The 137,517-nt window shown below is 34.6% G+C and overlaps 22 protein-coding genes, 1 non-coding gene and 1 pseudogene across 43 annotated transcripts in view; 14 read left to right on the top strand and 10 right to left on the bottom strand.

Moving 5' to 3' along the window:
* The window catches only part of LOC102611393 (exocyst complex component SEC15B), a 6,263-nt gene extending 366 nt beyond the window's left edge, over window positions 1–5,897 (top strand). The window contains exons 1-4 of one of the 6 annotated variants that reach the window (XR_001508392.3): window positions 1–2,353; window positions 3,551–3,617; window positions 4,990–5,257; window positions 5,327–5,897. The exon at window positions 1–2,353 is cut by the window's left edge and continues 365 nt beyond it. Coding sequence is in view for 1 of the 6 variants with exons in the window: in XM_006479927.4 (XP_006479990.1) it covers window positions 1–2,324 (2,324 nt within the window). In the remaining 5 variants the exon portion in view is untranslated. Of the gene's footprint in view, window positions 2,354–3,550; window positions 3,799–3,824; window positions 4,213–4,989; window positions 5,301–5,326 lie in introns of those variants that run through there. The other 5 variants (XR_003065351.2, XR_001508391.3, XR_003065352.2 and 2 more) reach the window with 5 other exon arrangements.
* LOC102611882 (uncharacterized) lies at window positions 2,637–5,859 on the top strand (annotated as a pseudogene).
* Window positions 5,898–6,928: 1,031 nt separating the features above from the next.
* Window positions 6,929–7,590, top strand: LOC107177241 (uncharacterized protein At5g01610-like). Its single transcript, XM_015530755.3, has one exon. The coding sequence runs from the start codon at window positions 6,964–6,966 to the stop codon at window positions 7,468–7,470; it is 507 nt and encodes a 168-aa protein (XP_015386241.1). The 5' UTR covers window positions 6,929–6,963; the 3' UTR covers window positions 7,471–7,590.
* A 6,105-nt stretch (window positions 7,591–13,695) lies between these two features.
* Window positions 13,696–14,642, top strand: LOC102611093 (hypothetical protein). Its single transcript, XM_006479926.4, has one exon. It carries the CDS (start codon window positions 13,887–13,889, stop codon window positions 14,406–14,408), a length of 522 nt encoding a protein of 173 aa, XP_006479989.1. The 5' UTR covers window positions 13,696–13,886; the 3' UTR covers window positions 14,409–14,642.
* A 4,552-nt stretch (window positions 14,643–19,194) lies between these two features.
* Window positions 19,195–19,914, bottom strand: LOC102610790 (indole-3-acetic acid-induced protein ARG2-like). Its single transcript, XM_006479925.2, has one exon. The coding sequence runs from the start codon at window positions 19,768–19,770 to the stop codon at window positions 19,474–19,476; it is 297 nt and encodes a 98-aa protein (XP_006479988.1). The 5' UTR covers window positions 19,771–19,914; the 3' UTR covers window positions 19,195–19,473.
* Window positions 19,915–26,471: 6,557 nt separating this feature from the next.
* On the top strand, window positions 26,472–29,220 carry LOC102610491 (U1 small nuclear ribonucleoprotein A). Its single transcript, XM_006479924.4, has 5 exons — window positions 26,472–26,664; window positions 26,778–26,950; window positions 28,072–28,165; window positions 28,450–28,538; window positions 28,710–29,220. Exons 1-5 carry the CDS (start codon window positions 26,574–26,576, stop codon window positions 28,998–29,000), a joined length of 738 nt encoding a protein of 245 aa, XP_006479987.1. The 5' UTR covers window positions 26,472–26,573; the 3' UTR covers window positions 29,001–29,220.
* A 252-nt stretch (window positions 29,221–29,472) lies between these two features.
* LOC102610177 (mediator of RNA polymerase II transcription subunit 28) lies at window positions 29,473–32,744 on the bottom strand. Its single transcript, XM_006479923.4, has 4 exons — window positions 32,562–32,744; window positions 32,241–32,428; window positions 29,983–30,095; window positions 29,473–29,894 (listed from the first exon to the last, which is right to left on the bottom strand). The coding sequence occupies exons 2-4, from the start codon at window positions 32,419–32,421 to the stop codon at window positions 29,760–29,762; spliced, it is 429 nt and encodes a 142-aa protein (XP_006479986.1). The 5' UTR covers window positions 32,422–32,428; window positions 32,562–32,744; the 3' UTR covers window positions 29,473–29,759.
* Window positions 32,745–40,451: 7,707 nt separating this feature from the next.
* LOC102625457 (poly [ADP-ribose] polymerase 2-like) lies at window positions 40,452–49,042 on the top strand. Its single transcript, XM_025098181.2, is given in 20 exon segments — window positions 40,452–40,535; window positions 40,619–40,663; window positions 41,947–42,028; window positions 42,334–42,459; window positions 42,462–42,568; window positions 42,836–42,962; window positions 43,160–43,215; window positions 43,920–43,993; window positions 44,170–44,216; window positions 44,353–44,402; window positions 44,634–44,696; window positions 45,441–45,513; window positions 46,058–46,080; window positions 46,232–46,342; window positions 46,498–46,573; window positions 46,683–46,825; window positions 47,837–47,910; window positions 48,315–48,391; window positions 48,394–48,419; window positions 48,483–49,042. Coding segments are annotated over 20 exon segments (1,554 nt in total). The 3' UTR covers window positions 48,573–49,042.
* Window positions 49,043–50,929: 1,887 nt separating this feature from the next.
* On the top strand, window positions 50,930–57,508 carry LOC102609012 (poly [ADP-ribose] polymerase 2-like). 6 transcript variants are annotated; one of them, XM_015530704.3, is made up of 18 exons: window positions 50,930–51,177; window positions 51,261–51,522; window positions 51,632–51,744; window positions 51,860–51,941; window positions 52,250–52,488; window positions 52,748–52,874; window positions 53,075–53,130; window positions 53,756–53,829; window positions 54,019–54,065; window positions 54,204–54,253; window positions 54,485–54,547; window positions 55,294–55,374; window positions 55,524–55,634; window positions 55,790–55,865; window positions 55,975–56,117; window positions 56,491–56,564; window positions 56,969–57,074; window positions 57,138–57,508. In XM_015530704.3, exons 1-18 carry the CDS (start codon window positions 51,094–51,096, stop codon window positions 57,225–57,227), a joined length of 1,878 nt encoding a protein of 625 aa, XP_015386190.1. In that variant the 5' UTR covers window positions 50,930–51,093; the 3' UTR covers window positions 57,228–57,508. The 6 variants fall into 6 exon arrangements, with proteins under 6 accessions (XP_015386190.1, XP_006479983.1, XP_006479982.1 ...); XM_006479920.4 differs by having other exon boundaries at window positions 55,787–55,865; XM_006479919.4 differs by having other exon boundaries at window positions 51,629–51,744.
* A 1,169-nt stretch (window positions 57,509–58,677) lies between these two features.
* MIR164B (microRNA MIR164b) lies at window positions 58,678–58,828 on the top strand. The gene has a single exon (NR_161491.1). It is a non-coding gene; the product is annotated as a microRNA MIR164b (primary transcript).
* A 1,901-nt stretch (window positions 58,829–60,729) lies between these two features.
* Window positions 60,730–66,871, top strand: LOC102608533 (gamma-tubulin complex component 4). Its single transcript, XM_006479916.4, has 16 exons — window positions 60,730–61,070; window positions 61,225–61,516; window positions 61,676–61,812; window positions 61,901–61,999; window positions 62,198–62,318; window positions 62,446–62,706; window positions 62,906–62,986; window positions 63,055–63,138; window positions 63,366–63,452; window positions 63,580–63,635; window positions 63,750–63,947; window positions 64,160–64,385; window positions 64,875–64,963; window positions 65,705–65,858; window positions 66,015–66,137; window positions 66,227–66,871. Exons 1-16 carry the CDS (start codon window positions 60,901–60,903, stop codon window positions 66,293–66,295), a joined length of 2,247 nt encoding a protein of 748 aa, XP_006479979.1. The 5' UTR covers window positions 60,730–60,900; the 3' UTR covers window positions 66,296–66,871.
* A 521-nt stretch (window positions 66,872–67,392) lies between these two features.
* LOC102608245 (hypothetical protein) lies at window positions 67,393–70,108 on the bottom strand. Its single transcript, XM_006479915.4, has 7 exons — window positions 69,452–70,108; window positions 69,154–69,305; window positions 68,939–69,059; window positions 68,376–68,500; window positions 68,164–68,292; window positions 67,913–68,077; window positions 67,393–67,617 (listed from the first exon to the last, which is right to left on the bottom strand). The coding sequence occupies exons 1-7, from the start codon at window positions 69,639–69,641 to the stop codon at window positions 67,546–67,548; spliced, it is 954 nt and encodes a 317-aa protein (XP_006479978.1). The 5' UTR covers window positions 69,642–70,108; the 3' UTR covers window positions 67,393–67,545.
* Window positions 70,109–71,228: 1,120 nt separating this feature from the next.
* LOC102607951 (blue-light photoreceptor PHR2) lies at window positions 71,229–73,891 on the top strand. Of its 2 annotated transcripts, none has more exons than XM_015530852.3 (4): window positions 71,229–72,325; window positions 73,020–73,246; window positions 73,353–73,451; window positions 73,644–73,891. In XM_015530852.3, exons 1-4 carry the CDS (start codon window positions 71,336–71,338, stop codon window positions 73,723–73,725), a joined length of 1,398 nt encoding a protein of 465 aa, XP_015386338.1. In that variant the 5' UTR covers window positions 71,229–71,335; the 3' UTR covers window positions 73,726–73,891. The 2 variants fall into 2 exon arrangements, with proteins under 2 accessions (XP_015386338.1, XP_006479977.1); XM_006479914.4 differs by having other exon boundaries at window positions 71,233–72,316.
* Window positions 73,892–76,893: 3,002 nt separating this feature from the next.
* On the bottom strand, window positions 76,894–81,805 carry LOC102606652 (magnesium/proton exchanger). 6 transcript variants are annotated; one of them, XM_006479910.4, is made up of 11 exons: window positions 81,725–81,805; window positions 81,506–81,570; window positions 81,160–81,279; window positions 80,362–80,824; window positions 79,955–80,130; window positions 79,658–79,776; window positions 79,363–79,529; window positions 78,627–78,760; window positions 77,806–78,022; window positions 77,557–77,686; window positions 76,894–77,412 (listed from the first exon to the last, which is right to left on the bottom strand). In XM_006479910.4, the coding sequence occupies exons 4-11, from the start codon at window positions 80,753–80,755 to the stop codon at window positions 77,115–77,117; spliced, it is 1,635 nt and encodes a 544-aa protein (XP_006479973.1). In that variant the 5' UTR covers window positions 80,756–80,824; window positions 81,160–81,279; window positions 81,506–81,570; window positions 81,725–81,805; the 3' UTR covers window positions 76,894–77,114. The 6 variants fall into 6 exon arrangements, with proteins under 6 accessions (XP_006479973.1, XP_006479972.1, XP_006479975.1 ...); XM_006479909.4 differs by adding an exon at window positions 81,378–81,419 and having other exon boundaries at window positions 81,506–81,789; XM_006479912.4 differs by adding an exon at window positions 81,378–81,419 and having other exon boundaries at window positions 81,537–81,789.
* A 3,629-nt stretch (window positions 81,806–85,434) lies between these two features.
* LOC102631252 (60S ribosomal protein L22-2) lies at window positions 85,435–86,941 on the bottom strand. Its single transcript, XM_006479907.4, has 2 exons — window positions 86,600–86,941; window positions 85,435–85,799 (listed from the first exon to the last, which is right to left on the bottom strand). Exons 1-2 carry the CDS (start codon window positions 86,830–86,832, stop codon window positions 85,655–85,657), a joined length of 378 nt encoding a protein of 125 aa, XP_006479970.1. The 5' UTR covers window positions 86,833–86,941; the 3' UTR covers window positions 85,435–85,654.
* Window positions 86,942–88,020: 1,079 nt separating this feature from the next.
* LOC102630765 (outer envelope pore protein 16-4, chloroplastic) lies at window positions 88,021–90,717 on the top strand. 2 transcript variants are annotated; one of them, XM_015530695.3, is made up of 6 exons: window positions 88,021–88,185; window positions 88,282–88,333; window positions 88,496–88,527; window positions 88,612–88,624; window positions 89,305–89,372; window positions 90,266–90,717. In XM_015530695.3, exons 1-6 carry the CDS (start codon window positions 88,114–88,116, stop codon window positions 90,398–90,400), a joined length of 372 nt encoding a protein of 123 aa, XP_015386181.1. In that variant the 5' UTR covers window positions 88,021–88,113; the 3' UTR covers window positions 90,401–90,717. The 2 variants fall into 2 exon arrangements, with proteins under 2 accessions (XP_015386181.1, XP_006479968.1); XM_006479905.4 differs by having other exon boundaries at window positions 88,023–88,185; window positions 88,612–88,645.
* A 3,146-nt stretch (window positions 90,718–93,863) lies between these two features.
* LOC102630451 (caffeoylshikimate esterase) lies at window positions 93,864–98,146 on the top strand. Its single transcript, XM_006479904.4, has 9 exons — window positions 93,864–94,029; window positions 94,434–94,484; window positions 94,633–94,723; window positions 94,821–94,853; window positions 96,623–96,769; window positions 96,883–97,013; window positions 97,109–97,246; window positions 97,365–97,463; window positions 97,585–98,146. The coding sequence occupies exons 1-9, from the start codon at window positions 93,994–93,996 to the stop codon at window positions 97,960–97,962; spliced, it is 1,104 nt and encodes a 367-aa protein (XP_006479967.1). The 5' UTR covers window positions 93,864–93,993; the 3' UTR covers window positions 97,963–98,146.
* A 1,159-nt stretch (window positions 98,147–99,305) lies between these two features.
* LOC102629583 (uncharacterized) lies at window positions 99,306–101,667 on the top strand. Of its 2 annotated transcripts, none has more exons than XM_006479903.4 (6): window positions 99,306–99,539; window positions 99,738–99,763; window positions 100,483–100,507; window positions 100,623–100,700; window positions 101,225–101,299; window positions 101,401–101,667. In XM_006479903.4, the coding sequence occupies exons 2-6, from the start codon at window positions 99,759–99,761 to the stop codon at window positions 101,515–101,517; spliced, it is 300 nt and encodes a 99-aa protein (XP_006479966.1). In that variant the 5' UTR covers window positions 99,306–99,539; window positions 99,738–99,758; the 3' UTR covers window positions 101,518–101,667. The 2 variants fall into 2 exon arrangements, with proteins under 2 accessions (XP_006479966.1, XP_006479963.1); XM_006479900.4 differs by having other exon boundaries at window positions 99,371–99,539; window positions 101,195–101,299.
* A 226-nt stretch (window positions 101,668–101,893) lies between these two features.
* On the bottom strand, window positions 101,894–106,575 carry LOC102629297 (UDP-glucuronic acid decarboxylase 2-like). The gene is made up of 7 exons (XM_052436403.1): window positions 105,741–106,575; window positions 105,447–105,589; window positions 104,907–104,986; window positions 104,717–104,800; window positions 104,545–104,619; window positions 103,429–103,521; window positions 101,894–102,511 (listed from the first exon to the last, which is right to left on the bottom strand). The coding sequence occupies exons 1-7, from the start codon at window positions 106,355–106,357 to the stop codon at window positions 102,275–102,277; spliced, it is 1,329 nt and encodes a 442-aa protein (XP_052292363.1). The 5' UTR covers window positions 106,358–106,575; the 3' UTR covers window positions 101,894–102,274.
* Window positions 106,576–113,134: 6,559 nt separating this feature from the next.
* On the bottom strand, window positions 113,135–114,270 carry LOC102629014 (pectinesterase inhibitor 6). Its single transcript, XM_006479898.4, has one exon. It carries the CDS (start codon window positions 113,920–113,922, stop codon window positions 113,329–113,331), a length of 594 nt encoding a protein of 197 aa, XP_006479961.1. The 5' UTR covers window positions 113,923–114,270; the 3' UTR covers window positions 113,135–113,328.
* Window positions 114,271–117,148: 2,878 nt separating this feature from the next.
* Window positions 117,149–120,639, top strand: LOC102628542 (peter Pan-like protein). Of its 2 annotated transcripts, none has more exons than XM_006479896.4 (8): window positions 117,149–117,277; window positions 117,456–117,534; window positions 117,705–117,887; window positions 118,330–118,560; window positions 118,849–118,941; window positions 119,077–119,264; window positions 119,925–120,118; window positions 120,309–120,639. In XM_006479896.4, exons 2-8 carry the CDS (start codon window positions 117,517–117,519, stop codon window positions 120,407–120,409), a joined length of 1,008 nt encoding a protein of 335 aa, XP_006479959.1. In that variant the 5' UTR covers window positions 117,149–117,277; window positions 117,456–117,516; the 3' UTR covers window positions 120,410–120,639. The 2 variants fall into 2 exon arrangements, with proteins under 2 accessions (XP_006479959.1, XP_006479960.1); XM_006479897.4 differs by having other exon boundaries at window positions 117,153–117,277; window positions 117,462–117,534.
* A 506-nt stretch (window positions 120,640–121,145) lies between these two features.
* Window positions 121,146–122,113, bottom strand: LOC102628247 (mitochondrial zinc maintenance protein 1, mitochondrial). The gene is made up of 2 exons (XM_006479895.4): window positions 121,686–122,113; window positions 121,146–121,472 (listed from the first exon to the last, which is right to left on the bottom strand). The coding sequence occupies exons 1-2, from the start codon at window positions 121,927–121,929 to the stop codon at window positions 121,381–121,383; spliced, it is 336 nt and encodes a 111-aa protein (XP_006479958.1). The 5' UTR covers window positions 121,930–122,113; the 3' UTR covers window positions 121,146–121,380.
* A 324-nt stretch (window positions 122,114–122,437) lies between these two features.
* On the bottom strand, window positions 122,438–125,502 carry LOC102627953 (uncharacterized). Its single transcript, XM_006479894.4, has 2 exons — window positions 124,519–125,502; window positions 122,438–122,879 (listed from the first exon to the last, which is right to left on the bottom strand). Exons 1-2 carry the CDS (start codon window positions 125,255–125,257, stop codon window positions 122,767–122,769), a joined length of 852 nt encoding a protein of 283 aa, XP_006479957.1. The 5' UTR covers window positions 125,258–125,502; the 3' UTR covers window positions 122,438–122,766.
* A 2,254-nt stretch (window positions 125,503–127,756) lies between these two features.
* On the bottom strand, window positions 127,757–135,813 carry LOC102627459 (DExH-box ATP-dependent RNA helicase DExH8). Of its 2 annotated transcripts, none has more exons than XM_006479893.4 (14): window positions 135,352–135,813; window positions 135,016–135,193; window positions 134,370–134,543; window positions 134,006–134,153; window positions 133,072–133,398; window positions 132,553–132,699; window positions 132,293–132,473; window positions 130,831–131,111; window positions 130,611–130,733; window positions 130,382–130,517; window positions 129,954–130,222; window positions 129,694–129,882; window positions 128,567–129,094; window positions 127,757–128,268 (listed from the first exon to the last, which is right to left on the bottom strand). In XM_006479893.4, the coding sequence occupies exons 1-14, from the start codon at window positions 135,509–135,511 to the stop codon at window positions 128,056–128,058; spliced, it is 3,054 nt and encodes a 1,017-aa protein (XP_006479956.1). In that variant the 5' UTR covers window positions 135,512–135,813; the 3' UTR covers window positions 127,757–128,055. The 2 variants fall into 2 exon arrangements, with proteins under 2 accessions (XP_006479956.1, XP_006479955.1); XM_006479892.4 differs by having other exon boundaries at window positions 130,382–130,526; window positions 135,352–135,812.
* Window positions 135,814–137,517: the final 1,704 nt, after the last annotated feature.

Below are 137,517 nucleotides of genomic sequence, written 5' to 3'. Positions count from 1 at the left end.
CTTCCGCCATAGGCAACGGCGAAGACTTGGGCCCGTTCGTACGGAAAGCCTTCGCATCGGGGAAGCCGGAGACACTCCTTCAACACCTACGCCAGTTCTCCCGATCCAAAGAATCTGAAATCGAGGAAGTCTGCAAAGCTCACTACCAGGACTTCATCCTAGCCGTTGATGATCTTCGATCTCTCCTCTCAGACGTCGATTCGCTCAAATCTGCTCTCTCCGATTCCAACTCCAAGCTCCAGTCCGTTGCCGGTCCACTGCTCGCTTCACTCGATTCTTACGTGGAAGCGCAAACTATTTCAAAAAACATTGACTTAGCGTTGAAATCAATCGTGTCTTGTGTCAAATTGATGGAGCTGTGTTCCAGAGCAAATCATCATCTTTCGAATAACAATTTTTACATGGCTTTGAAGTGTACGGATGCACTGGAAAGTGAGTTTTCAGATAAAGCGCCGTCGTCTACTTTGAAGCGAATGTTAGAGAAGAAAACTCCATCGATTAGATCATACATCGAAAGAAAAGTAAACAAGGAGTTCGGTGATTGGCTAGTTGAGATCCGTGTAGTGAGTCGAAATTTAGGCCAATTAGCGATAGGCCAAGCTTCTTCGGCTCGGCAACGGGAAGAGGACTTACGAATCAAGCAGAGGCAAGCCGAAGAACAAAGCCGTCTCAGTTTGCGTGACTGCGTTTACGCCTTGCAGGAGGAAGATGATGATGAGAACGGGCTTAGTAACGGCGTCGAAAGTGATAGTAACGGTGGTGCTGGTCTGTTAGGGTTTGATTTGACGCCGCTTTATAGAGCTTATCATATTCACCAAACATTAGGTCTTGAGGATCGATTTAAGCAGTATTATTTCGAAAACAGGAAGCTTCAATTGACGTCTGATTTTCAGGTATCTTCAATGACTCCGTTTCTAGAATCTCATCAAACATTTTTTGCCCAAATTGCGGGCTTTTTCATTGTTGAAGATCGAATTTTGAGGACTGGTGGTGGTTTGATATCTAAAATTGAAGTTGAGAATCTGTGGGATGCTGCTGTTAGTAAAATGTGTTCAGTATTAGAGGATCAGTTTTCGAGGATGCAAACTGCTAATCATTTGTTGTTGATTAAGGACTATGTGAGTTTGTTAGGTGTTACATTGCGGAGGTATGGGTATCCCATAGATGCTTTGCTTGATGTTTTGAGCAAACATAGGGACAAATATCATGAATTGCTGTTGTCAGATTGTCGTAAACAGATTACTGAAGCACTTGCTGCTGATAAGTTTGAGCAGATGCTCATGAAGAAGGAGTATGAGTATTCGATGAATGTGCTTTCATTTCAGATTCAGACGTCCGATATTGTACCTGCATTTCCTTACGTTGCACCATTTTCTTCTACAGTGCCTGATTGCTGTAGGATTGTTCGGTCATTTATTGAGGATTCAGTGAGCTTTATGTCATACGGTGGGCATCTGGAGTTCTTTGATGTTGTGAAAAAGTATTTGGATAGGCTTTTGGGCGAGGTTTTGGATGAGGCTTTGTTGAAGCTTATCAATTCATCTGTCCATGGGGTTTCTCAGGCAATGCAGGTGGCTGCTAATATGGCCGTTTTAGAGCGTGCTTGTGATTTTTTCTTCCGTCATGCTGCACAGCTTTCTGGTATTCCATTGAGAATGGCAGAGAGAAGTAGGAGGCAATTTCCTCTAACCAAAGCCCGTGATGCTGCAGAGGAAATGCTATCTGGGTTGCTTAAGAATAAGGTTGATGGTTTCATGTCATTGATAGAGAATGTGAACTGGATGGCTGATGAGCCCTTACAGAATGGGAATGAATATGTGAATGAGGTGATAATATATTTGGAGACCCTGGTTTCTACTGCTCAACAGATTTTGCCTGCTCAGGTTCTTAGAAGGGTTTTGCAAGATGTCCTTTCTCACATATCAGAGACAATTGTAGGCGCTGTATATGGGGATTCTGTGAAGAGGTTTAATATCAATGCTATTATGGGAATTGATGTAGATATTCGGCTTTTGGAGTCATTTGCTGATAATTTGGCTCCCCTATTCACAGATGGGGATGCTAATCAGTTGAAGACAGCGCTTGCTGAGTCAAGACAGTTGGTGAATTTGCTGTTGAGCAATCATCCTGAGAATTTTCTGAATCCAGTGATTAGGGAAAGGAGTTACAATGCTTTGGACCACAGGAAAGTAGTGACAATTTCAGAGAAGTTAAGAGATCCTTCAGATCGGCTTTTTGGAACTTTTGGAAGCAGGGGAGCCAAACAGAATCCAAAAAAGAAATCACTGGATGCTTTGATAAAAAGACTAAGGGATGTGAGCTAAGTCAGGGGCAGCTAAAACGTAGGATCCTGGTATTTTTTTTCCTTGCCCCTGTTGATTGTGATTGCATATTTGTTAGAGGTCCATTGCTGACTTTATTTGTCTGTGGACCACTCCTGCCTACTGTTCTCATTTGATTGTATTGATAGATGTGGAAATTTTTGTTTGTAAAATTCTCATACGTAGGCATTGGTTGTTGTACTCTTAATTCTTTCAAGCTACATTAGTGAATTTGCTGCTTCTTCTTTCTTTGACTTTTCTGGATACATCTAATGGGTAATTCTTCAGCCCTTATCTGATTCTCTTTGTATTGGGATGGTTCCTCAGGAACAGGGTTCTTGCATTCCTTTACTGGTTCATGTTTCACCTTTCATGAACAAACCACCTCAACAAACCTGTAGTTTGCTTTTTTAACCAGTATATTGTTCCATTCTTTTGACTTTGGTGTGTTGCAAACTTTTGATTACAAATGGATTTGAAAATAACACATACTTATTTACTAGACCGCACTTTCAAATGATGCATATTTTTCTGGGAAGAGATAAAGATGCTGCATCTAGACTGAGTGGGAGTTTAAAGAAGAAATGTATACTTAATATTATTATTGGAATAGAATCCTCTTATGAGATGAGAAAATCAAGGACAAACCTAGATCGGATGGCAAGACAACAATTCCTACATAAAGACATATGATACAACTTTAAAAATGGGGTAATTAATAGAGAGAGTGCTGTTTAAATAGGAAACCATTTGTTCTGTGAGAGGTTTAAGATGTTAATAGGAGAGAAATAATGCAGAACTGTCAGAACATCTTTGATATAGCTGCATGCTCATAGTTAAAAAGTACACGTTAATTTATGGACAGCAAAAACAACTGATTTGTATATGGAAACATAGCTGGCAGAATTGTTTCCAAATTCCTTTTCCTACAGTGAGGGGAGATGATAATGTTGCCCCTCAATAATGTGGTGGGCTTTATTGTCTCATGATTGGCTGACGAGAATTAAGCACGAGGAAAAAGCTTTCTATTTGTTTTTGTGCTTGTTTCTATTTTCACAGCAAAGGATGTGTTTGTTTAATCTTCAAGAACTAATTCCTGTATCTCTTCAAAGGTGTGCAGTGCTTAATTACTTTCTGATTCCTGAGTCTAGTCCGTTTCTGTTCATCAATTTGTCAATATGTGCGTGTGTATTGTTTCTAATTTCTATCATGCCCTCATATTCATGCAGGCACCAAAGGGGATGGGATCGATACTCAGGAGAGGGAGAGGGAGAGACGGCAGAAGAACATCATTGGGTAAGTATAGGGATTTGATAAATTGTCGGTCTTAGTTTTTGAACTGTCTTGAAATCAACGGTTGTCTGAATTCAACACAAGTCCAACTTGTGCTATGCTCGTCCTAATCTGATGTAAGTAGTTCAAATTGATGAAATTAGTGAAACAAAGCAGAAATCAAAAAGTTCAAAAATTAAAAGTATTTTTTACGGTTTGATTCTATTCCAGCGGGCTATCCAGAGGTGAGTGGAGCAGGTAGGATATACGTTAAAGAGATTGTAGGAGTGGTTGGTTGGTCCCAATGGTTATGTCATATTTGTTGTCAATGATTGTTACAGCAGTTTCGTTGCAGAAAGAGTGTCCTTTCTATCGGCTTTTTGGGCATTAAAAGAAATATTTTGCCTCGATTTGAAGTTTTTACAATTTTTGCAAAGGAAATGTTGATTCTGGTGGAAACCAATTATAAGGAAAAGAGCAAATTGGACGCTGGTAGAGTTTGGTTTCACATATTTTTGTAAACCAGTATCGTCAATATGCATCTTTCAGGAAAACCAAAAATATCTGGAAGATGAAGTCATTGCTAAAGCTAGAATAAATGATACTTCTTTTGTCCCTATTATGTGTTTAGTAACTAAAAGTCTGAAACAGTTAAAAGAATTAAAACTAAATCCAAAATCACTCGGGGAAGCCCAAGAAGGCATTGCTTTGTCACGTAGTGTCGAGATAGTGTACTGGCATGAGTGATCTCACGGTGTTTGACCGTGGAAATTTATGAAAATAATCATAAAATTTTTCAGTTTTTAAAATTTGACCCTTAAGTATTTTTAATCATTACTAATTAAATGTTGTTTTTTTGGATCAAATTATCCTTATTACTTTCAATATATTTATAAATAATGTCTGTCATTGTTTATAAATTTGTTGAAAGTAATAAAGATTATTTAGTCAAAAAAATTAATATTTAACTAATTATGACAAGAAAAAACTGAAAAGGATTAAATTTAAAATAAAAAATTAAAAAATTTTATGATTATTTTTGTAAATTTTTCATTTACCCGTGTGGACGAAAATTTCGGCCGATATTTTTTTAGTGGGATAGGATGAGCAAATTCCGTTTTCTCCCCGAGGTGACAAAGTCAAATAAGTCCGTTTATGTCTTCGATTCCAAGACGAATTTGTCTACCTCGGACGATCTGTTTTATCAGAGATTTGACACGTGTTGTCTGGTGGGGAGGTATCATGTCGCCCTCCCGCTTACAACAGTGCATGCGTCAACACGAAACGTTGCCACCTCCCAGTCCCACTTCCGCCGCATTTCACTTCTTTTCTGTTTTTCTGATTATTAGATTAGAATTTGGGGACTGAAAAATAATTTTACTTTGATCATTTGCAGATTTAGAGTGCGTTCATGCATGGAAACTAATTTGGGCCATCCGTGTAATCATTCCATAATTGGTGGTCTTCTGCACAGTTGGCTAGCAGCCGCCACGTGGAACCATCTTTACTTTACAAGTAGCCAAAAAGATGAACATCTGCTCCAATATGTAGACACATCACTGCCACCGTGACCCAGAAACAATTATCAGCTTCTCTGTCTATGCACTTAAAACTCTGTACTTTAATGAGAATTGTGACAAAATGGGCACCATCAAGATCAACAGGTATAAACGCATACTAAAATTATTAACTTTCAAGGTTCCGCAATACCAACATCCATCTTTTTAACTCAGAGAAACAGTAAAAACAAAATGGGTTCGTTAGCCGTCGTCATTTTGAACATCTGCTGGCTGCACATTCAACATCACCAGAATCACCAGCCCATTTGCTTCAGCCGACAGTGAGCCGTCTGCATACGACGTTCTTCAGGAATACGACTTCCCAGTTGGCATTCTTCCAAAAGGAGTAACCCGCTATGCACTCAACGCAGAAACAGGCGAGTTAATTTTCGGTACATATGAACAACAGTTGCAGCTTCACCATTGAATCTTACGAGCTCAAGTATGAGTCCACCATCTCAGGGGTTACATCAAAAGACAAACTCACGAATTTGAAGGGTGCTAGCGTCAAGGTCCTGATTCTTTGGCTTAACATCGTGGAAGTCATCCATTAAGGCTGTGACCTTGCACTCTTTGTGGGAATCGATTGTGCTGTTTTCCCGATTGATAACTTTGATCAGTATCCTCAATGTGGCTGTGGATTTGATTGTAACTAGTTAAATGGTCTTTTAATTTATTTCTGCCCAATAATAATAATGTGTGACTAAGAGTGTTTTCATCTTAATTGCAGAAAAGTTTCATGTGAGTTGGATGTCGCTTTTTGTTAGAAATTTTTTAGGGTGGAAAAGCATAAATTAATTTGTGGGTTTTACAGCCATGAAAATGGGCATTGGTTTTCTTGGGATGTTTAATGAATGAAATAATTTGATAATGGAATCAATTCGATCGAAAATTTTGAGGGGAGGTGGGTTGCATTTCTAGATAAATTGTAATTACCTAAAAGAAAAAGAAAAAGAAATATCTCTAATCTGCATGATCGTTTTTAAAATGAACCTTGGTGGCTGATTGCTGATGCATCAAAACATTCGTCCTTTTTTTTTTCTTCTCTAAATCCTTTGATTTTGTATTACATACAAAATACACACACACAAAAAAAAAAAAAGTACTTGCCTTTTTCATGATCCTAACACACTTAAAGAAAACAAGAAGGTTTTTTTTTTTTTTTTTGGTTTTCTGAAATAGCATGGGTGGTATAATTTAATTGAATGGGCAAAGGAGAGATGACAGTAAGGTGGAACACATGTTCCATTTAACATTTTCTTGCACTAAATATCATGAAAAAGGGCAAGTAGTGTCATTTACTACATTGGTGGTAATTTATGTAAAATTACATGAATCACTTATTTTAAGGTCCAAAATTTAGTTCTCCCCATATACTAGTGTAAATAAAAGTTTAATCTTTCGTGTTCATTTATAGAAATTAAATATTTTGAAGGAAAATATTATTGAGTTATAAAATTTTGATAAAAAAGATTAATATATATTTAATAAAATTAAATTATTTTATGACTGCTATGGTAATTAATTTTTTTTGTACTTTTGTCAAATATTTTGTAGTTGTTTTTTCAAAGGCTAAAAACAGCGACACAGAATTGTTCACATTAATTGAAGCGACTTGCTTATTAGTTATGACAACAGTCTGGAGAACGAAATTGTCTTTTTGGAAAAAGGGTAGGAATACTACGTGTAAAGATCCTGTCCGTAAATTCTATCTACCCATTCATTGATCCAACAACCAACCTCAGCACAAACCCCGTTGTGGCCCCTGGGGTTTTAAAAGCAAACAAAATATATGTACCAAACCAGACCGCATGCGACCAGTATCCTCAACGTCAATGGGGTTTCTCTGCATAATTTTCCTCTTGCTGGTCTCGTCCGGCGCCCGCGGCGACAATTCGGAAACCGCATACGAAGTTCTTCAAGAATACGACTTCCCGATCGGCCTCCTCCCAAAAAGCGTCTTGGGCTACACAATTGACCGTACCACGGGTAAGTTTTCGGTATACTTGGAAGACACCTGTAGTTTCTCAATCGAATCATATGACCTCAAGTACAAGCCCACGATTACGGGCGTTATAACCAAAGGCAAGATTTCTGATTTAAGTGGGATCAGTGTGAAAGTGCTTATTCTTTGGCTGAACATTGTGGAAGTGACTCGTCAGGGTGATGAGCTGATGCTCTCTGTTGGAATCGCTTCTGCTGATTTTCCTGTCAGCAGCTTTGCCGAGCGTCCGACTTGTGGGTGTGGCTTTGACTGTTTCACTGCCACCGCCAATAACCTCCGCTTTACTCCTAATGTACTGTCGTCGATTTCTTAAATCTTAATTATATCATTATCTACGCATCTAATTTCTTAATCTGCTTCCGATTGTAGTTTCTTTAGTTTTTTTTTTTTTTTTTTTTTTAATTTGGATCCAATAAAAGCTTGTTTTGTTGTATTGCTGAGTCCGACTATGAGCCAAACCAATTTTTACAACTTGTATTGAAACTATCAACCTTTTTTCTTTTCATTTGTGGATGCGGTAGAAATTTATTGGATGGATACACGGAACACATGGTTCCATTATTTAAGATTTTCTGTCTCTCTCTCTCTCTTAACGTATTTTGTTAAAAATAAGGAATTATTTATTTTTATTTACTGTCTTTCATTTCTACCGGGCCATAGTCCAAGTTACTCTTGTATCGTGATGCATCTATCTCCATTTAATTTTAAAGAAGAAAGCAGAAAACAATCGAAATCATTTTATAATAGTACATCATGGGGTATTATTTGGGTATATTTACCTCACCCACCCACACCCACACATTTAATTCTAGGATCAGAAGAAATGAGAGCGCCGCAATCTTACTCGCTCCCTCCTCCCTCAACATACTTGGAGATTGAGTGAGTTATACTACCGCGTTACATGTACAGGCCTAGTGACCTTTCTCAAAATGCCATGTAAAGAGAGCCATTAGTGTCACTTCGTAGTTTATGCATCCATAATTATAACTCCCAGCTGTTCGTCTCTACACCTTGCAAGTATTTTCATTCCAACTATATTTACAGAACTGTGCATTCATCACAGAGGATCGACATATAGATACGTTGCAATATCAGTTAAACCACTATGATCACATTGGAGATTATGAGGGGACAAAAAATGCTCTGGAGCTTCAACTAGGATATCTCTTTTATCAACATATATATAATAATGTGCCCTAAATACCTTAAAAGTTTCGTTTTCAGCATGCTCCTATAATCCTGCCTCATCAATGCTGGCTTATTTTGCAGTTTTTAGGCAGCAGATCCGAACCAAAAACTGAACGATTCTCCATAAAATAGACCGAATATAAACCAAATTTCAGAATCGAACCAAACAGAATTGAGGATATTTCGCTTCGGTTCGAAAATTTCAGTTACTGAATTTGGATATTGTACCAATTTGCAAGAGCTTTTTTTTTTATTTATTTAAATATGAATGTAAAAACTCCAGGACGAAACAAAAATAGAAACAACACGGGAATGCAACAGGAAATAAATTAAGTGAGAGAAGAAAAGTTAGAAACTCCATTTTGGGCTTCAAAGAAAGTAGGGAACTAAGCTTTTTGGTCGTTGGGCCGGACCTTCACGTTCCCGGAATAGTGTTTGAACTCAACTTCGGGTTGACACGGCAAGTCTCCCACTCTATCTACAACTGCTTCTGTTGTTTGATGAATTACTCTGCTTCCAGAAGCCATGGCAGAAACTAGCAGCATACAAAGTATGAAAAGAAAGTAGACAGTTGCTCGTATTTCCCATTGAAGCTATTGCGCCTCAAATTCAATCACACAATTCAAAAAACTTTTTCTTTTAATTTACTGTAATCTGTGTGTATAGAGAAAGTGAGTGCATGATTTTTACAGTTTTCCCAATCAAATATCAATTACAAATTACAAATTACAAAAATCAAACCAACCAGTGCGTGATCAAATCAAAACAAACAGATCATAATATAACAAAAATCAAATCAAACTCGTATGCCTCAAATTAAAAACAAAACAGATCAACTCATTTTTTTATTTACAAAAATTAAATTAATCAAAGAATAAACGAAGTGAAATTAAATTGAACTAGTTGCTGCTAACGGTGAGTCGGCGAGTGAAACTGAACTCAACTCAGGCTGCTCACCTTCACCGGCACGAGAGCAACGACGGAGAGAGGCTGCAACAGCTGGCGAGATGAACGGTGGCTGACGGTGAGAGTGAGACCGTGAGTGATGAGTCCGTGACCGTGAGAGGCTGACCGTGCGTGAGGGATGAGTACGTGAGAGGCTGACCGTCAGAGGCCGCGGGAGAGAGAGATTGCTGTGCATGAAGCTTTGTGAGAGATGGCCGTTTGCTCCCATGCCGATCTAGGGTTGGATTTAGGAATTCAAATTAATTTTTAAATTTACACTTTTAAGTTAAATAATTTTTTATTTAATTGAACCGAACCGAGCAGAACCAATCGACTCGCTTGTTTTTAAAGGTTGTTCGCTTATTTTCAAATTTCGAGTTTTACTCTCTGAACCGAACCAAAAAAATTTTGGTTCGATTTGAGAAAACCAAAGTGTCCAACTTGTGGGTGCGGCTTGGATTGCGACAGTCGTTGTGTCACTGTCACTGCGGCACTGCCAATGCCAAGGGAAACTCGAAATTAATAAATCCTTGAGTAATTTCTCTGCTTGAGATTGTAGTTTTAGAATTTAGACTGCTACTTGTTTTTGGATCGAAAAAAAAGAAGTTGCATAAGAATCAAACACGTAACTTAGGTATTGCCTTGCTTGAGCAGTACTTCTTCCTATAATCTTCCATATCAACAAAGTCAATGACAAAAGCCGGTGCTTTTGTTTTTTTGGGGACAAAACAAAAGCCAGTACTATTATATTAAAGGCGATGAAGACTCATTTTGTCTCCCGCACCCCATATTAGATTCATGGATCCAGCTACGGTACCACCATTGTACTGTACCACCAGCTAAGGTTGGTACCGATCAGAAGCTCGTGTGACGTCGGTCATCTCTATGACATCCTTATCGCCGTAAAACATTCAGAAAGCTGTCGATAAGCCGTGAAAAGTCACAGAATCCCCGCTTCAATTCGCCGCTGTTTCTCCAGTTTCCGGTGACGTCACCACTTGGGTTTTATTCTCCACAGTTTCCTCTGTCTTTTCTAACCAACCACAGCCATCGGAAGAGCCGATTTTCCGTTGATCGACCGTTGAAGGATTCACGGGTTTGGGAGAAATGAACTTAATATTTTTAAAGCAAAGTTCAAATAAGAATAAGTAAAAGGGCTTCATGAAATTTTACACAGAAAAGACAAAAGCGGTGTCATGGTGCCACTGTTGCACGATAGGCGAGTCCTAGATTCATACCCTACATATCAAATTTGATCTGCGTTGATGTGACTGTGAATGAATTTTTTTAGTATGTGTGTGGCTACTATACACATATAATCACTCATCACAATCGTATATGTTTAATCAGGACGAGATTGACTAACATGAAATTTTAATTACGATGACTTATGCAACGTGCATTAATCTTAATTGGGCTCGTACTGATAGAAATTTAAGTCTCGGCTCTAATATTGGGACTCTAATTTTCCCTCCTCATTATATATAATTAGGTTGCAATAGGTTTTTTTTTTTTTCATAAATGAAGGTAATATATGTCCTCTAATATTTATGGGGTTTATATATCTTAACTTGAGAACAAACAAAAATCATGCGCCATAAAAAAATTTATATAGGTTAACCTCAATAGATTTTTATTTGTTAAATATCTGTAGATTTGTGATAATAATATACTAGTACTAAAAAATATTCAAGGATGAAATAAGTAAAGTTTCCTATTGGTACTAGGTAGCGATGGCAATAGAGTGGGATGAAAGTGATGAGACATACCCCATTTCCTACCCCCATTAAAAATTTCACCTTCATTTCTCATCTCATTCTCCAATAAATTTAGTGAGGTGAGAATGAGAAGGGTAAAAGCTTGTTTAGTCCCTATATTATGAGGTTAGTGTCTATTTAGTCCCTGTATTTTTAAAAACACCTCAAAACGTCCCTGCTACTAAATATTGACACTTATGCCATTATTTTTTTTATTTTTAACTTGCTTTTATAATATTATATTTTTACAATAATGTTTCTTTTTTGGATATTAATAAAAAATTAAATTATCAAATTAAACTCAAAAATAAAATAAAAACAAAAAAAGTATATATTAATTTTTGTGGAAGCTCACGTATGTCTAAAAAATTAATATGGTAAAAAATTACATTATCAATTTTTTTAGAAAAATTAATATTTTAACTCAAGAGTATGTTCCACAAAAATTAATATATATTATTTTATTTTATTTTATTTTTTGGTGTTAAACTGGTAATTTATTTTTTTCTTTTTAATAATGTCTAAAAAAATTATTATAATAGGGTTATTTTTTTCTTTTTAATAATGTCTAAAAAATTATTATAATACGGCAATATTATAAAAATAAGTTAAAATGAACAAAAGATAATGGCAAAAGTGTCAATAATTTAATGATAGGGATGGTTTGAGGTATTTTTAAAAATATAGGGACTAAACGGGCACTAACTTCAAAATATAGGGACTAAACGAGCTTTTACCCGAATGAGAATCCTCATGTGGAGAATGATTTCTCCATCTCTACCTTATTTTTTATTTACTTATTTTATAATAGGTAGAAATACATGAATACAATAAATTAAAAAATTAGATACTTAAATAAAATCATCATCGTATTATAAAGTATTTATATTATTTGAAAAGATCTCCAAAAAATTGAAATAATATATTGAAATGATATCAAAACTGAAAAATATTTGAAGAGAACAACACCTTAAGTGAGAAAATAAAACATAACAGTGTTTTAGGTTAAATAATAATTATTTTGTAAGGTTTTCTTTTAGTTATATCCTACTTATATTATTTAAAAATAAAAAGAAAATTTATTAACCAACATTGAAATTGATAAAATAAAAATTTAGAAAAATTATATATAATGGGGTTACGTTAGGAGTGATGTGGAGAATGCAAAACCAAACTCTACTCCATTGAGAATTTGATAATTATTTTTCTTCCATTCCTCATCTTATTTTCTAAAAATTATTCAAAATCCACCCCCATTTTTTGTGAGGTTCCAAATCCGTGGAGAATTTTGTCATTCCTAGTACTAGGTAGGGGTGGGTTAAAAATCAACACCATAAAAAAATCCAATTAATCTAATAATTAGGTCCAATTTTTAGAAATTAACCAATCAGTTTGTACAAAAAAAAAAAATACAAACTACAAAGGAATTAATGGTTTAATATTGAAAAACCAAGCGAACCAACAATGGACAAAAATATATCGGTTTAGTTGAATTCATAATAGATCCAACTAACCCGACCCTATGCTACCCTCATACAAGTAGAATCACGATAAACTAATAGCATTGAGACCATAAAAAATTTATTAATTTAGTGAATATTAATAGAATGATAAATTAATAATTAATAATTCATTAATTTATAAAGATAATATCAAGTTCATAATAAGAGTTTTTATGATGTATAAAGGTATTATAATTTGAGAATGTAGTGATCCTATTAAGTTGTGTGATACGATTTTATTTGATCTTGATTGAGTGAATTAATCACTTGATAATCTTTTGACTAGATTGCATGATTGGTTCACGATTATATAGTAACTCATGAGGAAAAACTTTTTAGATGTAAAATATTCAGTTGATCTCTATGTCTCTTATTTCTCTTGATATAGGACATAAAATACAATAGTAGTCTCACATCTGAAAGTTGTGAAGAAAGCAATATCAATTAATGAAATTCATAAGATATTATGCTCGTACAACAACAAAAAAACCATAATTATATCATATATAGTTAGATTTAAATTGGTTATTTAGTAATTTATATATTAATTGGGTTCTAAATAAAAATAATTTTTTTAAATATTTACTATATATAATATATTTATGAAACTATTAATTATTATATATAATAAAAATGATTAATTTATCAAATATTAATTTAATAATTATTTAATTATAATTATCATTTTATCAACTATTAATTTAGCAATAGGATCCCCTAAGTTACAGTTAACGTAACTTGAAGCTGCTTTTGTCTTTTCTGAATTGTTGCTGTAAAATATCTTGGCGACCCTTTTACTTTATATTATTTATAATTTATAAAAAAATATTGTGAAACTTTCTGTATTGTAACATTTCGTTGAACCCCTTGCACTCTGTTTTATTATAGTTTACTTGTGATTAAATCAACATCCATCTACCCAAGCAACTTTGAACTTTTCAAAAGCTTTCAATACTACCCCTGACCTGACTGATTTCGCTTGTCTTTTATATTGATTAAATCACCGCCACGTGCTCTCTCTCTCTCTCTCTCTCTCTCTCTCTGTGTCCACTTAAGCAATGAGCACCAAGTGGGACGCGAACAGCCAATAGCAATTAAAACACAGCAACGACGTCGTGTAATTGGAATAAATGAAAATTACGTACGCCATTTGCTTGACTGCCTTTCATCATCTACTGCAAACAAATCATTCATCATCATCGTATCTGAATTCTGAACTGTTTCCTTCCAAAATTTCCCCCAGAAAAATATAGAAAGAAAACTCCTCCCCCCCCCCCCCCCCCCCCCCCAAAAAAAAACAAAAGAAAAAGAAAAAGGCAAAAACAAGAGATCGTACCATGATGTCGCTGACACCCATTTCCACTCTCCTCCTCTCCCTGCTCTTCATCTTCCTCCACCAATCTGCCGTCGCCACGTCATCGCTATCCGCAAATTCGGACCAACTATCAGCCTACGACATCCTCCAGTCGTACAACTTCCCAGCGGGTCTCCTCCCAAAGGGCATCACGCAGTACGATATAGACAGAGAGACCGGCCAGTTCCACGCTTACTTGGACGGCACGTGCAGTTTCTCCCTCGAAGGATCGTACCAGCTCAAATACAAATCCAAGATCAGCGGCTACATATCCGAAAACAAACTCACGAGCTTGACCGGGGTCAGCGTCAAAGTGTTGTTCTTGTGGCTCAACATTGTGGAGGTTACTAGGAACGGAGATGATATTGATTTTTCTGTTGGGATTGCTTCGGCGTCGTTTGCAATTGATAATTTTTACGAGTGTCCTCAGTGTGGATGTGGATTGGATTGCGTTAGCGGACAAGTAAGCAAGCTTAGAGTTAAATCTCTCGTTTCTTCCATCTAGGCTTGAATTTTCTGTGGTCGATTGTGTTTTTCTTGCGATGATTGCAAATCGGCACATGTAGTTTTTCTTTTAATGACAAAAAAATTGAAAATGTTGAACTTTATACAGTCAAAATTGGGATCGGTTCTATATGTATTCTATCTGTGTAATCTTTTACTTGCCTTGGATTACAGTCATGGTTTTAAATCAATTTATTAAAAATATAATAATAATGATAAATGAATGAATGAATAATGACGTTTGTGATTATAGGTTTTAGGAAAGCAAAATTTTGTATTTTGGTGGCTGTAGGGGATGGGTTATAATGAAAGCGTTTTTAGCGATAATTAATGAAAATGTGCAAAAGAGCCCATAGTTTTCTTTGGCCCTGCTATTCAATTGCAATCTTGTTCTGAGAAAAAGTTGTCTAGTTGGTAAATTGCCTTAGAGTAATTTCATAGGAATTTTACAAAAGGAGGTATACCATCAACATCAGTTTAAGTCAATTACATGTATGAACCAATTCCTTTGTGGCTTGAATAAAAAGCCCAATGCCACCTGTAATTTGTAATTAATGGAGATGTTTTTTAGAGTTCTTACAGTTTGGAGATTATATGGTCCAAAGGCTTATTCTAGTTTCAGACACCCTGCACATGCACCCTAGGATGTGGTAGAAATCTAGAATTCAATTTCGTACATCTGGACTTGCGCTTGGTGAATCTTACTGTTGTAGGGAAGCTCAGAGCGTGTATGCTGTTTGAATTTGTCCGTATGGTCACCATTCAAGTTTAAGAGAGCAGGATGAGATGATGTGGTTGAAGGTCGTTGACTATCCTCAAAGGCTACAGACCCCCAACCATGTTTCGTTGTCATTGTCAATTGTCTTCACTAAGTTCAATGTGGCGAGATAGAGATGGTCTTATTGTGACTCAATAGAATTTGGTCTATGATGTTGATACCACTATCCATGAGTCTTGAGGGAGGCCTTGTAGACTTCATACTGAAAAGTGCAACCCTCTTAGGTTATATACTTAAGTATCAACATAGAGTTCTGCAAAATGTCATATTGTGGCTGTACAGATATGGTCTACGTTCCATTGTGTTTTTCAATTGGGGGTTAGGGGGATGGGGAAGGGGCGCAGAGCTATTTGTTGAAATAATGTACTCTTCTAGATTTAAGATGTCAAGTTAACAAGGTTTTATCATTGGAAGGATTGTTTGAGCTACTTTATAGAAAGGTAGGAAGGTTTTTAAGTTTCTCTAGAATAAGTAAACCTAGCCAGAACTTGACCCTGGATGACGTTTGTTGGAAGGAGACAGTTAATTAACCTTACATGGGTTTCTTATATACATATGCCAAGAAACAACCAACATTTGTGCTTGCTTACACATTTTAATGTGAAAAGATGTTAAATCAGAGGAATCATGCCTTACAACCAATAACCTTATTCTGGAAAGAGATCTGGTGATGATATGAGGCCCAGAATAAGCGGCTGATATGTTGTTCATGGTTTTGGTAAATAGTTCTTTCTCATGGGATTGATTACATGATTTAGATGGTTATTACCACTTATGTTATAATCTGACTATATTACCACTTATGTTATAATCTGACTATGTTGTCAGTTCCCCTCCGTTCCCTTTCTTCAGTGATGGAATATACACCACCTGTGCCTGCTCCATGGTGATAATTTACCAATTATCATCAGAGTTTTGCTGCTTTCTTATTGGACTTGAAATGTGGTTGTCCTACTGCAAACCTTAAGTTCTGTGCAATAGCTACCCTCGGATGACTTATATACGACTACTACAAATAATTAGGGATGGCAATGGGGAGGGGAGGGGAGGGGACCGATCTCCCCGTACCCATCCCGATATTTTGCGTATGTCCCCATCCCCGTCAGAATTACTTGAGAGAATCCCCATCCCCTCCCCGAATAATAACAGGGGATCTCCGAGGATCCCCGATTCCCGAATAACTAATACATTTTTTTTTCGATTTTGAGTTAATCATATTAAAATAAAAAATTCAAATAAAAGTAAAGTTCGAAATATATCTTACATTAATATTTATTACAAAAGTCACATACATTAAATTAGTAAGTAACGCAATATGCAAGGAATACAAACTTCTTTTACAAACTATCATGAACAAATTAATAGTCTAATACAAAATTGTTACAAATAAAATCGAATTTAGATTCAAAATTAACTTTTTCAATGGTGGCGTGGGCACTTTATAAATGTGGACTATTCCCTTTACAACACAATAGTTAAATCGGAGCAAATCAAAAGAAAATATTAGATTATATTAGATTAGATATTAAAATTGTAATTCGCTGTGGGCAATTATGACATCTAAAATTAAATAAAAAATAGATTTAAGTTTAAAATATTTAAAGAATATTAAAATTAAAAAAAAATTTGGCTAATAGAATCTACTCGGTCTTTTTAATGTCCTAAATAAAAATTTAGAACTTTAATTAGCTAATTAGGCCTAAAAGTTTAATAATATAAATATTTTGATATTTTTTCATTTTTACCAATATTTATAATTTTATAATTTATTTACTAGTAATTTTAAAAAATTAAAATAAAATTAAAATTTAAAATGGGGAAATGGGTAGGGGATGGGGATTCCACCTCATCCCCGTTTCCTCCCCGAATAAAAAATTGGGTAAAAAAATTTCCCCGTCCCCTCTCCGAATAAGGAATTGGGTATGAAATTATCCATATACCCTCCCCGAATGAAAAAAATCCCCGAAGGTACCCGTCCCCGTGGGGATTCTTGCCATCCCTACAAATAATGTATATTTCCTTTAGCCTTTTTGGATGTATTTTAACCACCGATTTGGTGATTCTTAGGACCTCCAACTGGATAACAAACTTTTGTTTATGATTGGAGGACCGATACCATTTATGACAAAATTCAAAGAGGCTATCAGATTCTCTCAGAATCAATCAATCTAAGATGCCTTAAAATTGCTATTGTTCACCGTTCTTTAACTTGCTTTATACTTTTGAAGATGTTAATTTGGCCAGGTCATTGTAACACCACAAATCCGCCATAATAATTATATATACTATTTTCTAATCATGTTATTCTGGCTTTCCTTGTTCTCATTATTTTATTTTGTCCCAGCAACAATTGAAAGCCCCAAACCTAAATTTTAGGAGAGAATGATAATCTACCTCTATATATTGCAATGAGGGAGTCATAGGTTTGCTATCTTCATGGTTACTCTTTCTTGAAAGCTACAGGCTGGCCTGTGTTGGCCATTCTGTTGGGTGGAGTGACTGCGACTCTGATTCTGATCGACATATCCAGCAGATATCCTAAATTCAGCTGTCTTTGCATATCTTATAGCTACGGCAGGCAAAATTTAAGGATTAAAGCTCAAATATTATCTGGTTGGTTCTGTTGCTCTAGAGAGTTCTGAGTCGCTTTTGGTTGAGAATCATAGTCGACAATGTAGGATCACCGCATCTTTGCTGTGGACATAAATCAGTTAAGAGAAAAGTCCTCTGGGTTTTCAAGATAATTCCCTATTTGTGATTTTGGTGGACACAGAATGACAGAATCCTGTAGAGATAAACGTCCCTTTAGCTCAGACTGTCACTCTTCTTTTTAGTACAGCACGTCTGGTGACCAGCCTTCCACTTATTCATTTTTGTTATGTTCTGAACTTAAAAAATCTCCTGGCTTGAAATGTTAACCGTTCATCAATCCCGGGGTTGCCAAACCAGGACGTCCTCTGTTGGTCCAACCAATTAAGCCTCAAGTTATTGGTTTCTGGAATTGCTTAACAAGACAAAAACTCAGCCAAGCAAAGTGGCATCTGTCATTTCAGAATCAAGTCGTCGGTCGTCTGGCTTGCATTACGAAGCAACCTAGCTTGTAGTATGTATGAAGCAAGCAACTAAAGTCTAAAAGAAACCGATTTTTTTCTTTGTAGCTCCTGTTGCAAGTCAGTAAACCATAAGTGCCGGGTCAACTCAGCGTCGCTTACTTTGTCTTGACATCGACTCAAACACATGCGTGCATCAGAAACTTCTTTCTACCACAATGAGTTCTGTTGATAGTTGACTCTTCTCAGTGCAGAAAAGTTGCGCATACAATTGTTGATCAGAAAATAGCTTCGTTTTATACTCTTGATCATCACAACTCAAAAGTAGACCGACCATTCACCCGTGTCTTCGCCTGCATCACAAAATTAGCAGGATCGACCCCACCACAGAATTCAGACCAAATAAATAAATTGGAGCCTAATAATTGTTTAAAAGAAGACGAAGACGATTGTATCGCATTCGTCGTATCCACTTAATTATTTATTCACAATGATGGAGAATATGTGATTATCAAGAATAAGAATATTAGAGGTCCCCAAGCGTTCGACTAACGAATCTGAAGATAATCACAGAAAGCTTTCCACGGTCTCAATGTATCATTAAACCAAATTCCATCCAATAATTAGCTACAATTCTATTAAATAATTGGGGATTATTTATCAAGCGTAAAATATTATGCATCTACGAATACGATAGCCACCGGAGCCTTTTTTTTTTTTTCACTTGTATGACAACGGAAGCGATCTTTAGCGATGTGAGCGGCTCGATGAATAATAGAAATTGTAAACATTTGCCTAGTACAAAGCAGAAAACGAACAAGTAACATGCAGCGTCTTGGACACTTGGCAACTCCTGCTGATTGGGAGAGTCATCATGATACATTAATACTTTTAGGATGGTATGGAAGCGAAAGCGATTAGATGAAAGAAAGATACAACGCCAATTGCATATATCAGAATTGTAAATAATAAATCATCTTTATTTCCGAAAAATGGCAACAAAAAAACAGGAATGTTACATGCAATACAAAATCTAGTTTGGATCCCCAAGTCAAAACAGAGAGAACAGGGGAGCTGCAGCTGCTACGCCAATTTCCCGGAATTCCTCGAGAGCTCATGCGGCTGACCACATCAGAACAAATCCCTTTTTAACCTTTTTTTAATTTTTCTTTCGTCCTTCCTCAGTTTCCATGTCCGAATTAATATATATTAATAATAATACTTATTAATTTTGATGATCAGTTGTTGTGCTTCAAGAACATGGCTCTGAGGTCGGCCCCATCGAGCTCGTTGGCGAGATTCTCCGGCCTGTAGACACCAGTGACTGGGTCTGGGACCCACGAGACCTTCTCACTGGATCCTGTCATCTCTTCTGCTGGTTTCTTCAACATCGCAGCAGCACTCCTAGCTCCCCCTGTTGCCCGCGACACAGCGCCTTGTGATGCCGCCGAGTATCCTCTTTTGTAGATGGCGTTAGAGATTCCGTCAGCGACGAGAGCAGAGAAAAGCTTAGCGTTTGAGAAAGAGCGAGCCATTTTTCTTAGTTATGTGGGATGATGATGATGATAAGAGATCTTAACGCTGCTGCAGAAAGCAATTTCCTTCTTTTCTTTCTATCGAAAAGCCTTCAGCAGCAGCTAAAGAAACTTCCCTCTTCGTAGCGCGAAAATCCCCTCAAAGTGTTTGTGTTTATGGGTTCTTGGAGAGAGGAGGAGCTACGTGCTTTATATAGAGCTTCGAAGGAGCAAGTGCCAGCCACCAGTGTTTAATTTTAATTTTAAACCGACTCGGTCAAAGGTGGTTTCTAGAGACACGCAAAGGCCCCTTCGTGGCTTGCCACATGGTCGTTATTACGAGGAGCCGTTTAAGTTCTTCTTTGAAACCCACCACTTCCTTGATTACCCCTCATTTATATTTTAATTCCTAAGTTGGTGGTTCGCTTCTAGAATTTTCTTGTGAGATCAATGATAGCGGCTGACTTAAAAAATTGATCGAACGGTCAAGAAAGAGGGGACTGATTGATTGGGGGGGGGGGGGGGGGGGGGGGTGGTGCACTTTCATTCAATCAACAACGACAATCACATGCGAGGAAAGGCCGCCGTGAGTGCGGGGAGTTAAGTAACCATTACCCGTTGATTCGCGCGGCAACTAAATAATCCAGACCGTGCAAGGTGTGGACGGATCGTTGAAGGAAAGAGGCGGCTTCGTTTCTTCCAAGTTTTGCGTTTTGACCGCTCGCCCCGCGAAAGGTCGGCTTCCTCCCAGAGAGAGCGAAGTTTTAGACGCCCATGGTGCAATCATTGCTACGTCACTATATTTGGTGATATTTTTAAAATAAATTAATTTTTTAATAACATTTAAATTCTAATTTATATTTCAACTCACTTATTTATCACATGATAAATTTTATAAAAAATAAATAAATATTACATCAATTAAAATATGATTTAAGATTCATTCATAAACATTATTACTTCTTGTAGAAAATGTTGATCCGTGATGACACGGGCATCAGCTTTAAGATTTCCCACTTTTGTGGTTCTAACTAATTTTTGGTTTATTTTATTTTAAGATACGAATTAATTATAAAATTAAGTGGCTGCAACCATTTATAACGTGAACAACAGGCTGTTATGCTTCGCTGTCTACTCACAGATTCAGGCAGCGCCCTGTTGATGTAATCATTTACCCGAATTCCTCGTGATGGCTTTCTGCTTCTCTCTTTTTCTCTCTGCCTCTACATTTTTGTTTTAAAAAATTGTGAGTGGCTTTATACGTATCCATCCATTCATGCATCTGTAACTTTTGGAGATCCAAAAACTTTATGGAGCTCGGAATGGTGTCCTTCAACAAAACTGCATAAATGTATTATTGGTCAATTAAATATCCGAGATCGGTGGGCAAGGTCATGTTAGATGTTTCCTTGTGTAAATTTATCCCCTTTAAATTTGAAAGGAAAAAGGTCATATGATCACGTATATTCTTTTATTTTCATAAATAGCCATATAAATTTCTTTTTAACAAGTATATCCTTAGATTATGGAGAAAGTTTTTATAATAAATATTAAGTACAATACTGAGTTAATAAAAATAAATAAAATAACACATAAATACAAATAAAATATAATTAATAAAACTATATATATATATATATATATATATATATGATGTAAATTGTTTTTAATATTAAGCTATTACCATTATGTCTTGATAGACTTTATTATTACTTAAATCTATTAATTTAAAAATTAATGTTGGACTTATGCTGATATAGACATGATATAAAAATATTATCAATAATATTAAAAATAATTTTGCTTAATATTCAAAATAGTTTATAATATTTATATGTATTATATTATGGTAATATTATCTTTGCGTTTGTCATAATAATTTATTTAAAGTCAATTTTTGTGTTATAATTTAATGGCATAATCATTAAAAAGGGATTCGTGTGACCACTTATGGTAGTTTATGTGATCATCTAAGTAAATTTAGGGAATATGGGTGACTTTTCCCAATTTAAAATATGGGATTTGAAAAAGATACTTTGCATTTTTTCAATTGGTTATAATCTGTGTATTTGAAACTTGAATACATACGTTCGTGTGTAGTTCAGGGGCCTATCGATACTAATATCTTCACTTACTAATATTTAAAAAGATATTTACCCATCGGCATTTATGAGAGACAAATATTTGATTCTCGTACGTGTGGCTTCAACATACGTAGTTGAGGCCAGCCACAAGGCCACATCAAGAATCCTCTGCATTTAGTTAGCCCATAGCAAGGCAGCAAAACTATGGCAGAGCTCTGCTCCTAAAGCAGAGGCGCCGCATCTGGTTGCATGTTATAGTAACTGCACGTCTGCACTTACCTAAGAGCATTTTCAAAAAATTCTTTCAAATAAAATTTTACTTCTTATTTAAAAAGTCATTACAATATTAAATACTCTAAAAAAACACGTTAATTTATATTCTTCAAATAAGATTTATTTTTCACTCTTTAATATTGTCGAGTGAGTTTCTCCTTCTTCTATTAATATTTTATTATTATTTATTAAAAAAATAAGACTGTAATAATTATTATTTATGTTTTCTTTAAAAAACATAACAACAATTCAATTTAATAGTAGAAAATTTTAATTAAAATAATATTAACTTATTCTTATTTGATGAGCCTTTTGAAAAAGATTGTATTTTTTCATCCACTTATTTACTACATCAGTAAATAAATTAATATTTGAAAAATAAAATCTAAAAAATTGGATATTTGAAGATGCTCTTAGATATTTGAAAATACTCTTTAAATTGATATTTGGAGGGACTAGGATCCGGTGCTCAGCACAAACTCAGCTGAGCACCGGATCTGTTTCCTATTTGGAGATGCTCTTAGATATTTATGTGATATTGTGATCGTCCGGGTCCCAGAAATCATGCTCAAGTTGGATACGTCATAAGAAAATGGGCCCTATAAGTTGAACTTTCTGCTGGCTGGTATATAGCTAGCGACGGCTTTGCTCCTGCCAGCATAGGCTCTTAAGGGCGGCAGGGCTGAACCTGGACCTGGACTGGAGTGCAAGTTTGATGCATCAAGTGACAAGTGATGGGGCAGCAATACAATTAAACAAAATTAGACATGGTGCGTAACTTAAATTAAATATCAATAGTGGGCCACAACCTTTTGTAGCACAAATGACAAAGTATAATTTGATAGTCTATCTAAAATTATGTTCGTAACTTGTTTTTAGGAACAATTGTGTGCCTGATTACTCTATTTGATAGAAGAAAAATATTAGTTTTAAGAAAAGTTAATTTACAGTTTTCTTGAATAATTGTGTGTCATTAATTGTTTACAAATGGTAAATAGAAAAAGTTAGTTCAAGTTTAAAATTGTACTCTCAGTAAACTTGGCACAAGAAAAAAAAAAAAGTGAATTTGAGCGAAGATATTAGTAATTGGCAAAGTATTAACTGAATAAAAGATGATAATACATTTAATTAAAGCCCTGTAAAAGATGAAAATACTAATGTGCTTTTGGATTTACTTCCTCAAAACTTATTAATGAGCATTTGATGCATGTGAAGGGTTCCCTTAGCTTTTATTTCTCTGTTGCAGTGAACAGAGAATGAGAGTGAGAGAGAAAAGAAAAACTCGAGAGAGAGAAAAAGAAAAAGAGAGGTTGTGACCCACTCTAGAGGCCCCGTGAATTGGGGTTAAAACCTACAACGCCGGCCAGGGAGCTCACAAGTCACCACACGTAACGAACGAAATTCTTTTCTTTTTTTTTTTTTTGGGGGGGGGGGGGGGTGTACGTCGTCTGACTCTGAGACGAAATAGATATGTATGTATTGTTTTCTAGAAGAAATGTATTAAATATTCAATTAGGCAAAAAAAATTTAAATGCGTGTGATAGTCAAATGTTGACATGTTAAAAAGACGGCAAGTGTCTATAGAAGCTTCTTATTGAACGCATGGGCCCCATTCAGAACATACTGTTAATTGAACATTTATATAATTGGAGCAAATGTTTGCGTATATTTGACCCCAAAAAAAAAAGAAAATGAAAAAAAGAGGTAAATATAAAGGGGCATGAATAGAGAGTAAAAACCAAAATCACCCACCTACCCACTTTGGATCACTGACCAAGCTAAATTGCTGAACTCACTGATTCATTTTATTTTTGTTGAATTGAATCTTAATTTCTTTTTCTTAAAAAAAAAATATATACGCTGCACTCACTGATTCATTTTATTTTTCTTGATTTGAATTTTCTTTTATTTATTTTAATGTACATGTTGCAATAATTGTTTTGATTCTATTATTTACTGATACCATAATTATATTGTGCGATCGTTACACTTGAATTTTCTGCTCGATAAAATGCTGGAGGTTTGACGTTCTAATTAATATTCAGTTTTCTCTGAGCTTTTACCCAAAAACTACACATTTTGAAGAACTACGAAAGTGATTCGATATCAATAAAATTCTTGACTTTTGGTCAAAAACATAAAATATTAGACTACTATTATTAGTATTTTTTTCCCAGTAACCTTCATGTCTTCATCCAAAGGGTTTTTTTTTTTTTTTTTTTTTTTTTTGTTGGAGGTTTGAATAACACATCCAATTGATAGTAAATGTGAAAAGTGATGGTCTGCTGTTGGTGTTGCGACAATTTAACTAAAATATTTTAGTCAAATAATTTCTAAATCCCTTTTTTTTTTTTAAGTTAAAGTCAACCCATCCAAAAATTAAATTTAAAAAATGAAGTTGATTTTGGGATTCATATAAGAATGAATTGTGTACAAATAAAAGTATCTCCTATTACAATTAAAATTGGCAAGAGGGCCTATCCATTTATGTGGTAACAAAATTCAATTTGCTCCATCCTTATCCTGGAACCCTCGTAGTTGATGATGACATATTCTCCTCTTTGTTATTGTTATTCTCTGTTATATATTATCACCGAATCTGTCTTTGTTTTTATCACAAGGGTCGCGGGGTCGTATACCACACCTTCACTTCATCTCTTTGTTGATTCAAGGGGCCATTTTTTTCCTCTGCTAGACTTAGTGATAGACTTGATAGTTGTTGACCCACAGCTTTTTTTTTTTTTTTAATTAAAAAAAAACACTATTAACCTTAATCTTCAAAATTAAGAGATAAAAATTAGGGTTATTATCATTTTACTACTTCAAAAATTACCAAATATCAAATAATTACAACAAGTATTGTCTCATATCATTTTCCTACTATATCTTTATAAAAATATCATTTTGCTACTTTTCCGTTATAACAAATATCATTTTACTACTTTTCCATTACAACCGTTAGTTGACCAGTTAGTTGACTAACAAAATACCAATTTTACCATTCATGATTAAAAAAATAAGTTTCATTAAAAAATAATAATAATACAAAAATATTTTGTAAATAAACTTCATTTTCATAATTCCAACAAAAAAAATCATGTTGGTATTTTATATCCATTTTAATAAATATATTAAAAATTTATTTTGTAAATAAGTTTCAAGTAATTTTTTTTAATCATAAAGGGTGAAATTGGTATTTTGTTGGTCAACTAACGGTTGTAGCAGAAAAGTAATAAAATGATATTTTTATAAAGATATAGTAGGAAAGTGATAGGAGACAATACTTGTTGTAGTAATTTGATATTTGACAATTTTTTAAGTAGTAAAATGATACTAACCCTAAAAATTAACTTGTACATGGTTCACTTTGATTCAAATAAATTGTATTGGAATATATTCAAACCTACAAATAATATTATTGTATTAAGATTAATTTAATTTTAGACAAATATTTACCAACCACCTAAAGTCTTACAATTTATAAAGAATACATAATATTTTTTTTAGTTGTTTACTTGAAGTTTAGCAAGGGCGTCAATGCTCCACTTCCATCACAACACCGTTAGAAATTTATTGACATCACAGGGATAAATTATCATTTGACTTTAACATTAAAAAAATTTATATTTTTTAAAATTTTAAAAATTTTAAATTACATAATTTTCAATTTATAGAATTCTTAAATGTTTTAAAATTACTTCTCGATTATAAAATAAAAAAGAAAAATCTTCACGATAAAACTTCAAGTGGGTGAAAATCAAAATCCTAAATTCAAGTCATACAAACTCTTAACTCCATAAATTCACAAATCAAAGTAAAACTCTAATCTAACATAAACACCCTCTCTATATATATATATATATATTGCTCTATTAAATAATTAAAAATCTGAAATACAAGATTGAATGGCTGGTGACTGTTGGGTTTGATAATTTTGATAGTGAAGAATCCATTGTTGTGGAAAATGAGGCACATTTCTCAAGTGTAACATTGATACACTTTATAAACTTCAAGTGAAAAAGAAAACAAAAAAAAAAAACCAAAAAAAAAAATCTTTGATAAAGTGTAAAACTTTAGATGGTCAGTTGAATATTTTTCCTTTAATTTTGAAACCGCCGCGCAGGAAATATTATATGCACCTAATCGATTAGTTAATCCATTTTACTTTTTCTTTAACTCCAATGCCTGGGACACTAGTGCGGATGGCATGGAGACGAAGGCACTAATTTGGACTATAGAGATGGGTGTGTTCTTAGAAATACAACAAGGTTATTTAGGGACACACCTAAGCGCTAAAGTGAAGAGACAAGGCCCAAAGAATCGGGCCCAAAATGATCAATCAGGTTCAACCTGTCGGCCTATTCGGGCAAATCCCACACCGGCATACCGCAGTTGCATTGGCTCACAAATGACAAAACCCTTTTGAAATCCCCAGACGGGTACCTACTGCGAACGGCAACCGACAAGATGGAGCCGGAGGTGGCAAATCAAGGCAACGAAATTTCTCCAAACAATACTATATACATCAACAATCTCAACGAGAAAGTCAAAATCGACCGTTAAGTTTCGCGATTTTTACCCCTTTTTTTTTTTTAATAATCTCATGCGATTACTTTACTGTAATAATCTTTGTATTGATGTAGTGAAATTGTTTGGTCGGTAATTATGCAGAGTTGAAGCAGTCGCTGCACGCAGTTTTCAAGCAATTCGGGACGATATTGGAGATTTTAGCATTCAAGACGCTGAAACACAAAGGCCAAGCTTGGCTCGTTTTCAAAGATGTCGCATCCGCCACTGCAGCTGTTGAGAAGATGCAGGGCTTCCCATTTTACGACAAGCCTATGGTGCGACGCCGTTTTACAATTTCATCTTTGCAATTTTGAGATTATTTAAATGATGTTATTGCTGTAATTAATTATTTTTGTCTGTGTGTCAACAACATGTTTGAGAGTTGAGAGACTGAGAGTTTAGTTAAGAGTAATCCATTTGTTGTTTATGTTACTGTTGTGGTCTGTTTTGTAGTTGATGCAAAGTGGAGACTCTGAGAGTTTAGTCAAAAGTAATGTATTTGTGAGTTATGCTACAGTTGTGGTCTTTTTTGTCGTTGATGCAACTGGAATTTGATTTTTTTTCCCTTTTGGGTAATTGTAGAAATTAGGGTTTCGTTTTCATTTGTCTCTTGCTAGTCTTCTTGCATTCTGTGGGGGTATTGATATTCTTAGATTAGCTTTTCGTACAGCAAATATTGCGCATCATGGACCCTGGAGCACCTTAGGAATACTTGTCTTGCATGGATAGTTATCTTAATCAACAAGTCATGGCTACTGTCATTTGGAGTGCCTGGATGGCTCTATATGAACTTTTGTGCTTGAATGTGCACTTTGGTGTTTTGATTTTGTAGGGGGTTTTACTGCAGCTTGTTGGTGACCCATTGACTGAGTCTTTTGAATTTCTTCGAGATGAATTTGATTTTTCCTGAAAGGCAAAGCTAAACCTAGATTTCACCAAATTCCAGCGTGTTTTTTGGTGGTTGATCATTCAGGCCTGGATATTCTATTTTAATTTGAGTGAATAAAGTTGTATATGCATTATCAATCGGAGGAAAGTTCAAATATATCCCGGGAAGAATGTTTACTCTATGTTCTAATCCCTTCGCCCAAATATCATTTTGGATTTTGATTTTATTGTCAATTATGTGATAATGCTATGTCCTTTGGTTACATCTTGCATTTCTGTGTGGATTGTAACATAGAGTTATGTTGGTAATCGAGTATTATGTTGGTAATCAAGTAGAGGCAAGTAATCTTGGTATTTTAGGTTCCAGAAATTTTTTTTCTTTGGCGAAGTCTATTCATTTAGTTATTCTTTGCATTGTTTTAGTTGTTGGCAATCATTTTTCTGTTTGGCCATAGACCAGGAGATTTTGTTTATATCTCTTTATGATAAATCCATTTTTTCAATGCAGAGAATACAATATGCAAAAACAAAATCAGATATAATAGCCAAAGCAGATGGTACCTTTGTTCCACGTGAAAGACGAAAACGGCACGAGGAAAAGGGTAAGCCTCTCTCATACAGTATCAGCCGTCCTCTGGGAAGTGCTTATATTACTTTGTTTTGCCGTGTGTGGTATAAAATGGAAGTGAAAGTGAATGCTGCCATCACCTAGGTGCATATTTTGATAGAAAGCACAATGTATGTTAGGTGTTAATCCATGTCGTGCTTTCACTCCCTTCTTTTGTTTAGGAACAAAAAATAACACCAAATTGTTATTATACTGTATCATATTAACATCGTGCAATGTATGGAGTGGATTTATTTTAATTGTCATCTTATGCGGCAGGTAAAAAGCGGAAAGACCAACATGATGCTAATCAAGCAGGAATGGGTCTGAATCCTGCATATGCTGGTGCCTACGGTGCAACACCTCCTGTAAGTGTCTTGGCTGTTTAGGTTGATGGTGTTGTCTGATACAGTATCTCATTCTCATTTCTCATTAGCCATTTAACAAAAGCACAGTTGAAATCCTTGTTTCTTTTGATTAATATCTAATAGTCCTCTGTATGATTCTTACCATCTCTCTGTCTTTTCAAAATGGTGCAGCTATCACAAATACCCTATCCAGGTGGTGCAAAATCTGTGATCCCCGAGGCTCCAGCTCCACCTAATAACATCCTATTTGTTCAGAATGTTCCCCATGATACAACTCCAATGGCGCTGCAAATGTTCTTCTCCCAGTTCCCTGGTTTTAAGGAGGTTAGGATGGTGGAGGCAAAACCCGGGATTGCCTTTGTGGAGTATGGAGATGAAATGCAAGCAACAGTTGCAATGCAGTCACTCCAAAGTTTAAAGATTGGCCAGCAACAGTTGTTGATCACTTATGCCAAGAAATAGATGCAATCTCTGTTGATTACCTTTCGCAATTTTTTATTATCATTGCAGGCAAATATTTAACTTCATACATTGTCAATCTAGTTAGATGTCATGTTTGCTAATTTGTGGTTTCCTGTTACATGCTATGTTTCACAGGAGCCTCTGTGCTTATATGTATGAAAATGGCTGCACAAGTTCTTGCTTTCTTTATGTTGAAAATTGATTAACTAGTTTAGCTGAATTACACTAGTTTATCTGGTTGGCCACTTACTGGGTCTTTGAACTACATGAAGGTCAGTGTATGTATTTGTCATCGGTTACTTGGTAATCTCTGTGTTCGACAAATTTGGTTTTACATATGTTCATCTGGATAGCATCAAGTTATCAAGATGCAATATGCTAGTGTGACGTTAGTTATACAACAGTAACTTTTAGCTTGCCCTCGTTTATTCTGTCGAGGACAGAATCATTGCCCACCATCACTCTTATCAAATCAAGAAACCAACTTTTATATCTCTCCTTACAAGCATACAGCTTAGAATGAAAATGTTGTAATTTTAGCAGCTTTAAATTCAAGTAACATTTTGACAAACTTGCGAACCAAGGCAACAAAAGAGACAAATGTTATCTCAAGGGTGTTCCTATAAGGTGCTTTCAAAGCAAGCCTCTGACAATCCACAGGGGCATACATGGTTAAACTACCTCAAGCATAGGTACAATGCAATGGCACTTTCTAGAGAGTTACATAAAAGGCATTGTAAATAAAGATTCTTTCCACTGTTAGACCCTCTCCAGCTCAGTGATATGTTTATCCAATTGACCTTTCAAATCATTCCTCCACCGTTGTACGAGTCTCTCCTGTTTTTTTATAAGCTCCTTTTTAGCCTTCAGTTCTTCTTCCATGATTGCAATGTCCTGTTAAAGCAGGGCGGATGCATAAAGGTCCCCAATCAATAATCCCCAATTATAGATTGTATCAAATGCCGCGTGGTGAATAGATTACCTTTCTAAGCATTTCCACCTCCGTTGGCTGATCCTCCCTTTGCAGACTAATAAAGTACAGTTGAAGCTTTTTGGCAGCCTCCATAAAATCTCTAGCATGCCTCTCCACATCAACTGAAACAATAAGGAAAAGGATTTCTTCAGCCCAAGGACAAAATTGCAGCTCCATTAGAAGAATGAGCCCAATGAAATTTTATCCCATTAACAATTTTCGTAGTGGTTAAAACCTAAATCATAAGGTCCAATAACTTGCGAATATATAAGTAAAGCATTTGCAGGTATTTCAGCCAATACAAATCAAGAGCATTCTCATAGAGCCATATAAGATTCATGAAAGAAATATGATAAACTGTCAGGAAGAACAATAGAAAGAATGGGATTACCTCAGGTACACTAAATAAGCAGAACAATGTTTAAAAAGAGGAATGCTGAAAGGGCATTTTTTTTACGCTAATTCCACAATCACCTCCATAATCAGAGATATGAGAGAGGCGGATAAATGGTAATGTCCATCTATAACTCATAATGAATCTACTGTCCTACCAGCCTGAAAAGGAGATGAATAAGTAAACTATTGGATGTTCTTTTTTTTTTTTTTTTTTTAATGCTGGTTGAGTAAATTCAACGAGTAAATGAGATGATATAATCAACCATGTATTATACAATTACAGCTGATGGCTGTAGCAACAATAAATTACATTAGCATGAGGTGCCACAAAATATTATCATATACATTTCATCTCTACTCCCAGGCAAAGTCTTAAAGAAGGACATCATTTCATAGAAATATAAATATTCATAGCAGCCTGGGTCAGTGCTAAATGCCCAACCACCTACCTGCATTGTTCACACCCCGAACTACGAAATTGGCTAAGACTGCGTACTTTGGCAGAAATGGGCAACATACTTCATCTCGACCGTGTATAAATAGACTAAAGACAAAATGGCAACTGCATTTGTAGACGGTAGACAACAAGCTAATTTAATTAACTTGGCGAAGATAGAGAACAAATCAATGAAGACCGATAAACAACATGCCTGCAATTCACTCATAAACTTACCAACACCAGCAGCCACTTGTTGTGCCTGTTTGTGTTGTTTATGGAAGGGAGGGAGGGGGACAGAGAGAGTCCTGTCCATTGAGTGAATCTAACACTCTCTCTGCCTAGTGCTCCATTTATTAATTCAAGCGAGTGGATGATCCATAGTGCATCCACTTTAAAAGCTTATTTCGGGATCAAACTCAAAAGGAACTTCAACCGCAACTATGGAAACGTACAACAAAAAAGAGAACTCAGAGGTTACAAGAATCTTTATATGGATCCAAATCCAAATCCTCACAATCTCTTGTGTATAATAGCTTTCAATCTTTAAAACTTTCAAATAATGTCAAAGTATTGACGAGCACTATTGTTTACGAAGCAAAAGGTCATCACCTCCGAGAGGCATTCCGTATCGTTTCATAACTATCTCATCACTCTTTTCCCTTAATGATCTGGATACCTTTTCTGTGTTTCTTCCACACAGTTCAAAATCATGATTCTATTCTCTCTTTATCTGGATTGCTAATGTTCAGTCGTTTATGACATTTGCTAGAAATATTTTAAATTTGTTCTGAAATCTATTAGCCAATCTTAAAGCTCGTACGGGTATTCATTGTTTCAAGGTATGAAATAGCATACAGGTTTCTCAAATTAGAAGAATTACAATTTACCAGTAGTATCTTTTTTATACTATAATCCTAATGTTTTATGGGCCACGGAATCATTGTTGCACAATGGAAGAACACTAAGATTACACTATCAGCACTGATTGAAAGAACCATCGAATATCCACTCATCAATTAATTGGTATTTCAAACTTCATTCGTTTTCTCAAAACTTCACTAAAAAATATTCCTCTTATGATCAACAACAATTCTATCTCATATTTTTACTTGGCAAGATTTCCTTAAGATGATAATTCTGTAATACTAAAAATATATGGATAAGCATTTTGTAAGAATTGAAGGGATATATATTTTTAATTTATCCGAAACAAGCATGCAGGCCATCTCGGAAAATAATATATTACAAATTATATACCCTATCCTAAGATTAGCCATAAACAAAGATTGACTCTGACTAGCACTAAAAACTTGCAACATTTGATGTTATTTGGCAGCCAAATCACATGATTCAAGTAAACTGCTGGAGGGTTGAAGTTGAATATTGATTGATAAAAAACAATAATTAAAAATTAGAAGAAGAAGTAACTAACTTTGATGAGAGGGATGTGGAGAACGGTCAATGGCTTGAAGCTCTCTGGCGGGCAAGCATGGAAGCAGGGCAGCCTCTAATGCTGTCACACACGATATCATATTCATGTCGTCTCTAGACGGCTGTGGCGATTGGAGCGGTGAATCCAGCTGTTGATGATCTGCTGCTGCTTGTTGAGCCATCGCGTTTCTATGTAACAATTAAATGTTAACGAAAAAGCCCAACCAAAAAAAAGCCCCACAAGTCTTACAGAACTTTTTTTTTTTTTGTTAAACTGTGAAGGACAGAATTGGACAAGAGACAAAGAGAAAGGGGGCTGTACCGCAGACGGTTCTCTTCCAGCTCGCTGAACGTGCGAACTTCTGTGCTGACTTACGCTGAGACCGGAGACAAGCCTAAGCCTTCGACGATTTGCGTTTGATGTAGCAACTGGGTCTGGACTCTGGGGCCTTTAGTTTCACTTTACTTCCTGATCGGGTTGGGTTTAGAACCCGGCTCGAAGATTTCAGGCTACAGTCCGCCGAGCCCATTCTAACCTTTCTTTTCTGAGTGGAGCTTTTAATCCTCTTTAAATTTTATTTCCTAAAATACCCTCAAGTTAATCGGTAAAATATAAATCGATATATTAAATTAATCATCTTCCCATAAATTTTAACCAAAAACATATATATATATTCCTTTTAAAACCGCATAAGAATCCTAAATGTATTACCTTTATCTAAGTTTTTAATAGAATTTTCATTCAAAACAATAAATAAATTTTTTTTGGGCCAAGTTATTTAAGAAATTTTAAATATTCTTTTTAATTTTAATACAAGTATCATGTCGTCAAATCTTTTTTGTGCCAAAATAAATTTTTTTTTTTACCCTCGAGAGTGACGACATGCTTAGAATGCCTTTAGAATATTTTACTACTTATATTTTATTGGTAATTAAATTTATAAAAATGCTGAGAGAAAAAATTATTTGAAAAATTATTGATGCGGGAGATGGCGTGGGCTAACGGCTATGAATGTTGAATTTTGGACGTATATTATACTGTTTGGACGGAAGCCTGTGACAAGACGAACAGCATTCATTGTCATTCCCCTTGCCTTGTTAACCATGAGATTATTGCCAAATTTCAATGTTTTTGGACCGAATGTCGCATTTAAAGTTACTTAATTTTCAGCACTTTATGAATCTTCTCTGATTTTTATTATTATTATTTTTTATAAGAGATTCATTTTGTTGATGCCAAAATCCGGATAAGTTGATTAAATCTCAGATCCCTGCATCATCATTAAATTTGTTTGGTGGGAAACTACTGATTAGTTAGTACCATGAGCAGATTTTTTATGAGCAGATGTTCTGTGAGCAGACAACCCATGAGCAGATAATCCATGAGCAGACGATCCACGAGCAGAGAACCCATGAGCAGACGATCCATGAGCAGATAACCCATGAGCAGATGACCCATGAGCAGACAATCCATGAGCAGACGATCCATGAGCAGATAATCCATGAGCAGACAATCCATGAGCAGACAACCAATGAGCAGATAACCTGTGAGCCTGTGAACACAACCAATAGTCAGGAGGTGCTGGAAGTTTTTCCGGCGAGAACCCTTCGACGCTCAAGTCAGCGATTCGGGTCTTACCTGGAAAAACCCATACCACAGTTCATGTGGCTTAACTATGATTGCTTTAAACAAAAAGCTTTTAAGTAAATTTAAAGGAAAAGAATTTGAAATAATCAATCTTAAAGAAATCACAGGCGAAAGAGAAATTTCTCAGTGGTAGAGAGAGAAAAATGTCCAATGGGTTCAGTTGCTTAGAGAGAGAGAGAGAGAGAGAGAGCTAGAAGAATCCCCCCTTAGGGTTTTTATAGGAAACTATAGCGATTTTTATCCTCTCCCCTAGGATTCTCAAGAAAACTACTAATTTTCAGCTCACTAAGAATATGGTCCCTAATATTTCGGAGAAAATATTTTGACTGAATCGTGCTTTCTGGTAACTTCCTGGTCGAGGTGACCAATAATATTCTGGTCGAGGTGATCTACTCAAAGTGACCAATAATATCCTGGTCGAGGTGATCTGCTCAACCATTTGCTCGCTTTTACTCTAGAGGAGAGCACGATAATGTATGAGCAAACATCTTTATCTTGGTCACCCTATTTCATTCCCCAAACACATTTGTTACTTCAATTTTTTTTTTTGTCTTTTTCTTACTTTAATTTCTAGTATTTTTCTAATAATGGGCAGAATCTGTTGTGTTCATAGATTAGGATTTAAAAGATTATAAAACCTCAAGGTTAAATTTTTATCAATTACACATTTTATTTCGAGGACAAAACTATTATTGCACCGTACCACAATAATGCTCTATTACACAATAGTCCTTGTTTTCTGAAAATAATAAAAATTGAAGGTTTTGAAATTTTAATATAAGCCCTAATTTAAAAATTATTTATTATTTTCTCTCTTTGTTTTCCATGGTTTGATATTAATCCTGGTTATTTTTTTTCTCCTCCACGCTTCTTTTTCTTTTTTGATCTGATTTCTTCTTCTTCTCCTTTTTTTTTTTTTAGAATTTCGTAGATAATTTTTTTATTTTTGAATTTTCAAAGACATAAGAGTATTTATTAAAAAAAGAAAAAAAATAAGAGTTTTTAGTAAATAATCAATTAGATTTGATCTAATATTAGTTATGTTTGGTCTCTTGTTTTTAAGTTGATTTTATTATAGTTATTGGCTGCTGGTCTCTCAAAGATAATAAGCTTATTTGGCTAATTTTTTATACAATCAATTGGTTTAATGATCAAATTTTGCCAACTAAATCTGAGTTGTCCTAGAATTTTGAAAATCTTGTGACACTTGTCCTTTAGTGTTAATAAATTATTAGGATATAATTATCTTTATTTTTTAATTCATTAACTACCAATTACTTAGTGATTTTTTTTTGAAAATATTAGACCATGAGAGAATCCTGATTTAACTACCTTAAATCACGAAGTTTCAATCATTAACGTTAGAAAGAAAATCTTGTTAAAAATTTATTAGGATTTAACTACCTTTATTTGAATTTGATTGAATACATGCAAGCACTAAAACAACTTACCCATCTCAACTTGTATTATTATTATTAAAAGCTTAAACCATAAATTTTTGGCCGAATATGAAAGAAATTCAACTAAACACTGAGTAACTCTTTTAAGTTTTGACTAATCAGACAAGCTTTACTTTATTTGTTTCTATATATGTTACCCCAAAAAAAAAACTTTTTCAATTTTCATTTTGATTCATAAAAATCAAATCGACAAAGCTATTAGAAATCTTTACATGAATTTTATTATTATTAAACTCATTATAAGTCTCTACAAATTTTACCAAATATACATAAAACGATAAGGAAAATACTACTCTACCAATACTCAACTACATTATGTTCCCATAAAAAACTAGAGAAATAAAAACAGAAGAAACAGTAACTCCTCTTCATTTTTGTTAATTCATTTTTAATGGTATGTACTTTCTCAATACTATGGATAATTAATTATAGAAGTAGATATGAAAATAATAGCAATCATTGGAGAATTATAAAATATTGATGTATTTTTAGAATAAATCAAGGATTTGTCTTCCTAAAGTTCATAGGGTTTATTGTATTTATGTGGTTCTGACTCCCATAGATGCACAACTGAATCATGCATTATAATTACTCAATATCAATAATAAAAATCTTCTCAAAATTCCCTGCATCTTCCTTATTCATATTATTTAATAACTTAGTCAATAAATAAAAATATTTATTAAAGAAATAAAATAAACAACTAAAACATAAAAAAAATCTAAATAATACTCACGGGTTGCATGAGGAGAAAGGCGAATGACTATTGATGGGGGTGGGAGAGTAAAATAATAATAATTATATTCTTTCTGACATTTAAAAAAACTAGAGGGATTACAATGTTAGTTACCTGAGTAAATACATCCTGCCGTTGCGATTACTTTTGGAATTCTTTTGTTGGATCTAACGGTTAAGTCACAAAAAGACAAAACAAAATTGTACCATACTTCTGTAGCAACATAGCTGAACCCTTCGAGACTTTATTTCTCCTTTTAGTCTCACTTTAGAAATATTTATAAGCCCAACGAATTTGCCCGTTTAACAAATTGTTCTTTGCATGAACCAATGGGAAAATCAAATAAGCTTGGCTCCTAATCTTTTCCTTCTCGTTGATGTATGCGAGACTTTTTGCCAAATTCCAATGTCTTCTTGTATTAAAAGTGGGACGCATTGTTTTGTCTTAAAATGAATTTGCCTGTTTAACACGTTGTTTTTTTTACTAACTAATTCAATTGGTAAAATTTCTTGAGTGTAAAAAAGAAGTTTATAATTCAAATCCTTCTATGTTTAAAAAAAAAAAAAAGTTCAGCCAAATGAAAATGTTTTTGCTCTCAAACACAAAAGATGAAATTGTTGGCTTTTGTTCTTGTGAGATAGTTGTGCCTGAAAATATTTGATAATAAGCAATAGGGGAAAGGTCATTCACACACCCAAAGTTTACTTAAACGATCACGCATATTTTTTTTTTACTATTATACCCTTGATTAAAACAACTGAATAATTGACTTTAATTAAACTTCTATACGTAATCAATATAAATTAAACTCTAAATAATATAATATATAAATAAGATAAAATTTAAAAAATATTTTGAATATTAGAAAAGTTATTTTAATATTATTAATTTTTCGTATTCTTTTAATAGTAATAAAATCTATTTGACATATTAATAATAGTACAATAATTATGCCTAACATTCACACTAATTTATAAAATTTATATTCTTTTATTTACAATATTGTTTATAATTATATCTATATTAGTATAATTTTTAAACTCAAGTTTTGGATTAATAGATTTTAGTATTAATAAAGTCCCTTGGGATAGACTAATACTAACTTAATACTAAAAACAATTTTCATTATATATGTAATTTTATTAATTATACTTCTTGTAATATTTTATTTATATCATATGCTATTTATTTATTATTTGTATCTTATTACTATATTTATATTTACTTAGGTTATTACAATCAAATAATATAATAGTTTCTTATAATATTAAGGGGGTCTATGTGACCATTTAAATAAACTTTAGGGGCGTGACCACGTGGGTGACCTTTTCCCCTAAGCAATAATATATGAAATGACCTTGCACCTGTTTGAATCGTATGCAAACCTATTTACTATCTTTCTTTGAGAGTGTTTTTATTGAGTATTGGATCTTGAGAGACCCAATCAGATGCGATAAGCCAAATGTCACCTAATTATAGATTGATGTTTAATAGTTTGGCCAATTATCAAGTAACACGTGGCCTATCATGCACAATAACATGCAGATGATGCGCATCTGATCATTCTTCAACATACTAATTGATCTAAGCTTACAAGTTCAGCATATAGATTACACATATTTATAGTAGACTACAAAGTAAATGGAAGGTCTGTTCTCAGTCAGCTTACTTAATAAACTAAAACAAAATCAAAATAGAGGAGGGAAAATGAACAATGTGTCTATGTATATGTAATTGGAGTTCGAACTCTACGGACTTAGTCAATTAACTCTCAAATAACTTTATTTGATTCGCCATTCGATCATAAGGGAGGTATGTGTTATAAGATATATATGGACACGGTGTATTCCTCTACCTTTTATATAACAACAATAATAAGGGATTCGATCATAAGGGAGGTATGTGTGGACACGGTGTATTCCTCTACCTTTTATATAACAACAATAATAAGGGTTCAGCTATGTTGGAGTTGGAGATGATCCAACTTGGAGCCAACTAATCTCAATCGTTGGATAGTTGCTTTTAAAGCAATGGTGAAGATTAAATATTTAGGAAATTTACATCCAATGGGAACGTGACACAGCTACAAAGATTACCGGTTCCATTTCGATAAACAGGACTTCGTGTTAAATCTTCATCATCGTCACCAGAAGCAATCTGCAATTAGAATGACAAGTGACAATCAAGTGACAAATAGCACTAAGCCTTCGTTATCTTTTTATTATTTCCCAATTATGGAATCACTGTCACAACCCTAAACTTGCCCATGTCATAAATTTAATTTAAAAAAAAAAAATTAAAACACTACATGCAAATCTTCATCTTCGAATCAACCGTCCATATTACAATTTCACTAAAACTTCACGGCTACACAGATTTATGATGACCAAACTTGATAAACGTAATAAGACACAAAAACCAAATAATTATTCTGATAATCGTAATAATCGTCGCTGCCGCTGTACAACCTTGCAACAGGAACAAAATATCATCTATTTTCATCACCGTATCATTAAAGACTCAACGGCCTATCAATCCCACGAAGGAAACCCCAATTTAAGTCATTTAAGGACTCTCGCCTATTTCAATACATATTGTCTTCAAATCGTCCTCTTTTTTGTGATTTTAGTTGCTTCTCTGAATCAGGAGAGAAAGAATGGCTTACAATTTGTGTGAGAGTAAAATTTTTCCCTTAAAATGACAGCGTGTTATCCTAAATATTTTAAACCATTTTACCCGGTCACCTAATATTTGTGTCACTGATCTTAACGGTTGAAAAATAGTGTAGGGATCCAACGGGTCACGTTGGTTGACTCCAAGTTGGATCATCCTCAACATAGCCGAGTTCTAATAATAATAATAATTGGAGTCTAGGTGGCTGCCACGTCACTATATATGAAAGACAACTAACATTTCTCTGATGAGTAGCGGTAGGTGTAGAGAAGCACGAGAAAAAGACGAAAGAATTTTGTCATCTCTCACTCTACTCACTCACTCTTTCTCTATTATTTTCTTCTTTATTTCTCTTGTTTTTCTCTTGTGCTTCTCTTCACCAAGCATTTTCCTTCTCTGATATATATCATTTCAACTTTAATTTCGACTGGTCGGTGGAAATTGAAAAAGCTAGAAAATGATGCTCTGAATAATCGAAATCTACTATAGATGCCAAGAAAGGAAACACTTAAAATACAAACATAATCTATCAATGTTTATGCTTTGATATAACGTTGCATGTTTGCAACTCTTTCACTTTTTGATCCTTCCCATAAGTTTCATGGCTGTGGAAAACATAAAACAGCTGTCCAATAGATTCCAAAACTAGATCATAAGGCTAAGCAATAAGACTTGCTGCGCAAATCCTAAAAGTATTACAAAGACTTGGTATCTTCCTTAAATTCACTTTATAATTAATTAAGATTATAAAAAAAATTGAATTAAATGAAGTTATTAGATGAAATGCTATTCTAAATTTAAACTAGGTGTTATTATTTTATTAAACTAAACATAATATAATATTAAAAAAAACTCTTCAAAAATTTGATAAAATTTATGTGGTATAAGTAAAATTTACGGGTACAAGTAAGGTCGGCAATGAGACGGGATGGGATGAAATTTAGCAATCTCAGTCCCGTCCCGTACATTTAAGTGGGATAAAAAAAGTCTCACTCCAATCTCTATATTTTTTTGGGACAAAAATATGTTACAATCTCGTCCTAAAAGAGATGGGATCATGTGAGATTCCATCCAAATTGAAAAAATTCTCATCTTTAGCTGGCAATGAAATGGGATGGGACGAGATTTGTCAATCTCATTCTCATCTCATACATACAAGTAAGATAAAAAAAAATATCACTCCCATTCCTATATCTTTATACGAGACAAAAATATATTTTAATCACATCCCAAATATGTCTCAATTACCATCCCTAAAGTACACCACCTCAACCCATTAAAAACCTGTTATTTTATAATTATTATGATTTACGAGTGAGAATCAAATTAAATAATGTAATTATATATATATATCTATCACAAAAGTTTCTCAGCTCTCACCGAAGGCTTGCTCGACAACTTTTATTTTTTCAGTCGGACGTCAAGACGACTTGGATGTCGTTTTGCTGCACTCACCCAACAATGACCAGTGCGGGTTCTATCACAGAAGTTTCTCAGCTCTCACTGAGGGCTTGCTTGACAGCTTTTATTTTCTCAGTCGGACGTCAAGACGACTTGGATGTCGTTTTGCTGCACTCACCCAACAATGACCAGTGTGGGTTCTATAAAACTCCCCCCCATCTCCCACCATTTTCCAATGCCCCCAATCTTAATCTTTCAGACATCGTTGCTTCTGAAGTGTCAATAATCTGAAGAATGGCAAGTAACCTCAAAGTAGACCAATTGCGAGCCAAGCTTGCCCAATGTGGGCTCAGCACCGCCGGAACCGACGCCACATTGGTCATTTTCTTTTTCCGGTCAATTTTGCTATACTATTACTACATCACAGTTAAGTGTTAACTGTTTGCTGTGAATTGTTACAGGTACAAAGACTAGAAGAGGCTGTGGAAGAAGAAAACAAGAAGTCAGTGGGTAGCAAGAAGAGAGGAAGGGAGTGTGATGAGACTGATTCAAATGCTTCCGGAACATAAAAAGATTAGTTATCATGTCTTTCAAAAGGCAAGTCTTGTTTGTAGTTGTGATAGCAGCTTGTAGCTGATAACATTGAGCTCTTTTCCTTTTTTTTTTTTTTTTCCCTTCCTTTAGCGGGTGTTTGGTACCCCTCATTACATGGGATTGCATTGCATTAGCAATGCAACCCCATGTTTGGGGCACCAAACTGCTGCATTAGCTTAGGTTTTTTTTTTTTTAATTTAATTTTTTTACTTTGTAATAATAAAAAAAATTAATATAATTTTTTAATTTAATATTATATTATATAATTTTTATTTTTTAATTATAATTTTAATATAAATTAATAAATTTGTATTTAATAATATTATATTATGTTTTAATTTTTATTATTTTAAATATATAACTAAGTAATGTATTATTTAATTATATTATATTATTTAATATGTAAAATTATATTAATTAATCTTTAATAAGTTAATATAACTAGTAATAAATACTTAAATAATATAATATATTATTACATTATTAATTATATTAGAATAATTAAATTAGTTATTTTTAAATAATTTAATATAATTAATAATAAATATTTAAATTTGAATAATATTAATTGAAAATTAATAATATAAATAATTACTAGATTATTTAGCTCAATTTATTTTCTTAGTGACTATGTCATAATAATTATATCACTTTATTATTTTATAATTATCTTGTAATATGTATAAACTTTTATTCTATCATCCTAAGATAATTTTTGAACTAATCTTGAAGATTTTAAATATTTATTTATGTTCTTAAATTATTTATAGATTATTTTATTAAATTATTTACTTCGATCTTTATTTCACAAGTTATATATTTAGAAAATACTGAAATACACAATTCCAAAAATTTAAGACTATAAGTTTCGGAAGAATTATGACATTTTAATATTTTTTAATAAAAATGTTAAATTTCTAAAATTTAAGAATATTATATTTATTATTTTTTAAGTAGTAATAAATATTATTTTCTAAATATATAATTTACATTAATCACAAAAAATTAATACAGTACAGTGTAGGGTCAAATATTGTACAACATTATTATAATACAGTGCTAATGAAATACAACATAATACAATACATCAATATTAAAATAATGTAATACAACATAATACAATACAGTGTGCCAAACGCACCGTTAATATTTTTTCTCTTGATAATTTAGTTGGAATTTGATTTGTACAACGCAGGGTAATGATATTTATGATGCTAGGTTGAATCAGACTAATATTGAGGACAACAGTAATGACTTCTATGTGATCCAACTCCTAGGTAATTTTTCAACACTGTTTACGTGATATTTGTATGCTGTCATTGTTCTCTATTTATTGTATGTGAGAAACATCATATATTTGGTGAAAGATGAACTACCAGAACAGGGCTTTAGGTGAATATGGTAAGGGTCTATTTTCAAAGTTTAGCCTATGAACTTGTTTTGAGGTGATGATTGTTGCATTAATGGGAAATGCAATGGAAAATTATTTGTGCTAATTCAGTCACGCGCACAATTTAGGCAATCACATTTCACTAGTTTAGCTAAAACTAGACTCTCCTTTTTATTACAAATCTGTTTGCAGAATCTGATGGTGGGGGAGAGTGCATGGTCTACGATAGATGGGGTAGAGTTGGCGTGAAGGGTCAAGATACAATATTTGGCCCCTATAATTTGCAGGATACTGCAATTAATGAGTTTGAGCAGAAGTTGCCAAGACCAAGAACCACTGGTCCAACAGGTGGCAGTTCACTTCTTACCCAAAGTGTTACACCTGGTTGGAAAGGGACTATAGTGCAAATCAAACAGAGGAATCAGTAGTGAGTTCTTTTATTACCCAAAATTTTGACCTTTTTTATTCTTTTGTTTTTCATAAAACAGAATTCTCAAAATGTTATTTTGTCATGAAATTATCTTTTGGAAAATGGTTATGTTCCTCCTTTCAGAGAAAAGAATATGTAATGGATAACCATAAGTGTATGAAGGCAATAGTTCTGAATTTGTGCCATATATGCAATAATTTAAATCCTTTATGAACTTCTGCAAATTATGTGGTCTACTTCTGGGTTTTCTTTATTGATTATCAGGTCCACGAGAAGCCTGATTCCACTATAAATATTCAACCTCAGAATACAAAACTTGAGCCACGTGTTGCAAAATTTCTCTCTCTTATATGCAATATCAGCATGATGAAGCAAGTAATGATGGAAATAGGTTAGTATCAATGATTTAGTTTCAACATTCTACTGGAGGATACAGGATATATAAGCAAAAAGCATTATTATATTCTTGGTTGTTTGGATGGTCAAAGTAATTTTGTTGGAGTTTAATCAATTATATAACCTCTTCTTTTGGTACTCTGAGTTACATTGTCACCAACAAATTTTTTTTTTTAATCTGCCCTCTTTTAGGATACAATGCTAATAAGTTGCCGCTTGGTACGCTTAGCAAATCCACAATTTTGAAGGTTAGTGTTTGAGCTATGCAATTTGCCCAGTACTCTTAATTAGTTGTAAGGGTTTGATAAGATAGACTTGTTATTGTGTGCTATAGTACGTTATCTTGGTGATTATTTGAATACGAGCACTGTAAGTTAGTTATTTTGCAGTATACAAATGTCAAAATTTCATGGTTAAGCCTACAGCAGATTAGCTTGGAAGATTTAGTTTAATTGCTACAGTATTCGATACAAATCATCGTCTCAGTACAAAATTTTCTTCTTGGATGATAGATGTGATATCTACAACCTTAGCTAATCTCGTGGAAGGAAAGACAAATGCAGTTTCTAGCATGATTATACTTTTTCTAGAGATAATATAGTGGATCGGTGGCATTAGTCAAACTAATAGTTACTTCTACATATAAGCATGCTGTGGTGATATTGTCACCTTTGCAAATTACAAACATCTATTGTCATATGGAATACTGTTTCCATACTGCAGATATTTCTTCCCATTATTTCAGGAGAAAGAATATTGAAGATCAACATTATCGTTAATAACATTATTGTAAATATGTATGAGTTTTAAATTTTAAACAAAAAGGATAACCACAATGTGATTACTTATGAATGTGTCTTTATGGGTTGCAATTTTGCATAATACTAGTCTTCTCTGTTTTAGCACTACTCCAAGGGTTAACTAATAAACTATTTTTCTGTTGTTTATGTAGGGTTATGATGTGTTGAAGAGGATAGCTGATGTTATTCACCTGCCAGATAGAAGGAAACTGGAGCAACTAAGTGGGTAAGAATTTGTTTGTGTCAACATACACTATTGGTGGTTGATTAAAGGTGCTTGAATCCCACAAGGAATGTCTGATACGATATACTTGATGTAAATTTCATTTTCCTTTAGAATGCTTAATTATAACTTGAAAGAAGTTGGGGGAACTCTTTTTTAATCAGCATTTTTTGTTGCAGAGAATTCTACACCGTTATACCTCATGACTTTGGATTTCAAAAAATGGGTGAGTCCCTTGTCTCTTCCAAAACACCTGGCATGCTTGTTGAACCACATAGAAACTTGGGATATGGCTACTTTAGTTGTTTGTTTTTACTGTATCAAAACGGCAGCCTAACTAGTTTGAGAATGACTTGTGGCAGGGGACTTGGTCATTGACACACCTCAAAAGTTGAAATTGAAATTGGAAATGGTGATTATTTTTCACGTTCATATAACACATTTGGCTTTGTTGCTGTTTAGAACCTCTACTTTTGAGTTTCAATTATTCTCCTATCGACTTCAATAGACTGACCTTTAAAATTATAGTGTCTTTATTTATTGTCCATCTATATAACTTACTCTTGTAGTCTCTCGGCACTTTTATTTTGCATGTGGAAATTTACTTGGGTTGCTGTTCTCATCTCCTTGTATTTTCTTGAAGGTTAAAGCGCTGGGTGAAATTGAAGTTGCAACAAATTTGTTGGAGGATGATACCCAGATACAGGTATTCCTATTTATTCTTTTTCATTGTTAGTGCCTGTCAGTTTATGGATTCAAAAAGCCATCTTTGCTAGTCTAATATGCCAATACAAACAATAGATAGATGTAAAAGAGTAACCAGTCTTTTATTGTAAAACTCAAATGAATTTTAATAGTCTATGATATATTGGATTTCATGACTGAACATGTGCTCTTAAAAACAACCCTTTTGTTTCTCACCATTTTTAATACTTGTGTCCAAATAGCATTTTATTATTGGAAAAACATCCTTTATTGCTTTCATTATCCTTGGCTTGAGAGGCTGGGAGTAGATTTTCCCGAAATAACAATTTTGAGTATAAAATTTGAACTGTCTTGACTTCTTATAAGATCAATGCCATTGAGGTTAATTCATGCTTTGTAAATCATAATCTATACACATTCCTGTTGTTTCCATATAATTTCCTACATTCTAATTGGCTTTACTTATCTTTTCCCCTAATAGCAAAAGTTTAGAAAAAGAATAGGCCATGCCCATTTGAAGAGTTGTTCTTTAGCACTTTGTAATTAGCTAGGTTATGAAATTAACCAATATAAGTGAACCCCTTTTGAGGTAAAAATTTCCTTCTCTGTCTTTTCTTCCTTCTTTTCAGAAGTTACATTGGTGCTTGCATGTTGGAAAATTGCTTGTTAATTTTCTTCATAATTGCTTGTTGAGTTACTAAGACCACTTCCTCAGGCACTCTAATTTAAGAATATGTCATTGCAGGCAGATCCATTGTATGCTTATTACCAGCGTCTTCATTGTCAACTGACTCCGCTTGCAGGGGCGGATCTAGCATGTGACTAGTGGGGGCTTGAGCCCCCACTGGCCAAAAAAAAAATTTTAAAATTAAAAAAGAAAAATATTTTAGTTTTTTAATTAGCCTCCATAAAAAATTTATTAAAATAATCACTATAAATTATAAACCCCGATAAAATTTAAAATTTAACTTTTAAGAATTATAAAAACTTATATTTTAATTAAAAATAATGATAGCCCACCACTAAAAATATTTTCAATTCTCAAAAATAGGATTAATTCTTCCAGTCTCTATAATAATACTAGAGCAAACGTTTTCAGTAATGAAACTCATGAAAAATCATCTTTGGAATCATATGGGATAAATGATAGTTTGATTGTTTGTATACGAAACAATAAATTTAATAATATTGATAATGAGTCTATTGTATAATATTTTTAAAATATAAAAATGCGTAGAGAATAATTATAAATGTATTAGTAAATATTTTATATATTCAAAATTTTAATTTTTCATATTTTACTATTATCTAATTTAGCCCCCGGTAACTTATTTTTCTAGATCTGCCACTGTCCGCTTGAAGTTGATTCCTTGGAATTCTCTTTGGTATTTAAATTTATGCAGCCCTATAAGTTCAAATAGCAGAGAGCTTGTTTTGTTAGTGTCCGGGGCTGCGTGTCATGGTTTGGCTTAGTTCTGTTACTTTTACTTGATTTGGTCTTTATGTTGATACTTCTTCCATTTCGCCTGTGTTCAGATTGCCAAGTATCTGCTCAATACTCATGCGAAAACACATTCCTCTTACAGTGTTGATATTGTTCAAATATTCAGGGTAGAAAGAGAGGGTGAAACTGAGCGCTTCAAAAAGGTGATAGTTTATCATTTGTAGTTATGAAGTGTCACCAGTGAAATATATCATCTATTTGTGGATGCTTTCTTGATTGCAAATTTTCTATAGATTTTGCTATCTATAGGTTATGGTAACCATAATCTAATTTTGCTGTCTTTTGCTCTTGTCAGCAGTTATCCAATTCAAAAAATAGAATGCTTTTATGGCATGGTTCTCGGCTTACAAACTGGACTGGCATTTTATCTCAAGGTCATTATTTTTATCAACTTATCTTTTTATATACTAAACTTTCCATTTATGTGTTTTCCATGGCGACTAGAAGTATCTGAACGCAACCTATGCCATGTAAATCTGCCAGGTCTACGTATTGCTCCACCTGAAGCACCTGCAACGGGTTACATGTTTGGAAAGGGTGTTTATTTTGCTGATATGTTCTCCAATAGTGCGGATTACTGTAATGCTTCTCCTGCTGCTACAGCTGGTGTGCTGCTTTTGTGTGAGGTTTGTTTTTGTTTGTCCTGCAGAATGTAGAAACTAAGGTGGTGTTTGGTTGGGAGGAGAGAATGTAGGAGAGGAAAGTAATTTAAATTTCCTTTTTATTTTCATTGTTTAGTTTGACAAAATATATGAGAATTTAATTTCCATTAGAATTTAATATCCATCATTGTTTAGTTTGACACTAAGTAGTGAGGAATTTAAATTCCTCTTATATTAGAAATTAAGGTTTCCAAAATTACTCTTCAACTTTTTAATTTATTTAATGTCATTAATAATAATTATTTATTATTTTTTATTAATTTACTATTATAAATGGACCTCCACCGGAAAGTCGCGGGACCACCGTCGGACCTCACTGGACTACCGCCGGATTTTGTCGGAAAGTCGCCGGACTTCGCCAAAAGTCGCCGGACCTCCGCCGCCAGCCACCAAACCACCATTTTATTTTATATATATTTTATGGTTAATATAAATAGTTTAATATACTAAGGTAAATGATAAATTTATCTAAATGAAAAAATTATAATTAATTTTCTTATTAAATTTTCTATCAAACCAAACAACAAAATCTAATTTCACTATTCTTCTTCATTCCTTTCTTCTCCCTTTCTCTCCATTCCACTCTTTTCCTCTCCTCCCTTTTCTTCAAACCAAACATAACCTAAGTGTATGTTAACTGAGAATGGACAGATACATGGAATATAAAACAATATGTTGCACATCAATTAGCATTGATGGGTATATGTAGAAAAAAGATCATGAATGGACAGTTCTCATTACACAACAATCTTGACAGTTCTTATAACACAAGAAGTTTGTCTTAATTATCTGTGATTTACTTCAGTGCCAGGTTTTGTTTTCCCCGGAAAATTTCTCTTTCTTCTTCTTTTTTTTTTTTTTTCTCTCTTGTGGCAGAAAATTGTATTTAACCCACTTCTGCCCAGCATGTAACATCTTCATGTCTCCCCTATAGTTGAATGTTCTCGTAATATTTTTGAACCACATGCATTCTAGGTTGCGCTTGGTGACATGTCTGAGCTTCTGTCTGCAAATTCTGATGCTGATAAGTTACCAGATGGGAAGCTAATGTTTGTTTCCCTGTTTTTAAATTAAATGTTGGTATCAAGCTTATCAAATTGCTGACCAGAGAGAATTTCTCAATGCAAGAATTGAGGTAGAAGATTTTCTCATGTCATTGCTTATTGAATTGAATCTGTCATTACCATTTTTTAGTCGTGGATGTCATAGGCAATCCATGAATGATTCTGACGATATGGATATGCACATTCTGTATATTTCACACCTGCCATCACTGGTCTATAACATTTTTGTTTGTAAGGCAAATTTTTCGGGGGCAAGTGAAATTTGAATCTAGACTTTGGTTTCGATTAGGAGAGGTGGAACTATTTATTCTGTTCTCTTTCTGCCATCTTGTCAAAGTGCTATGAACAATTGTTATACAGATTGAATGTGGTTTATTTGCACTGTGCAGCACAAAAGGAGTTGGTCAAACTGCCCCAGATCCATTGGAAGCCGAGACACTTGAAGATGGGGTCACCGTTCCTCTTGGAAGCCAAAAGAGCAACTGAGCTCCAAGGTGCGACACAATAGTCCATTTCTTATATATATTGTATAATGTTAATGTTTATCCTTCTTGCAGGGTCATTTGTTGTACAATGAGTACATAGTCTACAGTGTGGATCAGATTAGGATGCGCTATGTGGTTCAAGTGAATTTCAAATATAAATAGACTTGCGTCAGTACGTAATTTTCCAATTTTGATAGCAATTTTCTTGCTCTGTAATTTATTATCTAATGGGTAGAAATGATCTTTTCAAAGTATTGGAATATGATACCTCCTATGTACTCATGCTTGGTTGGGCAATTAGGAGGGAAAATCAATGGGCCAATTTTGTAACTGTTACCGCATCCATCGATGTTGTGTATATTGGGAAATTTACGGAGGCACGGGCTGACACTGATGATAAACTTAAAAGAAATGAGGAAATAATCTGTCCCTTTTTTTTTTTAATTTATATTGCATCACAATTGTGTGTGTGTGTGTGTGTGTGTATTTATTTATTTATTTATTTTTTTGCGTTTGGTTGCTGTTCCTTTGCTGAGGCAAAGTCAAACATATGCAGCAAGCACAGTGGAATTTAGCTTCTTGGAAGCATGAGTGCATTTGAATCCAGTAGGAGTGTGTGACCAAATAAAGCATTTACCACCTTTCTAAATTCTAAATTTTAAATTTTATTTCCTAAAATACCCTCAGGTTAATTGGTAAAATATAAATTGATATATTAAAATTAAGAGTAGTGATATAGCTATAAATTTTTGTACAAATTGATATGACATTAATTTATTAGTTGAATTAAATTTCTTTTGGCACATATGATTTATTTTTATTATTTTATATTTTCATTCAACCAATGAATTAATGTCACATCAGTTTGTACAAAATAAATTTATACAAGAATTTGTGGCTGTATCACTCCGAAATTAATCATCTTTCCATAAACTTTAACCAATATATATATATAGATAGTAGTTTTCTAATTAAGGATCTCTGACTTTAATAAAATTATGGATTAATTAAAAAATAAAATAAACATAGATTTCAATGCACTGTATTTTATTATGTAGTGTATTAAAATTAATTTTTTTTTTATTTTTTAACTAATCTCTGACTTTAATAAAGTCAGGGATTTCTGATTAGAAAACTACTATATATATATATCCTAAATGTATTACATTTATCTAAGTTGTTAATTGAATTTTCATTCAAAACAATAATTTTTTTTATTGTGTCAAGTTATTTAAGTAATTTTAATTTAAAAAAAAAAAGGCTTAAGAGAGAATTTGAGGAATGTCAAAAGGTCTAGTCTTGTCCTTTTACCACACGAGTGTATTGATGAAGAGACAGTAATGCCGATGTGCCATATTTTTTCCTTGCTCACAATTAAAATAGGGACCTGCCTACGGTACAGATTCTGTACCTAACAGCGCCCATCATCCCACCATCCCATTTTCTATTGTTTAATTTCTCACTCCACATCCAACCACATCCAACGGCTGATGCTGCAGTCTGTAGCTTACAGATTCTGTAAGCTAGTCGAGTCCTTAAAATAGAGTTTTAATGCTCTCTTTTGATGTGGCCTTGAGTTCTCTTTAAATTTTAAAAATTTTATTAATATCGTACGTACACACATGTTAACATATAAATATACGTATTTTTTTTGACCTTTTTAAATACAAATATCATTGTTCTTATATTTTCATTCATAAAAAAACTTAGATTACCAGAGCAGAGAATCTTAGACTGAACTTCTATTAATCTATAAAATTAAAAGAATTTTGAATTAAATGAAGTTATTAGATGAAATGCTATTCTAAAATTTAAACTAAGTGTTATTCATTTATTAAACTAAACATAAATAATACAATATAATACAAAAAAAAAACTCTTCAAAAATTTGAGAAAATCTAGTGGTACAAGCAAAATTTAAGCGGAACAAGTACACTACCTCAACCTAGTAAAAACATGTCATTTTATAATTAGGATAATTATTCACCGATCACCTGTTTTTTTTTTTTCAAAAATACACAATTTTTTTTTTATAGCATTCCATCTGAAGTTAATATTTTTTTCACTGGTCAACTCGCGTTATAACTGTTAGAACTTTACTGACATTATAAGGATAAAATTATTATTTTACAACTATATTGTTTGAAGACAGAAGTAGACATGTGCAAAATAATATAACTTTAAGTATAGTTCATATAAAAAAAATTATATATTTTTTAAAAAAATACAAAAAAAAATGATCGGTGGATAATTACTCTTTTATATTTAGGGATAAAAAAATTATTTATACAATAATTCGTTAGTTCTCTTAACGGTTTGAAGACGAGAGTATGCTGTAAAATAATATAATTTCAAATGGAGTTCAGTAAAAAAAATTAAAAATTATATATTTTTAAAAATATAAAAAAATAAGTGGTCAGTAAATAATTATCCTTATAATTATTATGATTTATGAGTGAGAATCAAATTAAATAATGTAATTATATATATATAATTTATCACAGAAGTTTCTCACCGAAAGCTTGCTCGACAATTTTTATTTTCTTAGTCAGAACCCAACAATGACCAGTGCGGGTTCTATAAAACCCCCCCATCTCCCTCCATTTTTCAAAGCTCCCAATCTTAATCTTCTTCCCGCGAAAGCTTCAGACATCATCGCTTCTGAGTGTCAATAATCTGAAGAATGGCAAGTAACCTCAAAGTAGACCAATTGCGAGCCAAGCTTGCCCAACGTGGGCTCAGCACCGCCGGAACCAAGGCCATATTGGTCATTTTCTTTTGCCGGTCAATTTTGCTATACTATTTCTACATCACAGTTAAGTGTTAACTGTTTTCTGTGAATTGTTATAGGTACAAAGACTAGAAGAGGCTGTGGAAGAAGAAAACAAGAAGTCAGTGGGTAGCAAGAAGAGAGGAAGGGAGTGTGATGAGACTGATTCAAATGGTTCGCAGAAGGTGAAATCCATTGAGAGTTTTGGTCAAATGGGTGTTAAGCAATTGCGTGAACAAGCCGATCTTCGGGGATTATCCAAAGCTGGAACCAAGAAAGAACTTCTTGAGAGACTTTGTAACCACGCGGAGCAGAGTGACTCTAAGGATACTCTTCTTCAAGGTATTTATTTTTATCAGTAAGTAATACTTGATCAATTGACTTCATTTGATTCTTGTTATTGGTATTTCTTCGAAATTTATTTATATTGTTGTTTTGGTACTTAAAGAAGAGGTGAATGAATGCAAGGACGAGAAAATTGTTAAGGCAACAAAGAAGGGTGCTGCTGTATTGGATCCATGGCTTCCAGAACATATAAAGATTAGTTATCATGTCTTTCAGAAGGCAAGTCTTATTTGTAGTTGCAATAGCAGCTTGTAGCTGATAACATTGAGCTTTTTTTTTTCTTTAAAGTTTCTTCTCTCGATAATTTAGTCTGAATTTGATTTGTACGATGCAGGATAATGATATCTATGATGCCATGTTGAATCAGACTAATGTTGGGGACAACAATAATAAGTTCTACGTGATCCAACTCCTAGGTAATCTCTCAACACTGTTTATGTGATATTTGTATGCTGTCATTGTTCTCTATTTATTGTATGCGAGAAACATCATACATTTGGTGACATATGTACTACCAGAACAGGGCTTTAGGTGAATATGGTAAGGGTCCAACTTTCAAAGTTCAGCTTATGAACTTGTTTTGAGGTGATGGTTATTACAATATCGGGAAATGTAACGGAAAATTATTTGTGCTAATTCAGACACAAACACATAATGTAGGCAATCGCATTTCACTAGTTTTGTTAAAACTATACTCTCCTTTTTATTACAAATGTGTTTGCAGAATCTGATGGTGGTGGAGAGTACATGGTCTACAATAGATGGGGTAGAGTTGGCATGAAGGGTCAAGATAAGATATTTGGCCCCTATAATTTGCAGGATACTGCAATTAATGAGTTTGAGCAGAAGTTCTTTGCCAAGACCAAGAACCACTGGTCCAACAGGCGGCAGTTCACTTCTTACCCAAAGTGTTACACCTGGTTGGAAATGGACTATAGTGCAAATCAAAAAGAGGAATCAGTTGTGAGTTCTTTCATTACCAAAATTTTAAATTCTTTTGTTTTTCGTAAAACAGAATTCTCAAAATGTTATTTTGTTATGAAATTATCTTTTGGAAAATGGTTATGTTCCTCCTTCCAGAGAAAAGAATAGGCAACAGATAATCATAATTATATGAAGGCAATAGTTCTGAATTTGTTCCATTTAATGCAATAATTTAAATTCTTTATGAACTTCTGCAAATTATGTGGTCTACTTCTGAGTTTTCTATAGTGGTTATCAGGTCCACGAGAAGCCTAACTCCACTATAAATATTCAACCTCGGAATACAAAACTTGAGCCATGTGTTGCAAAATTTATCTCTCTTATATGCAATATCAGCATGATGAAGCAGCTAATGATGGAGATAGGTTAGCATCAATGATTTAGTTTCAACATTCTACTGGAGGATACATGATATATAAGCAAAGAGCATTATTATATTATTGGTTGTTTGGATTGTGAAAGTAATTTTGTTGGAGTTTAGTCAATTTTATAACCGCTTCTTTTGGTACCCTGAGTTACATTGTCACCAATGTTTTTTTTTTCTTTTATATCTGCTCTCTTTTAGGATACAATGCTAATAAGTTGCCGCTCGGTAAGCTTAGCAAATCCACAATTTTGAAGGTAAGTGTTTGAAATACAAGCACTGTAAGTTAGTTATTTTGCATTACACAAATGCCAAAAAATTTCATGGTTAAGTTTACAATGGATTAGCTTGGAAGATTTGGTTTAATTGCTCCATTAGGATATCGTATTGGACATAAATCTTGCTTTTAGTACAAAATTTTCTTCTTGGATGATAGATGTGATATCTACAACCTTAGCAAATCTCTAGCATCATTATAATTCTTCTAGAGATAATATGCTGGATTGGTAGCATTAGTCAAACTAATAGTTACTTCTGCATATAATCATGCTGTGATGATATTGTCACATTTGCAGATTTCAAACATCTATTGTCATATGGAATACTGTTTCCATACTGCAGATATTTCTTCTCATTATTTCAGGGGAAAGAATATTGAAGATCATCTAATTAGTTAATCTAACTAACAAGATGTTGAATCATTTTGTTAACAACATTATTGTAAATATGTATGAGCTTTAAATTTTAACCAAAAAAGGATAACCACAAATTGATTACTTGTGAATGTGTCTTTATGGGTTGCAATTTGCATAATACTAGTCTTCTTCTTTTAGCACTACTCCTAGGGTTAACTAATAAACTATTTTTCTCTTGTTTATGTAGGGTTATGATGTGTTGAAGAGGATAGCTGATGTTATTCACCCGCCAGATAGAAGGAAACTGGAGGAATTAAGTGGGTAAGAATTTGTTTCTGTCAACGGACACTATTGGTGGTTGATTAAAGGTGCTTGAATCTCACAAGGAATGTCTGATGCGAGATACTTGATAAATATTGTTGATTATTTGTTCATTTTCCTTTAGAATTCTTAATTTTAACTTCAAAGAAGTTGGGGGAACTCAATTTTTAATCAGCATTTTTGTTGCAGAGAATTCTACACTGTTATACCTCATGACTTTGGATTTAAAAAAATGCGTGAGTCCTTTCTCTCTTCCAAAGTTTCTGGCATGCTTGTTGAACCACAGAGAAACTTGGGATATGGCTAGCTTAGTTGCTTGTTTTTACTGTATCAAAATGGTAGCCTAACTAGTTTGAGAATATGACTTGTGGCAGGTGACTTCGTCATTGACACCCCTCAAAAGTTGAAATTGAAATTGGAAATGGTGATTATTTTTCATGTTCATATTACACATCTGGCTTTGTTGCTGTTCAGAACCTCTACTTTTGAGTTTCAATTATTCTCCTAACAACTTCAATAGATTGACCTTTAAAATTATAGTATCTTTATGTATTGTCCATCTACATAACTTACTCTTTTAGTCTATCGGTATTTTCATTTTGCATGTGGAAATTTACTTGGGTTTCTGTTCTCATCTCCTTGTATATACTTGAAGGTCGAAGCACTGGGTGAAATTGAAGTTGCAACAAAGTTGTTGGAGGATGATACAGAGATACAGGTATTCCTATTTACTCTTCTTTGTTGTCAGTGCCCATCAGTTTATGGATTCAGAAAGCCATCTTTGCTAGTCTAACATGCCAATATAAACAATAGATTGATGCAAAAGAGTAACCAGTCTTTTATTGTTATAATTCAGTTGTAAAACTCAAATCAACTTTACTAGTTTATGATATATCGGATTTCATGACTGAACATGTGCTCTTAAAATCAACCTTTTTGTTTCTCACCATTTTTAGTACTTATGTCCAAATAGCATTTTATTATTGGAAAAACATCTTTTATTGCTTTCGTTATCCTTGGTTTGAGAGGCTGGGAGTAGATTTTCTAGAAATATAAAGTTTGAACTGTCTTGACTTCTAATAAGATCAATGCCATTGAGGTTAATTCATGCTTTGTAAATCGTAATCTATACACATTCCTGTTGTTTCCATATAATTTCCTACATTCTAATTGGCTTTCCTTTTCTTTTCCCCAAATAGCAAAAATTTGGAAAAAGAATAGGCCATGCCCATTTGAAGAGTTGTTCTTTAGCACTTCGTAATTAGCTAGGTTATGAAATTAACCAATATAAGGGAACCCCTTTTGAGGTGAAAAATTTCTTCTCTATCTTTTGTTCCTTCTTTTTCAGAAGTTACCTAGGTGCTTGCATGTTGGAAAATTGCTTTTCAATTTTCTTCATAATTGCTTGTTGAGTTCCTTAGACCACTTCCTGAGGCACTCTAATTTAAGAATAAATCATTGCAGGCAGATCCATTGTATTCTCATTACCAGCGTCTTCATTGTCAACTGACTCCGCTTGAAGTTGATTCGTTGGAATTCTCTTTGGTATTTAAATTCTGCAGCCTATAAGTTCAAATAGCAGAGAGCTTGTTTTGTTAGTGGCTGGGGCTGGGTGTCATGGTTTGGCATAGTTCTCTTACTTTTACTTGATTTGGTCTTTATGTTGATACTTCTTTCATTTCGGCTGTGTACAGATTGCCAATTATCTGCTGAACACTCATGCGAAAACACATTCCGCTTACAGTGTTGATATTGTTCAAATATTTAGGGTAGAAAGAGAAGGTGAAACTGAGCGCTTCAGAAAGGTGATAGTTCATCATTTGTAGTTATGAAGTGTCACGTGTGAAATATATCATCTATTTGTGGATGCTTTCTTGATTGTAAATTTTCTATAGATTTTGCTATCTATAGATTATGGTAAACATAATCTTATTTTGCTGTCTTTTGCTCTTGTCAGCAGTTCTCCAATTCAAAAAATAGAATGCTTTTATGGCATGGTTCTCGGCTTACAAACTGGACTGGCATTTTATCTCAAGGTCATTATTTTTATCAACTTATCTTTTTATATACCAAACTGTCCATTTATGTGTTTTCTATAATGACTGCATATATCTGAATGCAACCTATGCCATGTAAAACTGCCAGGTCTACGAATTGCTCCACCTGAAGCGCCTGCAACTGGTTACATGTTTGGAAAGGGGGTTTATTTTGCTGATATGTTCTCCAAAAGTGCAAATTACTGTTATGCTTCTCCTTCTGCTACAGCTGGTGTGCTGCTTTTGTGTGAGGTTTGTTTTTGTTTGTCCTGTAGAATGTGGAAACTAAGTGTATGTTAACTGAGAATGGACATATACATGGAATATAAAGCAATATGTTGCACATCAATTGGCATTGATGGGTATATGTAGAAACAAGATCATGAATGGACATTTCTCATCACACAACAATCTTGATATTTCTCATAACACAACAATTTTGTCTTAATTATTTGTGATTTACTTCAGTGCCAGGTTTTGTTTTCCCCGGAAAAATTTCTTTTTTCCCATTCTCTCTTGTGGCAGAAAATTTTGTTTAATCCACTTCTGCCCCAGCATGTAATATCTTCATGTCTCCCCTATAGTTGAATGCTCTCATAATATTTTTGAACCACATGCATTCTAGGTTGCACTTGGTGACATGTCTGAGCTCCTGTATGCAAATTATGATGCTGATAAGTTGCCAGATGGGAAGCTAAGGTTTGTGTCCCTGTTTTTAAATTAAATGTTGGTATCAAGCTTATCAAATTGCTGACCAGATAGAATTTCTGAATGCAAGAATTGAGGTAGAAGATTTTCTCATGTCATTGCTTATTGAATTGAATCTATCATTACTATTTTTTAGTTATGGATGTCATAGGCAATCCATGAATGATTCTGACGATATGGATATGCACATTCTGTATATTTCACACCTGCCATCACTGGTCTATAACATTTTTGTTTGTAAGGCAAATTTTTCGGGGGCAAGTGAAATTTGAATCTAGACTTTAGTTTCAATTAGGAGAGGTGGAACTATTTATTCTGTTCTCTTTCTGCCATATTGTCAAAGTGCTATGAACAATTGTTATACAGATTGAATGTGGTTTATTTGCACTGTGCAGCACAAAAGGAGTTGGTCAAACTGCCCCAGATCCATTGGAAGCGGAGACACTTGAAGATGGGGTCATTGTTCCTCTTGGAAAGCCAAAAGAGCAACTGAACTCCAAGGTGCGACACAATAGTCCATTTCTTATATATATTGTATAATGTTAATGTTTATCCTTCTTGCAGGGTCATTTGTTGTACAATGAGTACATAGTCTACAATGTGGATCAGATTAGGATGCGCTATGTGGTTCAAGTGAATTTCAAATATAAATAGACTTGCGTCAGTACGTAATTTTCCAATTTTGATAGCAATTTTCTTGCTCTGTAATTTATTATCTAATGGGTAGAAATGATCTTTTCAAAGTATTGGAATATGATACCTCCTATGTACTCATGCTTGGTTGGGCAATTAGGAGGGAAAATCAATGGGCCAATTTTGTAACTTTTACCGCATCCATCGATGTTGTGTATATTGGGAAATTTACGGAGGCACGGGCTGACACTGATGATAAACTTAAAAGAAATGAGGAAATAATCTGTCCCTTTTTTTTTTAATTTATATTGCATCACAATTGTGTGTGTGTGTGTGTGTGTGTGTGTGTATTTATTTATTTATTTATTTTTTTGCGTTTGGTTGCTGTTCCTTTGCTGAGGCAAAGTCAAACATATGCAGCAAGCACAGTGGAATTTAGCTTCTTGGAAGCATGAGTGCATTTGAATCCAGTAGGAGTGTGTGACCAAATAAAGCATTTACTACAAAGAGCACCCAAGAGCAAGGTGCACACGCTAGCATTTATTTCCCTCGATTTGATGATGACTTCATGCCAAATCTATGTTCTTCTTCTACAAGACAAAAAATGGTGATTTCACAGTGACAACACCATTTTAATGGTACCATTCATTAGACCACCAAAGCTGAGACTTAACAACAAAGGTGATGTAACTTGCACATGCCTTCAACAGCCAATGTTGCTTCTCCATTTAGTACTTTATGCTCATCCATGTCTTTGAAGAACGTAGGAGTCTTTAAAGTCTTTGATGCAACAAAACTACCATAAATTTTGGGGGGGAAAAGCCGGTCCCCTGATTCCATAGACGGGAATCATATCTTTCCTAGGGAGCTTCTGCTTCATTTTGCTCTCTCTCTCTCTCTCTCATTATATAACTCATCTCTCTCACCACACCACACTCAAAAGCTTCCGCTCAACACGCAAAGCCTACGTGCACTCTTACATTATTCTCTTTTACTAATTGCACCAACAGGTTCCTCCCCAAAGAAAATTTAAAAAGTGACCCACATAGTGGACCCAATATAATAGAGTGGGACCCAGGATCAAGACATTAGGTCAAGAGATTCTTGATCCAAAGGCTAGAAAACGGTGTGTGTGCAACAGAAGGGTTATCTTGTTACACAGGTTTCCAAATCAAATTTAAGGCGTTTGTGAATTTAAGGCAGACAAGGCTCTGTTTGGTCTTCCTTAGAAATCTTTACTTTGAATTTTCTATTGCGTGCCACCATGATTGCATGGCATGGCATGGCTTTATGGCTCTACCACCGGAGTTTTTTTTTTTTTTTTTTTTCAAAATAAATTTTTATCGACACCCAATAGGCCAATACTTGGAAAATTTAAACAAACACACACGCACTCTCCCTCTCTTTTTTCGCCTATAAATAAACAAGCTTCTTCACCGTCTTTTAAACTCACATATGGCAAGTAACTTTGTATTGTTCTATTGGGTGAGTAGCTCCTTGCTGGAGAAGCAGGGCACGTGCAAACACCACTTTGGCTCCTTTCGGTTTCAGAATTGCCACTAAATCCTTTGCACGCGCTCCCCTTCTCCAACATGGGTTCCTCACCTTTCCTGATCTCTCACTCTTAACTCCTGAAAGAATGAGCTTCTGCCTTGGAGGTAAGGTATGTGGTTCTGCTTCAGCTTCATGTCAAAACCTATGTCTCTTTCATTCGTTATTTAATATTTAGTACTTGTGTTTCCTTTTTAATTTTTTTACATTCACTTAGAATACTGCAAAGAGCAAAAGCTTACCGAGTACTTCTAACTCATTTCATTTTCTGTATCAACAATCGTCAGTAATGGGAATTTTGATACTTCATCTGCAACATTTGAAGCTACCAACATCAAAACAAACTTATAAGAGAATTTTAAGCACTTATAAATTATAAGATAATCCTCATTAACGCACACGTGATTTTTACATCACTTTTGTGCAATGTCACGAGAAACAAGCAAATGCAAGGAAAATGCAAAAAGTTCCGAGCTTAATTGGGTAGTTAACATTAATTATTATCATTTTCACCGCGAGGTAAATGATTTTGTAAATTAATTGTATTAACCTTACTAACCAATTGATGAATGCCACGTCATTTGAAATAGTTCTTTTGGGATAAATAATTTAGAATGTGTAGCATTACTCTGGTAACTGGTATGATATAACTTTTGTTTGGACAATGCTAATAAGGGCTGGTTTCATATACTATAGTTTTGAAAGTAACTGTTGTAAAGAGAATTAATTAAATGTTTAATAAATTAATTTTAAAAGCAGTCATTTGTATTTTGTTAATATTACTATTAAACTCTTGTAATAATATAAATGATTGAATTAGACACAACGATGAATCAAATTTGTTTACACATTAATAAAAATATGTATATATAATTTTTTTTATTGTGTAAATGTAATAATAAACAACTAAAATAAATATTTATGTTTTTAATTTTATCTTTTATCTTATTATCTCAATATAATTGGCAATAATAATAATATCTTTAATTTTAATGATTTTATTTTCTGATTATTATTTTATTTTATAATTATTAAGGATGATTTTAGATTTTTATAATATACATGAGAATATATACAGAATTATATCAAGTATAAAATTGATTTTTAAAATCAAGTTTTAAAAAAAAACTACTCTTTCTATACTTTTCAAAATGTATTGTAGTATGAAATGATTTTGCCAAAATAATTTCTAAAAATTTTATCAAATACAAAAATTAACTTTTTAATTTTTTTTCAAAAATCACTTTTAAGTGTATCAAAAACAATTCCAAAAGGGTGCTATTAGTACCGTTAGTTTTGATGCATTGCACTTCATGCGGTGTTGCTTCATTGTGACTATTATACCACACACACTATCTTCATCAATTTCTTGGATCATATAATTGATATGATATTTATAAATAATCCAAGAAATCGTACAAAATAAATAATCTAATAACTATTTATTAATTAGAGCAAACTAAAAAGTGTGTCCGTTTTCAACGCTGCCATTGGTTTTTCGGTTGTACTTTGGTAAGACAACACTTTACAAAGCGCCATACACCGAGAAAGCGAAAGGGAAACTTACAAAAGCCCAAAAGTGAAAGCGAAACACGCAGCATCACCTAAAATTTGTGCTCAAATATCAGATTCTGGAGAATCTCTCTGTTCCTGAAATCGGCCTGCTACAACAAAATTGATATTCATTTCTTAAAACCAACGTTTATTATTGTTATTATTTTTAGTTTTAAAACCAACGTAAAATAATAAATAAATTACCAGATACAAATTTTCCTTTCCCTACTCTTGAACTCTTGAAGCGAATAATTAATCACTCGTGAAACTTTTAATCAATTTTTTACGATAAATTACATTTAAAATTCTTGTATAAAAACAATTAAAAAATAAAACAACAGTTAGAAAATATAACGTCCAAAAAAAAAAAAAGGTAACATTAATCGATATGTGAAAATATAAATAAAAGCAATTAAAGGACGAAGGAAAAAAAAAAGGCGCAATTCGGAAGCTAAATGAATTCAAATTGTTTTTTTTTTCTTTTTTTTAAATTTTTTTTAAAGGATTCAAATTGAATTCCCAGTTGAATCGAATCACTCTAGACAGTCACACTGACACAACTCTCAATTCCCGCAACGGCGCGAGAAAAATGTTACACGAGCTACTGCTGGCTCTATTAGGATACACCGGAGATCTAATAATCGACGAGCGCGAGCACCAAAACTCTGCCGCCACTCCATTATCCGGCGACGCTCCAATCTCCGAGGAGTGCTCCTTTAAGCTTGCTCCCGATATCTCCTTCATCGAACCCAGCGAACGGTACATTCATGATAAACAAAATAAATGCTGCCATTTATTTATCTTATTTTCTTTTGCTAGGGTTTCCTTCGCTGCCTAGCCAAATGGCGCGAAATTTTATTGAAAATAACTGTCTTAATTATTTGTATGAATCGAATTGCTGTGGCTGCTGCAGGGATCTTATAGAGAAAATCATTACTTTAGGATTTTACTACAGAGAAATTGATCGATTTGCGAGCAAGTCTCGGAATTTAAGTTGGATAACGTCTGCGAATGCGTCTCCCTTGGAAAGGGCTGCTGAGTTGTCAAAAAGCAAAACAGAAAGGCCAAGCGTGTACCGAAGGGCTATTGCTAATGGCATTGTTGAGATACTCTCAGTGTACAGGTCTGCTGTTCTCCTCATTGAGCAGAAATTGTTGTCTGAAACCATGCCTATCTTGGCAACTGTAACGCAAGGTCTCAACAAGGTTGGTGGTTCTATGCACTGTGCTATATGTTTGTTCACTAATTTTACTGAAAAATTGGTTGTTTTGATTCAAACCCTGACCTTCTTTTTCTTTTTTTTTTTAATATTTTGTAAAACTTTATTATTTTATTTGCTTCTTATAAGTGGATGGTATTTCCAGTTTTTTGTCCTTTTTCCACCTCTGTATGAGCTTGTTCTAGAGATTGAGCGTGATGATATTCGTGGAGGACAACTTCTCAACCTTTTACATAAGCGGTGCCACTGTGGTATGCCTGAACTGCAGGCATGCATTCAGAGGTATACAATTTTTTGATTTCCATATAATTAACTGCTGGCTATTCCATCAATACCTGATTATGCACTGTGACATCATATTAAAGCATAGGCTTCTTTGGCATGGGCATCAAGTCATGTACAACCAACTTGCCTCATGGATGGTTTATGGGATTCTTCAGGATCAGCATGGAGAATTTTTCATCAGAAGGTATTGACCAAAAGCATTCTTTTATGTTCGATAAAAGTGGTTTTGATTGTAATATGTTTTCTGATCCTCTAGGAAATATATATGCGGTTAACATAGGGACAATAATTTCATTATGCTTGAATTTTTTATCTTCTCCATTTACTCAGAAATATATATATACACACACCTGAAACTGGTTCTCTGGTTTATAATTTTCAGGCAGGAAGATAGAGATACAGAGCATTGTTCATCTCACTCAGATGTTTCTGAAAAGTTGGCACGCTTGTCAACGGATTATACTTCTGTAACGGACTGGCACTTGGGATTTCATATTTTTTTGGTATCTTGGATCTGCCTTTTGAACTGCTTGTGCTTTATGTGTTGCATTTGGGGAAGGGTGGTTGTGGTGCCTGGTAGAAAAAGTTTAGTTTCTCTCACCCTTATTTTTCTTGGTTATGATTGTGCAGGATATGCTGCCTGAATATATCCATATGCGCATTGCAGAATCAATTCTTTTTGCTGGTAAAGCAGTCAGGGTTCTCCGGAATCCAAGCTCTGCATTTCGGTTTCAGGATCAGCTGATAACAAGAAGTTCTCAGAAAATTCAAGGAGTTACAGGGCGCTTTTCTATTCAGAAGGAGCCTCTTCTGGATATGAAACTGATTGGAGAAGAATTGCTTCCACAGTCTGACGCTGATAAGATTGAAGCTATGCTTCAAGGCCTTAAGGTTTTCTTCCTCCTTCGTATTGTAGATAACTCTTGGTTGTTAGTCCTTTTCTGATAGATACCATAAATGTACTTAAATATTCGTCTTACTCTAACTTGGCAGGCATATTTATTTTTCAAGATAAAAGAAAACATTCTTTTACCCCTTTTAGTCCCATTCATGAATTTTAAGGCTAAACCGTTGAATTTATTACATGTAGGAGCCATCCGAGTTTCACAAAAGATCATTTGAATGTGCTGTTGACTCCATACGGGCTATTGCGGCCAGTCATCTTTGGCAGGTGCTGAATGTGATTGTTTTTTATATTTATTAAATCTTTTATTTACCACAGTTTCTCTATTTTTGCAGCTTGTTGTAGTACGTGCCAACTTGAATGGCCACCTCAAGGCCTTAAAAGACTATTTTCTTTTAGAAAAAGGTGATTTCTTCCAGGTAAAGGATGGAGAATGTACTACTTCTTTATGTCCTTTAGGGAACGAAAGCTTATTATACGGCTTTTGTTGTTCTTTTCTGATGGTGGGGTTTAATTTCTTCTATGAAAGTGAGGTTCCCTTCAGATTTTTGGATATATCCCTAATCCCATCGAATTGCTGGTTTCATTATTTGAATTCTTGCATACATTCAGCATATTGTAATAAGACTTTATTGTTGAATGCCAGTGCTTTCTTGAAGAGAGCCGCCAGTTGATGCGTTTACCACCTCGCCAATCAACTGCTGAAGCTGATCTTATGGTCCCTTTCCAGCTTGTATGTTAATAGTTTGATTTTCTGGCAACCATTCCATGTAATTAATAGTTTGATCATGGTACCTCATGAAACTTCTTGGTTTGCTAAGTATTTGTCAATGAATTGATTCCTGCTACCTGCAATGCAGGCAGCAATAAAGACCATCAGTGAGGAAGACAAATACTTTTCTAGAGTATCCTTGCGGTAAGAGCTCACGTGCAGTATCCTGTTACTTCTTCAAGTTGCACTATCTGCCCATTTTGCATGAGTCATGTTATGGAAAGAATTTGAGCTAAATTGTCTTTCTACATATTCTAGGATGCCTTCATTTGGAATCACAGTTAAATCCCCCCACGTAGATTTATTGAAGGCAAAAGCTTATGCTGATGGAACCTCAGGTGCTGCACTATCAAGTGGTAATTCAGATATTTCCCTTGATGGCTGGGATGGAATTGCTCTTGAATATTCTGTCGATTGGCCCTTACAGCTGTTCTTTACCCAAGAAGTACTTTCCAAGTAAGCTTTTATGATTCTTGTTATGTGTGATTGCATTCCGCACCCAAAAAATAATGTTGATACTCGTCCACAAAACTTCCTGTGTCTTTTGTCTGTAAGTGCATGAAAACTGAAAAGGCTTTTCAAACAAGAACCACAGCCAGACTTGTGTTGGTGGTTGACTGAACAAGCTTCACCTTTGCCATATACATGCTAACATGAGTGCACACCAGGTACTGTAAGGTCTTCCAGTATTTGCTGCGGCTCAAGCGAACTCAAATGGAATTGGAAAAATCCTGGGCCTCTGTGATGCATCAAGATCACACATATTTTGCCAAACATCGAAATGATCGAATAAACTACTCAAAATCTCAACAGCGACGGCAGACCTGTAGACCAATGTGGCGTGTTAGAGAACATATGGCATTTTTGATCAGAAATCTTCAATTTTATATCCAGGTATTAGTACCATATGAATTTACTTTTTAATTTTTCTGAGTGCCATGCAGTTCTGTGAATATTTAAACTAGGGAAATGCCTTGTAGTCAGCAAATTTCATGATCCAATAGGGATTATGTTCTAAGGAAATCCATTGGCAGGCATTGCATTTTTGTGTTCAATGTGGCAATCTCCAGTGTTGATAAAAATCTTTTGGTCTCTTGAATCCCATTTTGTCATTGAGCAAAATATTTCAAGTAATAAGGGTTATGAATCATATGTAGGGTGATAATTTGATGTATTATTTCTTTCTTAGTTTAGCAACAGACGCTCACAGAATGATATTCAGATTTAAGTGTCCATATCCGTTGGAGCAATCCACTTTTTATTCAATAAATGAGCCAAAAGTTGTTTTTGATTATCTATTATTTCTCATATGAATCTTGTGAATGCCAACTCTTAATTTTATTCATCATTTTTTAGTTATGTTTCTCATCTTTCCTGCATTAGGTTGATGTGATAGAAACTCAGTGGAATATCCTGCAAGCTCACATTCAAGAATCTCATGATTTCACTGAACTTGTAGGCTTCCATCAAGAGTAAGTAGCACTGATGTTCATCTGGGAATAATGGGTAGTACACTTTGCAGCAATACCGAAATATTGTACAGAACTGATTGCTTTTGTTGCTATCAAATAAAGGAACTCGCTGAAATTTGAATCATATTAGTTGATTAGCTAGCAAAGAAAGAAAGTGGTACCTAAATGTGGTTCCTTATTTATTTATTTATTTTTAATAAAGGTAGTACTGCTCTCTGATTTCAAAATCCTGATCTCTAAGTGCTTATCTCAAATACTAGTTTTTTATTGAAAGATTGATCTTTTCTTTCAACTGCAAAACTAAGTTTATATTTAAAAAGCCTTAAAATCTTGTGAATCTTAGTACCTGGTTTAGTTTCACCTACATTTGTGATTCTTTTCAGTCACAACTAATCTCAACTCAATTGAGCCTCAATCTCATATTAGGTAGGGCTGGCTACATTAATAATATGAAGTATTGGTAACAACCTTGTTGACATCATGTTTTTAAAATTTGGACTCCATCTATTTGGGGTAGCCATATTAGATTTGCATACAATGCTCAGATGCAATTCAGTGGTCATTCCAACTGGAAAGTGCTATGCCGTGAAATAGAAGACTCAGTCACAATAATAATTCCTGAAGCTGGCTTAATAGAATTGAGCAATTTTCAGTTTTTATTGTAATATGGAATAAATGATTCATATGCTCTTCCTGATGGTAATTGCAACATTTTGCTTATATTTTTATTGTTCCCTACAGGTATTTGTCAGCTTTAATTTCACAGTCTTTCTTGGACCTTGGCTCAGTATCAAGAATACTGGACGGCATAATGAAACTGTGCATCCAATTCTGCTGGGCCATTGAGAATCAAGAAAGCAGTGAAAATACACCTGAACTGGAACATATAACAGAGGTACCTATATTTAGCACTTTCTATTGTAAGATTGTGCTTGTAATGTTACTATTTAGGAATTTTCAAGTTGGTCATTCTCTGAACATTTCGAGTTCCTTAACCCAATTGAGTTGATGTTGCAGCATAAGTTAGTCATCCTTGATTGATGTCTTTCAGGAATTTAACAAGAAATCAAACTCCTTATACACCATACTGCGGAGTACCAGGCTTGCTGGGAGTCAGAGAGCCCCATTTTTGAGGCGATTTCTTTTGCGTCTAAACTTTAATTCCTTCTTTGAGGTAAACCCATAAATGAGGGTCCTTTAGATACTTCCTCTTAATTCAGCCCTACAGATTTCTAACAGGTGTTTGCTTTCCTCAATCAACAGATGACTGCAAGAGGCGTGCTGAATGTTGTTAGACAACGTCCGGCTATTACTGTTTTAAATCAACAATAACCATTAAATTGCTTGGAAGTCTCAGAGTAGATTAAGATTTCTGTAGCAATTTGATATGTATAGTGTTGTATTCATTAATGTCTGTTTGGTGGAAGTGAGGGAGTATTTATTTGAAGGCTGGTTCAAAAATATGCTCTGAAGCAGCCATCGATTTTGAGAAGTAGATGGTCACTTCACCGTCGTCCTTGTTAGGTGGTGATTTGGAGTTGTGCTTGTGGTTTGCTTGAAAGTTAGTCTGATTTGGGTAGCTGAGATTTAAGGCTGCGGTTTGTTCTCAGCTTGTTGACCTGGCGTTGAGCCATCCCTGGTGGTTAGCTAGTGCTTTCCATTGGGGATGCACTTCTCTTTTCATGAGTAACTTTGGCAGATTACGGCAGGCGCTATGGTAGCTGAGGCTGGCACGTATACGCTGTCTTCGCAACAAGATTTTTGTTTGTAAAATTGTCATCCTGTATTTATGAAGTGGTTTCGGTGATTGTGATGTAGATTCAAGTATGTGAGAACATATTACATACAAAAACTTCATCGATGCAAAAATGGCGGGGGCAGCTAAGCGCTTGTCTTTTGTGCTTCTCAGCTCTCATCTGCGTGATGATTGCACGTAATTGATATTTCAGATTCACTCTGATGATGAAAGTATCTAATATTTTCAAAGCACGTCCCAAAAAGCTGATATGAAGAAGCAATTCTTTTCCACAAAGAATTATCCCAATCGTTTAGATCGTACTCGGAACATATGGCGTTATAGTGACTCATAAAAAGCTAAGGCCAGAAGTCATAGGACTACAAGTCTAATGGTGGGTTAGGGCACTCAACAACGATTTGAAGACGCTTTGAGTCTTCAAGAGGTTTTTTTTTGGCTTTTTTATAAAATTATAAAATTAAGGTAAGACTTTTTTCTCAACCCCCCCCCCCCCCCCACACCCCACCCCCACCCCAAAAGATTGGTAGTGAGAATAGTTTTTTGAGATGGTCTCAAGTAAATTTTTGGGTTCTACTCTGTGTCTGTGTGTGTGTGTGTAAAAGATCACAATAAACTCCAGTTTTTAATGTGTAAATTATTATAACCATTAAATATAAAGTATAACCAAAAGAAAGAAGCAGAAGAATAAACCTTACTTCTATGTGCATTATTTTCTGTATATTTACGATGCGCTGCTAAATCGCAAGAAGGAATATAAAAAAAAAAATCACAAAATTACATCATTATAGCCTCCACCAGCACCAAGAGACAAAATATCTACATAAATTCAGAGCTCTTCAAATCCTTCTTCATCCCCTTCTTCCTCTACCCTCTGCAATTCTCTTCTCCATGTGTCCATCTGTCATTAATGCACACGCACACACAAAAAGCTTAAAACCAAATACATAAACATAAAATGGAATATTTCTCCAAGATGTACATTAAATAAAAACATTAATATTACTTGAAAGCAACAGATTAATGGAATCAATCTATTTTCATGCCTCACACACCAAGGACAAAAGAAACTGCAGAGAGAATGCTATGTGCACAACTTTTATGTGGGAGGATGTGTCGAGGAATTGACTCTTAATTATAAAGCAAACTAAAATACATCATTATAATTAAATCCAGGCTAGATGTAAGTTTTGCACCTGATCATCAGAAAACCGCAGTTGTTCTGCAAGAAATAGGATATTCTTGTAGTATCCTGGGGCTAATTCCTTCCCTAAACTGCTGGCAACTTCCTTGTAGCTAACCATGCCCACTCCAAAACCATTGCTCATGAACAGTTTGTCCATCCATTTTTCAGTAGTGGACTACACACAAGACCAGACACCAAATGATGTCTTTAGCAGGGAATTAAGTCGGAATCAATACCATTCAGAAAATAAACCAAACTGACCTTGTTCCCAAATTCAGTTTCAGCCAACCATGCAGGTAATTCTCCCAAGAAGAGACATTTATTCATAGCCAAACTGCCAACTAACAACAAAACATCTTCAAAACTTGCCAAAGTCATCACTGGAAGCCCCTAAAGGATCACAGAAAATAATTACATCAAGAAAGTCATCATTGAATTGACAAATTTTAAGTGATAAGTTGAAGCTTTATCACCTGGATGGCCCAGACACTTGGCCGATTTCCATTAAAGCCCTTTGCACGCAGAGCTTGTTGAATATTTGATGATTCTAATGGAACATGAAGAAATAAACAGCTTCTTGGAATCTTAGCCCCTACACCTAATAATTCAAGAATGGACTTTCAGAACATATTGCAGACTTGCAGTCCAATCTACGTAGAAAAGTGAGCGCATGATAGAGATTTGAGTAGTCAAAGCTCTTTAAGATTTGACAATGAAATGAAGAAACACATGCAAGACACAGAAGCCTAGTATACAATTTATTGTACGTAAAAAAGTCTATTCAAGTTTACATATTGATGATATCCAGAAAGTGAGTCTTCATCGGTGCATCTTGTGATTTATTCAGTACAAAACCATAATGAGTTTCAATTTATAGTATCAAAAACCAAATCTATCTGATATCTACATTTCTCAAAAGTACTTGCAAACGCCCAACACCTAAAGTTATCAAGATGATGTATGTTTTTTGAAATTAATTATATATATCAGTAAATTATGTTCATCAATGACTTAAAATGAGTCAAACGACACCGACCTTCAAGCTTTTCAGCTGATATTTTGAAGATCCTTTCTGGTGAAATATCAAATATTATGGTCGAAGTGGGCCAGTTAAGCCTATAAGGCCGAGTGTCCATGCCATCAGTCAACAAAACAACCTGCAGAGCACAAGTAGATAGCTAAAACCAACTTCCCATTTCATCAAGATCAAAACTAATAATTCAATTTATACCATAAGTTTAGCAACACTACCTGCTTAAGTCCATCCATGTGATTCACTGTACGAAGTAACTTATCATCAATGAACTTAGTTGTGAGACAATAGTGGTGTGAGTACTTCTTTAAATCCATTTGAACATCAGGAGGAACCAAGCAACCAGCATAAGGATCAACAAACAGTGGCTCTGCATATGCATTACACATATATATAGAGAACAAGAAAGTTTAAGTTCTCAAAGATTTTTATCATGAAAGCAAGAGATCAATTAATCAGTTTTGAGAGATAAGATTTTTTAGTACAAACAGGTAAGTAAGGGGGTTTTTGACATGCCTGGTCGATGGGTCTCCTGAAAACGAAGCGAAGCTGCATTCACAGCGGACTGGAGTAATGGGTCATTTTCGCCGTCCAGTTTAGCTCTCAACAGAACCCCATGTTTCTTAGTCTTCGACTTGTCGTTGAAGCGTAGAGTAGAGATGGTAGCAACGGCAGGCGCATTTGCAAATCTTAATAAGCATTCCATTGATTGAGACTGATCATTCACCGACGATTAACGGCCGGGATGATCAAACTTTTCACTGCTCCTTCATTGGTCGCTGTATTGGATTGGGTTGGATTGGAATCGTCCTTACAGAAGTAAAAGTGTAGTACTTTAGCTGGCAGCAGGACCACTGAGGTTTTGTTATTTCTGACGTCTGTTCCAAAGACCCGTACACGTGGCATTGAAAGTTATAGAAAGTTGCAGGCCTACAAGCGTTGCGCTGACTGGGCTAGCAATTAGCATCTTGGGATCCATCTCGGTCTCGGAGTTCTGAGCTCAAAGTTGTTTCTCTCTCTCTCTCTCTCTCTATCCCCTCTATTTCATTTAAGGTGATTTAAAATTTAAAAAAAAAAAAAAAATTTGAACGGGCACAATAATATACTGCGATATTCCAAAATTAAGATAACTTAGAACTTTAGCAGGGCCAGCGCCCCAAAATTAATCATTTAGGTCTTTGGAGTACTTGCATGTGAGACTTATTTTAAAAAAAAAAAAAAATTCAATCTGCATGTGGGTAAGATCATATAAAAAATATATAATAATTCAGCAATCAAAAGTAAGAAACAGAAAATCGGTCATGAAATAATTAAATAGAGCAACTAATAATGTTCTGGAGCTGATTATCACTCACAGTCACAGCTAACAACTGTGCCTCCTCGAAAGGCCGAAACATCATTGGCCAGTGGCCAGCCATGACCTGGTTGGGCCAGAACCCATTGTGGATTGGGTTTTGCTTGCATGAAACCCGTATCGACACGTCTAAAAGCTCATTAAAATTATTTAATCAACGAAACGCAATTTAATTTATTTTCTATTTTTTAATAAAAATTTAATTAAACACTTAAATAAATTATTCTTTTAACAAAAATTTACACTCACCCATTTCATAGCTTATATTTATATTTTAATAAAAAATATTTGTTAAAAAATATAAGAGTTTAGAGTAATAAAAATATAAATTATATAATAAAAATAAAATATTTTAAGATTTATATGTATTCCATAAACAAAAAAATTAAAATATATTATATTTTTTAGGATAAAAAATTTATAGCAAAATAATTAATTTTAATATATAAATTTATATTTTATAAATAAAACTGAGAGTATTTAAAATAAAATAAAATAAAATTTAAAAGAGGTATCGTAAAAATTTTAAAATTTAGAAAGGTGTTAATAGTTCCACTCACTCGTATTCGTATATCAGATGATGGCGGCGTCGGAAGGTGAAGTGGAAGAAAATTGAACGCATCTGCGACTTAATTTGTACAGTTCATATTCTTACCAAACTGACTGAAGGGATAATCTCCGAAAACACCGTTAGTTAAAGTAGGAGCTGGAAATTAAATTAAATCGTTAAAAAATGAAGAGGGTTTCAAAGTTGAATGAAACTTAGCGAAAAAATGTTAGGTGCAGGTCTGCGGACGGTCGCTGGGAGGAGGGGCAGAAATGCAAATAATACAAACTACACGTGCTTTGTTTGAATTCCCGGAAATTCCAAAGAGCCACGAAAATCACTCACCAACCAAACGCCATACAGGGTAGGTGTATGTATATATATATATATATATAAATTTAAAAAAAAAAAAAAATTCCCAACACCAAACACTAACGGCAGCTTATCTCCATCCAGTTCAGCTGCAACACAATTTTCATCTTCCATCTTTAGGGTTGAAATGGATCCCAATAAGCAAAATCTTGAAAACCCAGAAAACCATTCCAATGAGGAACAAAACCCACTTGCGACTATCCCTTCTCAATCACCATTTGCCACTCTTTCCCTCTCATTTTCTCTCCCCCAAGTCCTCCCAGCCAACACTTTCTTCATTCAACCCAAAATTTCCACCTTATTTTCCCACCAACCAAACAAGGTCAAAGTCCCCACACAAGCCTCTACGCTTACCCACATCTCTCTCTCCGCCTCCTCCACTCTCTCTCCTTCCAAAATTTCATTCAAGTCCACACTCTCCGCAAACCCTCTTCAGAGCCCTCTCTCTTTAGGGCCCCACCGCCCCTTGGACCCGAACAATGGGGCCGCAATTCGTCGAGCTTCCATTGTTTGGTTCCGCAACGACTTGCGGGTCCATGATAACGAATCTCTCAACACCGCCAATAACGAGAGCGTCTCTGTTTTGCCTGTTTATTGTTTCGACCCGAGGGATTACGGCAAATCCTCTTCTGGCTTTGACAAAACGGGGCCGTATCGGGCATCGTTTTTGATTGAGTCAGTTTCTGACCTTCGCAAGAACTTGCAGGCACGTGGGTCTGATCTCGTGGTGAGAGTGGGAAAGCCGGAGACTGTTCTGGTCGAGTTGGCTAAAGCCATTGGAGCTGATGCAGTGTACGCGCACAGAGAGGTGTCACATGATGAGGTTAAATCGGAGGAGAAGATTGAGGCAGCGATGAAAGACGAGGGAATTGAAGTGAAGTACTTTTGGGGAAGCACTTTGTACCATCTTGATGATTTGCCGTTTAAGTTGGGGGAAATGCCGACTAATTATGGTGGGTTTAGAGAGAAGGTTAAGGGCGTGGAGATTCGGAAGACGATTGAGGCATTGGATCAGTTGAAGGGATTGCCGTCTCGAGGAGATGTTGAGCCTGGTGATATTCCTTCCTTGTTGGATCTAGGTCTCAGCCAGAGTGCTGCAATGTCTCAGGTTTGGCATGTGAGATTTTGAATTTGTTGTTTGTGGCTGTGCTAGAAATTCTGCTATAGCGATGCTTTATAATTAGCATGTCTTGAGATTTGTTGAATTAATGCTTTTCTCATCTCGAGACCAAGAGAAATGAAGGATTAAAGGAGAGGATGGGCAATTTTAAACAGAAAACAGAAAATTTTATGCAGCTAGTTTAGTATGAATTAAAACATGGCAGTTCATAATAGGAGTGTTTTTCCCTCAAGACCTATAGGAGAACACCTGTACAATGAAGAAGTAATTCCTGGTAGTATTGTGGATCTTTTGATTCTTTTTCTTCTCTTCTTGGGTAAATACGCATGCTTTGCCCCAATACTACTTGGGCAAAAGTGAAAATGGTATCGTTGAGCCAGATTATTGCATTAAGAGTGTGAACTAGCCAGAAAAAGGACCATTTTCCATTGTAATTGTTAATGTGATTTATTAATGCTTTTGCACCGTTATTTATTTTGTGTTCTACGTTCAGATTTTGTTGAAAGTTGCTTTGCTTTTTATGTTGCAGTTGACCAATTATTATGCAAGACATACTTGGTCTTGATGTTAGAACATTTGACTGTTTTTATCAGTTTCAGTGGTACCCAATAATCATTCATTTGAAATAGACTCCATGGAATTTTTTACTCCAAGCTGTGCTGTAACTATGTCATCTTTGTTCATCATATAGGGTGGAAAGCCAGCTGCCAATTCTATGAAGGGAGGGGAGACTGAAGCACTGCAGAGGCTAAAAAAATTTGCAGCTGAGTACCAAGCACAACCACCCAAGGGAAACAAGGATGGCAACCATGATAGCATTTATGGTGCAAACTTCTCTTGCAAGATTTCTCCTTGGCTTGCCATGGGATGCCTGTCCCCTCGTTCCATGTTTGATGAGCTAAAGAAAACTGCTACAAGGTATTCCTCAGACTAATAGCTTTCTTTTAACAAATTTAGATTGAACTGATATTCTATTTTCCAAAATTTTCATGATTGCTCATTCTGAAAGGAATTTTATGTGCAGTATTTCTGCTGCCTCAAAGCGGAATGATGGTGAAAGTGGCTCATCGGGTGCTGGATCAAACTGGTTGATGTTTGAATTGCTGTGGAGGGATTTCTTCAGGTAATTTGACTGAGCATACTTGCTGAATTCACACTGGAATTTGTGTTTCCTTTTTCTCATCTTTGATTAAATTAACCATAACCCTCCTACTCCTTACCTGGTGCTTCAGTGAATGTTATTCAAATGTATCATGGTTGTTTCAAATTCTCCTGAGCGGTCATCTTTATTGTTCTTGTCACTTGTTATTTGTAGATTCATTACCAAGAAATACAGCTCTGCAAAGAAAGTGGTTGAAGCTGTTCCAGCCACAGCTTGCACCGGTGCCCTTGCTTAGATCAAGAAATTTCTACTGTGAGGCAAAAAGATATTGTTTCAGAGCGGTTGTTTGCTTGCATGTATCTTAATGAGAATCCAAAATTTACTTGTTACTTGTGCCCCCTTGTCAAACTTCTATTTCATTGCCATATAAAATGATTACTTATGGGACTTTCTGTCTCTTCCATCTGGTGGCCAATTAATTCATTTGCCCTTTGTAACAAAACCCTGGTATCTGTTTTTATCCTTTGTTTAGTTGAGACTTTCCAATTATTTGGGATTTTCGCTATCTTATTTATTTCAGTAAAAAATTGAGCACATCTAGCTTGTAATTTTAAAATATACTTTTGACTTGGTGATGAACATGACTGGAATTCTTGAACAGTTTAACATCAGGAAAGATAAAATTCACGTATAAGAGAGTACCCACAACCTATTTTGTAAAGCAGACAGTTGGATGATTATATTTTCACTCGGCAGATATATAGATTAAGCTTGTGGATGATTATATTTTCATTAGCTGAAATGAAAAGCCAGCATCGAACTCTTACAGCAATAGTTTCCGGTAGCGTTTACTTATGGAATTAGAATATGAATTCTAAAATTAAGAGTGTGAAGTAAGAATGGGAGTGACTATGAGAGTGTAAAATAAGAATTAGTATTTTATTTTGTGTATATTTTTTTAAATAATTTTATGTGCTTGCCTTGAATTGAGTGTATTTTACGTTAATTTAAAGAGCTGTAGTTTTTAATTACAAAGTAAATATATTTGTAATATTACTTTATTTTAGATTGGAGTGAATTATTTCAAACAATAATTTTACCCTTATTTAAAGAATTGTAATTTTTAATTACATATTGAATTAAAAATATCTTTGTAAAATAAATTATTAATTTTAATTATATAAATTAATAATAATAACTATCAATATTCTTAATTATGTAAATTAAAAAGCAATACAAATAAAACATTGTTATTAAGAATATAGTACAAAATTAATGTTTCTTAGAATAAGCTAATTATTAGTATTAAATAAATAAAATAATATTATATTTTTAAATAACTATAGTATATAGTAATATTATTAATTATCTATGAATATAATAATATTATTTTTAACTAAATATGATAATATTGTGTATAAATAAGTTTGATATTATTATTTTTAATAAATGTAATTTTATTTTCAAATAATATAACTTATTTATTTTAATAAATATAATTATATTATATTTAATAAAAGGTTAAAAAATAGAGGTGGAAGTGGATCTCACTCCCATTGGGTAATTTTTAAAAACCACCCTTGAAGTTTGCATTTGCTACACCTAGATAGAATGTATGCATATATTGACAATATCCCCCCTGGCTGTGTATAAGAGTTAGGCACCCATTAGATAGTTGAGGGCAACAATGTAAATGCCCCATTTTTTAATTTTTAAATCTTACAAAAGCTGATATACGGTAAATGATTAGACAAGAGCAACTAGAGAATGCACATGATGCTTTGAAGCTAGTGAAACCCGAGGGGGGTAGTAACCCATTTTCAAACCCACGGACAATGCTTAGCTTCATTTCTTCTTGTTTTTTCTGAACATAACTTAATACCCGCTGAATTTAGCAATAGCTGAGGCACTTTGTGATACACTAAGCTAACAAATCTATGAGATCAACTACGTTTTGAACTGAATTCTAACGATGACCGATATCTGAACAGTCACTGATTGAAAACGTGAAAGATGTGTATTTTTATGGAAGTTTACAATTGAAGTTGAGTTTTATTATTTTCTTGGATTTTGTTTTAGGGTTTTCACAAATTGAAGCAGTGACCGAAAATGAATTGATTTTTACGTTGATAACCATTGGTTATGTTATGTAAACTATGAAAACAGATTAATTCTTGATGATTTTGGACCGTGATATATGAATGTTTACTGAAATTTGTTTGATCTATTTTTCCAATTGCTTTTTATGAGAATGCATAGTTTTTGTTGAGAAAAATGCTTATGTTTGGTTTTCTTACTTATTATTTTACAAATGTGTAGCCTATGTAAAATTCAACCGCTTGCTAGTTGTTGTTTTTTTTTTTTAATGTTTTATATAGACTGATTCCAACAACTGAATTTTGTTGGTAAATTGATGCATTATTTGATTATACAAGTGTAAATGTTTGTACTTCATGGTAAAACTAAGATGCTTGGCCGTTGGTTTTTGAGGTTGTCATTAAGATATAAGAGAAAATTGGTTACACAAAGCTTGTAGGCAGTGAGTTGAGAGTTAGTAACAATTAATATTAACAATGAATTTTATTAAGTTGAGAATTTAGGGAAATCAAAACTTACCCTATCCATACAACACTCCTGATTCCTAGCATACATTAACATTACAGCCAAAATATATATTTCCAAATTTAGTGTTATCTTTCTTCATGCATAATCTGCAATGTCAGAGTTCATACCATTACTTATCTAATTTTACATTGCTACATTTAAGATTGTTGGTATAAAAGATGCAATATATTGACCAGGTTGGGCTAATTATTTATATTAATGCTTATGCAGCTTAGTTTGATATTGAGGCAGTAATTGATGGTGAAGTGTTTGTGGTTGGTTTGCCTCATTTTGGTCTTTTTAACACTGAATTCAGTTTTGTTTAATTATATGATTGTGTAATGTCGAAAAAAAATTCATAAAAGTATAATAGTCTTTTCACTACGCTAACCCATTTGGCGCCAAATGTAAAGATCATCTACAATACTAAATAATCTTGTCATTCCTTGAAATGTGTTGTGAAGGGCATTTTTTAACATTCCCTCAACTACCTAACGGGTGCCTAACTCTTATACATGGCCAGAGGAGATATTGTCAATATATGCATATATTCTCTCTAGGTGTAGCAAAGGTAAACCTTAAGGTGGTTTTTAAAAATTACCCCACTCCCATTTCCCCATGGAAGTGAGAATTTCATTTCTCACTCCAGAGTGGAACGTTTTAATTCTTAAACGAGTAAGTTAACGTTGAAATAAGAGGAATCCACCCCCACCCTTCTACCCCCACAGCAATTGCAAGTGTCTTGTACTCTTTCCCACAGCCGTCTCAATAAGCAGTGATATATGTACCCAAAATATATATATATATATATATATATAAAAATAGTAAAAGACAAAAAAACACTACAAAATAAAAAATATTTCACTGAAGAATAGAAAAGTACTTTTGTATTTAATATTGTGGTAGTACTTTTTGTATAAACATCATTATTCGGCCCAATCTTGCAATAGCCAAATCAAAACTCTCGCTGATTGAGGCAAAACTATGACGAATCTGTAATCTATAGTATGGAATCAAAACATACGGGAAGGAATAAGGATAAAAAATGGGGGAAATTTTAATGAGAATATTTTCCATTTTTCATATGATTCCAGACACTTTGAGGGAAGAGAGCACAACGAAAATAATCCAAAGCAGCATGAAATATACAGAGGTAACCCAGGCCCAGAGTTTTGGACCACCAAGCTCTGCACCCAGCGTTAGACGCCTTAACACCAGAACAGCAATGCAACCCACAGAAGTACAGAAGAATACAAGCAATGAAAAGCTGAGTCCCTCGGCATTCTGGACCCGCAAGGGTTCCTTGTAGACTATGAAATTGTATGCAGTGTCAATCAACCACGGAACGCCAATGCCAACATAAATATTCACAGAATTGCTGCAAAGAAAATGAGGAAAAATCAATACAATACGCCATGGAAATACTAACATCAGCCAGGTTATGTTATTCTGTAAGGTCTGTTGACCATTATTTGAAATTAATATGCAACAAGGATCTGACATAAGGTTCTAAGAGCAAAACCTGCAAGTGATATTCGCAATAGCAGAGTCTGCTGTTATCTGCCGTTCAGCAGCAATCTTACTTGCCACTAAATCTGGCCATGAAGTTCCACTTGCTAATGCTGTAAATGCTATGACATAAGCATTTATACCTGCAAGAAAGTAGGGTAAATAATAAAGGGAGGATCTTCAGCAGCTAGACTATAAGAAAAACCATATTCGCCATCAACTAAAGAAAGTAGATAATGACATTCCTGGTGAGGAGAGATACCTGTGACACAGCTTATAATATCTGTGAGCTTCGTAACAATGTAAGCTATCCCACTGATGAAAATTAGAGAGCAAATGAAGGCTATCCAGCCATGAGCAATATGATAAGGAGGCACAAATGCAAATAGAACTCTCCATGGCACAAGGAGAGATTGCCAAAATATCCTGGCTAGCCGTAGATAAATATTGTTCATTTTCCTAGATTCTGGGCTTTCCAACTGTTTAAGAAATTAGAAATAATTTGTGAGGATCTATTACTATGCTTGGAAAAAAATGAAAAAGAGGAACCATTTAATACTGAAAAACCACTAAAACTTACTAGTGTGCAACTACAGAATGTAGACATTAATAAATCATACCAAAGGAGTCCCAACAATCCTATTCTAATAAAATTTTCATATCAACAATAAATTCAATTTAACAATATGAACAAGCATGAAGAGGTGAACTCAAATGTCCGCCTCGTGAGTCTAAACTTTCGAAAATCCCCAACCAGAATATATTTCTCTTGCATTTTAAACAGTCAAAGTTGCATTCCAGGGACTGCAATGGTTGATGTTTTCTGAAATACAACTGGAAATAGTTTTGAACAAACTACAATTTTAGGATGCTTCCAGTACGGAGTCAATTGAGAAGATTTCATTTTTTTGTTTTGAAGGAAAAATATTTGATCCATTCTTAATGGTATTGCGTTGAGAGAAAGAATGAGAATTGAGGAGTGATTCTTGAGAATTGAGGAGTGACTCTTGAGAATTGAGGAGTGACTCTTGAACTCAAAATATGATTTTGAAGAAATCTAAAATACAGCTAAAATTATGGTACCGCAATTGAATCCACAAATTGCTGTTTCCACAGTGCATGCACATGAGGAAGTTCTGAATTTATTTCCTCACGGAAAGATTCCTTGGAAATTTCCGCAACATCTTCACTTCCAGGCACTTTTTGATACAGTGGACCTACAAGGATGCATTTTCCAGATTGGTTAATCAAGATCTTTGGTGAAAGAGGCTAGAAACATTGGATACCAATATGATGCAAATTAGACACAACATGATAACAGCTATTGTAATATATCATTCTTCATCCTCCCTACCTTGAGACCCACTTAACTCACCACATACACTTTTCTGCTAGGACTTATTGATCTTCTATAGCCACTACTAAGGACACTGATATAACTTCTGTGAGCTTAAAATTTCCATCCTTTGTTGTCTCATGGGTCATGGAGTTGGGGGGCCCAACTGACCCCACAGTCTAGATCCTGGCCGGTGCAGACCCATGTTCTGGGTCAGAGCAGGAGTCTGGGTTTTTTGAAAAAAAAATATATATATTTGATGGCTTTCTAACAAGTGGACCTTTATACGAAGAATCAAAGAAATAATAAAATAAGATGGATTAAAAGAAAACTATAACCTGAGCTTCAGTGTTTATTGCCATGAGTCATTGCTCCTTCAAGACAACTAACAGAAATATAAATAGACTGCTGGAATGCTGAAATGCATAGTTACCACTAAAACCATATTCAGTCTACGGCATAAAAACATGTGATTTATCATACTGGTAACTGCCCCATTCGGTGAATGAATGGAAAATATATCAACAACGCCCCTATTTTCATCTTCACCAAGTTGAAGTATTTCAGAGCACTCATCATAATCACAGTTCTCATCTTTACATGAAGTGGTCTCTTGTGGAACCCAATCCTCTGGCCTTTCAGTTCTTGCTCTGCAAACATTGCAAAAGAGATGAGCAAAACAGCAAGCACAGAAAAACTAAATTGCTAAACAAATAAACGGACCAGAAAGACAAAAAAACTGAAAACATACAAAGGAAGTGATAAACTGAAAACATACATAGGAAGTGATAAATAAGGCCAACGTTTGTCTTGAGCATAAGCATGTATCAGAAGCAATCCATATTGCAATACCGTCAGTAAGGCCTCCCAAAATGTAATCACATTCGGGGTCCATACCTGAAGCATTAAGTCAGAACTTCTTGTTAACATGATTAATTTCATCCTCTAAGGGGTTTTGATTTAAATATTAAGTAATGGACACAACAGAGAAATAAGAGTTAGTACTTTTTGTTTCAATATTTTAAACTACACAAATTATGAAGCATTTAAGTGAGAGGACATTGCTTGAAGTTACCTCTAAAATTATGTATAGCCAGACATAAGCCCAGAAAGACCAAAAAAGCTCTACCAGCCAAACTCCTATATCAGATATCTTTTTCAGTTCTCCAGCTTTTGGAACTACAACACAAACAGCATGGATGGGGAACAGGTCGAATGCAGCAGAACCAACGAGCGTTCCAGGACCCAAACCTAATTATGAAGTAGAATTTATAGTGTACAATAATATGTGTAGCAGAGAAGATATTTTGCACCTTATTGGTAGGCGGGAAAAGTCAAAATGGATAAGATCATGCACATAGTAAGCTTGAATTTCAAATCCAGCTGACATTAGATATGCTTCAGAAAGAGATTGAGATGGAATATGCAAGTCCAATTTAAATAGTTAAAGATAGGATGTAAAACATTACATAAGAAACAAACCTCCTGCATACAGGTTTCCAATGCTTCGGATGGCATCAATTGTAGCCAATGATATCTGGGGGAAGCTAGTCCCAAAGGCCAGCAGGGCAATATCTGTGATGGCGTAATTCCACACCTTTTCATATCTAACAACTTCAGCTTTAGTGACTGGATCTATTTCTACCACCTTACGCGAGTGTTTCACAACATTCTCCATAGAACGAAAAAACCGAGCAGTTATTGCTGACAATCCAATAAAACAGTAAGCAAGGCCAAGAAAGTATAAAAAGGCCCGGAACCCATCCCCAAGAGATGTTTCCCCGCGGAAAAGCAAGTAGCTTTCACATTTTTCATAATGCAAAATATTGAAAGCTCTAGATATGCTCTCAATGGCTTGAGTATGTATAGAGGCCATCTTTATATCAACCCCAAGTTGCAGTTCACGTTTATCACATAAAAAATTCTTCCATCAGCATAAAGGAGCCTGAGATGATGGAAAAGTTAAATGCAATCGGATGATATTTCAATAATAAATATGAGTATAAATCAAATAGCTACATAATAAGCATTAAATTTGATGCTTATGTTGAACATGCCAAGCACTGAAACATTTAAGCTTAATAATCTTATTCCCACAATAAGTAGTGTTAGTTCAGTGAGAGTTTCTCCATCTTAGTTCAGTATCATTTCCAGAGTGGGGGATAAAGTTTCTTCGGTCAACTAAAAATTAGCATCTGAATTTCCGTTTTCACACATTCATTATTCATTTCACTCCAACAAAACCCACTCAGTCATTAAGCGTTAAGGAATTGGACTCACAATTCATACAGATGTTGTCCCGATCAAGAATCCCACAATTAGCTGAATAAGAGGAACAAAATAATTCAAGAAATTTTGGTTCCTCGACAATCTGTCGCTACAAAGCTTACCATACATGTCCTACACGAGTGAAACAAATTAATATCAATGAAACAGCACAGGATAAAAATAATAAAAGTAAGAATAATTTAAAGCCAAAAAACAGAGTAAATCGTTACAAAAATTGAAAACATGCAAACATGGAGCTCAGAAGCTTCAAGCTGCCAAAAACATAGGAAAGAAATGAGATATAACAAAATTTATCAAATTGAAGTTGTAAGATAGAATCAATTCAGAAAAAATTTACCAGTAAACGGAGAAGGTCGTCGGAGACTCACCCTTGAACGCCGGCGACGGCGAATAATGATTTATCTAGTTCAAATACACAAAACAGCAAGTAAAAGAAACAGCAGGTGACTCGGGTTTAAGGATAGATATGGTAATGGAGTTACTACAACAAATTCTGCATGTAAAAATAATAATAACAAAAATAATCAAATGCTGTTTGATCTTTCAAGAAACAAACCAATCGATTGGAGATGCATATATAATCACCGCTGCCTAAACTATGGGGGTTCATTTTATAACCACAATTCAGCTGTAAAGCTCTTGCTGCTGTGGGTCCATGACAATTGGACTCGTAACCAATTCTAATTCCACTATTTAAATTCTAGTGGTTGTCGTTTTACATTTTTTTGTGATTAATAAATTATTTAATAATACAAATTGTGATTAATAAATTACAGGTATCAATCAGTCGAGTTCGGTTACGGTGCAATTGTGATACCGTACTATAGTTGCATTTAGACGTTGAATCTACTTAGATGAGTGGGGTCTATTAAGATACAACGGCTGAATGTAACTATGATACGATATCAGAATTGCACCACAGTTTTTCCCCAATCAGTATACAAAACAAGCTACCCATCGCGAGCTATCTAACCTTTTAATTTCATTTCATTTCATGTGTGATCAGATTAGATTATCCGTTTGCTGAATGAATCCAACCAATTCTAGAATGCAAGTATTGTGATTGCATAGCGATGTATGAAAATGAAGCCCTCTCCTCACACTCGGTTAATAAAGATAGCAATATAAATATCTAACAATTTTAAGACGTTGTTAAATTTAAAAGTTAAAGTTTTTATTAAAAAAAAACTATATTTATAAAATAAAAGTTAATTATATGTAATAAATATAATTTTTAAATAATAATTTTAAAAAATAATTAAAAAATTATAATTTTTTCATTATAAAAATAGTAAATCAAATCAACCTAACTTTTAAGTCACAATAGTTAATGTTTTAATATTATAATTTTTAAAACTATAATTATCTAACTTCAATACTAAATAAGTCTTAAATTTTCCATGAGAATGAATAATCACAAAGTATTCCGAGTTTGTAATCCCACTTTTCGGAAGCTTATACACTGTGAAGATATTTTGCTGATAAACAATTAAATAATGTAAATATCTCTACTTCATATTTCAGCACAGTGAGCATCATTTGATTAATAATAATAATAATAATACGTTAAAGTGAGGATGTAGTAAAAGATAAAAAAATATATATATATAATTTTTTTATAAAAGTTTTTATTTATTAATATATTAAAATTTATATTTTTTTATATTTTATTAATATTTTCGTTCTAACAAAAACAAAATTGGGAAAGGATACTTTCAAAATATCACATTGGCGACTTCCCCACAGAGATGGGCCCACGTTCACGCATGTTTCACGTTATTGAATCACATTACGGTATTACTAGTCTGGTAAAATGATCCATAGTCATAGAAGAGATATCTTCATGCCTTTTGCTTCTCAGTTCTCAAGGAGCTAGGGAACGCCCAGTGCCAAGGTCACTGGACGGGTAAGTCGCCAATTCTTAAAATGGACTATATAATGTATTTTATTTATTGGGTAGAAAACTTTTTTGTTAAATAGGTAAACAAAATCCTTCCCCAAGCCGCGCATGCATTTTTTATTGGCATTAGAAACACATCACATTATGGCAGGGACCAACCATCCAGAGAAGCAAATACAACGGATATACTAATCAGTAAGATTGATGAAGTAGCACCCACTATCTTAACATTGTCAGAACAAAATAAAAAGATCGTGAATTCAATAATAGACAACTGTTGGCATTCTCGCCTTCCTTCTAATCTAAGAACAGAATATTCGGAGGTCTCTTCTGACCAAATCAAAATATATAATTGTCAGCAAAGTTGTTAAATTAACTTGTTTCCATAAGAGGGATCGAAGATTCGGTCCCCACTTTTTATCTTTTAACACCCTGATGTTAGTTTTATTTTAATTTTTAAATTTATTATAAAATTAAATTAAATTACATGGAAAGTTCTTAGAAAGTCGTAACGCCAACTCTTTCTATGTACTTTTTTTCATTCAGTAATGGATCAAGAATTTATTATATTTTATCCCAATTTCATTCATCAATAATCAATAATGTTCCACACCAATGCGAACAAACTTGTAAATTATCTAGGAAATAGGAAAGGAAACGACATTGACAGACTCAGCCACTTTTGAAAGAGATATGAGGAAACAAAGCAACAGACAGAATAACAAATACAAAAATTCGTACTCAAAAAGTAATTTTCACAAACCGACAACTAAGAAACTGATATATTGTGCCAAATTTTATTTATATTTATTTTAAAATATGTATATTATAATTAAATATTTACTGGGGAATGAAAAATACATATTCCATCCACACGAATTAAAAAAAAAATTCTATCTTTACCTATCACTATTTAGAAAAGAAAATATATTGAGTCTCACGTGGAAACTCTTACAGCTGTTGCCGTATGCATGAACACAAATCTATCTGAGTTTGTACGGAACAATCGAACATTTTAAATTTTTACGACTTATGGAGCACATTTAAAATTTTAAATTGATGATTTAGAGGGGGTAACAAAAAAAAAAAAAAGCGAAGCCCATGAACGATGGGTCTTAACAGCGCACTCTTACGTACAAATATAGCATTCAACAACTGTTGGGCCGAAATGAAAAAGCCCAAAAAGAAAAATGAAGCAGCCTGTATATGAATGGACAACGTTCTGGAAATTGAAAAAATTAAAAAGATACCGAGTGACGCTATTAAGTATTAACAAAAGCATACCCAACTCGATATTTATTATTCGGCTACTTAAATACAAGCCACGTCAACACAGCAATTGAAATTCTTCGGATGAAATTTCACTTATCCATCTTATTATGTTTGGGGGCTTAAATTAAGTATAGGTTGGACTAATTTTTAAGATAAAACATTAATCTACATGAATTGGGTTGATGGACTAAATTTAAATTTTAATCCTAAATCCATGGAATTATTAATCCCAATTTTCATATGGGTTTAGCAAAGATTAGATAATGTGAAGAAAAACATTTTTCCATTTGTTATACCTTCCATAATTTATTACACCACTTTTATTTATAACTTTAAAATGATTTATTCATTGTTTTTAATCAAGTAATTTATTTTTTTGTTATTCATGATTTACTTAAAAAATATTAATTAGTTTATTATTTGAATAATTTTATTTAATGAAATTTAGCCAGTAAGTATCACCTCCACCCCAAGAGGCCAGAGCGAACATTCCAGCCATAGTTATTTATCATCACTGCCACTGCCAGTCTGGGTTGCCATAAGTAGCGCCACTTCCTCATACTTGTGACCAAGCGTCGCTTTACTGTGACTGTTTTCAGCACTATGTGCTGTTAAACTTTTCTTTGACTTTGATATTCAGCATCCATAAATTTAGCCAGTAAGTATCAGCTCTACCCTCAAGAGTTGTTAGACTGACCTTTTAGCCCCAGCAAATCCTAAATAGTAATTAACTAGAACCAAACATCAGCCATTCAAAGGTTACCTAATTCATCAATCCAATTCAAATCCCCCACAAGATTTGACTCTGAAGACAACGCCAATGTCCAGCTAACAACTATATAATACATTACAGCATGGTACTTCTGACATTAATTCTCCCATTTCACTGAGAAACGGAAATGAGTTTAACAATCACCAATCACCACAAGTGCTGTTCTTGCAGCTGAGCAACAAGCTATTAACTAAATTTGTGGGAAAAGCAGCACAAACAATGCCTTACTAGCTCAAAATGACTGAGAGTCCCAACCACAGGTGGGCTTGATCATACAAAGTTACGAGTGAATAACAATATCCACCACTAAATAACCAACCACTTGAGAAAAAACTGGCATAGTATTAAAGCATCTTATACAACCCAAAAAAAAAAAACATATATCTAAAAAGTAAACAAAATTTCAACAGAACATAAACTAAGAATGATCTCATAAACAATTCAAACAAGTCCACAGATTTGATCGCAGGAGAAAAAAAGAAAAAAGAGCTAGAACAAGTAATCAGAATAGATATAATATGAGGAAATACTGAAATGGATCTTCAGTCTTCCTCCTCTCCCTCATTCTCAGCAATGTTGAAGTATCGCAGCTCATAGACACTTCGGTCCTTGTTTGAAGCAATTACTCGGAGCCAATCTCTTACATTGTGTTTCTTCAAGTACTTCTTGGTCAAATATTTAAGATACCTGAAAACAATTAATGACAAAAATGAAAATTTACCGGGCATAGGATACCTGAAATTAGAATATAGGAATGGTGAACATGACAATGGAGTGGCACCGTGAAGATGAAAAAGAAATGCAACTTCTCAAGGAATACAATTCAAAATCTCCATTGAAATAAAATTATGAGAAACTATACCATTACTGTAACTATCATTGAAAATTCAAAATAACGTTATGATGCCCTAACTACAATATAAAGCAGCTGGCCCATCACAATGCAATCAGTCAATCACACATCTATCCAGATTGGATGGACCAGCGAGAAAAGGAACCCTTAATGAAATGACAACATCATTGTAATGCTAATGGAAGGTCTCCTTGAAATGGCTAGAAAAGAACTATCCTCAAATAAAACTGTCATTTGCAACACAGATGTCCAGACAAAACCACTTGAGTACGAGGAGTGTCAATGTGAAAGCCAACAAAACCAAGATGCTTATCAGAAATGTTGAATTCCAAAATAACATCAATCGTCACCTAACTACATAGTTGCCATCACTGAAGCATATGGTTGACTTTAACTTCAGTACACAAGTTTCCAATCACCAGCGGTTCCACTAGCATCAAATAAAAACTTCTTACAACAGCAAGATTTACAAAGCAGGGTTTATCTACATACATGGATTCATCTGAGTTCATATCACCATCACCATCACCATTTAAGCGATCTAGTTTCCTAAACCCTAAATAAAATCCTAATATTTAAACGTCAACACGATAATAGATTAAAAAGAGCACATAAAAAAAAACAAATAAAGTACCTCTTAGAGAAGTTGCTGTCAGAAGTGACGGTGATCTTGGTCTTCTCACGGGTGACGGTAACTGAATCCCCAAGGGCACCAGCCTTGCCGCCGACCTTGATCCGCTCCTGGAGGAACTTTTCCAAGGACGCAATGTCCATGATTTTGTCCTCCACAGGCTTCCCGCAGTCTATCACGAAGGTCGCTCCCTTTTTCTTCCCCTTCACCCCTGCTGCTGCTGCTCCGCGACTCATTTTCCCGTCTCTGCTCCGCCGCACTACGAATTGTACAATTTACAGGAGAAGAGCACTGCAGCTTGGAGCTGTCTCAAGAACGAACGTATAAAAAGGAGGGTTAGCTATGTGGGCTAACTAGGGTTTCAGCATTGGACCAAACGATGTCGCTTCTTTATTTTCTTTCTTTCTTTATTTTTCTTTTTAACTCTCCACCACATATTCTTTTAAATGTCTAAAATTGCAATATTTAAAAGTGAATTATAGTACAAAATAATTTATTCAATAAAACAATAGTTTTAGCAAAATTAAAAAAATTTACTCGAAAAAAAATAAATATATCATTCCCAAATATGTAATAGTAATATGTTTTGAGCATATAATCCATCACAGTTTTATTATTAAACTTTATAATTAAAAATGCACCTACTTATGTATGTATGTATATATATATACGTATGTGTATTTTAAATAAACTCAAAACCTCATTATTTTGTGTATAGTTTTGTCTGCCTTTTATAGGCTTCAACTCTTCAATCATTTGGAAAAAAAAAAAACGAAAGCAGAAACAATTATATGAGCCATGTTTGGCCTTTATTTATCAATTAATTATTGACATATAGCATGCCAATTTGGCAAATTATATTATGTTAGCTTGTATTATATAGTAAATCCATTTTTAAGGTGACGTTTCGGCAAATTGACGTTTTGTTATGATTGTAACAGTTAAAATTAGGAGTGGCAAAAATACTTGCCTAGTCCAGACCCAAATTGGACCCAAGTGATGTGGGTCGGATAATTTTTAACTTGAGTATGAAGCCGAGTTGGTCCTTAACATCAATTTATAAGTCTGAAACCCAAATTTTATGAAAAAAATTATAAAATATATATTATTTAAAATACTAATATTTATTTGATTCATGTATTACATATATGTAAATTTTTAAATATTTAAAGTTTATATTTTCACGTCTAATTTTATTGAAATAAATTTAAAAATTATAAAAAAATAAAAAAAGTATATATATACACACACATAAAATTACAAAATTAAAGTTTAAAAAAAATACAAAATTCGGGCACAAAAACCCGACCGGATGCAGGAATTTTTAAACTCGGTCTGGGTGTTTGAAAATTACATCCCGGTCGGGTCCGGGCATTGCAATATCCGGGCCCGGATCGGAATTTTACCAACCCCAGTCAAAATGGCGTCGTTTACACAGAATTACTGACACATCACCAAAATAACCGCCCGGCTTTCGTCTGAAATTGGGAAATTAGAGATAAAATCGGAAATGAGAGATGGAAGAAGAGCTCATCGACGCCGTTCCGTGTTCGTCACTTGCTGTTGATGCCATCCTCCGTATCGGAACGGTAACGAAAATCTATTTACGATTTCGTAATATAAATTCAATAAAAGTTTCACCAAACGCTTGCTTACTCGAATATAATATCGCATTCTATTTTTAGGCAGGTGCAATTTGGGGACTGTGTGCAGGTCCACAGCTAGCTCGTAAAAGAGGTAATAATGCTTACAAAATCCAAATTAAATCAATTAAATCTCTTTTTCACTCGCTTTAATTTTTTAAGCTAAGTTCTCGCCTTGCTATTTTCTCCAGTTGATTCAGGAATTCAATTCTGTGTGTTGATTTTAGCTGTGTGCTTTGTTTGCTTCCTAATACAGGTCTAAGCGGCATCACTCGAGCTTCATTCGTGGTACTATATATTTTAGTTAGTTTCAAAATTATATGATGCGCCATTGCTACTCTGCTTATTCCTTATATATTATCTGCTGTGCAGGCAAAATCAATTGGTAAGTACGGCTTTCAGTGTGGTAAGTGAATGTGTTTTTAATCATATGGTGGTTACTGTGTTTAATTGTTTATTGCATGAATACACCTAGTGTTATTGCGATCTAAACTTGGAGTTTAAGGCTCACTTGTAGTAGTTACTGATTTTTTAATGGAAGGTAACGAGCTTTCAGGATGACTTTCAATTAGCTTTAAGGCCATGTCATGAAGTTCATTACAAAATTTTATTGTAAGCACCTTCTAAAATACATCAGTGTCCGTTCCTTATGTATTTTAGAGATTTTCTCAGCATTGTGACTGTATCAATATCTCAGGATCTTAAAAATCCTCTGAAATCAGTAATTCTAGTCTATGTCATGCCACAATTTTCAGTCAGAGATTAGTTTCTGAGCTTTTTGACTTGGTAGCTATTTATATAATTTGAGCAATGTCGCAGAATTAACACGTGTTGTAACCAGGAGGCAACCTAACCTCATTTTCTTTCTGCCCACATCTTAATGTTTCACCGCCACCAGTGTCTCTGTGGTTACTCTCTCTCTCTCTCTTTCATCACATTCATAGAGCATTTTTCTTGTCTTAATGGACTTGTCAACACCTTTTTCATTGCTTCTTGTTTGCAATTTATTCCATATCTTTCTTGTTAAGCAATTTTTTCATATTTGCATTTTCTATTATTGCACAGGACTTGTTGCTGGTGTTTTTTCTAGTACCCGCTGTGGGATTCAGAGATACAGGAAGCAGAATGATTGGGTTAGTCAACCATCATTATTTTCAATTTGATTTCTTTTGATGTTTGGGTATTTGTGTAGACACAAATATTAGCTTGTCAAATTGTACAATCAGTATCGACATTTAAGTGCCTCAAATCTGTTTGTCTGATACCTAAATCTTCTTGAATGCCAGATGGGTTGACTTTGGCATGAATTTTTATGGAGCACAAATTTTTTAAAGCATCAAGCACGGAGTCCCATTAGAGATTATTTAGTTGATTCCTGTAGCAATTCTCCTCAACCTGCTATTTCCAATTCCTTTAGAAGCTAAGGCAGTTACTATTATAACCTCTCTCTCTCTCTCTCAACTGTGCTAGCTAATGTTTTGATGTCCTCAAGGTGTTTGTTACTGATTCTTTGTTGCTGTTTAGATGATAAATTTTAGGTTATACGCACTATGATGCACGTGGAAATTTGGACATTGTCTGCTAACAAATTGTAGGTGGTTCATAAGGATAATACATGTCAATTCTCTGTGAGAGGATTCCGTGATGTAGATTCAAAGCCTTTTACCTCAATGATGTGGCAGAAAATATGGTACACCCTGGGATGATGAAAGACTCCTTTTATTTGTGGTTCTTTCATTTTTCCAGTTGAATTATTTGTTTTCTGCCGCCAGCTAAATGCTTGCAATTTAATAAGATTGTATTTGAAGTCCATACAATCTACATGTACAAAGTAGTCAATTACCATTGGTCCCTGACTTATTGCGTAGGACAGGAGTGTTTGTTCGTAACAGGAGTTCATGTATCATATAATCAGAAATGCGAAAGATTCGATCAACATGATCTTTCTGATGCTTTATTAGAATCATGAGATGTGGACATTGCATATGATATACTCATGGAAGTTGTCATTGTTCCCTTCTTACAGGTAAATGCTCTCATTGCTGGTGCTGTGACAGGCGCTGCTATTGCTGCTGGGACACGGAGATGGACGCAGGTCATTGGTGTGGCGGGCATAGTCTCTGCCTTCAGTGCTGCTGCTGACTACTCCAGAACAAACTGAGTATTTCCTAATGAAATTCTGATGGGTAGATCAAGATGATTCTCACTCATGTTCTTTTGTTTGATCAACCATTAATTTTCATGCCACCTATTTTATTTTTTTCCCTCAGATGGCTATATGGAAATTGTCATCTGAAATATGCAATGTTGCCGTCACATTTGAGACTGGGAAAATAGTTTTTTTGGCCTTTGAGAAGTTGCAACAGTTAAAAACATGTATTCTTTCTTACGAACAATTAGAAATGAAACATTTAACGTAATAATTTAAAGCACATGATGGATGAGAGTTATAGACTGCTCATGATTTGTAAGCCGAAATTTTGATGCAATTGTTGTTCAATCATCTCCATATAGAATAATTTTGCTTTCTCTGCCCTTCTTAGTTCCTTCTCTTAATTCCTTCAGCTTATGTCATTCTTCTTATCACAACGCTGTTAGATCCCTGGGGACAAAGCAAAGCAAGATATACACATTATCAACTACTGCTATTTCTACATTTTACAACCTAGCATTGCATTATATTTTGTGTTTCTCACTTTTGCCCTCAATTTGACTATTTAATGCAACATTTGCATGTCATTTTGTGATTGATTGATTATGCTATATTTTCCATTCAGCTTGTTTGCCATTACTTTCTGTAGAAATATTTCTCCATTCTAGCCTTAAAACTGGATTCGCCATAAAGCCTCGCGGACAAGTAGCCTTAAATTGATTCCTAACCATAATATTGTTTTCTGCGCCAGAGATTAAAATTTCTTGTTCCAATCCGCTTTTAGGCATTTTAGAGTATTTTAGACATTTTAGGTACTCTAGTTTGTTTTTGTTAGGAAAAATGTCCCACATCAACCGAGTGAATTAGGTTGAACATGTAAGACTTTGACAACTCTCAACTCTTCTGTTAACATTTGGGTTGAGTTAAATTTATAAACTTCTATATGGTATCTGACCTAAACTCATACATGGGTCACACTATCTTAGCATGTGATAAAGATCAATCGTGAGGGACACACTATCTTATCATATGACAATGACCAGTTGTAAGAGACACGTTATCTTATCACATGACAAGAATCGGTCACAAGAGAAAATATCTTATATCGATTGAATTATACTTATAAACATCTATGGTTTTATTATTATTATTATGTAAAATAATATTATTTTATATTAATGTTGAAATCAAATTAATATCATTTAAATTTATTAATATTCTAGGGTTTTATTATTATTTTTGAGTTAATTATTAAACAATTATTTTTATATATTAAACTTTCAATGCAAAAATTTAATAATTTATAATTAGTAGATAACAAAATATTACAATATTATGTTATATTATTAATAATATTATATTATAGTCTAATTTATTTCTATATATTATTTATTATAATATAATATAGTATAATTTAATATTATATTGTAAAAATATAATATAAAATTGTAATTTTATTTTTATTTATTAATGTCAAATATAATTGTTTAACAAATAATAAATCATTAAATATAAAATACTTTTTACATATTTAAAGTAAAATAATTAAAATGATTTTAAATAATGAAAGTAAAATAAGGTATTATCGCTTATTTATTAAATATTTAGATTTATTACTATCTTATATTATTATTATTATTGAAATTGAATTATTAAATTATTCATTTAAAATATAAATATACATTAATATTTAATAAATTTAAATTTATTATAATTTACTAAATAATAAAAATTAAATGATTATATTTTAAATATGAACTTTATTTTAATATAATACAATCTAAACCTTACTTTCAGGAGTATATTTTATACACTTTTTTATTGTATTAGCTATATGTTTAATACAATGCAATGCGTCCAAAAATTACAGCCACACATGGATTAGCCAAAATTATCCTCAATAAGAAGTAAAAATATTTTTTTAAAATTCTTTATTCTCTCTCAAGCATCACATCACCAAGGACGAAGGGTATATAAGGTTAGGTAAGGATACCATGGCACCTGTAGAATTTTAAAATTTTTTGGAGTTTTCAAATAAAATATGAAAAATTAGTGTAAAAAGTCTGTCCTGCACAATTAATATACAAATGTTATATATTGGATGATAAAGTTATTTTTCAGTTCCACTAAGCCCATGCTAAGTAACAAATCCCAAGAATTGGAAGCTATGCAACCAATATCCCAAATTTATGACCGTCTCAGCACAACAATAATGAGAACACCAATAAAAACTAATCAATATCTCAAAAGAAAAAAATTGGCTCCTCTAGAATTTTCAGTTGTGCTCCACCCCTGACCATCACCAACATATCATTGCCAGTTTACCACCACCCATAGATCTTCGTGACCACCAAATCCATCCTCACCATCACCATCACTTCATCACTTTGGCAGATTATAAAGAATATTAACTTTCAAGGCCTGCGAGAATTGAGTTCCGGAACCTTCAGTACTGTTTGCCATGGGAAGTGGAGGGGCTCTGGTGTTCCAAATAGAATAATTCTTTAAGATGAAATTCTTTTAAGTAAATAGAATTGCCAATTGCTTCAAAAGTCAGATTCGGGCGCTCCGCCTGCATATATACAAATTTCCTATTGACTTTTCTTATTGATATGATAATGATAGAATTTATTGAGGATTACTATTATTATTATCAATAACTTTCTACCTTACAGCTGTTGTAAGGTGTAATTCTCACAAATTTGACCGTGGGTCTCACTTAGATCCACGTCGAGTACTGAGAAGACTGCATCTTATAGCAGCTGTAACCTGTAAGGTAACCCTCGCCTTATTATCACTAGTACATGTTCTAGCAGACAGTTGATACGATTTATGAGGGTTGGTTGGTTTGTGAAAGTGTTGTTTAAATTGCTTTCAATTAAACTCTGGGACAAAACTACGTTACAGACTCTGTATGTAACAGCTCAATGGAAATTAGTCTTGTATCAGCTAAGTTCCAACAACTTTTCCTCTCTCCTGCAACGCGTGGCTGCTCCTCATTTGCTGCGTTACATACAGAATCTGTAACGTAGCAAGGTCCTTGATATAATAAGAATTGGTTCAGTTGCTATCACATTGGAAGTGGTTTACAGGCTTAAGATGTGTCCGATTGTGGGGAGTGTATTTATGATGCTGTTCAAAATCCCAGTGAAAGCGAAATTTTTATATCCGGATTTGTGTCAGCGTTGGAAAGTGGTGGTCAGAGTCTGCAGAATGAGCTGTTCCTTCCAATTGTGGCAGTGGCACACTCCCCGAAATGAAGGGGCCAGAGCAAATTCTCGTCCTTGACTGGGGTACGAATCCCCCAGTCAGCACCCAATCAAATCCCCTTAACATTAATATTTAAACAAAACGATAAGATCCCATTCCCACGCGAAAAAAAAAAAAAAAAAACGCAAGGATTTCTTCGTACTCTACAAGAAGATAATGATGTAAAAAGTCGGTCAGGAACATGTATGGAAATCCGTGAGATAAGAAGATTGGGATGGGGAATGGGATGATTGATACATTTGGTCGGAGTGGAGACTGGGTCACTGGAGGCAGCATTCTTTAACTCATAATCTCGAAGTTCTCCGGCTCCCGCTACACATACGTTACGGGGTATGGGGCTCTCAATTTTGACGACGCCACGTCATCAGGTACGGAACTTTCCGACGTGTCCAAAACAATTAAATAAACAAATGAATACGTGTAAAGAAACAATCCTTGGCTTCCATCTCCATTCTGTGTTATATAATAAGAGTATAACTCTCTCTCTCTTCATGTGCGAAAGTTTGAGCCATTCCTTTTCGCTAGCTTGCTCTTGAGTCTCGTGTTTTTTTTTTCTTTTTTCAGTCATCCTCTCGTTCTCCTAAGAAATTAAAAAAGTTGTCTGCTTTTTATCTGAGCAACAAATATTTCTGCCTTTGACCTTGCAGCACACACATATATATATATAAACGGTTTAAGATCACATCATCTTCTTAATTTGAGCGAGATAGCAGCAGATATTGTGATTGGTGGTGGATGACATATATATCTATCTGTATATTTTTGCATGAAGATGGAAGTTGAGATTCATCCCAATAACAAGACGGTCGTTGAGTATCAAGAGGTATACATGTATTATATTAATCCTTTTCTTTTTCTCTCTTTTTTCATCTTCAACCCATTTCATTTTCATTTTCTTGTTTATTTATTTATGTCTAAGTATTAATCCATTTATGGATGGTTTCTTTTACATAATTTGTTGTTACAAATAGGAATATGTAAGGAATGCAAGAGGGGTGCAGCTTTTTACTTGCAGATGGTTGCCTTTCTCTACTCCAAAGGCTGTTGTTTTTCTTTGCCACGGTAGGAGTAGGCGATATCTCTCTCTCTCTCTCTTTCTCTCTTTGTACTCTTTTACGGGGGTTGGTTGTGATTATTTAATTCATTAATGGCGATGCAGGTTATGGCATGGAATGCAGTGGTTTCATGAGAGGTAATAAATTCTATTGCGTTTGCTTATTCAACTACCCTTTTCTCCTTCACTTCAATTTTTTTACTTTTATTTACCTATTTATTTGTTTGTTTTGCTGTTGCCTTCTCCCTCCTTAAAATTAAAAAATCTCCTCCAAATTCAGTTCTATATATCTCAATTTCCATTTACAAACTTTGCATGATGTTACATTATTTACAGATACAAATGCAAAGTACTTTAACCTGCATAATTATTCTGTTCGCTCGAATTTCTTTGCCCAATTCGCATTGTACGTTCGCCTACCTACAAAATGAGTTATTCTGACCAAATTTTTACACTTAGACAACTCCTGAAACCTCCATCGTCAGAATTTGGTCATCATCCAAAAACAAATAACAAAACAAATTTCTCTGTTGCAAAAAATTATTGAAAAAACATTGCTGCGGCCCTTCTTTTTTTCTTTTTTCTTTTTTCCCCTTCTCTTTTTCCTTCCTATTCCTTCTGAATTAGTCATCCTAATGGCTGCCGTGACCTGGATAAACACTGACAATAGTTGCCATGGCTTGAACGAGTTTATCCTAACACACTTTATGTCCTATACGGCTATACGCAATTATTGAAAATAATGAAGACAAAAATGATTGAAAATTTATACATAAATAACCCATTTGCAAAGTATGCCCATACCCTCTTTGACACGTGTCGTCTCATCCTTCCTATATTGACGTCACAAGACTGGCGGATTCCTTTCCTCTGCGCACTACTGATTTGTGATCAAATTGATTAATATTATCAGTTATCACTGTTTTTAATCATCGTCTTCTTGATCCCTCCCGTTCCCGCGAGCTTTTTCCTCTATAAGAGCTTCCTCTTTATTTTTATTTTTATTTTTATTTTTAATTTTTTTGGGCATGGTTTGGTAATGGCACCCATCAGTTGCCTTGTGTAGGTAAACAATACAATCATATAAAATACTAGATAGTTATAACTAAACATAAGTTTGGCTAATTATTTAATTAGAAACCATGTGCAAATTTCATTTTCTTTTGAAAACGATGTTTGCTTTATTAAGTGCACCGCAAAATAATTTTCGTACTCTCTGTGACACCTCATATTGCTACTGGGCAACAAGTTTCCTTAAGGATACTTGTGGATCATGCTGACCTGAAAATTGAAATTGAAAATTGAATATGTTGGTCAGCTAAGTTGGTTTGGTTGGCAAACATCATCAATTTTCATTGGTTGGGTTGCTTTCCAACTTCCAATTTTACTCGTAGCTCCACCAAAATACATCTAACCTACATATTAAAGGACGATTAAATTTATTAATTAGAGGTTAGATTTATTCCACACAAGAAAGGGTCCCTAATAATTTAAAGCTGCATTTATTTTAATATATTTCATGCCTTCCACACATTCATTGACATTTTTGCTTTATAATGTTGTTGTTGGATTTTCAAAAGGTAATGTTATATGTGTTATTGTAAATTTGGTTACCTGCCTAAACTTGCCTTAAAGGGAATAAATATATGGATGTAAGTTGAATTAGCTAGCGAACAAAAGGTTGAAATACATATGTAATATTATATTTGTGTTAAATTTTGGAAATACAGGCACCGTGTTTTTTTTTTTGGCCATATAGGTATTGTTTTTGGAAGCAGAGAGTTATTGACCCATTTTGAGATTTAGTATGAGAAAGATAATGGGGAGTTTTTAAATAAATGGTGTGAATTAATTAAAATATATAAGCTGAAGGCTGGATTTAATGACATCATGATTTGAATGATTAGAATGTGGAACCAGGCTAGCCAGTGCTGGATATGCTGTGTTTGGTATTGATTATGAAGGACATGGTCGATCCAGAGGTGCTCGTTGTTACATCAAGAAGTTCGAGAACATCGTTAATGACTGTGATGATTTTTTCAAGTCCGTCTGTGGTATGTAATATGTAATCATGCCAGTGCCGCAATCATCTTGTGTTTCGCTCGAGACATACAGTCAAATCCATCACTAAATATGTATATTTCTTTTTATCACAATGATTTTCCAGCACAGGAAGAGTACACGGATAAGGCCAGATTCTTGTATGGGGAGTCAATGGGAGGAGCAGTTACCCTTCTGCTTCACAAAAAGGACCCTTCTTTTTGGAATGGTGCTGTCCTTGTTGCACCAATGTGTAAGGTACAAATCAATATTAATTAGATATTGTTATATATAAAGAGATGAGTTAATATTGCATTTGTTGATTTGATCTGATTGGTGTTACGAAATGTTAGATATCAGAGAAAGTGAAGCCACATCCAGTACTTGTGAATATATTAACTAGAGTGGAAGAGATCATACCTAAATGGAAGATAGTGCCCACTAAAGATGTCATTGACTCTGCTTTTAAGGACTCCATTAAACGTGAAGAGGTGATGAGTTTTTTTTTTTTTTTTTTTATATCTCTATTTTGTATGGTAGCTATTATCTGACTCAAGTAATTGAATTACTGATTTAATAATAATATATGGCCACTTTACATTGTTGCAGATTAGGAACAACAAATTGATATACCAAGACAAACCAAGGTTGAAAACAGCATTGGAAATGCTCAGAACCAGCATGAGCCTTGAAGACAGTTTAAGCAAGGTTATTATCTATGTGAATGATGAATTAATGCGCAAAAACTTGAGATACAACAACAAGAGCATTCTAGTAATATATATGTATCGATGACGGGTCTCACTAATTAATGGCGTATGTTTTACAGGTTATGATTCCATTCTTTGTGTTGCATGGGGAAGCAGACACAGTGACAGACCCAGAAGTGAGCAAGGCATTGTATGAAAGAGCCAGCAGCAGAGACAAGACTATCAAATTGTACCCAGGAATGTGGCACGCTTTGACGTCGGGGGAACCTGATGAGAACATAGATATCGTGTTTGGTGATATCATAGCTTGGCTTGATGAGCGCATGAGTGATGCCAATGCAATTGCAGTGACACCAATTCATCCTTCATTTAAAAATAGCATTGAAAAACTTGCTGACATTGAGTCACCCAGCGGCAGGCAACATCAGCGCCAACAACAGCGGAGCTATTTGTGTGGGTTGAAAGGCCGTCGCATGTTCCACCACTCTGCCATGTAGCCTGATTATGGCATCAGCCATTGCTGCGGAAATCTCTCTTTAGTGTTTTTCAGGCTCTTTCCTTCCTATATGCAAAATGAAAATGTTATCCAATGAATCCCAAATTTCATGTGAAAATTCCCAACAACCACCATTGTGAATTAATTATGAGGAAAGTTAATAGAAAATGAAGCGTGTAAACGTACTTTTCTCCCTCTCTCTCTCTCTCTCTCTCTCTTTTCTTGGTGGAAAAAATAAAGCAATACCATTTCAACCTGCAAAACTTCTTGTTAACAAATAACAACTGCAAACATTGCCTAGAGTTGTAATCTTTGTCTACATTTTATGTTTTTTTTTAAAGAAAAGCATGGTTTATGTAGCGGCGGATTTAGAAAAATAATTTACCGGGGTTAGATTATATATTAATAAAATTTTAAAATAAAAACTTTGAATGTATAGAATATCTGTTAATACATTTATAATTGTTCTTGACGTATTTTCAAGAATAAAAAAAATATTTGTGGTGATGATCTATCATTATTTTTAATTATAGTATATGCTTTTATAATTCTAAAAGTCAAAGTTTAAATTTTGTGAATTTATAAATTTATAGGTCAATTTTAATAGATTTAATGGGGAGCTAATTAGAAATCTTACATATTTTTTCTTTTATTCTTAGAATTTTTTTTAGTCAGCAGGGCTATAGCCCCCACTGATCACATATTACATCTGTCTCTGAGTGTATGAAAACTAATTAATATAATTATTTAAAAGATATGTAATGTAGGAAAAGACCAAATCAGTTTTTTAGACCTTACCTTCTACTGTCAAACTCAAGTAGTCAATTAAAATAAATTGTTTAAAAACCACTGCATGAAACTTTTGGTGTCATATCTTAGAAAATTTTAAATATAGAGAATGTTGTGAATTATATACGTCCCACATTACCTTATCCACTACTGCACATAATCCAACATTCAAATTTAGATTCCACTATGCTACTCACTTTGTACTATTGTGACAATAAATTTCATTAACATAATCGTATATATAAGTGAAGGTGGAAGCGAGCAAGTGTGAGCATTTTGAAAAATATCAAATTTCATAATGTAGGGGGTTATGGCTTTTTCTGAAAATTTATTCCTTCTGATTGTCTTCTCTCACTCTCACTAAGCCTGTATTATATATATATTTTTTTATTTCTTCCATTATTTGTTTGCAATACTTCCACAAAACAAATATATAAATTTACAATAGAGAAATGTTTATTTATTTATTTATTTTCACTTTCTACTAATTTGTCTTTTATATTAAAGCAACCCTCAATGTTTTTTATTAATATTGAAAAAAACAAAAAGAAGAAAGGGCTTGTGTAAGTGAAAGATCAAAGCCCGGTCTAAATAGGAGCCTGGGCCTTTGTGGTTTCGGCAGCTGGTTCCAAAGCGTAATTGCAGACTGAATCAATCGTCTGCAATAGCCCAACTGTTCTAAATTATCAACATTCGTTTTTCGCTCTCTCTCTCACTCTTCAACTCTCACTTCTCTGCCCAAGATCCCCTTCACCCTCTCGCTCTCTCTAAAGTCTATACCCTGTCGTCGTGAGTTCTCTTAGATCCCTAGTTCTTTATCGTTCTGTTTCGTTTTTATACTGTTTTCCTCTTCTTCTTCTTCTTCTTCTTCTTCTTTTTTTGCGGATTTATTACTCATTTTATCTTTTTTAAGATAATTGCCCGCTTATTCGTTTTTTATTTTTATTTTCATTTTTTATCTTTGCTTATTACTTATTTATTTTGCAGGTTTGGGAGACTCGAGTGAAGATGAGGTACTCGACTCCATTTTCGTGTTTCTATTTTCTTGTCGGTTATTTTGTTCCTTTTATAATTTAACAAGTTAGGGTTTGTTATGTGTGCTGCTTGTTCGCCAGTGTTTTTGACTTCTAATCCTTGACTTTTTGAATTTCTTTTAGTCTATCTTTGCGAGGAAAGTTTTTTGAATGTATGGTTATTGAATAACTGGGGTATTTATATGTGTGGATTGACTCGTTTTTGGTTCAAATTATGCTCATGTTGGGGATTTTACAAAATCTGTTCATTAGTCTATTTGTGGGAATCAGGGGACAAAGTAACAGTTGGTTCTATCAGAAATTGAAGTTTGTGTGTGTGTGTGCGTGTGTGTGTGTGTGTGTATTAGAGTTGGAGCTTTGGAATTTCAGTTAAGTAGAAAAGGAGCTCAAATCTTCAATATATCGCAAGACATGATAATAGGTTTCTAATTCTTTAACTGATTTACCTTTGCATGAGCACTCAATATATTCCTTTTTGTTAGAATTTTTTGTTTGACAGCAGAAGTACATCTTGCATGCAGCACTGCTATGCCCTCACTGTCCTGTCCCTCATTTTTTTTTTGGTTTTGTCCTCTTAGATAGTTTAGTGTATTTGTATGCTTCACTGATTTAATTGCTTTGTCGGCTTGTTTTGCATCATTGTATATTGACAATGTGCCAACTAACATTATTTCTCTTCCTTTTTGATTCTTTTGCAGTAGAGCAATGGATGAGGATACCACTGTAACATTTCTTACTGTTTATTAAGATTTTTATCAGCTTTGTCTCTGGATTGCCGTTATCCTACTTTTATGCTGAACTTAGCTTATATACCTCTTATTTATACTGTTTGTGGCAGGGTGGAAAGACTGAGGAAGAGGAATTCAACACTGGGCCACTTTCTGTTCTGATGATGAGTGTTAAAAATAACACTCAGGTATTATGCAACTATATTTACATTTAATAAGAGCAAAAGATTATCAAGTGCCTTGCGTAGTTTTTGTAGGAAGTTTCTAAATTATTTATGTAATCAAATGCAAGCTGAGGATGCTGGTAGTTTGATAAGGTGACTATTTAGCTAGGGGCTGTTTGAGAAACTCTAAACCAGTTTGCTGGAATGGTCTGATTAAAGTGAAGTTTGACATTTTAAGGTGATCTCTGTAACAGAATTGTTTTGTTTATTAGGCTTCACTGCCTGCTTTTCCAAATTAATGTTCTGTTGGTTTTAACCAGAAGTAGGTAGCATAATGCTTGTTATCCAAATTCGGTTCAGTTTTCGAAACTCCCAAACAACCCTTATGCTTTTCTGCTTTTGGGCCTTGGAGTTTATAGTTCTCCAGGTATTGGCTTGTGAGATCTGCTTGTAAATTATCATATGGATATGGCTTTGTTACAATATTTTTGTTGCCATTTAATCACTTGTTCACTCAGGTGCTAATCAACTGCCGGAACAACAAGAAGCTTCTTGGCCGTGTGAGGGCATTTGATCGACACTGCAACATGGTCCTTGAAAATGTCAGGGAGATGTGGACTGAGGTTTGTTATTTTCCACCGATCTTTATTTATTTATTTATTTATTATTCTTTTCCTGATTCTGATGCTACAATGCCTGATGTCTGTATTTACTTTTGGTTCAGTTGCCCAAGACTGGGAAAGGAAAGAAGAAAGCTCTTCCGGTCAACAAAGACAGATTCATCAGCAAGATGTTCCTTCGAGGGGACTCTGTAATCATTGTCCTTAGAAATCCCAAGTGATATAGCGGTCTTTAGAAATCATTCTCGATGATGTTAGAACGGTTGTCTTGATATTTGTGGACTATGTTGCGTGACAGATCCATTTACATTTTTAGGGATTAACATGTTTGGTCTGAAAGTTTATTATAAAGTCAGTGACTTTTATTTGTCTCCACTAGCCCGTTGATTTTTGTAGTCAGGTGATTATATTACCTGACCAAGGGATATATGATGGTTCAGACTTCAGATAGGTGATGCTCTCTGTGGATTTCCGTTTACAGTCAAATGTTTGAATGGTGTTTGTCACCAGCTCAAGAAGACGAGCAGTGTGTGGTTTGTCGGCCAACTAGTATCATGTAGTGGGCGATTATTAAGATTTGAGTCTTTATGGTCGAAATGAAACAACAAAAATAAGTACATTATCAAAAAACAGAACGAAAGGAACAAAGAAATGTGGTCTACTGCCTATTTTCAGTAACAAACTCCTCTACTACAATCGGAAGATAAGAACTGGATAAATTGTAACGGTAATGCTTGCTGTCTATCAAACTCAGGATCAGGATAACATAGAAAATTACAAGAAAATAGGAAAACGAATTTATATCAGGGCACCTTGAAATCTAAGCCAGATATAGATAACAAAGGGCTCATCTGCTGCTACCGCTGCTGCTGTTGAATGTGGCTACCATATGTTGTTCTCGAGGAGGAAAAAGGGGGAATTGTTTTCAACCAAACATTTCCCGTTCCTTTGATCACTCTAAGAAGTACACGGGCCAAGTTACGCCGATGACGTGGTGTCGGGGGTGGCACCTGCACCACCTTCCTTGTGGTCACCAAAGATACGCTGCCGGAAATCTTTGACCATCTTGGGGAGACCCTTCCTCAATGATACCTTTGGTTCCCAACCAAGAAGCTCTTTAGCCCTTGAGATATCAGGCTTCCTCTTGTGTGGATCATCTTCAGTGTTGGGCCTGAACTCTATTTTTGCATTTGGGTCAATTGTTTCCTGGACCACCTGCAGCAAAACAACGAGGAGGAGGAGAAGACTCAGATTTATTATGGAAGCAAAAATGCCAGGTACAAGACATTAATTTACAGAACCTGCTGGTATTACTATCTCTTGCTAAAATCAAACTGGAAAAAAACAACAGATAAAACAAGATCTGTGGTATTAAAATACATTCTTTTGCCACTCGGCCTTTGGCTGTATGGTCAGGGCTGCTGCCCTCCAAACGTGAGGGCAACAATTCGAACCCCCACAAACCCAGAGGTTATTCCTTCCTTAATTATAATAAATAATTGAGTACAGGCAGTCTTCACCTTAGTAAGTGTGAGTGCAGTAAACATCTCTTGAATATTAGTAAGGGTTAAAAATCTGGACAGTGCTTCATAAAAAATTGATGTAAACTAGTCCTAGTAATAGTCTGATTTATAAATATCAATTATAGTCTCATCTAATATGAGTTATAGTCTGAGTAATAGTCTCATGGAATAAAAAAAAAATACATTCTTATGTTTCACATTGGATTTTATGGCTTGGCAGGTCATTGAATTTGTCTTGATATATTTAGATCTGACATTAAATGAGTGATCTGGTTACTGAGGCAATTTCTATAATCATAAACATATTGATCTACAAATACATAATGATGTAAAACCAGATTATTTCTATTGAACCCAAAAAATAAATATATGAAATTAGAAAAGCCGTATAAAGACACTGTTGCCATACTAGACATATTTGTATATGTCTAAACAAAGTTTATCTTATATAGTATCCGTTTCACTGTACTCGTGACCAGAGATCTTCTGAAATCGCAACAGTTGTGGGCAACAGACAATGAAATGAATAACTAAAGAAGCAACAATGCCACAAAGTGAAAGAATGAAACCATCAAAATTATGAATATTCTTCAATGAAATGAGACATACCTGAGCAAGTTCAAGCATGGTAAATTCACCCGGATTTCCAAGATTAAAAGGACCCACATGTTCTCCCTCCATGAGGCGCATCAGACCCTCCACCTATTTTGACACACATTGCAACAAATCATCTTTAAAAAAAAAACTGAAAAGCAGCAACCATACTGAATCTATAACCATCTGGAGAGGACAGTTCCACAACCATGGTAAATATACCCCTGAAATATTACTGAGACTTTTGTTACTATTATTACTTAAGAGGAATTGTTATTATTATGATATTCTTGAAAGAAAGTAGTATTCTGAGAAATCTTACTCGGGATTGGCAACAACCTACCTAGTACCACGTAACCCCTATAAAGAAGAATTATATATTAAGTTATTAACCTTCTAATAAAATCAGCTTGCCAATCCAGTAGGATATGAATTTACTTTCAACCTAATATAAAATACTTAGAAATGATCAGTTCAATGGAGAGAGGTCAGAGGGACCGGAGAATCTTGTCATTGATACTGTCTACTTAATGATAGGGTCTTTTCTTTTCTTTTCTTGTCCCACTAAGTGTAAATTGATGATGCAAAAGAGACCGTGGTATACTGCTATACATATCTAGGGGGACTATTAATACGCCTGGCCCACTTAGGACTTCATTGGCTCCTAGTCACATGGTTTTTGCCTCTTTAGTTAGAACTTGCCAAAGAAAAATTTATGGTCATATAACATCAACTGCCTCATTTTGGCACTGCACAAACTGTTCACCATGCTGCAAATTCTAATCCAGGAAGTAAAAAACCAATTTCCCCAAACACATGCTGCCCGCATGGAAAAAGTAATCCCAATTTGTATTTTCTAACAATAACATGTGCAATGCATAGTGAGCTAGAATTCAAATACATCTATAGAACAAACTTCCCTAAAACAAGACAAATCTCTTGCTCAAGAGATGCCCAACCCATCTATTTTATTAGAAAGCTAATCCAAGTGTAGAAGCATCAAAGAATCTTAAAGTTACCCAAAAAAATGAATAAGCAGTGACCATACTAGCACTTCGAAAATACTGATCAGATAGTAAAAATACATAATAATAATATTGTAAATACTCAAATGGTTTCTGTTAGTCTTACCAAATCAGAAACAAATTGGAAACTCCTAGTCTGCTTCCCATCTCCATATACAGTCAAAGGCTCCTTCCTTAAAGCCTGCATCATTGCAACAAATTATCTTTAACTAAATAATACACCCACTAGGGCCACCACCATTTGTAATTATATAATACAAAATACCGCAAAAGAATACCTGAGCAACAAAATTACTGACAACGCGACCATCATCGATACACATACGGGGTCCATAAGTGTTGAAAATTCTAGCAATCCTAACCTGAAAAAGAATTAAAACAAGAATAAATAATGTCCAATTTGTCATCTCTGAAAAATTTTATAACTAACAGTTAATTGAAATTAATCAATGGGTAACTTTAACAAACCTCCACGCCAGCTCCTCTGTGGTAGTCCATGGTCAACGTTTCAGCAGTTCGCTTTCCCTCATCGTAACAACTTCGGACACCTGTCATGCATTCCAACATTGGAACCCAAACCCGTTGTCAGATTTATTTTAAAACCGAGAATACAGTACCCGTCAGATCTAGGCGCCGCACTAACATTCATATTTCACAAACCATCCCGTTTACTAAAATACCCCTCCCTCAACGTTTGTCATTTTTACAATCTACCACGCGCACTACAACAACGTTACCATTATCACCGTTCAAACTTCAAACAAACATCCGCCGATTTGTTGAAGTTGCGATAACAAATACGTGGTGAAATTGGAACCGTTTGATTAGCGCACCGCTAGACGCGGCCATCATCAGATCTGAAGTCATGATAAACAGCCTCCGCTTTGCCCGGGCTGCTAAAGGGCGCCGTTTCGATACAGTAAAATAAAGAAACGACATGCTTTGCGTGATGGCCGAAATTGACTAATGAAAACAAAAAAATGAGAGAGAATGAGAAGAAATATGTACCGATAGGATTGACGTTGCCCCAGTAAGTCTCCTTCTGTGGATGCTGAAGAGGGTCACCGTATACTTCACTGGTACTCGTTAATAAGAACCTCGCTCCCACTCTCTTCGCCAATCCAAGCATGTTCAATGTTCCCACCACATTCGTCTTGTAAAATTTCTCATTAAGGAAAAAAAAAAAAAAAAAAACAACCAAGTTTTTTTTTAAAATAAAAACAAAACAAAAGATATGAGCTGAAAATAAACTTTTTTTCTGAAAACAACAATATTTTTGTCCTTTCGAAAGAAAAAAAAAAGGATATAATAGTCTTGACGGGGTTGAATTTGTAATGAACTGGAGATGCGGGACAAGCGAGATGGTAGATCTGGTCGACTTCAAGCAAGAGAGGCTCGACGACGTCGTGTCTGATGAGCTCGAAATTCGGGTTACCAAAGTGGTGCATCACGTTTTCTTTCCTTCCCGTGAAGAAATTATCTACAACGATCACGCTGTCGCCCCTCGCGATCAGACGGTCCACGAGGTGAGACCCGACGAACCCCGCCCCACCCGTGACGACTATTCTAAGCCCCTTCCGTTTCAGCCCCAGGGGAATCTTCCCGCCCGAATTCACCGCCCCGAACCCGACGCGAGGGTTGTAGGCTCTTTGGTACGTCTCGACGGGGTAATACGACAGCGAATCCGAGATCGCTACGTGGCCGCGGGGCCCACCGTACGAGGCGGGATACGACGTCGGAATGACGGTAAAAAACAGGGTGGCGATAGCAATGCCGACGAGGACGAACACGAGTCGCTGCTCGCGGAGCATGTAGCGAATCGGTTGGGTCACGGCGAACCATGGCTTGATGGGTTTAGGGGAATAAGAATCCGTCGCCAGTTGACTGTCGTGGCCTCTGTATATGAGCTCAGACCCCATCCTCGGGAATTTCTAATCACACCCCACCTCGCTCCAATGTCGAGATCAGCTGATCAAAGAGAGAAGAAATATAAAAGAGAAGTTGAATTTTTCACGAGCTACAGCTGAGTTGAACAGGCCGGGAGAGCTCAGTCACCGGCTTGTGTTTTATGCTGTGCAGGATTGGTGCGATTTTCGTTTTGGAGTTGTGGGGTTTTGGTTTATAAAAAGGGGAGGGGAAAAGATGAGGGCTCCGTTTGGTGGAAAATTGCGGAAAGGCCATTGTGGTACGACTTTGTCGAGTAAATGATTGTCGTCATTTGGTGGGATTCGAATTTCCAAATAGTAGGAAATTATTACGTAATTAAATTAATGCTTTGTGAACTTTCTTCTAGTGGGGGTATTTTTACGAATTTTGATTTCGTAGTTGCGTGATTGACTTTTTAATTTTAATACTGTAGTATAATTATTTTTTATTTTCTTGAAAATTTGACGACATAAGTAATTAACAGCTGTTTTAGATATTACAACTCTTATCATTGTGTTGAGATATGCTCATTATTTTATGTTATATATATAACGTAACTGAAAGTTCATAATTATCTCGTTTACCACCATAAATTGAGATTACCCAACGACAATTGATTGTCAATTAAGAAATTTCGACGGTTGTTAATTTATTTGCAAATTTCACAGTTTTGTTTAAGAGAACAATAATCTTATATTTAAATTAACAGAACTTATAAATTAAATATTATTATGATTGGTTCAATGCCCGTAACAGATGTATATACACAGTATTATATGGGGGGCGCACGCTGGATTACCAAAATGTATAGACGTCAATTACGTATATTTAATTTTGGTTTTCCAAAATGTTTAATAATATTTTTTGTTGTTTCGTTTTCTGTACGCGCGGTTTTATACATTTTCTTTTTCAATTTCCGTTGCCCGCCACAAACTACTTCCACTGGAATTACCGATTACAGTTAATGCAAAATTTGCTTTAAATTTATTTTGTTTTTTGCTTAATACGATGATTAAAACTCATATAATTCACAAAATCGAGTATTAATTTCGTGCATTGTGATATACTACTTTACGCGTAGCCTACGATGGTTAGAACAAATCACGTGGTCCCGGTAGAGAGTCCATGCAAATCCAAGTTGCCCATTCCATACTTCGCGGGGAAAAGGTTTTTTTTTTTTTTTTTTTTTTTTTTTGTGGGTTGGGTCTAGGAAAGCAATAGAATAGAGTTCATTGTTTGGAGATTATCGAAGGCTTTCGTGTCCAAATTTATTACCCGTTCGTGGTGGTAACTTTAAAGGGAAGACAGAGATTTAAATGTTTTCAATATTAATAATAATAATATAATTAGGTGAGTTCTGCCTTGGTAGGCGAATGTCGAATGCTGCCCCCAAAAATGGTACTCCATTATTGGGTGATTTTAGTCGCTCAATTATTCCACTAACCAATACCTAACCTTTGTCCTAAATGCAGCAATCCATGGGCTCATTAGATCGAGTTTTCATTTTCTTTTTTCTTTTTCTTTTTTAAATTGAACATTTGCAACATTATTTTATGCCTTCAATGAATTTACGTTATTCTTTTTAAGCCAATATTATTACTTTACGTAACCGACGGGGAGGGGACACATGCATTTCTTATTTCCAGTCCCATGTAAAGAAATGATACTTGTAAGCAGGCGTTCCTCTTTTTTTCCTTTTTTTTTTTTTTTTTCTTTTTTCCAGTTAAAGATTTCTTCTTGTTATATTGGCCGTAGGGTTAAATTTAGCTGCTCGTTTAGGTCACCTCATGAAAATCACAGCCCCGGACCCCGACACAGAAAATGGTGGGGCGTACCTTTTGGACTTTGAAAATTCCGAAATGTTAGATTACATACAACTCAATTGTGTTTGGTACCGACATGGCTACTGCAGTATTGTTTAAAGTTTCGTATGACTTTTTAATTGCCTAGTCTAATTTTACAATTTTCAGTGAGATTACAACTCTCATGTTAATAATTTTTTTTTTTTTAGAATAGTACAAGTGATTTTGGATTAGAATCAAACTCTCATTGGTAGGAACTAAATAATCGGACACTTTCTATTTATTTATATGATTATTCTCTTAAAATACTTAATTTATATTTCAACTAATGTGCCACCGATATATTTTTATCATTTAGGTTATAAATAGTAAGACTTAATAATTAATTATCTGTTTAATCAATTAAATAATGACACATCGTTTGTCACGTAATAAGTGTCATACTTAAGTAAGCATAGCATTGATATTTTTTGACTCATTTCAATAGAAACATAATTACTTCTTGAGGTGACAATTCATAAAATTATGTCGTATTCATGTCGGGTTATGTCAAATTTAAGTAAACACATATGCGACACATTTAATAATCGTGTCAAAAAATTCAAATATGAATACATTCCACTTAATAAATGGTTGATACGAATAATATAAGATGTTTGATATATTATGATAACACAATAATTAGTAGATAGTAACAGATTTAAAAAAATATAATAAATTGATAAATTAATATTGGCATCATAATTGTGTAATCATATTGAAGTAGTCTCTACAAATATGAAGCGATTATTTATTAAATTGGAATACGTCAACATACTTATTAGTTGTATCAAATTTATCAACATATATAAAAAAAAAAAAAATCATGTCATATTACAGCCCATTTTACCACCTCTAATAACTCCTACATCAACGATGAATCCGTGACACATCCAAAACATGCCCCTGGTGAGACTAGTAGTAACACGTGTAACAACAAAGTTATTCCGTTACAGTAAGTAAAATCGAAAATTGACTACGGGAATTATTGTTAAAAATATCATTATCTTGATTTGCTTGGGTTGGGTCCGCTTCGTGTGTAACCAAAAAATAAAAATAAAAAATGAACAGAAAATTTGGAGACGATGACTCGATGAGTGGGGCGAACCCAGGGAGGGGTATCTGAGAGTGTGGGCGTCCTCGTGGACAAGGCTTATATTGCACGTCGTGGCAGGATTCGTACTGAAGCGACATCGACTCTTCTCCCTACACGTGGTGTCTACAAAGATTTTGCACGTTTCTCCAGTCTTCACTTAGCCTTGACTGTGTTCGATTAGTTAGCAACCGCCATTTGTGCCATGATGAAAGCATAACACCAACACGCGCCAGGGTCACTACTAATGTGCTTTTTGCTTTTCTTCGAGTATTTTTCATTTTATTAACCGTTATCCAATCTCTCCTCTCTCTTTTAAGGGCATGTTTGGTTGGGAACAGAGAATGGGGGAGAGAAAATTAATTCAAATTTTATTTTTATTTTTATTGTTTAGTTATATAAAATATATAAGAATTTAATATTCCTTATAATGTAGAATTTGAATTCCACACCAAAGAGTGAGAATTTAAATTCCTCTTATGTTGAAAACACAAACTTCTAAAATTGTTCTTCAATATTTTCACTTGTTTCATGTTATTAATTATTATTATTTATAATTTTATTTTATCAATTTAATATTATAAATAATTTTTTATTAACTAAATTTAATGAATGATTTAAAAATTTTAATAAATAAATAAACTTATTTATTTATTTAATATTTAATATGTAAATATAAATTAACTATCGTCGGATTATCGCCGGACCTCTACCGGATTTTGCCGGAATTTCATCCGGCACCGGAACTTGCCCGGACCTCCGCCGGAATTCGCCGGACCTCTGTCAAAAGCCACCTGCCACCGTTGACCGGCGTTGACTTCCGTTGACCGGATTTTAATAATATTAAATAATATTTAATAGTTTAGTATATTAAATTATTTTATATTTTATATTAAATATAAATCATGAATTGTTTTAGAATTTTTTAAAATTAAAAAAATTTGATATTAATATTAAATTATATTTTATTACTAATATAGGTAATTTAGTATTTAAGACAAAGGATAAATTTGTCCAAAAAAAATTACAATTCCTTTTCCTATTAAATTTTATTTCAAACTAAACAATAAAATTTAATTTTACTATTCTCTTCCACTTCTCTATGCTCTTTCCTCTCCTCCCCTCTCTTAAAACCAAACACCACCTAAAAGTATACATGAAAAGGTGCAATTTCATTGCTGTGTTACCCTATGCCTGCGCCAAATTACAGTACGATAACGCGCTTTATTTTTTAAGCTATCAAATGAAAGATTATGTTAAACCAAAAAAAATATATAGATATGCATATCACCGGGCTAAAACGCCTCATTCATGTCAAACATTATTTTAAATATTACAATACAAATTTACGGATAAACCATGATAAAGGCTTTTTTTTTTTTTTTACCTTGGTCAATAAATTGACGAGTAATTTACCCTACACAACAGCGTTGGGTTTTTCTACACTGCAAATGGTCCCCAGTAAACAGTGATTGGTCTGTCTGGAATCTTGATTCATCAGCCTGCAAGTTTTGTGGACAAACAGTATTGAGTTTTCTGCATTTTTTCCCCCTTCCACTAATAATAATAATAAAAAAAAAAGTTTACTTTTTGGTGGCAAAGTCTCAACTAATTGAACGGCTATAAAATAAAAAGAAAAAAATTGCGAACATGCAACATAAACGACGTATAAGTAAAGGAAATTATCATTGTACAACCTCTATTTTATTTTATATTCATATAATTATTATAAAATTTTAATATATTTTTTACATTATTTTTTTTTTAAATTTATATCAACTAGTCACGTTTGAACAACTACTGTTAAATAATTTAAACGAAATGATAATTTTAGCCCCTAAATAAATTAAATGACCATTTTATTTTATTAAAACTTTGAAAACTAAGAAAATTATAATTAAAAAAATATTCCTAAATTTAATAAAATAAATAAATCACAAATAGATGTGCTCAGCTGATTTTTATTAAATTTAGATTTTGTAAAATTTTAATAATTCCTTATTTTTATTAAAAAATTCTAATTTTACAAAATTTTAATAAAAATAACTGAATTTATTTATTAAAAATTATAATTTTACAAAATTTTATTAAAATAACTGAATTTATTTATTAGAAAATAATCCCAAAATTTTAATAATTTAGGAGATTTTTATTAAATCCCAAAATTTTACAATTATTTTTATAATTATAATTTTTATTAAAAATAAAAATTCTAATTTTGGGATTTATTTTTATTAAAATTAGGGGTATTTTTTTAATTATAAATTTTTATTTTTCAAAATTTTTATAAGATAAAATGATATTTTAATTTATTTAGGGATAAAATTATCATTTCGTTTAAATTATTTAATGATATTAGTGTAAAAATAGTATAAAAAATATATTAAAATTTTATAGTGGTTGAATAAACACAAAGTAAAATAAAGATGGTGCAATGATAATTTCTCCACGAATAACAAATGACCGCGATCGGGCGAGAAGTTTTGTAGACAAAGCTTATTACACTTGTTTTTCAAAACGGCAAGGTTCAATCTTGACGAAGGAGCAAAGCAATCCGTGCATGGTTCCGTCAATTTCTCAATCACAAAATGACTAGGACGAAAGCCCATTCTCTGAAATTGATCCAAAAATGGCGTTTTTGTTTTTACACTTTTGCATCGTCAAGTTCAGTGACAGATGGCAAGAGCAAAGCGGATTAATCCACCGATGACTTTTCTTGATTAAAATAAAAATGATTCCCACTTCTTTGAAACTTGACCTCTTATCATTATTCTTTTCAAAGAAAAAAGTGTGCTAAATATTTCTAATTGCTATTACATAGCTTACAAAGAAGAATAAAAAAAAGGAACGACGAAATTAACTAGAACATGGGCAAACGTGATTCCTTCATTGTAAATTGTGGAAATTATTATTGTTAATCCGCTGCCGAGGATGATAAAATGTGTGGAGCAAATGAACTGCCCGGCCTGCACCATATGCTACCAAAATGGTGAAACATTAAATATACCTCCGCCAACTAAAGGTGCATTTGATTTTTTTTTTTTTTTTTTAAGTAGTCAAATATGAGAAAATGATAGAGAAGTGGCCGAGTGCTCAAGGATCATTAGGCCTTTTCAGATGGATCTAGATTTGAACAAGTTGGATCCAAAGTCAACGAAGCGGCCTAACCTTCAGTTTTGCATTGTCGTTTCCCTAGCCACTATCATCAGTTTACACCGTGAATTGCCTGTTAGGTCCTTGGATTCAAATTTTATTTGTTGCATTTTTTATTCTCATTTAAATTTGAGATTGGGTCGGGTGTTGACAACCACTTATTGGTTTAGTGATCGTTTCTCCTAATATATATGTGGGATAAATAAAAATTTATCTTTCTTTACAAGTAAATCTCTCCATTAATTATTAGCCTAAATATAAATGAAATGGGTCGAAGTTCCCTTCTGTTGTCTTGTGGGAACAGAATTTATGCTTCCGTGTAGATAAGTCCCATTCATTTTCAGAACAGATGTGGGAAGTGCGTTTTAAATGAGAATAAAAATGAGATGAGAGCTTGTTGGGGAATATTATTTTAGCGCATCGCTTGTGTTTGTTTGTCTCGTATCATCACTTAATCGAATTGGGTCCTCAACAAGCAAATTTCGGTTTAAAATACAGGCCCAAACCCGATGCTTACTGGTTTAGCTTTTTATGGATTTATGTACGCACCCAAAGCGAGGACAATTATAAGTCGCACTCCAAAAGAAAAAAAGATCAGAATTTTGGAAGAAGAAAGTTCTAATGATCTACAGTTGTTGAGCTACTGCTGGGGTTGGATTTTCTGGGAAGTAAATCCACATGGGTTCATGAAACTTGAAATTTATTTGTTTTACAACAGATATACACAATAGGAAGATTAAATTAAAGCTAGTTGAGTACACACTAAAGAGAAACAAGTAGCCCGATCTCTACTAGTTTTATTGTTTCATGCCATCACCTCTGCCTCTCAGCACGCAGCTTAATTGAAGAGCGTATCATGTAAACACACACACACATATTATGGATCGGCAAGGGCAAGGCTTTCCAAACTCGTGGTTGCAAGTTTGTTAATAAGAGCCAGAGCATTGCTTGCTAAATAAGTTGTTTTCAAAACTCGTTTTTTAAGCAAATCTACTTGCGTTGCCTTTTGCCCTTCAAAACCATCCAAGCAAGTGTCCTCATAAGTCAGTGCAGCGCTCACAAAGGTTGTGAGATCATCCATTTGTCTATCAAACTCTCTTGCACTTAGCCTCCTCAGTATGCCAAGCGACATGTGAAGTTCATCAATGGTTTCTTGAAAGCACTCGATGCAATCTAAAAGAGCCAATCGATTTCTCCCTCTCATTAAGTTTCTTCTCTTCAATTTGTACAAGAATTGAGTTACGTTCTTGACCTCACCTATTGTCACCGAGACGCCAGCACGCGCCCACTTCCCAGGACTATTCCTAGCACTCTTAGAAAATGGTGCTAGCGAGTGGATACAAAGATCTCGATATGTTGTCACACTACATGCATCTCGGACGAAGTTATTCCTATTCCCGGATGCCGATTCGCCAGATTTTGCTAGCCAGGCAAGGAGCATGAACAACATGAACATGTTTGGTCCTGCCATTTCTTTTATTTCTAGGATTTAAAATGGGTGAAAAAAAGAAATCATATCTATCAAATGTGAAGCCTGAATTAACAGAAGCTTTTTGATGGGAAACTTTATAAGAAGTTTTTGGGCGCTTTTCTAGTTGTTACCAAGGCAAGAGGCTGGTGAGTGTAATAAAGAAGGGGAAAGGGTAGAACAGGCTGATTAAGAAAGTGAAAGAGCATGTGAATGGACTGGTGAGTTTCTCATGAAATTTGGGATGAGGGTGATGATATAGATCCTGAGAGGGAAGATCTGTTTGCTAAATATTGACTGATGATGCTGCTGAAAATCTTAATAAAGTTTATATGACTTCGAAAGGCCATAATAACATTCATATATTATTGTCACAAGCACTGTTGCAGTTGAATGCCAAGCATCCAATGAATTTATGTCACAATCATTAAATCAAAACGCTGTGCTCTTCATTTTCATACTGTGGGGGGTTAGACTGCATTAAAGATTAACAGTCGGTAAGAGTCGAGAACACATCATACGATATCACAAACTACTGTTTTCGGAAAAGCATTTATTTTCTTCTGCCTCAACAAAATTTCTTGACGAGGTGTTATCTTCATATATAATTTCTGTTAGGTCAAGGATGCAGTTCACACTTCACATGATACTGATAAAAACACTATACCAACCCAACACAACATGTACCATTCGGGGGAAAAAAAAAAGAACAGATAAAGATTGGTTCAGTAGTTGTCGCACCATTGTGCGCCACCTGACAAATTATGGAGGGGCACACTAAGAGCAAATGAAAGGAACTTCCATGTAAATCAAACCACAAGTTAATTTCCTTTCATGGATTCATTATTATCGAGAGGTTAATATATTTGAGTTAAAGTCTTGATATATATATATATATATATATATATATATATATATATAATGTCACAGTTTTTTTTTTTTTTTGGAATTGTATTTTCTTCATTAAAAAAAAAAAAAAATTGGTATATATTCTACTGTTTTGGCATGGGATCGGGGTATAAAGTTGTTGGTGGTTGAAGTTGACAGTTTATGTGTGACTCAGTTGCTACAGCGACGTGATGATGTTCATAATGCTTGTTATCCCTCAGTTAAAGGCATCTAGGAGCTCCTTTCTCGAAGTTGGCAGATTTCCGTGAATTATATCTAACGGGAAGCAAATTTGCTGCGGATTTTCTTGCTAATTATGCTCTCCCGCTTCCCTTTGGACTCCATGTCTTTGCTAACCCTCCCTGTGGTGTTAATGTTTGGTTGGGTAATGATTGTCTCGGGACTGCTTTTCCTGGGCTTGTTAAGCCTTAGTTTGTGCTAGGCTCGTTTTTCTTACTAAAAAAAAAAATAAAATTGTATATATTCTCGTTTACCTCTTGCAATGGATCATTTGAGAGCGGTTTCATGTTGTGTTAAATTATATATATTCAAACTCATTCATTATTATTAGTTTGTTATTCGAACCGGCCTATTTTATCTACTCCTTTTGGTAAATTCAAAATAATTATTATATATTTTTAGATTAAAACACATAACAATTCACAGGACTAGCTTTTTAAAAATATATACAATACCAAACAAGAAAATTCTTTATATTCTCAGTGTTTAACATGATCTAATAATATAGTCCAAAACTAGTCAATCATTTAATTCTAGCACCAATATTAGTTATTATAATCATAGAAAGAAATTTCAAGTTTGTGTTTCCTCGAAAAATCATACAACGAGTCAATTTAAAGTCAATTTTTCAATATTTTTCGAGATAGAGTCGACTCGGTCATAATTGTTTCTTAAATTAAATCTTATGACTCTGTGTGGTAGGATTTTGTTTATCTCATTGGTTGTGTTCGTGCTTTGTTTTATAGCTCCTTAATCTTTATTAGGCATGTTTTATAGTAGATTGCATTTGCTATTGATTTTATGGCCAATTGGGCATGTTCTCATCAAACTCATTAGTGGTTTTTAAGCTACCAGGGCCTTACAATTGGTTTGACTGATATTCTTCATTTGGATGATTATGAGACTCTGCATATTGGGTGATGATAATTTGTTTTTGACTTATTCTTTTTGGGCATACTTTATGCATTGTTATACTTTTTTATTTGTATTAGAGGTTATGATCTTCTCTCTCGTTTTATTTATTTTAGTTTCTAATTTATATTACAGGTAAGAATCTAGCCTAACCTCCTACTATCTTGGCAGTTTTAACAAAAAGAAAGAAAGAAATTAATTTATCTTTTTTTTTTTTTGTATTAGAGGTTTTGATCTTCTCTCTCCTTTTTTATTTTAGTTTCTAATTTATATTACAGATAGGAGTTTGGCCTAACCTCCTACTATTTTGGCAGTATTAACAAAAAAAAAATTAATTTATCTTTTTTTAAAATCCATAATCTTAGCTATTGAATTTACTGAACTATTAATATTAAATGTTTATGAATTGGGTGAAACGATTTTGATGCTTAAATACAATTTTGAACTCTTGGGAAATGAGTTTTAATGGTTTGATCCATTAACCACCCAACCCGATAAAGATCAACCTGACAACTATTTTTATTATATGGATTCATAATTTCATATCATGTTAGTAGGTCGTATGAAATTTTGTCAAACCCATTCTCATTAAATACAAAATGAAGAAGATAGTTTATTTAAGAGTAGAGCTATTAGCACCTTTTAAAATCCTCGTAAAATCCCTTTGCTAAATGTACTCTGTTGAAGTTATGTAATTATGATGTCACTTCCAAATACACTCATTTTTAATTTCACAACTAACCATTCACTTGTATTTCTCATCATGCCTATGAATAAGATGCTCTTTTCACAAATTCAGAAGTAGCTATTAATGATTCTCATATATTTGATTAATATTCTCAAAACATGAATGGAATTATAACTTCATTGTTCTTTAATTGTAAATCCTCTCTCTATTTCATCATTAATAAACTTTCCATTTTACCATAAAATCACTTTCTTTTATAACATTAAAAATAATCATTCTTAACTTTTACTCTATAATTCGTATCAATTTTATTTTTTTATTTTTTATCCTATACTAAAGTTGGAATTTTGTTTATACTCCACGAATAACGAATTCAATGGAATTTTGTTTTTGTTTATTTCCAAATCAATAAAAAAACCGAACCAATGATAAACGAAATGGTAAAGGTTATTACAGTAATTATAAACAAGGGGTTTTATCAGGGATATGGTGGGGTACTCTTAATTAAGTAGGCTCAGTCCAGTCCAAACATTCTACCAAAACCCTATTACAGAAACCAAAACCCCTCTCTTCTAATTCGCAGAGGAGGACGTGTACGAACGACGAAGAACACTCTGCGCAGCAACAACCGTAAGTGGTGATTATAAGCTAATTTTATAAAAAAGCTGCTGTATTTTAGTTTTTTTTTTTTTTTAATTGGAACAAATTAGGCAAAATAGAAAACAATCGTCCTCTTTACTTGGTTATTGTGTCCGTTTATATTACTAATAGGTCATCTTTCCGAGCTAACTCCGTGTTTTATATTTAGTTATAGATTTCAAGAAGTGAAATAATTAATCAGGAAAGTTTGAAGTTGTGCCTACAAAGCCATGGCTCGTTTCCGGAATGTAAGTGGAATTCCTTGTATCTGATTTGCTTACTTGATAAGATGAAAAATTATGATTGTACTATTCCTCGAGTTGATTGTATTTTTTATTTTTTTCTTAGCAACTAAATGAATTAAGATGATTGTTAATTTTTTTGGGAATGTTTCTTATTACAATCTCAATTATAACAGAGTAAGAAGAAGGGATTTGTGAAGTCATTTGTGAAGAAGAAGCAGCCGACTGTGGATCACATCACCGGTGATAAGATTCCAAAGAGTTTTGTGTTTTCAAGAGGAAAGTTGCCTGGTCCTCTCAGGCAGCTTGAAATGGATTTAAGAAAGTTGATGCTTCCACACACTGCTCTCAACCTTAAGGTATAGTTTATTTGGAATACCTATGGTTTTGCTTTATGATGATGACATTATGTGAATTTCTAAAGGTTTGTCTTCTTTTTTGGTCATTCTTTGATCAACTTTGATAAAAGTTGATGCAGTACCAGGATAACTGGGAATTACAGCACATATTCGAGAAATCTGAATTAGAGAGTCTATTAGGGTAAACAATATGTTGAAAGTTGAGTCAGTGGTGTGGAAAATTTTGAAGAAAAACCTTGTGGGATCGTTAATTATCTTGGATGCCTGATTCTTAGAACCCACGACATTCAGTTATATACTTGGTCAGTCATAGGCTACAAGTATAGAAAGCAGTGTCATAACAGTCACTAATTAATTTTCCTGCATGAACTCTATTTAGTTCTAATCTGTATGTTATTTTTTCTGAATAAAATGTTTCTTATTCTTTGTTGTATGTTTGCAGGAGAAGAAACGGAATAATCTCAAGGACTTTCTGAATGTTGCAGGGCCAATGGGTGTTACACATTTCCTCATGTTATCAAAGACTGAATCTGCACCCTACTTGAGGGTTGCAAGGACCCCTCAGGGCCCAACTCTTACATTTAAAATACACGAGTACTCATTAGCTGTTGATGTCGCCCAATCTCAATTGCGTCCTAGATGTCCTCAAGATCTTTTCAAAACTTCTCCTTTGGTAATATTTCTCACAATTATATTCTCATTGTTGCTTCTATTTGTCTTGCTTTATTTCTTCAATATCAATTGGCCATCTGTTAGAACTTATAATTTGACCACATAAATCCTTGCCTCTTAATAGTTAATATCTGCTTCACATTATTTTCCCCAACTTATGTTGGCTATTTTGACTTCTTCTCAAGGTATAATAGACCAAAGTAGCATATTTGAGCAAAAAATTTTGTAATTAGGGAACTTGAAGTTTAATCCTGCCGTCTTCTGCTAAGTGTGGGTATGTTTTTGACAGATTGTTCTTTCTGGTTTTGGAACTGGAGATCAACATCTAAAGCTCACAACTATTATGTTTCAGAACATCTTTCCGGCTATTGATATCAACACTGTGAGTGATCAAACAATAATAATTTAAAATGCCAGAACCAATTGATATCAACACTGTTAGTGATCAAACAATAATAATTCAAAATGCCAGAACCAGCTGAACATTCTCATATGTTCTTTTTATATGATATCCCAGGTGAAGCTTTCGACTTGCCAGAGGATTGTGTTGCTTAATTACAACAAAGACACAAAACTTATTGATTTTAGGCATTATTCTATTAGACTGCAACCTGTGGGTGTTTCCCGTAGACTAAGAAAATTTGTTCAGAGCCATCAAGTTCCAGATCTCAGGAGTCTCCAAGATGTGAGTGATTTTGTCACCAAGTAAGTTCCACTGTTTATCACAGTTCCACTGTATTCTAGTCAATCTTGTCAGCGTGATGGGAGAATTTTATTCCATCAATTGATATCGTAAGTTGTAACACTTTGGGAGCTGTGGCTGCAAAGCAGATCTATTATTTCATTTTAGGTTTTTAATAGTTTTAGGATTATCAATTACGAGTCATAAATATGGAACACTAGATATTATGTTATTTGAGCTTATTATTGAAAATTTAGAGATGCAACTTAGGAATGTGTATGACCTGCCTTTGTAGATGCGAAATTTCTAGCATGAATTTTCTGGTCAACGTTAGCAATTTCTCATATTTTTATTCATACTTTACTTCGTGTCTCTGCTAGTATCATCATTTAGCTGGGAATAAAGGATACAAAGTTAATATTTATTTATCAGATTGTCTGAGGGAACAACAGAATGCTTTCTTTAAATTGTGTCCCTTCATTGGTAGTGAGGATTCAATGAGGGCATTCTTTTCTATTTTTTAATTTTAATTTTTTAGCATACCACACACCACACCACTATTCCCCATGTGCAAACAGAAATTAGACTGGATTTTCCCCTCCCCAAGATTGGTGTGCCACACTAGTGTAGGATATTCTGTATTTATTTTGCTCCTCATTGTTAATATCCTTTGATTTCTGAAGGGCTGGTTATGGATCAGAAAGTGAAGCTGATGATGAAGCAGCAACAGTGACACTGGTAAGTGATCTTGGTAGAGTTAACCGAGCTTCTACAAAAAGTGCTGTAAAGCTTCAAGAGATTGGACCCAGAATGACTTTACAACTCATCAAGGTTGAGGAAGGATTGTGTTCTGGTAGTATCATCTTCAGTGAATATGGTATGTGTATCTTCTACATGTTTTGTTTTCATTTCTGTATCAGAGAAGGCTTATTGTCTTTATGAACAACACAGTGAGAAGAGGTCATCCCTAATACGACCAGTTCTCTTCTCTTTCCTATAGAACCTAACTTACCAGGCTCAGAACATGTATTCATTTTTCATTGCTCTTTCAACTCGGTTTTCCCTAGGAACTGTTGGTGACAAGAAAAAACAGAAAGGAAGCAAGCAGGAGAATCAGGAAGACGATGAAGAAAGTGAGGAAGATGTTAAAGGCAGCGAGGAAGATTAGTACCTTTCCGAATTAGGGTGTTGTAGTTTTTTGATCGGTGAAGTTGCTTCTGAGGGATATTTGGTACTACGGGAAGATGCCTATATGCGGAGATTTGGTTATCAATTACTGTATATTGGCAGCATTGGCACTAGTAATACTGATGCCCATGCCCTCTTATTTTTGTTTTCTGTTGTAAAAAAAAAATAAAAAAATAAAAATTTAAAACTATGAAAGAAATTCAGCATTTAGTTGCGTCGTCTTCTTTTTGCCACAACAGCAGAAAAGTATTTAATCGTTGTAAGAAATATATTTAAGGGCATGTTTGATATTTAGGGTATTAGCTGTTGTGGAAGACAAGAAACATAAAAATTCCATAGCTGTGATATAAAAGCATATCATGTTCGGTAAATACCAAATATGATTTATAACTAATATTTTTTTAGAAAAATATTAATAGTGTGATAATTCTTTCATTAAATTCAATTTCGTTTAAAAGTCACAGCCACCCAAAAGCAGGCCGAGGGATGAAACACAATATCCTTGAGCATTCGATTTTGAATTTCCCCATTAGATTCATAAACAGTCTTTGAGTTAAGCAAAAATAAAGCAGCCAGTGCATCACTAGCATGGAGGAACTGCAGACCCTACACTTGCATTCAGCAAGGATTGTGAAATGTTCTATGGAAAGAAATTCCATAAGTTTTGCTCTAAAATTAGAGATTTTAAGACCAATAATTTTCTTGCAAAGCCATAATAAATCGCAAAATAATGCAGGTATCAGACTAAAATAAACATGAACGCAAGCATATTAAAAGTTATTGTTCTCAGTTGCTAATTGTTTAGTAGTATTTTGAGCAACTAAACGAACAAAAAAACAAACAGAATGCAATTGCAGGAGCTCATGTGGATGTAATGGTAGAAGAACACATGACCCAGATATTGAAGCAATGTGAATATGTAATGCATCCTCCTTGATGATGAGGCCTAGTCTAGTCTTTCCCTCCTTGTGCGGACTTTCGGAGGATCTCTTCCGAAGGAATGTCAAGCGTTGCTCCAGCGTGTTCTTGAGTAGGCTTCACCTCTGCAACAACAAATTTTTAATTTTAGTTGTGACGAAATTTGTTTGAAAAGGGCTCATTAACCCCTTATTAATAACATTCAATCTAACATTAGTTCGCAAACTGAAATCAAAGAACCCCTGGGCCCTGGCAGACAATTCAACAAACACATGGACACACTGCCCTATGTAATAAATCTTATGAAAGGAAAAGATGAGTTGTCCTCCAGAAAGTACCGTAACCGCCGCGTTCATTGAGTTTGGCCTGGACAATCATGGTGGAAATGAAACGGGAAGCTTCGCGTGCCTCGTCGAGGAGTCTCTGAATCTCCGTGGGGGAGGTCACGTGACGACTCTCCTCAAATCTCTTACGAATTTCTTTGGCTGATTCCTTCAGCATCACTGTATCTCCCGCGAATGATTTGCGCGTCGCTCTAATCAGGGATCTATACGCTATCATCGCTTCTCCGGCCATCGCCATCCCTCACTTGCGTCTCTTTTTTGAGTCTGTATCTCTAATAAAACTAACAGCAACGAACTACTAATCAACTAACAAGAAGAAGAAGAGAACCCTCACTTCAAATTAATTTGATGCTGGGCTGGGAGACCATTTCTGTAAAACACCATCATTGCCATCCAAATGACTCTAAACTATAATGAAATTACCGAAATACCCAACTACATACTGTTTAGTCTGTACACCAAGCCACCAATGACCAAACGCGACCGTACCGCGTGTTCGTTTTGTTTTGTTTTTATTTTTATTTTTTTCCCCAATTTTCCTTGAAGATTTCTTTCATGCTACTGAACTCACCCAGCGGTTTCTGCACTTCGAAGCTCTTACAAAGCATTCTCCTCCCAATAACAAGAAGTCACCGAATTGATAAAGTAAATGATAGATAATCGTTAGCTCATCATCAATGGACATGATGCAACTTTCTTTCTTTTGTACGGATAATTTGACTGGTGCTGGATGTGTATGAATGTAGTGATGATAATCATAATCATATTACATATATTGACTGCTTTGTACGACGAGTTTCAAAATAACAAACAGTAAATAATTTACGAAGCTTCCCTGTAGTAATAGTATAAGCAAGTCCAAAATCCTTCAGGGATGAAGAATAATGTATGACCGCCATCCATACTGTATCTACACAATTGGAGAACTCTCAACAAAATATGGAAATGAATGCATTAGCATTACTTGTTATTTTGTCAAGTATGCATTATAATCCAAGAAGCCATAAACATCTCCAGTAGAACACCAAAACACTCTGGCGATGAAGGTATTTGTCGTGTTGGTTCACAAGATCGGCTACCTCAGAGCATCAACCATTCTACAATCATGTTTCTTACGGCGGCATCTGTGATGAGATTTTTGATCAGTGAATGTATTCTCACCAACCATCTCCATTTTAGAATCTACATCTGTTGCAAGAAAGCAGCACATCAGTAAATAACTATCTTAATGACGGCAGGAGATACCTGGCCAATCAAATATAGCTCTCATATTAGTATAAATACACAAAGACGCTAGATAATGAAGACATAGAAATAAAGAATCTTCAATAAGCGTATAGTTGCATCATTTCGCCATGTTTCATGTACAGTCACCAACTGGTAACTGATCAATTGAATTTAGAATTAGATGGTGAGAAAAGCAAAACTTCCTCCAACAATATGTATCTTGAAGAGCAACAGATGAGCACTACTTATCAGGACCTGATTTTTATCCTATTATTGTACTCTTAAGAAATCATGGAATAAGGAAAAACATATGAAATCATCTCCACCATTAATACATAGTGAAAAGCTAATTTATTGAAAATAAAGAGAAAGAACTATATTTAAAAAAAAAAAAACAAATTAAATCTAGCTCTCTATGTCCTGCTCTAACTACAGGTTCCTGTGCAGCATCCCTCTCAGTCATTAATTCTAGAGTTGGATAAAATCTACTACCAGATTGAAAGTAAGCCTCAGGAAAGTGGGCAGACGGGAGTTCTACAATTGAAGGAGGCTACTATCCAAGAAATTGTCAATTATAAAATATACAATATGCTCTAGTAGCTAATTTATGTCCCCAAATCTACAATGGAGAAAGAAAAAAAATACCGAGTAAAAAACTATACTAATGGTAAATTCTGAAACATGCAGGATCAATGGCTTCATCAACAGAATATTTTTTCTTTCAACGCCAACAACAGAAAAGAAGCTTATGTTGGTTGTTCCACAAAACACAAGACCCTCAGCCTCAAAGATTGTAACTGTTCCAGCCAGGTGATGTACAAGAAGCTTTACTGGAGCAGCAAAATGGAACACAAGAAGAATCTGATCCTACGGGCAGTTATCATGGTTCCAGCAACTAGAGTTCAACTTATTCATAATCTCCAAATGAAAGCATTATATGTTGCAGTTTAATGAGGAATTAGACACTATATTACCTGCCGTATTTTCAGAGGAATCAGACAAGGTGGACTTACTGATGGGATGCCTTAATGTGTTAACAAACCGCGTCTTAGTCAATGATCCAATCAGATGAATAATTGGAATGATCGTATTGACCTTCTTCATAGAATTGCCTATTAGAAATGAATTTTCTAGCATTTGACTCTATAACAACAAAGAATTTAGTCACACATGCAGAAAGATACCCCAGAAAGTTGATAGTGTACTAGCCTAAGTGGTTTGGGCCCCCTTGTGGTGGGCCTGGAAGAGGGGGTACATGTCAAGTATCAGCTTGGATCATGTCTTCTTAGGACTATTTTGGATGTGCAATGCAATTTTGTAGTAACATTGCATTTCAGTTGGAAATGCAGTCAGATGATTGTGGTAGTATGAGCGATCGGGGTGGCAAGCTTCTCAGTGAAAACACTTGAAATTATGTACTAAATTTACAAAGTAGTCATTCAACTGCCTAGCAGAATTAAGCACCCAACAGACTCAGGTCCATAAACAGAAGAGCAAGAAGGCCAAAAAGTTAGAGAAGATAAGATATCAGAAATGTAACACGATAAGCAAAAGAATCCCAATTAAGTTGTCTAATTAAAATCATAAGAATTGTCAGTACCTCCAAAACGGTTCCCCCAAAACAACAACTTAGCATCTTCCTCCTCCTCATCAAGCTCGTCCCCATATCCGAATTCGGCATCCCCACGATACCCAGGTTCACTCCCGTAACCAGATTCATTTCCTAGAACCTGAGCTTCCAAACACCCCACTTGCCCCCCAAACCCAGTGCCTGAATTCTCCTTCTCTCCACTCCCATTCCCATTATCCCTCTCTCTCCTCGAATTCCTAGCTTCACTCACATCGGACGCCCAATTCGCCTCTCCATTCCCAAACAGCTCTCCACTCGAATCCGTCCCCACCGCCACAGGAAAATCCGAGCATGTCCCATACGCCGCCGATGCTCCCACGGAACAGCAACGCCTGGTCCCGCTACGGTCGCTGCTCCGACCCGACACCGACCTCGACCCTCGGCGGCGTCGTTTTCTGGCGATTAGTCTGTAACCTCCTCGGCTTTGTGGAGCTGTCGCAGCGGTCATGGGTTTAATAACATTATCGTCGTCGAAGAGGCTAAGTTTGGAGAGGTCAATGGCGGCTGCGTCGATGATGGAGAATGAGGTGGCGCGGTCGGAGAGGCAGGGGCGCTTGGTGTGGACCCAACTGGAGGGAGAGTAGGAGGGTTTTGTGGAATCGGAGGAGTCGAGGGGGTTTTGGAGATGAAAAGGCCTCCAGTTGTGGAGCTGCAATGCGCATGAGTCTATGGAGTGCCGCGAATCTAGAGGCTTGTGCGAGTGTGACATGTGAGAGTGATTATCTGATAATTAGGGTTTCAGTTGCTGTTAACGTGCAGCTAGTATTAGACATTGATGCCTGGCTTCTGAGTTCTGAGCATCTCCTAATTTTCAAATCGAATTCCAGGTACCAGTAGGATGACAAGTTACAGTTGGCCGTTCAGCTGGTACGTGCTTCCAGATTCTTGAAGATGAGGTAATCGAGGATATACTAGTAACTAGTAAGAAAGAAGCTTTGTTAGGAGAGTGCGAACTTGCTTTTGCTTTTATATTCCAACACGTGTCCACATTTAGACATTGCGATATTTATGCCAACGGAAGATTTTGATACTTTTGTGATTTTAAAAATCAACCCCTCTAACTTTTAATATCATCATCATTGACCAAACACACACTTTTTAGACCACTATACCCTCGCCACTCCCAACAAATTACCAAATCATTAAAATTCGTTAAACTCCAACATTTAACTACACACTCAACCATATTTCTCATCATCTCTTTCACATGCATCATATGGCAGCGGCCGTAGCAGCAAGAGAGAGAGAGAGAGGGAGAAATAGCGGTGTTGCAAGATAAGAGAGAAATTGATAAAACTTGGCAAGTTGATTTCTTAATCTTGAATGGGTTTTGCTTGTAGATGATTGTCTATGTTTATAGGGTTGTACTAACTCAAAATAAATAATTTTTTTTTTTTAAATGATCAATCGCAAAGATGGTACATTACGTGTTTGATGAAATGTTTCTTCCACCACTTTTCTTTTTCTTGAAATTTTGGCAGCTTAAATATTGTTAGTGTTGATGCTGAAATCTGATCGTCCTTTGCCTGACCAAATTGTTCTACCAACGCTTGTATGGTCAATGGAGAAGATGTCGCCCTCTCCTTACTTAAGCAATTTCTCGAGCTCCTGGGTTCGAATCACCCTTTCTCTTCTTTTTAAACTTGCGTTCACAAAAACAGATCAGAGATGCCGGTGGTTTTGCCGGCATAAATCCTCCGATGCTTAAGTTAGCACAAAATGTTTACGAAAAAATTATGTAATTTAAATTGTGTGAACTCCTTATAATGTTCTCAACCCAACGTATCTCAAAGATTTGTATGGAATCTACTCTGGTTTCAATTTGGCAAAGTTTTCCCTTCCCTCCTAATTTTTTTGTCATTTTCTTCATCGGTCTCTTGGCTTCTTATAGGTCATCATCCCACGTTTTCTGAATATTTTTCATACCCCCCATTTTCGGGTGATGACAGACCTTCATTGGTTTCCAACCACCGAATCGTGGTTAAACGTGGGACGTCACGTTCTCCCCAGCAGTTCGGGACATGGCGAAACCGTCACGATTTCGTGAGATCGTGTCCTCTTTCTTTGGGTGATGAGCATCTGGTCGATACGTATCTCTGGTCGGTGTTCATTTCTAGTTGACACATGCCCGTACACGATGTATTGCTAGTACTCTGCTCATGCCATTCAGTTGGGGAGATTTGCCTTAGGGTGAGGGATGAAGACATAGCTGAGCTGATACTTTTCATTACTCAACAGCTAGTTATGACTTTGTGTTGAAATAATTGATGGGTGCCTGTTGTGTTTGATATTTGAGCAAGGGAGCAATGACATGAATTTCAACTAACGCGTTTGAACAGTCATTACAAAAAAAAAAACAAATGCACAAGGCTTGGGAGGCAGCACCATCACCGGCCATTGCCCAAATTAAATGGCACGCGGCATGCCATCTCCAGAAACTATACTATCTGGGAGATAGCAAGCATGTGCGACGATGGGATGAAGGTGGCATTGAAGCCTATATTACAAGGACCTTCGTAATATAGGGCCTGTCGCACAAACCAAAGGCGAAGTTGGCTTTAAAACTAGTGCGACAGGTGAAGAAGCATGAAAAATTTGGGCATTTATGTTTGTGTTACGGTGTGATAGGTCCTGTTGCACCAAACACTGCTGTGAGAGCTTTTTGTTGCACTAAAACACGAAAGTTCCGGTGTGGTGCGACAGACACCGATTGCCCACACCTATTGCTCTAAAACACGTGCGATAGGGCATCCGTTGCACATTTTCTACATTCGTCTTCTACTTTATTTTTACTCAAAATTTATTTGTTTTGAATGTTTCTTATCTATTAATTGAATCGAAGTAGTTTGTAAGCCCATATTATTGGAAAAAAAATTGCATTTACAATAACACCCACGTACATTTATTAAGAATGGTGAAATTTAGTGATTTATTAAGAGTTGTGATAATATTTTAGTTCAAAAATTAAATGTTTTCCTCGTTATGGTTACAAAGTTAAAGAGGAACCAATTTAAAAATCCAAAATTTTTTGGGCTAATTATGTAAATTTCCCTTCGTATTTCCCCGTGCTATGCAATGGGGTCCGGAGATAAAATATTAGAAAATAAAGAAAAACATGTGCTAAGGACCCGCGGATGCTTCCTATATGTGCACTATCCGATAAACGAGAGACGTCTAACGACTATACAAAATAAAATGCACAGGCAACTTGTAACAGACTTGCAGAACCTATCATTACCTAAAATTATTTTCACCAAAGGTGGCAGACAAACGAGGCTGGTATTATACCATAAGCATATATATACACACATACATTCTCATTGTAAGTACAAAGGATCTCTATGTACAAGGCAGACCTATTAATAGAAACTTCCAAAACCCAAAAATCAATATTTTATCTCCATGCCAGAAACCAGTAATGTCTGAACTCTAAATTCTAATATCAAATTTTGGAAACCATGCATGAACTGATACGAATAAAGGCACTGGAAATTGTCTTTCTATTTTCTAATTGTCATGCAGGCATCTGTGTAGGACGGCTGCATAGTCGCCAAACTGAAAATCAGTTGGTGGATGCAAGTCAAAGACATAGGAGATTGCCCTTGAAACCAACATTGGCCTCTTGGTATTGACTGTATCAGACAACTCCCCAAAGCTCATTTCATCAAATGGGAAGGACTCAGACAGGAAGAAGAAGCTATCCCTTGCCAACTTTTCCACCTGAAACAACAGCAGAAAGCTAAAATCTGGAACTTCTCATCTTCCTTAAATTCAACACAACATATAGGCAGCTATCAGTACATGAAACAGAACTTGATCTCAGAGTCTCAACCAGTACTGCCAGTGCTACTTGAACAAATTAACATACATAAATAAACCATAAAGGTGACAACTGACGACATTGCAAACTAAAAACTGATTTGCTGTTAAGTAAATGAATATATTCCTTCTCAATGTCATTAGTTCTTCAGGCAGTTGTAAAAGCAGAACAGATTTATTTAACAGCAACAAAAATTACCTGTAATTGTGCAAATTTGATATTGTTCATGGTGATGATCACTCGCGTGTCATACAAGGCATCAGCCAACATTCTGATGGCTAGATGTTCAAAAAAGTTCTGCACGAGAGTTTTCTGACTCTCCAAATTTTCACTATAGCTTTCCAGGCTAGGATACCATAGCACACACTTCACTTCTTTCCACGGGATTGGATTATCCCCAGCTTCGGAAATGACGGTCTTGAGTGAGTGACAAAGGCCCCATAGAATTCTAATGCCTGCCAAAGATGTGTCACATATAGCAGAGTCTGACAAACATGTTGTGGAAATTATTCTTGATGGATCATAAAGGCAAGCAAGATTCGCTGAGAAATGCATGTCCGTGTCGTCCAACAAAAGAATGGATCCATCTGAAGATGTGGGAAACAACCGTAGAAGGGATGCAGCATTGGCAACTCCATCTTCCGGCAGGCAAGTAAATGAGCTAGAAGGCAACACTGGTTGTCCAAGATCATGAGAAAAGACGCATGAATCTCCATTTCGACAGCCCTGTAAATCCCATTTCACAATCAAGAAAATATACAATCTACACCAAGGACAAAATTAAACAGAGTGCATAACTTAAACTACATAATTGAAAACATTAGAACTAGTATCATGGAAACTAAATTCTGATCATGAAAAGGTATTTTAAGACTTTCATTGGTCTAAAGTCTATTCCAAAAATTTCATTGGTCTCATCTAATTAAATTATCCAACATTTTTGTCGTTGTTTATTGGTATAAAAGAATATAACAGTCTTTGGAAGCATTATTCTAAAATCTTAAGACATCAATCAAAGAGGTAAAGTACATGAGAATTCATATTATACTGCCAGTATAAAACCATTATGCAAAATGTTCCCCATTATTGCCAATCAAGCCTCAGCAAAGGCAAAGAGTGTTTGATAAAACATGGACTGCCAACCCTCAACACAGGCCTTAGATCGGATTCCAGACATGATTTGTTTTCAGTTTAAAGTGATCCAGAAAATTCATAACATATATCAAGCACCACTTTGAAAAGAAAAATAAATAAACACCTTTAGAGAATAAATTCAAGACGCCAAATAAGAGCCTGTAGAGAGGATCTAACCAAACGAAAGATACCTGTAAAGAATAAAAGAATTTGCATGCAGGCCTTTTTGCTTGAAGTGAGTGAGAAAAAGGACACCCAGTACCCCTATTGCAAGATCCATTGATGAAATAGACACATAAAGGAGCTTCCCCAGGGGTTTCAGAGCCATTAACAGCTTTATCCTGATTACCAGATACATCTTCCACATACTGAACTCTTATCTGTTATATGTTCAGAGAAAAGATCAACACCATATCAACAATATTACAGACAAGGCATGAAAAATCTGTACCTCTTTAATAATGCTTGCCAACTTTTCAGCTACGTTATTGGACTGAAACTGATTGGGAGCAACAAATGGTACAGCCACACACTTCTTTGCTTCAAAAGATGGCCCAAGGTGCTCATTGTCAGCAGCAAGTGGATCCATATCTCGAGGTGGGTCACAATTGAGAAGGCATGTATGTTCAAATTCGTAAGGATCATAATAGGTTGGAAGACCATTAGATGTACCCAAGAATTTGGGCCGAAACCTGTGCACTGCATTAAGTATATCCTCATCTGAAATGGGAGATAATTGAACTTGTTAATATATTACAGGAAAAAGAAAGAATACTACGCGTTTTTTTTTAAGGTTTTCATAAACATGATCTAGCTAAAAATTGCTGAATTATTTCAATCAAAATATAAAAGATCAAGAATAACATTACAAATCCATACATAATTCAGAGACATGATGTAGTGAAGACTGCACAAGATAATGGAGAGAACACCATTCTTCTTCAATCTTGGGAAGTAATGATGCCGTAACTTTCGTTTCATCAAACTTTAGAACTTGTTGCAGGTGGTCAAGACGCTGTTTATCCTTCAGGAAAGAGAATACTTTTAAATTATGAATTCAACTAAAAGGGCAATCCCCAATCATCAAAGAGAAAACATGCTATTTTACCTTGAAAACATGTTGCCAAAACTGAAATGCACATAAGTTTCCCATGATCACCATCTCCTTACGACCGGTTAGGAGTCTGGTATTACCATCTCCACCAAAGTAGCAGCCTGTGTACTCTGCAAACTGAAGTAAAATAGTAGTTTAACTTTGAGAGATAATAGTAAAAACAGCTAAGTGCTTAGGCAAACTGTAGAGGTGATTTACTAAATAAGCAAAATACCAAAGCGTCATCCCCAAAAGGATGAAGAATGGGTAGAGGCTGTGTATCCATCAATATACCAAGAAGAATGCCTTCACGCAACATTCCAATTTCCCCAAACTTGAGTACAAGCACAGAAGCATCAAAAGATAAGGAGAAGCTGGCCAGCAACCGTCCATAAAATGTGGGCTCATACCGACCCCTTGGTGATATTTTCTGCAGTGCGCGCTTATGATCAAGCAAATCCAGTGCATCTCCAACAACTTCAGGATATGGTGGATCCAGAGCCTTCTGCAACAAGACTAATTACAAACAATCATCAGTCCACCCAATATCCATCAGGTTAAAATTGGTTCTTAACCAAAAAATCAATTTATTTTGTTATAGATTTTTTTGGTACCTAGATAATCAATTTGTTTTTAGATTAAAATCTGAGGTTCTTTAAAGAGTAAAATTTATTTTGTTATATATGGACCAGTCATTTTAATTATTTAAAGAAAGAAGGTCTTTTAACTCATTCATGGGAAAAATTTTAATGGGGGCTTATTGAAATTAAATATTGGGGGCTTAAATGAATATATTTGATCTGAAGTTTACAGGGTTAAGAAAGTAAGTACATTAAGGATAATTTTTTTTTTACCAGGTACTTTGACCACCTGTGTTCATTAGCTGGGTCCGTCATTGAGAGGTGACATTCATCAATTTGATAGTCAATTTTATAAGTGTAAAATTACCATCTCATCATCAAATAAATAAATGTCACCTCATTTGGTGTGGACAATGTTAGAATACTACTTGGAAAGCATAGTATTATTCCAAATTAAATTTATTTGATGAAGTTAGAAAGTCCACAGTAGTAAAAAATCAAGTGATGAATAACAAAGGAGTAAAAGTAATGAATTAATTCAAAACCAATGGAATAAATAGTCTGACACTGCTTGTGCTCAAGTAGCCAAGTCAATGATAGCTTACATCCATCCTTTCTTTAAGAAGCAACGCCAAAATTTATACTGACAACTCAATGCGTCTGGTAAATTCACTACATTTCTCAATATTTTTATGAAAAAATGGAAATTTTTTTTACAACATTACATGAATAGATAGACAAACCATAGAGAAGGTAATATATGTAGCAATCAAGCATCCGTTAATTTTCATAGCACAGTGTCAGCAGAAATATTAGATTATGCTTTATCCAACTAAGTTGGGATACGGTTTTTTAGCCCAAGTTGATTCCAACAAGTCAAAACTTAAAATTCAGCTATGATGAAATTTAGAGTTGCATAAGTTCCACCCACCTAACAAACTGGACTGCCACTTTCAGCAACATCATTTGCTAAGTCCATAAAATGAATGAAATTTAGCATTTCTATGTCCAATTAGGACATCAATCCAAGGTACTTGTAGAGAAACAGAAAGGACATATGACCAGCAACAAAATGAGCAGTGAAATTTTCGTAAAACCAGAATCCTACAACCATACCCTTGGGGTCACTGATGGCTTTAGATTCAGCACAGCAAATAAGAAGTACTTGTAGCCTCAATGACAGCCTCAATATTGCAGGACACTCATGATCCTCAAGCGTGCCAAAAAAAGATTTTGTAACCAATCGATAAACCTGGCCATCACATGTTCGACCAGTTCTTCCCCTACGCTGCTCTGCCTACAGTATTAATTTAATTAAGGAACTAAATAGGGAATTGGGAAAAAAAAAAAAGTTGATCCAGAAAATCTCTTATTACCTGAGATTGAGAAACCCAAACAAGCTCTGCAGAGTCTATTTTCCGATTAACATCCCAAAAAACTTGTAAAGATCGGCATGAATCAATGACATATGCAACTTTGGGTATTGTAACAGATGATTCCGCAATGTTTGTGGCCAATATTACCTGTGCAAGGTAATACTTACTTGATGAACAAACAATGACGTGAAATCTAAAATCTTAAACTTGAGTAATGAAAAATGCATGACGTTGTGGGACACTTGATAACAAGTAAAAAGGTCAAACTTAGTAACATATCCTTTTAATCCAACTGCAGAATCATTTATCAGCAGCATGATCATATCATGTGGAGAAACAATTGCAATAAAGCAGCCTCTTGTATTTTTATGACAAAAGGAGCAAATCAAACAGTAAAATACCATTCAAATGGCCACCCACACATCTCTACTTCAATTCAAATAGGCATCCAAATGAACTTCCCTTCCTCCATTTATCAGTCAAAAAAAAAAAATCTTAAGAAAAAGAACCGGTGTTTACCTTACGATGGGACTTGCAGATTTTCATAGCCATGAGAGCCTGTTCAGTATCAACACTACTATGCAAAATATGAACCTTGAAAAATGAACTGAGTGGCTTCATAAGGTGCCATTGTTGTTCCAGGGCATAGTATGTTGGAAGGAAAACCAAAATGCTCTTTTCAATATCTGACTCATTTTTATGAATGTGCAGCACTAAATCATGAATAAGTTTGTGTACTTCAGGCTTAATTTCAGCATTAGCCATAGAAGGACTTGGACCGGAACAATATCTTAAAGATGATAATTCTGACGTCATTCCATGATCTACTCCAAGCAATTCGGTAACCTATGCAAAAAGTAGTTGCATAATTATCAGATACAGGAAGAGAATGTCCTATGCCATAAAATCATCTGAAGCAACCTCTCCGCCATTCTTTTTCCATTAAATTCAAATCTCACATATCATAACAATTCATGAAATCACCCGAAAATTTTCAAATCTTACATATCACAGCAATGCATGATATCACATGAAACAAGTTAAATGATATCACCAACACAAAAACCAGCACAATAACTTCCTTAAATTCTATCTTGACTTACTACGCCCTTCTGCTAATTTCTGTACAAAAACAACAAACAAATGCTTTCTGAATTGTTGTTTCAATTAAATTTTTCAAGTGTGATAATCAAGAAGTCTCAAAGACTTGTTATATGAAAGTGTTTTGAGCAATGTATTACAGAATACATCAATGTAAAGCCAGAAAATTAGAGCACTGCAACCTAACATTCATTAGTTACTACTTTTTCCACAGCAGAAGCTTGTGGAGGAAGTAAATGAATGTAAATAAAGAAGAATACTTAATAAAATGCTGAAGCAAAAGCAAGCATTCATGTAATAATAACACCGGTCATGTAGCAGAAAGACGAAGGGATGCAGTAATAGCCCTTGCCTGTTCAAGATAAGAAACTCTTCGCTGAAAAATGGTCCTCTGATTGGTGCTAGGGATTGCAAGCACTTCCACTCTTTCACCTCTACCAAGGTCCCTGAAGTAATCTCTATATTTTGTAATATCAGCGGTTGCGGACATCAAGACAACCCTGGAAAGGGCATCAACTCTATCAAATCCTCCCAAGTGGAAAGTTCAGCTCAGATGTCATACAAAATTACAAATGCAAGAGATGAAAGTATCACTTTCCTAATAGATAACCAAAAACATGAAAACATATCCACATATGCCAACTTCGCCAAGTCAGTCCTAGCTGAAAAAGAAAAATCACAATATGAGAAAAAAAATGAGAAAGAAGGATGTCAACCTCAGGTCATTCTTCTTCAACAGCAGTTGCTTAACACAGACAAGAACAAGGTCAGATTCTACAGATCTTTCATGCACTTCATCAAGAATTATAACCTTGTACTTGAGTGCATTCAAGCCTCTGTCTCGCATTTCGTCCAACAAAACTCCAGCAGTTTTGAAAACAATCTTTGATCTGCAAAACAATTTGAAGAAGATGACTGCCAATTGTAAAGTATAAACCTCCGAGAAAATGAAGAGTATAATGTAATTTAAAAAAAAAAAAAAAAGCATTGGGCACTAAATGCCCCTCATATTTATTTTGACCGTTAGAAAGAAAAATGTTTTATAATCAACTCTGTGCAAAATTCAATCAAAAGCACCTATACATGTGACCAAAGTAATCAAAGTATTGGGAGGCAAAATCCTAAAATGACATCTTCTGACTGAATTTGTTTGGAGAATTTTTACTTAATTTTTTTTTTTTTTATTTACAACCGAGTGCCCTGTCTCGGAAGTAATTTGACCATCATTTTGTAAAAAGCTAAAGTCTCCGGTGACAAAGGGAAAGAAGATAGACAAGCGACAAGAAGAAAAGAGAGGGAAAAAAGAATGTTTCAAGCTCCAAAGGATACATTGTGTAAATTAGAAAATTAAATACAAACTACCTTTCAGATAAGTGCTTTGAATGACCAATGTGATATCCAACTTCTCCACCCAATTCGCAGTTACGACCTTTGGCAACCATTTTAGCAACGGCCACAACAGCAAATCGTCTCGGCTGTGTACATAGAATGGGCTCCATGTTTTCCGCCAAAAGGAATTGCGGAACTTGAGAGCTCTTCCCTACGTAACGGGAAAAAAAAAAAAAAAAAAACACATCAGCGGTCAAAATCCATTGATCAAAAGATACAAATTCACCACGCGAAAATATTATGCTTTGGCCTTGGCTTCAAAGGTAGGCAAACAGCAATACAATTAGTAACGAGAAGTAATGTAAGTACCACAGCCAGTTTCACCGACGATGAGAGTGACGCGATTTTCAAGGACTTTCTCGACGATTTTTTCTCGGAGCGACATGACGGGAAGGGACGAGAATTCCGGTGACGTAAACGGCGACGAATAAGAAGAACTACAAGACGATGTCGGAGACGATGGCCCCATTGTTATTCGTTAAAACTTAGAATTTGAAATCCTCTCTCTCTTTCTCGCTCACCACACAGGTCACAGAACTCTAATCTTTGCTTCGCGCTTAAGTTGTAACTTGCAACTGCTGAAATATAGAAGAATCGATGTTGCCTACTGCCGATGCATAAACACCTAGCCAGGTCACTCGCTCTTTCTTCCTCTCAGCCCGCAGTCAATGTCTTTGTCCTTCGTTGTGGACTTACTTTTTAGTGGGGGCCAATGACGTGCTTTTTTAGTGGAGTCACCGGAGTGTCTTAAGACGGATACATGAAACGCGGAAGGCAAAACGTGTGACTTCTCCTTCTTGCGCAAGTTTAGTTCGGAAGATGGGGTCCGCTTTTGCATCATCAGTCCATTGGGTGATTGACGTGTACACTGTACATGCTGACGACCCAATTGGAAAGGGCCAAAAAGGGCCATCGACGAAGATAAGTATTGCTCCCCGTAATGGGCTTAGATTCCATTTATGATTGTTATTGAAATGATGTAACCAATTTATTTTATAAATTTTGATAAAAATAATATTTTAAAAAAAATTTATCTTATAATTTTTTCTATTTTAACATAGTTTCCAAAAACATACTAAAAGTTAATTTTTTTTTCTTAACCATGAGATATCCTGAGGAGGGTCCCAATTGTGAGAGGCACCTTTAAGCACGTACCACAATCTAGACTAGAAGTCCCTGCTCGAATCGGGAGGCACATGTTCTCCCAACAAAGGCAACTTCCCTGCGATTCGAACTGAGGAACAAACTCAATCAAGCCACTTAAGAGAACTCTATTACCAGTGGAGCCAACACTTTGTTGGTAAAAAAATTAATTTTTTTAACCAACTTATTAAATAAGTTACCACAATTTTTTTTTTAAGTTTTTATAACAATCTTAATATTTTATTTTCTTATTTTTCATAAACTCTAACATACAAGTAAAAGACAATTTAAAGTTATATTTTCATCATTATATAATAAAGTAATATTTTTATAATAAAATTTACCAGACACGTATATTTTACTTTTCAAACTCATAACAACTGTAAAAATAAAAATTTAACAAATATCGAAGTATTTTTTTAATCGGTACCTTATTTCATCCGTACAAAAATAATAACTTATTTCATCAACCACCATAATTCCAAATTAGCCCTTAGTTATTGGCAAGTATAATCGTGCTTTAATTTATTAGTAATTTACATATGATTTTATGCACAAACTCTTTATTTAATTCATGCTTTTAGTTTTAACGAACACACGTGCATGTACGTGTGATAAGATAATTACTAATGACAGATTTCAAAACCCGAGTCTCGACCCTGTAAATATCACTTAGTTTGGTTTTCTCTCTTTTTATATTACTTATATTACATTTACCATACAAAAATGTCTTAAATAATGCCATTTTCATGACGTGAATAGTTCTAAATATATGGATAATAGACTATTTATTTTAGAGTAATGATACAGTCACAAACTCTTGTACAAACTAATGTGGCATTAATTAATTGGTTGAATGAAAATATAAAATAATAAAAACAAATCATGTGGGCCAAGTGATATTTAATTCAACCAATCTTATCATGCCACATCAGTTTGTACAAAATAAGTTTGTATAAAAATTTGTGGCTGTATCATTACTCTTTATTTTATTTTACAAGTTATGAATTTCAGCATATCCTTGTATAAATATTTTAGCAGCAATGATATCATTCTTTCATTGTTAAGTGATTGCACATATTAATTTTTTTTTTATTTCAAATAATGTGTCATTCATCAATTAATTTGTGAGATAATATAACAAATTTATTTAAATTTTATCAAAAATTACTAACCATTAAAGGACACCTTATTTAGGATGAAATTTGAAATGTCTATAAAATAATTAATTTATCTACCTTAGAAAATATTTATGGAAATGACATCAATCATCCTTCCTTAAATCTCTCTCTTTCTTTAGTTTTTCAAATTCATTTTTATACCTTATAATTT

This window comes from Citrus sinensis, chromosome 3 (genome assembly GCF_022201045.2).
Source record: "Citrus sinensis cultivar Valencia sweet orange chromosome 3, DVS_A1.0, whole genome shotgun sequence".
Taxonomy (NCBI): domain Eukaryota; kingdom Viridiplantae; phylum Streptophyta; class Magnoliopsida; order Sapindales; family Rutaceae; genus Citrus; species Citrus sinensis.
The sequence above is the reverse complement of the archived record's forward strand: the minus strand, read 5'-3'. Positions and strand labels throughout refer to the sequence as shown.

Excerpts from the sequence above, each read along its gene's own strand:
- LOC102610491 (XM_006479924.4), top strand. The coding sequence starts at position 26,574 with ATGGAGCCGGAGGTGGCAAATCAAGGCAACGAAATTTCTCCAAACAAT. Across the intron at positions 28,166-28,449 it reads AAAACGGCACGAGGAAAAGG|GTAAAAAGCGGAAAGACCAA; the intron begins GTAAGCCTCTCT and ends CTTATGCGGCAG. Across the intron at positions 28,539-28,709 it reads CCTACGGTGCAACACCTCCT|CTATCACAAATACCCTATCC; the intron begins GTAAGTGTCTTG and ends AAAATGGTGCAG.
- LOC102630451 (XM_006479904.4), top strand. The coding sequence starts at position 93,994 with ATGGGGCTCTCAATTTTGACGACGCCACGTCATCAG. Across the intron at positions 94,030-94,433 it reads TGACGACGCCACGTCATCAG|ATGGAAGTTGAGATTCATCC; the intron begins GTACGGAACTTT and ends TTTTGCATGAAG. Across the intron at positions 94,854-96,622 it reads ATGCAGTGGTTTCATGAGAG|AATGTGGAACCAGGCTAGCC; the intron begins GTAATAAATTCT and ends TTGAATGATTAG.
- LOC102610177 (XM_006479923.4), bottom strand. The coding sequence starts at position 32,421 with ATGGCTCAACAAGCAGCAGCAGATCATCAACAGCTGGATTCACCGCTC. Across the intron at positions 30,096-32,240 it reads TCCACATCCCTCTCATCAAA|TTGATGTGGAGAGGCATGCT; the intron begins GTTAGTTACTTC and ends TTATTGTTTCAG. Across the intron at positions 29,895-29,982 it reads AGGTGGAAATGCTTAGAAAG|GACATTGCAATCATGGAAGA; the intron begins GTAATCTATTCA and ends CTGCTTTAACAG.
- LOC102608533 (XM_006479916.4), top strand. The coding sequence starts at position 60,901 with ATGTTACACGAGCTACTGCTGGCTCTATTAGGATACACCGGAGATCTA. Across the intron at positions 63,948-64,159 it reads ACCCAAGAAGTACTTTCCAA|GTACTGTAAGGTCTTCCAGT; the intron begins GTAAGCTTTTAT and ends AGTGCACACCAG. Across the intron at positions 64,386-64,874 it reads ATCTTCAATTTTATATCCAG|GTTGATGTGATAGAAACTCA; the intron begins GTATTAGTACCA and ends TTCCTGCATTAG.
- LOC102628542 (XM_006479896.4), top strand. Across the intron at positions 117,888-118,329 it reads ACACTGCTCTCAACCTTAAG|GAGAAGAAACGGAATAATCT; the intron begins GTATAGTTTATT and ends GTATGTTTGCAG. Across the intron at positions 119,265-119,924 it reads GTGAGTGATTTTGTCACCAA|GGCTGGTTATGGATCAGAAA; the intron begins GTAAGTTCCACT and ends TGATTTCTGAAG.
- LOC102611093 (XM_006479926.4), top strand. The coding sequence starts at position 13,887 with ATGATGTCGCTGACACCCATTTCCACTCTCCTCCTCTCCCTGCTCTTC.
- LOC102609012 (XM_006479918.4), top strand. The coding sequence starts at position 51,094 with ATGGCAAGTAACCTCAAAGTAGACCAATTGCGAGCCAAGCTTGCCCAA. Across the intron at positions 51,942-52,249 it reads CTACGTGATCCAACTCCTAG|AATCTGATGGTGGTGGAGAG; the intron begins GTAATCTCTCAA and ends ATGTGTTTGCAG. Across the intron at positions 54,548-55,293 it reads AGGATGATACAGAGATACAG|GCAGATCCATTGTATTCTCA; the intron begins GTATTCCTATTT and ends AAATCATTGCAG.
- LOC102628247 (XM_006479895.4), bottom strand. The coding sequence starts at position 121,929 with ATGGCGATGGCCGGAGAAGCGATGATAGCGTATAGATCCCTGATTAGA. Across the intron at positions 121,473-121,685 it reads CAATGAACGCGGCGGTTACG|AGGTGAAGCCTACTCAAGAA; the intron begins GTACTTTCTGGA and ends TTGTTGTTGCAG.
- LOC102629297 (XM_052436403.1), bottom strand. The coding sequence starts at position 106,357 with ATGGGGTCTGAGCTCATATACAGAGGCCACGACAGTCAACTGGCGACG. Across the intron at positions 104,801-104,906 it reads ACAGAGGAGCTGGCGTGGAG|GTTAGGATTGCTAGAATTTT; the intron begins GTTTGTTAAAGT and ends ATTCTTTTTCAG. Across the intron at positions 104,620-104,716 it reads TCAGTAATTTTGTTGCTCAG|GCTTTAAGGAAGGAGCCTTT; the intron begins GTATTCTTTTGC and ends GCAATGATGCAG.
- LOC102629583 (XM_006479900.4), top strand. Across the intron at positions 100,701-101,194 it reads GTGTTAAAAATAACACTCAG|GTGCTAATCAACTGCCGGAA; the intron begins GTATTATGCAAC and ends TTGTTCACTCAG. Across the intron at positions 101,300-101,400 it reads TCAGGGAGATGTGGACTGAG|TTGCCCAAGACTGGGAAAGG; the intron begins GTTTGTTATTTT and ends CTTTTGGTTCAG.
- LOC102629014 (XM_006479898.4), bottom strand. The coding sequence starts at position 113,922 with ATGGCAGGACCAAACATGTTCATGTTGTTCATGCTCCTTGCCTGGCTA.
- LOC102627953 (XM_006479894.4), bottom strand. The coding sequence starts at position 125,257 with ATGTCACACTCGCACAAGCCTCTAGATTCGCGGCACTCCATAGACTCA. Across the intron at positions 122,880-124,518 it reads TTGGGGGAACCGTTTTGGAG|ATGTAGATTCTAAAATGGAG; the intron begins GTACTGACAATT and ends TTCTTGCAACAG.
- LOC102610790 (XM_006479925.2), bottom strand. The coding sequence starts at position 19,770 with ATGGCTCGCTCTTTCTCAAACGCTAAGCTTTTCTCTGCTCTCGTCGCT.
- LOC107177241 (XM_015530755.3), top strand. The coding sequence starts at position 6,964 with ATGCGACCAGTATCCTCAACGTCAATGGGGTTTCTCTGCATAATTTTC.
- LOC102630765 (XM_006479905.4), top strand. The coding sequence starts at position 88,114 with ATGGAAGAAGAGCTCATCGACGCCGTTCCGTGTTCGTCACTTGCTGTT. Across the intron at positions 88,528-88,611 it reads TCACTCGAGCTTCATTCGTG|GCAAAATCAATTGGTAAGTA; the intron begins GTACTATATATT and ends TCTGCTGTGCAG. Across the intron at positions 88,646-89,304 it reads TAAGTACGGCTTTCAGTGTG|GACTTGTTGCTGGTGTTTTT; the intron begins GTAAGTGAATGT and ends ATTATTGCACAG.
- LOC102627459 (XM_006479892.4), bottom strand. The coding sequence starts at position 135,511 with ATGGGGCCATCGTCTCCGACATCGTCTTGTAGTTCTTCTTATTCGTCG. Across the intron at positions 134,544-135,015 it reads TCAAAGCACTTATCTGAAAG|ATCAAAGATTGTTTTCAAAA; the intron begins GTAGTTTGTATT and ends ATTGTTTTGCAG. Across the intron at positions 129,095-129,693 it reads AATTCTTTTATTCTTTACAG|GGCTGTCGAAATGGAGATTC; the intron begins GTATCTTTCGTT and ends TGGGATTTACAG.
- LOC102608245 (XM_006479915.4), bottom strand. The coding sequence starts at position 69,641 with ATGGAATGCTTATTAAGATTTGCAAATGCGCCTGCCGTTGCTACCATC. Across the intron at positions 68,501-68,938 it reads ATCAGCTGAAAAGCTTGAAG|GTGTAGGGGCTAAGATTCCA; the intron begins GTCGGTGTCGTT and ends TTGAATTATTAG. Across the intron at positions 68,078-68,163 it reads AAACTGAATTTGGGAACAAG|TCCACTACTGAAAAATGGAT; the intron begins GTCAGTTTGGTT and ends TCTTGTGTGTAG.
- LOC102606652 (XM_006479910.4), bottom strand. The coding sequence starts at position 80,755 with ATGGCCTCTATACATACTCAAGCCATTGAGAGCATATCTAGAGCTTTC. Across the intron at positions 79,777-79,954 it reads GGCTATACATAATTTTAGAG|GTATGGACCCCGAATGTGAT; the intron begins GTAACTTCAAGC and ends TTAATGCTTCAG. Across the intron at positions 78,761-79,362 it reads ACCGAATGGGGCAGTTACCA|GTCCACTGTATCAAAAAGTG; the intron begins GTATGATAAATC and ends GCATCCTTGTAG.
- LOC102607951 (XM_015530852.3), top strand. The coding sequence starts at position 71,336 with ATGGATCCCAATAAGCAAAATCTTGAAAACCCAGAAAACCATTCCAAT. Across the intron at positions 72,326-73,019 it reads CAATGTCTCAGGTTTGGCAT|GGTGGAAAGCCAGCTGCCAA; the intron begins GTGAGATTTTGA and ends TTCATCATATAG. Across the intron at positions 73,247-73,352 it reads CTAAAGAAAACTGCTACAAG|TATTTCTGCTGCCTCAAAGC; the intron begins GTATTCCTCAGA and ends TTTTATGTGCAG.
- LOC102631252 (XM_006479907.4), bottom strand. The coding sequence starts at position 86,832 with ATGAGTCGCGGAGCAGCAGCAGCAGGGGTGAAGGGGAAGAAAAAGGGA. Across the intron at positions 85,800-86,599 it reads GACAGCAACTTCTCTAAGAG|GTATCTTAAATATTTGACCA; the intron begins GTACTTTATTTG and ends AATTGTTTTCAG.